The 102,310-nt window shown below is 54.5% G+C and overlaps 2 protein-coding genes across 2 annotated transcripts; both read right to left on the bottom strand.

Annotated features, from left to right (window-relative positions):
* Positions 1-2,704: 2,704 nt before the first annotated feature.
* On the bottom strand, positions 2,705-21,507 carry LOC130024571 (CAP-Gly domain-containing linker protein 1-like; the record flags this gene model as incomplete). The annotated part of the gene is made up of 9 exons (XM_056115286.1): positions 2,705-2,872; positions 10,001-10,036; positions 10,202-10,216; positions 12,855-13,016; positions 14,704-14,772; positions 15,147-15,319; positions 18,687-18,913; positions 19,952-20,076; positions 21,025-21,507. Coding segments are annotated over 9 exons (1,458 nt in total), but the record flags the coding sequence as incomplete, so codon positions are not given.
* A 12,999-nt stretch (positions 21,508-34,506) lies between these two features.
* On the bottom strand, positions 34,507-74,871 carry LOC130024572 (CAP-Gly domain-containing linker protein 1-like). Its single transcript, XM_056115287.1, has 7 exons — positions 74,787-74,871; positions 73,504-74,051; positions 62,257-62,337; positions 47,192-47,305; positions 47,025-47,100; positions 35,981-36,195; positions 34,507-34,548 (listed from the first exon to the last, which is right to left on the bottom strand). The coding sequence occupies exons 1-7, from the start codon at positions 74,869-74,871 to the stop codon at positions 34,507-34,509; spliced, it is 1,161 nt and encodes a 386-aa protein (XP_055971262.1).
* Between the last annotated feature and the right edge of the window lie 27,439 nt (positions 74,872-102,310).

A 102,310-nucleotide genomic window follows, 5' to 3' on the forward strand; every position in this document is an offset into this window, starting at 1 on the left:
GCCCCAACATTTGAAACTTTCGATGGTCCATCTTCATTTCCTATCACATTCTTCTGCTGTATCTTCTTTCCAAAAAGGGGTCCAGCCTTTACTGGACCTGGGCTGGTGCCAGTTAGAGTCTTATCAGGCCTTAGTTCCTGTGTCCACAAAGTGGGTCCAGCCATAATATGTTTTTCTACTTTAGAGTTGGAGAAAGAGTCACTTCTTCAAACCCCATCTTGGTTTCATTACTTCCCAAGAAGTCATTGCCCAGAGTTCCTGCTGACAATCTATCTACTACTTCATTTTGTTTCCACTTGGGGTGTGGAGGGGGCCATACTTGACAACACAGTGCTCAAGAGTTATTTTTCATTCTGTGCTCAAGGATTGCTCCTGGTGATGCCCAGGGAGCCACACGAGGCGTGGGGGATGAACCTGGGATTGGGCCCACATAAGGCAAGAACCTTAAGCCCTGTTCTATCTCTCCAGCCTACATATGACTTCCTTGGTGCAAAAGTTACTTGAGGTCCTAGAAGTTCTGAAAAATCTTTGGGAGCTAGAGAGACAGTACATTCAGTAAGGTGATGGCCTTGAACACATCAATTGGGTTCCATCCCCAGGTCCTCTGACCCCTGCCACGAGTGCTCACTCCCCTCCCCCCCAATAAAAAAGAAAAAGAAACTTTTACCACTCCTCAACTACAGCCAAGAATAAAAATTACCCCAGATTTGGACTTTTTACAATGACCTATCAAAGTTACTTGAGGTCCTAGAAGAAAACAATCTATTTGACAGAGAAAACATATTTGGTCTTGTTTTTGTTTTGTTTTGTTTGGGAGGGTGTGCTCAGGGATCACTCCTGGCAGGAATCACATATGGTGCAGGGGATAGAACCAAGGTCAGCTGCGTGCAAAGCAAGAGTCCTGCCTTCTGTAATTCTCTCTGGCTCATGCTGTTCTTTTAGACATAAACAGTTCCACAGACTTCCAAGCCCAGATCATGTTTCCCTGAGACTCTGGAAAAATGCAGCAAACCAGCAACAAACCAACAGGAGCCTAGTGCCACCGATGAAAGCCCACTTTCCCTCTATCGCCGCCAACATCGGAAACTGCTGCTTCTTTGCAGTGATAGCTGAGTCTCGCCTCTCCTTAGAACCAGATAAGTGTATTGAGAGATGAGGGTGTGTGGCTTCATCGTAGAGCACATACCGGCATGGGTCCAATCCCCTGAGGTTGATACCAACCACAGCCTCCAATGCCTCAGACCCTTCCCCCAAATCACCAACTAAGCCCCAGTGCTTTCTCTCCTTTCTAATACTGACATACACCCCCCCACAGCTCCCAGTGGTGTGGCCAGAATATGTGGCCACCCCCAGCAGTCCTTCGTGGCAGCTCCCAACTTAGTGCTCAAGCACTGCTCCCGGCTATACTCCGGGACCATGAATACTGGGAAGCAAGCCTGCACCCCAACCTGTTTAGCTAATTCCCTGATACCGTGATTTATAGTACAAAATCGTATTCTTTATTTACCCTTATTCCTAGCACAGGGAACCCCAGCAAGGGCTTTTTCTAATTTATCTTTGCTTCTTTTGTTGTCTGATTGGTTTCCGTGGGGAGGGAGTTTGGGGCACACCAGCCATGCTCAAGGCTACTTCTGGCTCTGTACTCAGGGTCACCAGCAAGACAAGCACCTTCACCCAATACTATCTCTCCAGCCCTGGGAAGTTTTCTTGGTTCTGTGAAGGAAGCACTTTTGGGAAAGTCGCTAAATCACTCAGGTTGTGAAGGTCATTTGTCAAGGGAAACCAAAGTAAACAAAGGTTGCATCTTCCAGACCTCCCCGGATTTGCCCAGGGCTTGACCCAATAATTCACCAAGGGCCTATGTACTGAAGCTCCAGAACACTCAGACTGTCTGGTCTGAGAGAGCCTCTGAGCTGGGGGACGCGTGGAGACTTGAGAGGATGGGAAGTAGCTGAGCCAGAACAGGGCAGGGCTCAGACGGCTTCCCTTTCTAGGTTCTGCTGCAACCCTTCAGCTGACTCTTAACCCCTAATCTTCAAGACGCTTCTGCAGAGCCTGGACCCAGAGCATGGTACAGCGAGGAGGGTTGCCTTGCACGCGGCCAACCCCGGTTTGATTTCCAGCATCCATAGTGTCCCCTGAGCACCGCTGGGAGTAATTCTTGAGTGCGGAGCCAGGAAGAACCCCCGAGCTGGGCAGTTTTGACCAAAAAAGAAAAAAATACAAAAACAATATCCAAAGAACCCTTCCTAAGGAAGGAAGAACCATAGTAGGAAGGTTCTGGAGAGAGCATATTGGGTAGAGGGTTTCCCTTGCACGAGGCTGTCTGGAGCTAGAGCCCCATCATCCCACAGGTGTGCCCTAAGCCTTCCAGGAGCGACTTCTGAATGCAGAGTCAGGATTAAATCCTCTGACTGTGCTATCGTTCCGGCCCCATGTTTCTAAGAGTATAAATGATTGTTGAAAGAGTCTACGACAACCACGGTGAGCTTTGGGCAGCTGGGGCGCTGTGGACAGTCACAGAGAGTGTCACTGTTACTCCTGGTATCTATGAGCCCAAAGACACGGAAGAGTCCTTCCATCCTGTGTCTCCTCCTTTCAGGTCCATAATGTCACTATGGTTCCCGTAGGTGCAAGCAGGGGTGGGCTCAGCGACTGCACCCGTGTGAGGCAGGCTGGGTGGGTTTGCAGGCGCACACGCAACTCACAGACCTCCCACCTTGAACGCACGCTCCATACTGCGATACCGCAGACGGCCAGCAGGGGGCGGGACCACCACGGCAAAGGGGCCACACGCGCTCCAGACTGCAATACCGCAGACGGCCAGCAGTGGGTGGGCGCACCGCGGCAAAGAGACCACACGGGCTCCGAACTGCGATACCGCAGACGGCCAGCAGGGAATGGGTGAACCGCTGCGTAGGGGCCCGAGGCATCCAAACAGGCCTGTGGGGTCCCAGGCATCTTCCATCCGAGCGATGTCCATCGGGGTTAGAATCGATTTACTGCGGGGAGGGCGCTTGTCTTGCACGAGGCCTACCAGGATCCACCCCCCCCCCCGCACCCTAAGGACGCCCCAAGGGGACTTGGGAGTGACCCTGAGCGCAGAGCCAGGGGTTGGACTCGAGATCCAGGGTGTGCACGTCAAACAAAATATTTTGAAAAAAAACAAGATGGGAGGAGTGGGCAAGCTAAATAGATAAAGGTGGGGGGCAGGGGTGTAACTGGGCGGCGGAGCACCGGCCTTGCAGGTCTGAGTCCACGGATTTGATTCCAAGCTCCTGGATCAGGCACCAGAGTCACCCACCCCGCCCCCGGAACTCACAGTTTTAACTGGGAGGAGGGTTGCGGGAGGCAGGGGCGGCAGGAGGCTGAGAGATGCAGGAGGAGCAGGAGCGCAGCCTTCCTCACAGGCCACAGAACCACGCCCCCAGCACCCCCAGAGTCGTGCCCTGAGCACTGCAGGTGGGAACAAAAGGAAAGAAACAGTGGGATACTGTGTATTCGACCCTGACTAGCCTCAGGCTCCCTTCTTATTTTATGTCACTGTCAATGTCTTCTCATTGTTCATCAATTTATCAATTTTCCTCAGAAACATTGTGAGACTTGTTACTGTATTTGGCATAACGAATACATCACAGGTAGCTTGCCAGGCTTTGCCATGCAGGTGACATACTCTAGGTAGCTTGCCAGGCTCTCCGAGAGGGGCGGAAGAATCAAACTCTAGTTGGCCGTGTAGGAAGCGTGCAGGGCAAACGCCCTACCATCTGTGCTATGTATGTAACTTTTGCCTGTTTACTTTCTTGGTAAACTCTGCCCCACGTTTTTGGGGTATGACCCAAGGCATGGCAGCAATTTGGGGGTACCTGGAAGTCTGAAGGCGCCATCAGGCTGCTGATGCACTTGCCTCACAGCTACAGACTGACCTGCTGGTGGCACCATACCCCCAACCCAGTGCTTCTTACAGTTTACTCTTGCCTCTGCACTTAGAGACTGCTCCTACCAGGGCACAGATGACTGGATGAGATTCCTGCGATTGAACCCAGATCAGCCACATGCAAGGTAAGAACCCTACTCACTGTACTACCTCTTTAGCCCAAGATAAACACTTTTAAGAAAATGGTATACAGGCACAGAGCAATAGTTCAGCTGGTAGGGCATGTGCTTTGGCCAATCTGGCTTCAATCTCTGACGTTCCGTATAGTCTGCCCAAGCACTGTCAGGAGTGATTCCTGAGTGCAGAGCCATGAATAATCCCTAAGACATCACCAGGTGTGGCACAAACATAAAGAAACTAAAAGAAATTGGTGTATCAGAATTCCATTGTAGCAACTCTTTGACTTATTTGACTCTATAGTTCTTGATTGCTAGCCAAAAATCTTTTATAAATAAACCGGAGAATAATCAGTTATCACTGGCAAAAAGGAAATAATTTTATTCAAGTAGATATAGAACATTGTTTGCTCAAATTTTAATACTGCTTTACATAGTTTGTGAAACAATTTCAATCGTGTTTATTACTCAAAATGTCAATGGATTACAATCTTTCACTGGTGAGACACTTGATAATCTCCAGAGGAAAATACATCAAAAGCATATATACAATTATAGAAGTTCTTATAATACATGTAGCCCTGATGATACATTATTTATCACGTTTTACAGAACTAGAAAACATACAAATGAAGATAAATACATTCAGACTGGATGATCACCTTCTGATGGTTCAGGTCCTTCATTTAATTTTTTCTGATAAGAAAATCCAAAATTATTAATGTTGAATTTCTCATCATACATTCATCTAAAACCACAGTGGAAAAAAAGTAAACTTTGTAAAGACAGTAAATTGGTTATTTTAGGTGTTTCACAAGTACTTGCTATCTAATCCAGGAACTGCTGGAGATTTCTGCACAGTGCAGAGAATGAGGTGGCCGGGCCGAAGTTGTTGCTGTCGTAATTGTTGAGGTCGTCCCCGTTCCCTTTGAGAGCCCCCTCGGACATCATCTCCACTTTCATGTTGAGGTCCTGATTCTTTCTTTGGAGGTCCACAATCACGGAATTCAGGAAATCAATCTGTGTTCAAGGAGAGCGTGAGACGGTGAGCCATCTGCGGGAGCCATGGGAGCCCGCCACAGAGGAGGCTGGGCCCCGCTTCCAGTCCCCGCCCCAGGGTTGGAGGCAGCCAGAGCTCCCCTTTCCCTTCCTGAGCGCAAGCTCCCGGGTGCCCAGGGAAGACCCCAGGAGGAGATGCTGGTACCCCTTGGTTCCTCTAAGAGCAGGGAGACAAAGACAGACTCACTTCTTTCAAATGAATGGGGCGGGGGGAAATCCCACTTTACAAAAGTAAGCATGACTGTAGGCACAAACATTCATGTTTCACTTGAAAACTGGCGGGCGCATTGGGTCTGAGTGATAGCACAGCGGGAAAGGTGCTTGCCTCGCACGCAGCCAACCCAGGTTTGATCCCTGGCATCCTATTGGGGCCACCGGAGAGCAGCCAGGAGTGATTCATGAGTGCAGAGCCAGGAGGAAGCCTGGAGTATCGCCACGTGTGGCCCCCAAAGAAAGTGTAAATAAAACCAGAAAAACAGACTGATTCTTTTTCTCCCTCAGGGCAAGTTCTGATGGCCAGTCTCTGAGAGTGCCCAGGCCATCCCACACTACAGCCAAGAAACACAGATCTCTCTTCCTCCAGCTGAAACAAAACAAAACAAAACAAAACATGGAAATGTTCAGTTCCCAACAAGCCCATACAGGGTCCACCTGCACAGCCCACGTGCAAAGTTCACTTCAGCCCACTGTTAAGTGCAGAAGTGCAGGAAGTGAGGGTGTGCGGGAACTCCTCAGGGCACTGGGACCCAGATGGTCCCCTTCCTTGGAGAGGATTCAAAGGATAAAGCGCTGCAGACCCGGGTGGGATGGAAGGGGGGTTGGGGAAGGAGAGACATCAAGGAGGCCCCAAGGCTGACTCCTGCTGCAGGCCAGACCCGAGCCTGGTGATGGTAGGTGCGGGCACTGGACTGCAGCCAAGTGTGCAAACCCCGGAGGACCCCACCCAGCTGTCTCCCTCGACAGGAGCAAGAAGCAGGAAGGCGGCCCAGAGGACCAGACTCCCCCAGCTCTGGGCCTAGAGCATGCGCAATGAGGCTGGGACAGCCACATGCTAGTGGGCATTTCCATTTGCGACTGAACCTTCCTGGCAGGGAAGAAGCCCTCCAAAGTGGTGTTCAACTCTGGCAAAGTGAAGATTTGCCAATGTGATGGGAGCGCGAAGCCCAGGTTCTGGGAGAGCAGCAAGAGGAAGGGCATTGGAGGGCTCTGGCAAGGACATGACCCCTTGACTGAAGGGATGTTTCCTTGTCCATGGGGCCTCTCACTCCTTAAGCATCACCTCTTGTGCTGGGAGCGTGTGGGGGTGGGGTTCCGGCAGCATGTGCGAGGCCCCTGGTTCTCATGGGCGCCAGGGGAGCACAGCCCCTCCTTCCTCAGCTTCCCTCTTTTTGGCTTCTGTTATTTTAATGAACCAATTAATTTGGGGAGGGGGCTTTTTGGGTCACAATCCGGCGTTGCTCAGGAGTGACTCCAGGCTCTGCACCCAGGAAGTACTCCTGGCGGTGCTTCGGGGACCATATGGGATGCCGGGGATGGAACCTGGGTTGGCCATGTGCAAGGCCAACAGCCTACCTGCTATGCTATTGCTCTGGCATCATTCTCGGATATTTTAAATGGTAGATATTCCCTGACTCTTTTGAAGCATACACGCATATATACATATATACATGTCTGTGTATGTATACATGCTTATCTAGAACCTTTGTGGGTAGTCAGTTTGGTTTGTTTGGGGGCCACACCCGGTGGGGTAGGGACTAAACCCTAGCTCTGTGCTCAGGGATCACTCCTGGCTAGGGTGGAACAGCTCAGGCTGTCAGCAGTCACTCGAGCCCAGGAAAGTGTGGCTGTGAGGTCAGAGGGCACTGGCTCACCTAGCACTGCACTCAGGAATTACTCCTGGCGGTGCTCAGGGGACCATATGGGATGCCAGGGATTGAACCTGGGAATTCGGTGTGTAAGTCAAACGCCCTCCCCGCTGTGCTATCACTATGGCCCAGGATATGGTTTCTCTCAGGGCTGAGGCCGGGCCTACACAGCCCTGGTCACTACCATCACCCACCTTACTCTGCATCATCGCGTTGGTGTTCCTGGTGTCCTCCAGGGAGACCAGGGCCTGTAGGGACGCCTCCCGCTCGGCCAGCAGCTCGGTCTGCTGCGCCTCCAGCAGCGCCTGGTCTTTCAGCAGCCAGTGCAGCTGCCGCTGGAGCTTAGTGGCCTTCTGGCCCAGCAGCTCCTTCTCGGCGCCAAGGCTGTTCAGCTGCTCACGCAGGGCCGACTCCACGCGGGCGGCCTCCTCCTTCTCAGCCTTTAGCTCCTCGATCTCTTGCACCAGCGACTTCTGCTCCCGAGCCAGCTCCTCGTAGGAGCACTGCAGCTTCTGGATGATGTTGTCCTTGTCCTTGGCCAGGGATAGGTTCTCCAGAACCAGCTTCTTGACATGCTCCTCCAGCTGGCCCCTCTCCTCCAGGCCCTTCTTGCACTCGGCCACCAGGCTGCTCTTGCTCATCTGCAGCTCCTCCACCAGGGCCTGCAGCCCCAGCTTGGCGACCTGCAGTGCGTCCTTCTCCGCGCCCACCCTCTGGAGCTCCTCCTGCACCGCCCTGCCCTCTTCCAGCACTTTCTCTTTCTCCGCCTCGAGGGCTTCTCGGTCCAGCCGCTCCTGCTGGCAGAGCTTCTCCGCGGCCCACCTGGCCTCGATGACCTTCTCCTTATCCAAGCGAATCGCTTGGTTCAACAGCCAGAGCTTCCTCTGCTCTTCCCGCAGCGAAGAGTTTTTGGCCTCCGCTTCTCTGAGTTGCAATTGAAACCACCCTCTCTCGGACTTCAGACAGAGCTTCTCCTTCGCCAGCAATTCATTCTCTGACCTCAGAGCCCTGCGATCCTCTGACATCAGCTCCATCTCTTCTTTGGCCGAGCTTAATAAGCAAGTTAAGGACTGCAGAAACAAAAAGCGGGGAAGAATGGAAACAAGAATGAGATCAAGTGGGCACAAGCAAGCCAAGCACTTCATGTGGCCTAAATACCAGAAATGAAAATGGCAGAGTAGTCTTACCTGCACACGCGTGTATACGCGCACGTGCACACACTCACACACACACACACGCACACACACGCAGGATGGAGAGGCTCAAACACAGTTAGGTTCTTAGGGTCAACATAACTACCTGCCTATTTTGTGGATGGGGGCCCCACACCTGCTGGTGTTCGGGTCTCGCTCAGGGTTCTGTGCTCAGGGATCACTGCTGGCAGGGCCGGAGGACCATACGGGATGCTGGGGATCAACCCCGGGTTGGCCGAGTACAAGGCAGTACCCTACCCATTCTACTATCAGCCGATTTGATTTTTGAAATGCCGTCTGAAATGTTTCCTGACAGCTCCCCGGAAGGTGTAAGTACAGTTGGATCTTGACATTGGGGCATAAGATTTTTCCCCCCACTTCAATTCTTCTATTATAAAATCCATCACTCTGTCCTAGAAGGGATGCATTCAAAAACTAGTTTTCAATACAATTCAAAGAACTACAAAAAGTATTTTGTTTTGGAACTTTGTGCAGGAGGGGAAGGGAAAAGCAACCACTGCTTGTCAAACGATTTTCACAGGGACAAACAGAGGCAGGAAATGGACTTAGTCCCAAAAGTTATCCACTTTATAGAAAATCCAGACGAATCCACCAAGCTTTGGAGACTGAAGCCAACAGTTTTTGCTTGCCAAACACAGTAACAAGTCTCAAAATGGAGACATTAGTGGGCCCGCTCGAGCCAATCGATGAGCAATGGGAGGGCAGTGTTTGCAGTCATTTGGGAGGGTCCGAGGGGCTCCAGGAGGACTGGCCGCACACGGGTCAGGGTCTCCCTCACCTGCTCTCCCTGCCCGGCAGCAACGGGTTGTGTGTTTTCAGTTCTGAGTCTCAATGCACACCACAGTTGAACCGCCATGTACTTTCCAGAACTTTCTGCAGCAAGGGCTATCTTCTCTGTCCAGCTCAGCAGTCATGAGCCGCAGCAGGCTACTGGCATGTGCTGGGAAGCTGACCGCTGACGGCCATGTTACCGGAATGGGACTGACCTGAGCATGCACACGACGCTGCTGGCCACAGAACTGGGCCGTGCACGTGGTCCAGAGAGGAGACGTAGCCCTGGCTGTGGTGCGTGGTTGAAAGAGGCCGGGCACCAACACACACACAGGCCACGGCCGCCACTCAGCAGCCCTGGTTTCCTCTGATGTAACCCCGCTTCCGTTTTCTTTCCATTGGCTTATAGATATGTATACACACATATACATACAAGCACATATATGTATACGCATACACATTAATATATAAACTATACATGATATAAAGCATGTAAAACTAAAAATGTATCCAAATACGTACATATGTATTCAAATGCACTTGTTGTATGTATATAAAGATGGACACATAGGTACATGTTATGTATACATTCTTTTCCTTTTTGTTTTGGGGTTCACACCCGGAGAGGTCACGGCTTCCTCCTGGGTGCTTGGGGGACCATGGGGGATGCTGGGGATCCCCAGTGGGTCACGTGCACAGCAAGTGCCCTCTTGCTGCACTAGTTCCAGCCGCTCTATTTCTCTCCACTGAGCCTCAAACCTTAACATTTCTCTGATACACACTAAAAAATGCCTTTGAGCAATCAAGTGAAAACACGAAGGCCTGAACTTACTGAACAAGCTCAAAACAAAACGGAAAACCCAAGCTGGGGTCCCTGGGCTTCCGCATGCTCTGCCGGGGGCCCCGGGAGCAACCCCCTTCCTGCTCTCACAGCCGCCGCCAGGTGGGGGAAGTGTCTGCGGATGCAGGCCGAGGCCCCCCAACAGAGCCCGACCCCGAGACGGCCGCCATCAGCCGCGGTGCTGCCCTGCGCCCACCCACCTTGGCCTTATCGGCTTGCGACTTCAGCTCGGCCACCTGTCGCAGCAGGCTCCCGTTCTCCGCCTCCGCTGCCTGCAGCTTCTCCTCCGCCTGCAGCAGCAGCTTCTGCAGGGCCTGCAGCGCCTCCTCGTACTGCCCCTGGCTCTCCACGCTGGCCTTGGTGTGCTCGGCCTGCAGAGCCTGGCACTGGCTGCGGCTCACGTCCACCTTCTCCTCCTGCGGGGAGCCAGGGGCCACCGTCAGCCGCCGGCCCCCTGCCCGCTTCCAGCACACACGCACACACATGAGCACACACACACACACAACGCAAACACACAAACATACACACCCGCACACACACGGCCCCTCTGCTCTGCTCACCAGCATGCACACAAAAAACACACATGCACACTCACACGCGCGCACACACACGGCCCCTCAGCTCGGCCGCTTTCGTTCAAGTTCTCCTGAAGACTACGAAGCGCTAGCCCCTTCCCCTGCAGCTCTTCGGCCAGGCTATCGGCCTACCAGAGTCACAAGGATGGAGTGAATGGACCAAGGAGACAAACAGGAATGGGAAGGGGAAAACAAAACAGAAAACACGTATGAGAAGCCCATGACCCAACACAACCCCGAAGAACAGAGGCGTGAGGTGAGTGTGATTGCCTGAAGCTCGTGAAGCCAAGGCCTTGGCGCCGGCAGTTCTGGTGATAACTGTCTAGTGGTTATTGAAACAGCCCAAACAGAGGCGTTTTCTAGACCTAACTTTGGAGTGACCAGAAAATAAGAAAGCCTTTGAGAAAGACTGACTTTCCAGGGGCGAGGAGACGGCACAAAGGACTGGAGTATACACCAGGCCCGAGTTGGAACTGCAGCACCAATGGGGGAAGTAAGCAAGGGAGGAGGGAGGCTAAGCATAGGAAAGAGGGAGGGAGGAAACAGGGAAGAAAGGGAAAGGGAGGGGAGGAAGGGAAGAAAAGGTTATCTTTTTTTTTTTCTCTTTTGTCCTTTTAGGTCACCCTAAGTGCTCAGGAATTTCTCCTTGGCAGTAACCCGGCCAGCTCACCGAGAGTATCTCGCCTGCACGGCAAAGCCTTCCAAGCTCCCCGTGACGTATTCGATATGACAAACACAGTAACAAGTGTCACAATGGAGACGCTACTGGGTCCGCTTGAGCTAATCGATAAACAACGGGAGGACAGTGACAATGACAGTGACCCTATGGGATGATGGAGATCGAACCCACGTGGGCCGCATGCAAGGCAAATGCCCTTCCCATTGTACTATCATTCCGGCCCCCAAGATTTACTTTCTTGTAGTTTCTTTTCTGTGACTTTAAAAGTTTGAGGGGTTTCAATATGAAATTTAAAATGAAGACCCTCTAATACACTAGACAGCAGTCACCAGAACTTGACGTTTGTTACATCTTGATGCGAACAAGTGGGTCAGCTATCCCCTGCTGTGTCCTAGGAATTGATTCCATTTGTTTCAGCCGGTGTTTCTGGAATGCCAGCCAAGGAGTCCTGATTCCTGAGAGGAACTCCCGGGGGTCTCAGGGCCCTTCTGTTATGTCTGTCAGTCCTGTCTAGAAAGCCCACAGCCCTTCCATCTTGGCCAACAGAGAAGTTTCTCCAACAAAGTGCCCAGCGTGGGGGGCGCTGGGGGTGAGGGAGCGTCCCTGACACGACAATCCTATAGGAGGAAAAGGGCATCTCTCGAGGGAACTTGGTGAGAACTGCAGCTTCCTCGGCTTGGCCCAGATCTCACTGTCTCGTCCTTCCCCAGGGTCAGGGCTACCATGAGAGTCCATGCCCATGGCCAGCAGAGGGCCATGCGGGAAGGCGGACTTGGCCCAAGCACCCCTTAGAGGCTGAAAGGGATGAAATCTCTGCAGGGCTGGGTGGGGGCTTGTGCTGCAGGGAGGGAGGGGCTGGCAATGAGAAATACCAAGATGGGCCACGTTACCAGCCCTGAGGGAGCTCAGAGGCTCAGAGGCATCGAGCACCAGCTGGGAACTGAGGCGCCCCGGGGAGAGGAGGGCAAAGCCCGTCACACGAGCAGGTGGTCAGCAAGGACAGGGAAAGAGCCTCGCGGCCTGACTCGAGTCCAAGTGTCTGGGCGAACTCGGCGAGTATGCAGCGGGCCCAAGGGGCGGGGGCAGAGTTTGCTCTGGGGGCTCCTATCTTGTTTTCTCACTGGCCTCGTGAAGAATTCTCTGTTTCAGAAAGGCCCCAGACGGGCCCGATTAGCCGGGGCCATGGCTAGCACAGCATCCGGATGCTGGGAACCAATGACAGCCCCAGAATCGTGCCGACACCTTCTCAGTCCCCTCAGAGGGAACCGCACGGGACGTGACCGGGAGACCTGTCAGCACCAAGCCGGAACACGGCGGTGAACAGACTGACACACAGCATGCAGGGAGCGAGCGTGGAAGTGGGCAAGGGCGCCCGAGTACCAACCTGCAGCTCTCGGCCCGCTTTGCATTCTCTAACTCCTGAATCTGCCGCTCAGCCACCTGGAGCTGCTGCCTGAGCTTCTCCATTCCCAATTGACCTTCGGAACTGGCCTTCCAGAGCCCATCGAGCTGCAAGAGCTTCTGCTGGGTGGCCTCCAGCTGTGCCGTGGCATTGGCCAGGGCCTGGGCTTGCTGACTACACACGGCCCGCGACCCGTCCAGGTGCTTTACCTTCATCTCCGCCTCCTGCAGCTTGTTCAGGGCGTCCTCCATCTCCACCAGGTGCTGGTCCTCGATCTGCTCGAGCTTGGCCCGTGCGGCCTCCAGGCTGTTCTTCTGCTCCTGGGCTGTCCTGAACAGCCGCGACCTGAGCGTCTGCAGCTCGGAGGCATGCGCTGCACGCTCAGCCGCCTGCTGGGCCTTCAGGCTCTCCACCTCCTGCTGGTACTCGAACTGTAGCCTCTCGATCTGCATCTTGAGCTCGGCCAGCTCGGCCGCCTCGGCGCCCACGCCCTGGCTCACGGATGCCTTCGGCTTGCCCATGGCCTGTTGGTGCGGGGCGATGGCCGTCTCCAGCTTGGACTTCCACAGGGCGATCACGTCCGCATTCTCCTTGTTGGCATGGTCCAGCTTGGTCCTCAGGCCCTCGTTCTCATTGGCAAGCTTCTCAGAGGCCGCCTGCAGGGCCTTTACCTCCTTCTGGTGGGAAAACAAAATTTCCATGAACTTAAAACAGGCAGGAACAGAAGCAGAAATAGAAATTTTTTTTTCCAAACTGACTCTTTGCTTTTTCTTGTTTTAAGGAAAAGCTTCCAAAAAATGGGGTTCTAAAGGACTTGATTTGTGCTGCTCGACTGAAAATCAAAGCTGAGGCAAAGGCATAGACCCGACTGTCAGAACGAGAGAAAAACGCTCATCAAGAGCAGCCTCCAGCCCCAAGGAGCAGAGATGTGTCAGCCCGGCCCTGCCAGGTGCATGACCCCAGGTATCCCTGTCTGATTCGGAGTCTCCAGCAGAAGTGGTCCCGGCGGGGTCGGCCAGGCCGCCCCGCATCCTTGCCTGCACCCTGCAAGCCTCTGGGACCTGCCCGGGCTTTACCTCCAGGTTGCCTTTGGTGATGGACTCCTCCTCGACTCGGAACTGGAGGTCTTCCACTTTCCTGTGGGGGAGAGGGAGACGTTGTGAGGGGCGTCACTGCTGCCCCCCATGAGGGCCACCATCTTGTAGATGCGCCTGACCCAGCCCCCGGCTCCACACACAGGAGGGCTGAGAGAGTCGGGGAGGGCCAGAGCGAGAGTACAGCAGGCAGGGCGTTTGTCTTGCACGTGGCCGACCCGGGTTCAATTCCCAGCATACCACTATGGACCCCAGAGCAATGCCTGGAGTAATTCCTGAGTGCTGAGGCAGGAGTAACCCCTGAGCATCGCTAGGTTGACCCAAAAAGAAAAAAAAAGAAAGTCAGCGAGTCCCCTCAGCTTCGAACACTGGGTGGGACCCACAGGCTACAGGAGGAAGCTAGGCCGAGCAAACGCCAGGTGCAGTGTCATATCAACCCTTTCTGCCTCGCAGCTAACAGAGGTGGTTAAAAACTGACCCGCGGCGCATGCCAGTCCCTCGCAGCCAGCGCCTGTCCCCACATTGGGACAACAACTGAGCCCCTAAGGGAGAAGCAGCCAACGACTCGGGGGCAGGGGCGGGCGGAGGGGCTCCCAGGGGACGTGTCGAGTCGGCATGTGGAGCTGAGGAGCTGAGCCAGGCACTGGCAGTGCCCCTGGGCACCACACTGCCGGGAGCCCATCTGAAAAGGCAGTCTCGGCTAGCACCCCGTGTCCATCTGTCTGCAGCCAGGCCTGAGCCCCGCGTCCGCCTGTCTGCAGCCCGGTCTGAGCCCCGTGTCTGTCTGTCTGCAGCCTAGTCTGAGCCCTGTCTGTCTGCTGTCGTGCCCCATGGGTACTGTGGGTTTCCTCCCGACTGGGACTTAACCACAGGGATTCCCAGAGGGCCCAACTGGGTTAGGACAGTTCCTTGCCACCCAGCACAGGCCTCCTGAATACCAGGCCAGGTGGACACAGCAGGGAGGGCCGGGGGTGGCTTGGCTCCACTGAGCTCCCCCCCGCAGCCCTCCCGGTGAGGCCGTGCTCAGACTGGGCACCCGTTGGTTTCTGGTTCTCACAGCCCTGGAAGGCCAGGAGTGCCCCACCCGAGGGAGCCCCCAGCTCCGGGCACGGCCTCACCTCTTCTCCTCCTCCAGCTGTTTCAGCAGCTCCACCTTCTCCCAGTCGGTTGCTTCCAACATGGCCCGCAGCTCGTCGTTCTTGGCCTCCAGCTCCAGAATGTGCTGTAGAAGCAACGGTGCGTGAGTGGCCTCGCCTGCCCCCGACAACCCTCTGTGGGCTGGCACCGCCACCTGTCACCGCGGCAAGCTGAACGCATCTCCCACCTAAGCTGCGGTGTTTCTGGAAGGCCAGAGGGGAACCACACCACAAAAGCACCGGCGCGGACAACTCGGCACTCCCTATACCCCCACGGAGCGAGTAGAAGGAGCATGCGATCAAACCACGTGCCGGACGCCACCGCAACGACGGCAGACAGGGACCCACCGCCTCACCCTGCACCGCCTGCACCAAGCTCACGCCCAGCCTCTACCGCAGGCGTCTCTCGGCCCCGGCACTGCTATCTGCACAGACGTCACCTGGTCGTGCCCGCACCGGCCAGGGCCAACTCCTGCTCTATCTCCCCCACGTGGCTTGTGGCCATGGCCACCTCCGCCCGCTCCAGGTCCCGCTCAGCCAGCAGCTTCTCAATGTGCTGCGGCTTCTCCTTCAGCGCCTCCTGGAGGGCGGTGGTGCTGGAGATCTTGTGGGCATAGTGGAGGAAGTTTCTGGCAATTACAAAGGAAAAAGAGACATGAAGGGGATGGGGGCGGCTGACACGGGCATGCACGCGGTGATCCTCGGCAAAGCACATGGAGCAGTGCTGCATCCTTGCATATGGGCCAGCGACTCTTAGCAGAAACGTCTTGAAACCTTCCCGAAGATCCTTGGACGGGACCTGGGCTCCACTGACCTCGGGCCTCGTGGGAATCCAGAGACTCTTCTGCAGAGCCGGAGGCAGCCCCCTCCACAGCCTGCTCTGGCCTGAGCTTTCTTAAGGCTGCGCCCTTGGCTTGATCTTGAGGCCAGCTCTAGCATCTTCAGCCTTGCAGGTCCGTCAGTGTCTCCCTGGGCAGCCTGTCCCTTCTCTCTTCCTCTTCCTTCCAGCTCACCTCGCTCTCCTGGGCACCCGCCCCATGCCTGAATAGCAGTAACCAGAGACTCTAGTCTCTGGGAATGGCCCCGTGCCCCCGAGGGTCACTGGGTGTGACCCTATAAAAGACCCCTGTGCCATCTGCCTTCGAAAATGGGGGATGAGAGGCTAGAATGATAAAGTTGCAGGAAAGGCTCTGGCCTTGCACGCCGCTGACCTGAGTTGGATAACAGGTACCCACCGCAGAGGGTCCCGAGCCCACCAGGAGTGACTCCGGAGTGCAGAGTCCGGAGTAAGTCCTGAATATTGCTGGGGCATGGCCAAAGTCCAGGGAAAAATAAGGAAAAAGTGGTGGGTGAGAATGTGTGAGGGCTCACGCCCAGCGAGCAGGACAGCAAGGGCAGCTCAGGGAAAGACCAAGCACAAAGGGAAGGAGAGAAGAGGCAAAGACAGTGAGGAGGGGAGGGGAGTGGGCTGAAGGGCTGCGGGGACCGGGGGTCCTGTCCGTTCTATCCTGGGCTCGTGGTCGCTCATGGTCGCTCTGCAGACCCAGATCCCTCTCTGCACAACGGCCCCTGCAGGAGGGGACAAGGCGGGACCTGATCTTCATTTTTCGGGCACACGGTGGCGGGGGCTGCGGCAAGGGTGGCCAGGACTTCCGCTCCTGCCCGGCCATCCCTGTTCTATCGCCCTGCTGCGGTCCAGCCGCAGGTTCTCTTGCTGCTTCCCCGTATCGTCTGAGCTGCTGCCAAACGCCTCCTGACCGACGGGCCCAACAGGGCCCAGTCTGTCCTCTGCTGCTTTGCCTGCTGGGAGCTCTCGAGCCACCTGGTATTGTCCGGAGAGCAGGATCATCCTTGCCTCTGCGTAAGGACCTGGCCGTGATTTCCCGATACACTTAAAGTATATCTGGTCCGATTAAATGCCGTCCCCAGGGCCAAAGAGTCTGTTGGGGGGGGTGGGGGAAGGTGCTTGCAGAGGTTCAAGATCCAGCACCATCAGGTGTGACCCCACCCCCCAAGCAGAGAGCCAGGAATAAGCCCTGAGCACCCCTGGGTGTGGCTCCAAAACAAAATAATAACTAAAATTTCTAGGAGCACACGAGCTCTCGGGCCAGCCATGTGCAGTGCTCCCGGGAACTGCAGTCAACTCGGATTTCAAGGGGTGGCTGGGAAGAGCTTGGCAGCCTTGGGGGTCTAACACCAAGACCCGGGCTCAACCCCCCTCCACCGGGAGTAGCCCCCAAGCACCACGCCTGGAGTCCCTGAGCACTGCCATGTGAATCCCAAAGAGCAAAAATAAAAACTAGGAGAGGCGGGCAGCGGTGTTCCCTGAGCCTCCTGACCTGAGCGGGAGGGGCAGGCCAGACGCATGTGCTTCCTGGGCCCGAGACAGCTCCCTGAGGAAACCAGCACAGGAGCGCTGGGCTTCTTTCAGCCAACCATGGAGACGAGACTGTGAGGTTCAGGCGCCGGAGCAGGGAGAAAGCAGCACCCCTGGCATGGGGGGAGGCGCGCGCTGAGGGGCTGGGCAAGGTCGGGGCCACGAGCTGAACTCAGGATGCTGATGCCAAAGCCTCTGCCCGGCGCGTGTGTGTAAGGCCCCAGGCTCCATCCCAGCAAGGCCAGACCCTCTGTGGGAGCCTGGTACCTCAGAAGAGCAACTCAGCCAACAGATGAACCCGGGAGGCCTCCACAGGTCACGCACGGACCTGTGTGCATGTATGTATGTGTGCATGTATGTTCCAGTGGGCATGTCTACACGCACCTGTGTGCAAGTGAGCGTTGTGTTTATGCATGTATGTGCCTGTGTGTGTATACCCATAAGCCTGTGTATATACGGTATGCACTACGTGTACATGTATGAGTGACTGTGTGTATGAACGCTTGTGTGTGCACTTATGGAATTATGTTGTCGAGGTATACTTCCGTGAAGTCACACAGAATCTTTTTATATTCCTGTCATAGACGCTAACGGTGATGTTCAGTTTAGGAGTGAGCTCCACCCTGCATAAAGATATGCAATGCAGGGGCCAAAGAGCTGGAGAGCGAAGCCCCAGTGCTGCCCAGGCTCAATCCCGGAGGCCCGCCAGGAATAATCCCGAGCACAGAGGTGGGAGAAAGCCCTGAGCTCTGCCAAGTGTGACCCCAAAAGAGAACAAAACAAGACAGCGTGGGGAGGCTGGAGATACGTCTCAGGCGTAGGGTTCTTGCTTGGAGGTGGGAGGCCCCGGCACAACCCCAGCACTGCAAACGGCCCCTTGAAGCACTGTAGGGTATGGCCCACAGTCAAGCAGAAAAACAAAACCAAGCAAGACAGGACTGGCCCCAGGCCTGTGCCCACGGCGCGTGGCCTCCTGGCTCCCGTTCCCGTGACATCTGTTTTGTATCTTCCGTTGCACACACACTCACTCCCTCCTCTTCCGTATCGAAGGTCAATGCACGGAGCAGAGGCGGCGGCAGGAAGCGCAGCCCCCAGCAAAGCCAGCCCCCCCGGGACACCCTCTCCATCGTGGGCCCGTTTCCCTGTGGACAATATCTCAGGATACCCTTGCATATTCGGACACACTTTAGTGTTTATGACTCAGATAGACGTGAGGGGAGAAGCCACGAGGCCCCAGCTTTGACTTGCGGCCCCGCAATGGACAGAAGTCCAGGCCACTCTGCATGTCGACAGGGGTGCAGAGGGACAGGAGGGAGCAGGGAGAGACAGAGAGAGCAAAGAAGAAGACGAAGCGCCAAGCGTTCCCCAGAGTCTCTGGGCCCTGCTCTGACCCTCAGCGCCCCCTTCAGCTACCCCACTTCATCCCTAAGGTGGCCTGAGGCCAGAGAGGAGCCCTGAGCACCCCAGGAAAGGCCCATCCCTGCTCCTGTCACTGGTGGTGGCTGGGAAGCCACTCGCCTGCCACCCGGAGCTGCTCAGCCCACGTGCTCCTGCTCCGCCTCTCGCCCCTGGGGCTGTGGGAGTCTGTGGGGGCCCGAGCACCCCGCAGTGGTAGGGGGCTGCTTACTAGTCCCGTGCGGCCGGATCTGCTGCTCTCGAATGAGGCCCCGGAGCTGACGGAGCTGAACGAGGAGGCCGAAGGGCTGCGCTTCAGGCTGGCGGGGGTGGTGGCCATCACACGCCTCACGGCGGCCACCTTGCCCTTGGCCGGCGTCGTGGACGGGAAGCCGATCTTGGTGACTTTGTGAATGGGAGCAAACAAGCCATACTTGGGCTGACACTGGAAGTACCTGCGGACAACGAGGAGGGGGGGACAAAAACACCTTCGGCAAGAGACACAAGCGCCGACCCAGAAGTCCACTGAGTCCCACAGTCTCACACCCCCACAAACGAACAAGCTCCCACAGCCCCACATGCCCACACACTCACATCCCGACAAACACACTCACACACACACCCCAACCAACACTCCCACATTTCCACAGCGCCACGCTCACACTCACTCCCCAACAAACTTCATACCCTCCACCAGCCCACACTCACAACCCAACAAACACACACACCCTAACCAACACTCCCACACATAAACACCACAACCAACACACACTTACACTCACACCCCAACCAACACTCCCACACTTCCACACTCTCACAGCCCAACAAACACACTCACCCCCAACCAACACTCCCATACTCTCACACTCCCACCCATCAAACACACACACTCACACCCCAACAGACACTCCCACATGTCCACAGCCCCTCACTCACACACACTCACTCCCCAGAAACACTCATACTCACACCCAAACAAACACACACTCACACTCACACCCCAGCCAACACTCCCACACACCCACAGCCCCACAGTCTCACACACGCACACCCCAACCAACATTTGCACACTCTCAAACCAACACTGACACGCTCTTCACTCCCCCACAAACACGCTCACACCCCCACCAACACTCTCATGCCCACGCCCCCACCAACACTCAAAGCCCCACACTCACACGCTCACATACACACTCCCTCATACATTCACACCCACACTCTCTCCCACGCCGCCCACCCCCACCACGCAAACCAAGGGCAATTCCAAGCAGCCTCCCCGGCATCTGAAGGGCGACAGCAGGCCCGAGGGGTTCCTGTGGCCAGAGCACAGCTGCATGTGGGAGCCCTGGGCTGTCCCCACATCCCTGCAGGGTCCCCGAGTGCCACTGGAAGTGGCCCCGCCTAAGAACCAAGTGAAGTGGCCTGCAGTCCCCTCAGCGCCTCCCGGGCACCGTGCATGGCCCCAGGCTGTCTGGGGGGGCAGGGGGACCCACCTCGTTCCGGCCACGGCACCATCGTTCTTGCCCAGTGGCTTGTCCAGCTCTACGCCGCACCAATCCCCCTTGGCGAAGTCCGTCTCCCCGAGGAAGCGCACCACACCGGCCTCCATGCCTCCCACCTGCCGGAGGGATGAAGGGACATGGGTCAGGCACCCTGGACTGCGCACAGTGCCCCCACCCCCGCAAACGAACATTCTGGCTTCAGAGTCGGGATTTCCTGAAGAAACCCCAAAGGTTAAGGTGCCATTTCCCCCCGCAACCCCTACAGGGTGAGCAGACGCTGCTGCTCAGTGTCCATGCAAGGCAGCGACATTCACACCCACTCGCTGTCATCGGTGGCCTGGCTGACCACACCCCCGGGAATCTCTGACCCAGGCCAGCCACCTGGTGTGGCGAGGGGGTCGCTGCCCCTTGGGTGTGGGAGCGGAGCACTGGCAACCCCACCGCTGGAGAACAATTAAGCCAGAAACCAGCAAAAGGAAAATGACTGTTCTCGTATCTTAGCAGAGTTCGATCTTCCAGTTCTCCTTCACTATGCCTTGGCTTGACGCTTGGCTCCCGGGACACAGAGCAAAACAGAATCACAGTGCTGGACACTGACAGGAATGCTGACAAACAGGGCTGGAGCACCGGGGGAAGGGTGCTTTGTGTGCGACCACCCTGTGACGCCCCAAGCAAAAACATCGAAAACCAGAGAAATAGAACCGATTTCCAACTTTGTTCATTGGTTTGTTTTTGAGTCACATTCAGAGTGCTCAGGGCTTACTCTTGGCTTGGTGCTCACGGATCACTCCGGGATGTGCTTGGGGGACTGTACATGGGACCAAGACTTAAACCCCGGGTCAGAGGCGTGCAAAGCATGACCCCTCCCCACGGCATGACCCCTCCACCCTGTTTTGGCTAAACTGGTAAACTGGCAGCATCCCCGCACGCATCCATCACGCTGGAAACTGCAGGACCAGGCGTCCCGGCTGCTCGTGCTTCCACCCAAACCGCGAGTCTGGAGGAGCTGATGAACCAGACAGGTTGATGGACAGCCACCCGCGACCGCTGCCCTTGGCACTCACCAGCACCTGGTCCCCGAGCTTCAGCTCCCGCTCCCCTTTCTTGAGGGAGCCGGCCTCAGAGAGGTTGGAGATGGACTCGCTGGCCGTCCTGGTCAGGCTGCTGATGTGAGGGGTGGCCGGTGACTCCTTCGCGGGGGACTGGGGCACCTTCGTGGTGCCGGCAGGGGCCGGGGAGGCCGACAGGGGCGGGGTGGCCCAGGCGGCAGGCGCTGGCTGCCGGCAGTTGGTCTCATCGTCCGCCTGGAAGCTCCTACTCAGCTTGGACGGCCGGGTGAAGATGCCCTTCAGCGGCTCACACTGGAAGTAGCGCACACCCGCCACCGAGCCATTGTTCTTGCCGATGGGCTCGTCCAAGACGATCCCGGCCCACTGACCAGGGGCAAACTGGGTCTCCCCGAGGAACTGGATGAATCCAGGCTTGTTCCCGTTCACCCAGACTCGTTCCCCGACCTGGAAGTCGCCCACAAACTCCTCCTGCATCTCCGAGGAGGGGGCGCTGGGGGTTTTCTCCCCAGGCACGGTCTTCTCAACGGGAGCAGCCGCTGGAACAGCAGAAAGGGTCAAAAGGGTCAGACGGGACAGGAAGGGCCTGTGCAGGTCCAGTTAAAGTGTGGTTGGGGGAGAGGGACACCCAGCAGTGCTCGGGATACTCCCAGCCAATGACGGGGGCTGCTTGTGGTGAAGCCTGGCCAGGCCTGCCGTGAAGGGGATGTGCTCACCAACCACAGCATCCCAGGCCGGAGTCATACTTTGGGCAGCTCAGGGGAAATCTTTGGACACACCCCGTGATGCTACGGACCAAGCCAGGTGAAAGCTGGAACCAAGTGTCTTATTTCTGCTGTATCCACTGGCCCATTTGTTTTTCTTGGGGGGGGGGAGCACCCCAGCCAGTGCTCAGGGCCTATTTCTGGTTCTCCGTTCAGGGTTACTCATGGTGAGGTTGAGGGTGGAGAGTCACATGGGGTGCCAGTTGCCCTCCCCACTGTACTGTGACTTTGGCCGGCAATGAGGCCCTCTAGTCCAGGTGAGTCCACCTCCCTAAGCCTGTCCCCAAGCCCGGGCAAGGGAGCTAGCAGTTAGAAGGGAGCGGGTTGGTCGCCTCAGCTGTCACCGGTTGCCGTGACACTAAACTCACAGAACGTGACACTCGTGTGTGAGAGCTGTCCCCAGAGCCACGAACGTGTCTACAGCTCAGCAAGTCCTTCCCGGGCGAGGACTCGGGATGGGGTTCCCGGGTAGGAATGAGTCTCCCCTGGCCTGGGCTGAGCGCACTTACTGGCCGAGGGTGCCTTCACGGCCCAGCTCCCATGCTTGAGGATCTTGGTGGGAGCCTTCAGCCCGCTGGGCCTCAGCAGACTCATGGTCAGGCGGTCAGACGCTGCCGCGGCCACTACCAGGCGCCGACCATCGAGCCCACTGTGGGGCCTTCTGAGGCACACTCGTTCTCAGGACTAAATCTCTGAAGAGCAGAGGAGAGAGTCTGTCTCAGGTGAGCGACCACAGCAGCTTCCGGAGCCCAGAGAGCTGCCAGTCTGGCACTCGCCACCCCGAGTGCGACCCCCAGTATCCCGCACAGCCCCCTGAGCCCACCAAGTGTCATTCCTGCGCAAAAACTCAATCCAAAACAGACAAACAAACAACTGCCGATTCGGGGCCAGAGAGCAGAGGGGACAGGTACTTGCCCTGCTGGCAGCTGACCTTCACACCCTCCCTGGCATCATTCCCACCACCAAACACATTCAGGAGCCAGAAATCATCCCTGAGCACCGCGAGTGTCACTGACCACCTCCCCGTCCAGACACTGACTAGCCGGGAGGCGACTCAGCAGTGATGGCTGGTCTTGTGTGTGCGTGTGTGCGTATGTGTGTGTGTGAGAGGCCCGGGGTTACACGTAGAAGCTAAGGCAAGCAACAGGCACACTTTTTTCTATGGGCTGAGAACTGCCTGGGAAAAGGGCCCAGCAAGACTGCGCCAAACGGGGGCTGGAGAGCGATAGCACAGTGGGAAGGGCATTTGCCTTGCACGCAGCCGACCCAGGTTCGATTCCCAGCATCCCATATGGTCCTCTAAGCACTGCCAGGAGTGATTCCCGAGTGCAGACCCAAGAGTAAACCCTGTGCATCACCAGGTGTGACCCAAAAAGAAAAAAAAAATTGTGCCAAAGGGGAGCGAAGTAGGTTTCGGCCTTTCCTTCGTTCCTTGTGATGCTGCCTAGGTTGGATAACCACAAGCCAGTATTAACTCCATTTCTTAACCCACAGAACTGAGGCAGACAGGTAGATGGGGGAAGCGTCCCCATGGCAATGGAACTCTGAGGAAGTCAACAAAACTTCATGGCCACCAAAAGACCATCTGAGGGCACGGGACCCAAAGTCTGGTCAAAATTAACCCACATTAGGAGGCCCAGAGCAGGCTGGACCCCCGAGGGAATAGGAACAAAGGCCAGGGAAGGAATTTCTAAGAGGACCATGGACCACTCAACTCTACCCCGTTGGCAACCACCCTAGCAACGGACTCTAGGTAGCTAGAAACTCCCACAAGAGGCAGCCTGGGGAAAACCCTAGATTAGCCACCTTGAACCAAGGGAGGGCGTTCATGTGTGCCCGAGCCCAGGTACTGCTCTTGCCTACGAGGTTGGTCGTGTCACGGGCTTCTCCCCTCCTGAGGTGTGGACTTTCGGACCGAATGCAACCTAGCAACATAACATGTTCAGTGGCTTTCTGCACCTCTGGAGAAGCCTCACTCTCTGTCAAGCGTGTTACTCCCTCCCTCCTTCCCCTTCCTAAAGGCCTCCAAATAAATTGTTTCTGCTTCATGCTCATCTCCTGAAATGCCTTTCTGTAAGAAGGACAAAGGCCCGGGGGCCTGAGGAGGTCGAGGATCGACTCCCTTTCCCTGAAAAGGACAACCCCTCACTCCGGGCCAAGACCCCAGGAAGGCCTAGTGGGCGTCATGGGGCTGGCGGGGCTCATCGCACTCAGCAGTGCCAGCGCTCCAGCCAGTCCCGGGGGAGTGATATCTTCTCCTGTGCTTCTCATCAGTCCCCCATGAGGGCCCACTGACTTCAGAGTCATTCCATATTTCAATAGAGAAGTCCACAAGGGGCAGAGAGGCAGGAGAGTGGGGAGGGCACTTGCCTTATATCCAGTTGTCCTGGGTTCGATCTCCGTCAGCACAGGGACGTTAGCCGGCCAGGGTCACCCCTGGGCACAGCCAGGTATGGCCACCCCACCCCACCCCACCCCCACCCCACCCCCAGCCCACCCCAAAAAAATATATATATAACTAGTAAAAAAACTTAAACTAACTAAAGATTAAAAACTATCATACACTAAAGAACTGTTAGAGAAAAAAGCCGCCCGCACGCGGGCAGAAAGCCCAGAGACTCAGATTCACCTGTGTCACACTGCACTCGCAGCTTCAGTACTGAGCTCTGCCAAACAGGCTCGTGCCAGTCTCGTGGAGAGACTGAAAATGGCAGTTGGAGTCTAGAATGTTCTGAGGTAGAAGTAGAATTCAGCAAGGAGGAGGGCATCATGGGCCCTTCTTAAATGGGCAGGCGCCACCCTTCGTGACGCCAGTGTCTGGCTGAGGCTCCGGAGGGCTGCCCTGCAGATGTCAGCACTACGTGGCCAAGGAGCCTCTGGTCCCTGCGGGGCCCAGTTCTGGACCCCCGGGTGGTTTCAGAAAACTTTTGACAAATGTTTGTCAGTTACAGATCTCCAACTGAGGTCATTCAGCATCCCCCGAGTGGGACCTGGAGCCAGTGACCCTGCCCAGGGCCCTCCTCAGGAACCGGGCCAGGAAATCTGTGAGGGGGGGGGCAGGCGGGGGCGGGCAGAGCAACAGGGCAGAGGCCCTGAGCCTGACCCTGAGAGCCCTGCTCTCTGTGACCCCAGTGCTGTGAGCAACACCGGCCGCATCGTGTCCAGGGAGTGGCCCAGCCCACTAAGACCTGAGAGCTGTACAGAGGAGTATGGCCTGGCCTGCTCCGGATGGGAGCACAAGCTGAATGAGTGCGGGTCCCCTCGAGGATGAGTGAGCTGGAACTGGGCAGTGGGGGGGAGGTGGGGAGGGCGGAGTGACCTAACCTGGGGGCTGAGGACGGGACACCTGATGGTGCTCAGGGCTGACTCTGATCCAGTCATGGGAGCTCATCCTGGCAGGACCTGGGTGGGAAGGGACGTACAGGGTGGGGTGGGGTCAGCCACAGGCAAGGCAGGCTTTGGCCCTGGGCTACCCTTCCAGGCAAGGATACCTATTTTCTTTCTTTCCTTTTGTTTTTTGGGACACTTGGCAGTGCTCAGGGTTACTCCTGTGTCTGCACTTGGGAATCACTCCTGGCGGTCCTCAGGGGAACTATGGGGTCAGTCATGCACCAGGCAAGCGCCAAGTCTTCATGTCAAGGTGCCCACGAAACACAGTGTGCAACAAGGGACTCTACAGAGAAAGATAGGGCCAGCAAACGCTACTTGAAAATCAATCAATTCTGAAAAAACAGAAAAAAGATGCAAAAGGAGGGGCTGGAGTGAGAGCACAGTGGGGAGGGGTTTGCCTTGCTCACGGCTGACCAAGATTCGATCACCAGTCCTGAGCACTGCCAGGAGTAATTCCTGAGCATCACTGTGACCCAAAAAGCCAAAGAAAAAGAAAAAACAGCGCGAAAGAAAATGTGTTTGAGCCTCACTGTCTCCCTGAGACTTGAGCACTCAGTGCCGTGTGTGAGCCTAGTAGAGTCTCCGGCCTGAACAAGCCCTCATCCCCCCACCCCCATGCTCCTGTGTTTGGACCCTGACCCTAAATCCTGTGATGGGACCACGTGTGTCCATGACAAAGACGCTAGCAGGCTTACGCCCTGGAACGTCCCTGCTTCACACAGGCGTGGCACACGGGTCCTGGCCTGCTAGCGGCCGGCAGTGATTCGGCAGGAAGCAGAAGTGTGAGCCTGAACGTGGGTCAAGTCCGTTCCTTCAGCTTGGAGGGGAGGAATGTACGAGAGGGGGTTTTGAGCACTGCCTCACAAGTTGGAGGTCGTGAGTCCAAGCCCCTGGAGTCAACCGTGCACCTGGCACAAAGCCGGCACAAACCCGGCAGCTCTGCTGTCCCAGCACCACGCAGGAAGGGGGGTGACCCCAGGGGGAGGGCCACCGAGAGAGGAGGGGGACACCACAGAAAGGAGGAGTGAACACAGGGCAGGAGTTGAAAGCTGCAGGGCTGGGAACACCGGGCACAGAGCAGCCCAGGGGAGCAGGAGGCCAGGCGGGCGCCCTTGTCACTGGCCACTCGAGGCAGTCGCACAAGCCGTGTGCAGACCCACGAGGCTGACAAGGTGCCAGGGATGGGGAAACCCCAGCAAGGATTTTTCTTTAAGTTTTGGGCCTTGGGGCCAGAAGTCTAGTACAGTGGGGAGGGCATTTGCCTTGCACACAACTGACCCGGGTTCAATCCCGGCATCCCATAGGGACCCCCGAGCACCTCCAGTAGTAATTCCTGAGTGCAGAGCCAGGAGTGACCCCGGAGCACGTCCAGGTGTGACCCAAAAACAAAACTACAGCAGAGCAAGCCGAAGGGCACGGAAGCTCCGAGCCACGGAAATGCCAAGGTTGGTGCCCACTCGCCCCCGCCCCCCGCCAGGCCAGGCCTGCCTGCGATCAAGGTGCCTGAGTGTCTCCAGACAGGATCTGGGTCAGCAAGCCTATCACCGAACTCGACTGGGATTGACTCTGGTTATCTCCTTGACTGGTTATCTTGGGCATCTCAGGGGCCAGCCGCCAATCTCTGTCCTCCCACCTGCCCAGGGAGGAATCAGGTGTCAGCAGGTGGGCCTTGAATAACCCACCTGCCCGTCCAAACACAAAGCGAGCACAAAGGCCAGGCTCGCCCCCAACTCGTAGGACACGACCAAGCTAGGGGCCCCGGAGAGCACTGGGCCCGAGGATGGGTCCCAGAGATCCCCAAATCTCCCTTGATCTACGACCCGGCCCAGCAATCTGCATCAACCACTGGGCCCAAGCTCTTTGCTTTCCTTCTGCTTGCTCAGCGAAACGCAGGGCCTCACACCTGTGTTTGGAGGGGAGGAACTCCAAACTTTTTTTTTTTTTTTTGCTTTTTGGGTCACACCTGGCGATGCGCAAGGGTTATTCCTGGCTCTGCACTCACAGGGGTTACTCCCGGCTCTGCACTCAGGAGTTACTTCTGCTGGCGGTGCTCAGGGGACCATATGGATGCTGGGACTCGAACCCGGGTTGGCCACGTGAAAGGCAAACACCCTACCCGCTGTGCTATCTCTCCAGCCCCGGAACTCCGAACTTTATATAGAAAACAATGTATTTCACAATGCCTTTTCTGCCATTCTGATTGTTGGGGGGTAAATTCTAAGCAATCATGGTGCATCTTTTGTCAAAATAATGAATGTAATCAATGTAGAGAAGAGTTAATTAGAAATCATTTGCCTCATAGGCATTGGGTGGGTGGGAGGTGGGGTATATTGGGGTTCTTGGTGGTGAAAAATGAGTACTGGTGAAGGGTGAAGAAAACGGTGTTTGATCATTGTATGACTGAGACTTAAATCTGAAAGCTTTGTAACTTTTCCCACAGTGATTCAATAAATAAATATAAGAAGAAAGAAAGAAAAAAGAAAGAAAGAAAGAAAGAAAGAAAGAAAGAAAGAAAATTATGGAAAAAAAAGTAAGGTGGAATGTAGGATAACACTGTTCTGTCCTTCCTGCATAACCTCAGTAATAGTTGATAGTTTATTGGACTGAGGAAAAGAGAAAAACACCTTAAGAGGTATCTTGCCCTTGAGCAGTCAGGAAGGGCTTCCTTATGTTGATATGGCTACCTGACTGGGTGGAGTGTCAGCCCAGACTAGAAGGGAGCTGGAGAATCAAAGAGCTGGGCTGAAAGATGGACTAGCAAGAGACTAGCAAGGAGAACTTGTGCTTGAGAGAATCTAGGCCCTCCAGAACATAAATTTCTTCTATGGGATAAACTTCCTTGTAATAAACTGCTACAAAGATCAACCAGTCTGGCCCTCATCTCTTCCTTCATCTGCCCTTGGCCAGCAGCCGTCCCGATGCAGGCCACACACAGTGGCTCTAGGGCACCGAATGCGGGCGGTGAGATAGAGCCGTCCAGAGAGTCCACGAACACACAACCTTCAGCGTGCGTAGTTTTTTACAGCTGGCGTCCCTTGGGCGGGCTCGAGCTACCAATTAAAGGTAAGAATTGCGTTCGGTGCACCCCCACTCTAGAAAGGGAGTGGGAGAATAGGAGTTTTTAGTTTGCTGGTAGTTAGAATCCTAATAGCAATTCCCCACTAAGATGGGATAGATTCTGGGCCTTCCCAAGATCTTTCATAGTGTCTTGAGCCAGACTGAACAGCCCAAGACATTTATGGATTTGATTCAGTGTCTCTCCTGCAAGATAGGGAATCCAGAATTCTACATCTCCAGAGACCAGCTCCGGTCCTGCTTTCAGGTAGTTTATGAAGTTAACCCATGGTTCCCAGATGAAGGGACTCTAGAAACCAAGATTTGGGGAAAAGTTAAGAAAAATGTCTATAAGGCATCTAAGGAAGGGACTAAGATCCCCCTTGAATTCTGGAATACATGGGAGATTGTTGATTCCATTCTCCTGTTTTGGAAAAGCACAGTTGAGGAGGAGGAGAATATTAGCAATAATACGGCCTCAGCTCCTCCCCTACCTAAGTCTCGAAAGGGTTTTTATAGTGAAAATATTTCTCAGGCTGATGAATATAGCTCCACTTCCAATGCATCAGATGAAAGTGATGTGGATTATGAGTCTGCTAGCACTTACTCGGATTATGAGACTGAGAGTAGCTCAGCAAAGCGGCCTACAGACCGCTCGGGACATGCTCCCAATTGCCCAGTCCAGGCTGAGAAGAAGCAGCTTCCATCTTATCGCAGGTTAAGAATGGATTCTCTCAGTCATTTCAAAAAGGCCTGTGCCTCATACGGGCCTACATCTCCGTACTGTAGGGAGTATCTTACAGACTGGAGTAAAAAGGCTTACTGGGTACCTCAAGATTTTCGCATGGTTGCTAAAACGTGCTTAAACCCTTCTCAATACCTGCAGTGGAGGATGTGGTTCAGTGATGAGGCCAAGGCAAAGTTTCAGAGCCTAGGCCAGGCTGGACGGAAATTTTCAGATATTAAACTGACTTGTGAGATGTTAGTAGGTGAAGGGAAATGGCAGGACCCCAAAAGGCAAGTCACTTTGCCTCGTGCTGTTTTTGCTCATATCCGTGACATAGCCCTGCATGCATGGGAGAAGACTGATGCAGATGCAGAATTTAAGGGAAGTTTTACTAAGATTGTCCAGAAGGCCTCAGAAACCTATGCAGATTTCATAGGGAGGTTGATGGAAGCTATTGAAATGCAGGTTAAGTGTAAGGAAGCTCAGGAGCTGTTGACTAAACAATTGGCCTTTGAAAATGCTAATGAGGATTGCCAGGCCATTCTGAGCCCTATCAAAGAGAAGGAAGATGTAATGGGGTATTTGAAAGCATGCAGAAATGTTGGTTCTGTTAAAAGGTGCAGATGAAGGCTTTTGAGGCCTATACTGTACAGAGACAAGCTCAGAAAAGATGTTTTCATTGTGGAAAACCAGGCCATTTTCGTAAGGACTGCAGGGCACCTCCCAAACATACTACTGTGAGAGCACCTCCTGGGCCCTTTCCCAGGTATAAGAGGGGAAACTACTGGGCCAGAGACTGCAGAGCCAGACTTGCACCTCCCGGGCCCTGTCCCAGGTGTAAGAGAGGAAATCAGTGGGCCAGAGATTGTCGCTTCAATTTTGATGCAGCTGTTGACCCCAATTCGGGAAACCTGCAAGGGCACCAGCCCCAGGTCCCGCAGTATCAGGGGATGTTCCCAGCTGCAGCCCCTCTCCCCAGAGTGGAGTTTCAGAGCTCCAATCAGTATAATCCCTGCAGCCAATAATGTCAGGAAGCGCAGCCCTGAATATTCTCTACCCTGATAACGGTTACTATAACCCTTACCCAGTTTTACTACAAATTAAATTCTGGTATAAAGGGACCAATCCCACAAGGCTCTGTAGGTGCTACTTTTGGGGAGAAGCAGTTTGACTTTTAAGAGAATGCTGTGGCTTTAAACACACCACCTCTCCATATTCAGTGGACATATGGCATGTTTAATAAAAAACAAAAAAAGGAGGTATTTTCTCAACTGAATGTAGCAGGGAAACTCCTCATTCGAGAAAAAGGCTATGCTTTTGTTTCAACAGATGATAACCCCACTGAGAAACTTTGGATCCCATTATGTCTCATCAGAAGTTGAATTCATCTGCCTGAGTTGGATCTCAGACTGGCAGAGACTCACAACCCTTCAAATTCCAGCCACAAACCATCTCCAAACTGATTTCAGCTAGAAGTCACAAAGGAAAGGAGAGGAACCTGCATCAGAGGACCTCCAGCAAGGCCTCTAGCTTTTTTAACACATCATGAGTTCACATTAAAGCATTCCTTATACCTCTCTTTTACAGGTTGCGGATTGGACAATGCCAAGCCTCCACATTTTGAATTAACAATACTTTACTTTTACCCCTTTCTTGGAATTCACAGATTCCTGAAGGAGAAAGGAATGACTTTTAACAGGAACACTTTTCATTTCTCTCTAGGCTATCCATCTGTATTGAAGCTTCCCTCTGTCTTTCTACTCACAGGCACGGAGACCAAACCCTGATGGTTAAAGCCTCTGATAACTTTTAAAAAAGTGTTTTTTCTCAAACATAAGCTAGGTTGCACATCTATGACTGCTGATGAACCTGACCGGAGAATGGCTGCATTCCCCTACTGAAGTACTCCTGCCAGAAGTGGTGATGCTCCTGTTCCAGTGCTCCCCGGCTGATCCAGTGCTTCCTGAAATTCATTGGACTCCTAATAGCTGCTCCCCTGGGAATCATTGCTGCAACCACTCCTGATGCTGTTACAGGAACAACTCTTCAGTTTTGATCCAGACACTTTGTTTCTTCAGAATGGGACTAAATGACTCTCATCATTGGTGATTCTAATCACCCCTGGACAGTGCAGGACAATTGAACACTTTACCAGAAGCACTGCTCTAGGTCCAGGATTGGACTGAAATCTTGGTACAACTAATGAGACTGTTCTGTATTTGGAATTGTTCCTTTGTTTCAAATTTTGTGTTTTTGTAAAAAGAAAAAAGGGGAGATGGGTTCAGGTTTATTGGGTTGCTCCCATTACAGTGCTCCCATTTCTCTGTGTTTATTTGTAACTTTCTTTGTGTTCTGTTGACTTGTAAATTATTGTTTTTCTCTTCTCCCTAAGTCCTTTGCATAGTTTATTCAAAGCAGTGTTCTTTTTGTATGGACACAAGAAGACATGCTTTTGTAATGTGACTCTCCTTGATATTTCATTCCTGGGCATCTGCTTTCTCAACTTAAGCCTCAATTGCCCTCACTTCCTAGCACCCCTAAAGGCAAGGTCCCGACGAGGGACTGGATGGACCCAGGGCAAGCCGTAAGCTATGTGCTACCCTGGCATTGAGATGGGCCTGGCCAAGGTGCCATAATGCTTAACTATAAGTTAAGAGCTTGGTCATGGACAAATGCTGTCATGATCCAAAAAGTAATAACTAGATTTGGACCTTGCTAGGGCTAGGAATAATTAATCTGGCCTGAGCACTGTAGTCTGAGTTTGTGGCAAGATGTTCCCAGGAGAGCTGCCCTACAAGTCTCAATGTTATCTCTTACTGTGTCCACACAAAAATAGCTAGTAATTTTTCCTGTTTCAAATTTTGTGTTTTTTTGTAAAAAGAAAAAGTGGGAGATGTAGGATAACACTGTTCTGTCCTTCCTGCACAACCTCAGGAATAGTTGATAGTTTATTGGACTAAGGAAAAGAGAAAAACACCTTAAGAGGTATCTTGCCCTTGAGCAGTCAGGAAGGACTTTCTTATGTTGATATGGCTACCTGACTGGGTGGAGTGTCAGCCCAGACTAGAAGGGAGCTGGAGAATCAAAGAGCTGGGCTGAAAGATGGACTACCAAGAGACTAGCAAGGAGAACTTGTGCTTGAGAGAATCTAGGCCCTCCAGAACATAAATTTCTTCTATGGGATAAATTTCCTTGTAATAAACTGCTACAAAGATCAACCAGTCTGGCCCTCATCTCTTCCTTCATCTGCCCTTGGCCAACAGCCGTCCCGATGCAGGCCACACACAGTGGCTCTAGGGCACCGAACGCGGGCGGTGAGATAGAGCCGACCAGAAAGCCCACGAACACACAACCTTCAGCGTGCGTAGTTTTTTACAGTGGAGTTCATGCCCAATTCAATCAGCTAATCAGTGACTGAATAAATAGCAGTACTCCTACATAAAAACACAAACAAACAAACAAAAAACACTGTACCTGTGAGGCGAGTCCATCAGCAGCCTGATGGCGCCTCCACACTTGCAGATACCCCCAAATTGCTGTTGTGCCTTTGACTAGACCCCAAAAACTTGGGGCAAAGTTTACCAAGAAAGTAAACGGCGAAAAGTTAGGTATGTGGGAAACACACCCACAAATCACCTCCGGTTCAGCTAGATCATTGGAGGCATGGCCTCTCTGCGTCCTGATAGAACTGCTTAATGGCCATGATCCCAGAGACTCAGAAACAAATCTCGAAACCCAGTGGCTTTTGGCTGAAATGCGTCTGGTCCCTGCTGTGCTGGGCCCACAGTTTCATGCCTTGGCCTGTTCCCACTGGTGGCCTGGTGGCCGCCATCCTCCAGAGACCACTGGACAGTCAGGCTTGGGACCTCAGTGACAAAACTTGTTGGGCCTCACAGGATGGGGGTGGAGCCAGTCCTGTCCTCCCCGTCCGTCCCCAAGAGACCCCAAGTCATTGTCCACAAATGGCCTTTCTGGCTCCTAATCAAGCTGCTTAACGACCATGATCCCAGAGACTCAGGAGCAAATCTCGGAACCCAGCAGGTTTTGGCAGAAATCCCTCCAGATTTAAGTGTTCAAATTTCGGAATTTCAAAATTGTGCGGCCAGTACTGCAGCCATGAAACATCATGTGTTATTCATAACCAGAAATAGGAAACAAATTGTCTCCTGTTGCCTTTTCAGCAGATCTGAGTGTTGAGGCAAAATCTCAAAGAATAATGGTGGGTCTGGTGTCAAAATATTGAATGTGATCAAAGTAGAGAGAGAGTAATGTGGAAATCATCTGCCCCACTGGTAGGGGGTGGGTGTGGGATGGGGATATACTGGGGTTGTTGGGGGTGGAGAATGGGCACTGGTGAAGGTACGGGTGTTTCATTGTATGACCGAGACTTAGACCTAAAAGCTTTGTAACTGCTCTCACGGTGATTCAATAAATAAAATCATAAAAAGTGAAAAAAAAAGTAAGGTGGAGTTCATGCACAATTCAATCAGCTAATCATTGGCTGGATAAATAGTAGAACTCCTACATAAAAAAAAAGAAAGAGAGAGAGAGAGAGAGAGAAATCCAGAAAAACACAGCAAATCTGTACCCCAAGCACACTTCTTCCCAAACGACCCATTTTTCCCCACCCGAGATAAAGCTGACATGCTATGGGTCACATCCTCCTGCCACTGACCCCCAAAACCCGACCTTCTCCCACCATGGGAACTGATGGCACAAACTCCATCTTTGTGTCACGCTGTACATGAGACATTTGTCACTAGCACCTGATGACTCATTTCAGAACCTCAACAGAAGCCACAAAGATGGGGAGCACTACTCGGGGAGCACCATGCAGGGGCTTCTCAGACCTTCCCTCTACCTCTGTCCCCCGCCTGTTCTGGGGAAGATGCATAGACAAATGGCCGGGGGTTGAGAACAGAGGAACCAAGCTGGGAGGAAGCGGGTGCTTGTGTTTTGTTTTCTCTGGTGGCCTCTAACTACGGTTCCTCTTAAGAGACAAAGAAGGCCACAAATAAGCAAACACTTTGACCTCGGTTAGCATCCAACTCGGATTGAACGCCAAGATCTGCTCTAAATGAACTTTGAAAGGGCAAGCTAAATATCTTTCAGGGAAGCAAATAACCTTGGGGGTTATCTGCTCTGGTACTAAAAATGGGGGGAAAAAGTCTGTTTTGTATTTCTTGAAAATGTCAGCTTGACTCAAAGGCAGTTCTACTTCATCCCGCGGTACAAATGCTTCCTCCCAGCTAGAGCTTTGGCTCACGTCTGTCGAGCGTCTTCTGGACAGGGAAACACCAGCCCTGGGAGCTGTGGCGTGATGGGACACTTGCACACAGGAAGCACCTCAATTTGGGTCATTTTCCCCGTTTAGGACACTGAGGACCCCTTGTTCCCCTCGGGCAGCACCGCACACCGTTCTATGAGGAAGTTACATAAAAATCAGTTTCTGTGTGTGTGTGCGGGAGGGGGTGGGGTCGGACACGAGTAGCAGACTCCGTCCTGTGACTGCTGGAAGATCCCTCATATTCACACGAGGAAGCCTCAGAGATGGACCTTGGTGAGGGCGCCGGGGCCCTTGGCAATCTCCACCCGGGCGGGGCGAGCCCCCCAGCGCCTTGAGCCCAATCTGACTGCTCACATGACGCACGCCAGGGTGCCCAAGTTCTGGGGTCCCTTGAGCAGACTACCTGGAGTGAGGGCCCCTGCGAGCAGCTCAGGTGAGCAGAGCCGTGGCTTCCCCCGCCGGGATGCGGGCACGGGGGCCATCGTGGCTCAGGGCGGGAGAGAAGACGAGAATGCAGCATCCACGGGGGGATGTGGGGCCCTTGGTTCCGACCTGTCTTGGGTCTGTCTGTTGGGATGGCCCCACCCCACCCACGCAAGACCAGGAGCGACCGTGGGTGTGATCGAGACAGCCCCTACCCTCAGCTGGGGTGACCAAGCCGCTTCCTCAACGCTTCTGCACTGCTGACTGGGAAAAGAAGGAGCAGAGAGGCCTCTCCAAGACCTGCAATGACTCGCATGGAAGGTGAACCCCGAGTCCTGTCACCACACAGGGCCGGGCAGGCCCCTGTCCTGTCACCACACAGGGGCAGGCAGGCCCATGTCCTGTCACCACACAGGGGCAGGCAGGCCCTTGTCTTGTCACCACACAAGGCCATGCAAGCACCTCCCTGCTCAATGACTGGGGTGGGGAGAGACCATCGGGGGAGCCCAGGAAAGTTCTGGATTCCACAGGCCGAAGCCCAGAGACATGGGCAAATCCACAGGGAGCTAGGTGACAGCAGCCCAGAACCTAAGCGAGGCCCGGGTTCTTTCTCTTAAGGTGCTGCTGAGACCAACATGCTGAGGGGAAAAGGTGCCCGGCAATCTGGTGATGCACCTGCGTTCTAGAAAGGTCCTGTCTTGAGACCAGCAGCAACAGTACCACAAATCAACTCACATGCCCACGAAAGCAGGGAAACGCGGTCGCATCTCAAACATACCTGCACAAGCTTCCAATGGTAGAGGGTGCAGAGGGCGCAGACAGGCACCGGGATCATTGGGGCAATGCACAGGTTCCGGCTGACTCCCTGGCTTGGCACTGGGGGTGACACCTGGCAGGGATTGGGAGCCCGTATAGGGTGCTTGGGAATGAACCCGGGTCTGCCAGGGGCAAGGCAAGTGCCCTACCCACCTTACTATCTCTCTGGCCCTGGTACGCTGTTTTTAGAAGACATTATCAAGCCGATGTGTTTCCCCCTTGCATCTTCCACTTCATTCCAGTATTTATTTTCCCTTTCCCTCCCTTTCTCGCTGAGGCTGAGGGTCGCACACTCTAGATGGTGATTACCCACTTGGGGGGTGGGGGGTCTCACTCGGCCTGCCAGAACTCCAGCCATGCCCAATTTTCCCTATTTCCAGCGGCTGGGAGGAAGAAGGGAGGGACAGGGAGTGCAGACGATGACTGGCAAAGGACCTGACACAAGGAGAGGGCCTGGCACCACCTTTCCCCGGGCGCGCACAGCCCGCCTGCCGCCTGGCCCCAGGCCCCAGTCAGCTCAAAGGCGGCCAAGATGACCTTGGCCTTCTTGCTGAGCACGGCGCCCACGGCGTTGAAGTTGCAGTCTCGGATCTCGGCGTAGAGCTCCTCGGCTGAGTCCAGCGGCAGCTTCTTGGCCCCTGTGGGCAGGTCCTGTCCATCACCCTGCCTCTTCGGGACGAATTTCTCGGGTGGCAGCTTTACATGACCTGCACGGGAGGGGACACCCCAAGTGAGACTCCAGAGATTTCCTGTCAGGGGAGAGCACTGGGCTTTGAGTCACTAGATGCACACCTGCGTAGGACACTCACGCTTTTCACGCACGGCTTCCCTGGCCTGGTCTGTGGGACGCCTCCTGCCACTGCCAGCCCGAACCGACCTCAGGATGGGGCCACCCAAGGAAACATGCCCCAGGGCGGCCCACTGTCTGTCCTGCTGGCGCGTGCAAGTGCATGCCGTCTATACCGCCATTTCAACAAGCCAAGAGGAGCCCAGGATGGGGCAGGAGTGATAGCACAGCAGGGAGGGTGTTTGCCTTGCACAGGGCAGACCCAGGTTCGATTCCCAGCATCCCATATGCCCTCCTGAGCACCGCCAGGAGTAACTCCTGAGTGCAGCGCCAGGAGTAACCCCTGTGCATTGCCAAGTGTGATCCCTGTCACTGTCCTCCCATTGTTCATCGATTTTGCTCAAGCGGGCCCAGTAACGTCTCCATTTTGAGACTTGTTACTTTGTTTGCCATATAGAACACGTCATGGGTAGCTTGCCAGGCTTTGCCATGCAGGGAAGATACTCTCCGAAAAAGAAAAAGAAAAAGAAAAAGAAAAAAAAAAAAAACAAGATCCCAGGAATCATCTCAGCATGGAAGTGTGCTTGAGGGCGGGAGACAGCTCCGATGGCTTCTTTCCTTTCTGTTTCCTTTCTCTGCTTTTTGGGCCAAACCTGTCAGTGCTCAAGGCTTATTCCTGGATCTGTGCTCTGGGCTAATTCTTGGCAGTGACTGGGGGAACCATATGCGGTCCTGGGGACCAAACTCACCCTAACTGCTGCACTGCCTCTAGCTCCAAGTTGGTTCCTTTCAAAAAAATATCTCCTCCCCTTTCAACACAAATCCCGACGTGTCTACACACAATCAGCTCCACTGCTGTGGGTCCAGAGAGACGGGTCATCGGGGGCAGCGCACGCTCAAGTCCAGCTGTCTGTTCCTCTGAGCACTGCCCCGTGTGAGACCTGAGCACTGTGGGGTGGGTGCTGAGAATCATAAAGCAACAAGAAGAAATCCTGCATCTGAAAATGTGGGAGAGAAAGTGACCGACGGAAGAAAAATACTTCTCGGATGCTTTCCAAATCCTAAGCCCCTCAGAACAGCCCGGGCACCAGCGTCTGGAGACAGCACACCATGGTAGCCGCGGGACCCGGGGCCTGAGCACATGCTGAGATACACGAGGTCGGCAAGACCTCGCATTCCAGCTCAAAGCAGAGGGGCAGCTGCTGGCCCAGGCAGCCTGCACGCAGCTCCTGCACGGGCCTGCCATCGCCCTCGGTCCAGCCACAGGCGCAGAGCTGGGGGGTTATGGAGAAGCCCAATTTCCCCTTGTTTTTCAGATTTCTCTTAATGGTTTCTTTTGGGGGGGGGGGTCACACCCAACAATGTACAGGAGTTACTCCTGGCTCTGCACTCAGGAATTACTTCTGGCGGTGCTCAGGGCACCATATGTGATGCTGGGAATCGAACCCGGGCTGAGCCGTGTGCAAGGCAAGCGCCCTACCCGCTGTACTATCACTTCAGCTCTCTCCCTTAATTAAATGTTTGATCAGAAGTAAGTGTGTGATGTGAAGAGACTGTGAGATCCCGGAACTCCTTCCCCCCGGAGGCACCCCACGAGCCCCATCTCTCACACCTCTGCACCTCCAACCCCAGCACCTCTGCCAGATCCATCGAGGGACTTGCAGAATCACCAGGAGGTGGGGACCCCTCGCACGGGGTGCTCCCGTGCCAGTGAGAGCTCGGAGCAGGAGTCTGGGGAGGGGCTGTGTGTGTGGCATCACCCCCAGCCGCTGCCAGGCACAGCCCCGGTGGCCCCAGGGCCACAGACTGGCCCCACAGAGCAGAAAATCACCAAGATCAGCCCCACGGCCCCTGGGGCACTGCTTACGTCTGTCCCCACAAAAGGAAGCAACTTAAGAAGTTATCCTTTGGAACAACTGGTAAAAAATAAACCGAAACACCCCCATAATCATTAAAGAGCAGGAAAACGCTTTGTTGTGTGGAAATGCCTCCATGTGTGGTCCTGTTCTGCTTCCGTGGCCGCTGTCACTGAGCCACGCATTCACCACTGCAGTGACATACACACACACACACACACACACACACACGAACACACACACACACACACACACACACGCCATCGCAATCCACTCTGCGATAACCAGCTTGGCACACTGGATAGACAGCACTGTCTGGACTCGGCCAGCACTCAGCAGCTGCAAGGCTCTGTGTCCCCAGAGAGACCCCATGCAGTTAGCTGCATCCCCGTCCTTCCAGACCGGGGCTCTATCCCCAGGGCTGTTTCCCCAGCCCCCGGCCAGGGCCACTCCTGAAGGCGCTGGAGTTACCCCTCTTGCGGCCTAGGGCTCCCTGTTCTGAAGAAAAGACACGAATCAGACTGTGGGAAACTTCTCAGACTGTATCCCAGCAGGAGATACTCCCGGCTCAGTGCTCACTGGACGAGGCAGGAGCGCGGATGGCAACGAGCGCTGGCTGTGTGCCTGGCACTAGCCCCGTGAGCTTTCCTAGCCCCCACTCAGATCTGAAATGCTACAGAATCTAACACCCGGGGCCAAAGTCCCCTGACCTCAGACCCAGGCACCCCTCAGAAACGCTCTATTCTTTACGCCTCCCTGGGCGGCCCGAGCAGCGGGGCTTCACACCGCATGGCCCTCTGTACAAGGCCCTTTGCCTCGGTTTCCCCTATGGTGTCCTGGCTCGAGCTTGCTTTAACCTTGGGCTGAAAGTCAGCGCCTGACATTTTCAAGTATTCTGACTTATACACAAATGCCACACCTTTAAAAACAGACACTTTTGAGATTGATTTTACTCAGCTAACCTATTAGTAAATGATGTCGCTTCACTTACTGTTCTGGAAGCCATAAATTTCATCGACGAGTCCTTCGTATGTCAGCTGAGTCGCAAGGGGCGTTAATGAATCCACATTTCAATCAAGCAACAAGAGGTTATCAAAAACAGGAAATATTGAATTCTGACTTTCTGTAAACTCTCTCTTCATCCTCATCATCATATTGGCCACTTGCTGGGAACAAAGTACAGAGTCAGGGAGAGCCTTTTTAGCAATGGGCGGATTTTAAAATGAAGCTAAAAAGACCCCGGCAATCCAAAATTTAAAAATAAGGCGGAAAAAAATGGAACAATAAAATAAAACAAGATAGGCCCGAGACAGTATGGTGGGTAGGATGCTTGCCTTGCAGGTGGCTGACACAGGTTCAATTCCTGGCACCACGTACGATCCCTCAAACCCTGCCAGGAGTGAGCCCCGAGCACTGCAGGGTATGGAGAGGGCGGGAGGAGGGAGAGGGCGAGAGAGGGAGGGAGACTAGGGATGGAAAAGAAAAGATAAAGAACAGAAAAGAGAAAAGGAAAGAGGGCTGGGAGGCAGCAGAGGGGTCAGGGATCAAGCCTTGAACGCAGACAGCCTTGGTTTGGTGGCCCCAGCACAGAGCCAAGAGCACTGTGAGGTGGAGCCCCAAACCCCACCCGCAGGAGAGAGGCCTCCCTCCCTGCCCCGACTCACCCTGGCGCACTTGCCACTGCAGAAGATCTACAGGATGGTCCCGCACAGGCCTGCAGCGTCATCAGGCCCTTGGCCGCGTGGAACAGGCTCGTCTGGTCGCTGTCCTAGTAGCACTCCTGTGGGAGAGGGCCAGGCGCGTGGGCACAGGCTCTGTGAGTCAGCACCGAGGCCCCAAGGCAGCACCTCTACTGGGGGAGAGCATTGCTGGGCGGGCGAGGAAAGGCTGGCCTCCGCCTGCCCGCGTGAGCACACAGCAGAACACTCTGGGCTTGTAGAAGGGCAGGCAGCCTCTCCCACATACAGTAGCGAGTGTCACAGGGGACAGCAGGAGGGCAGCCACTGTCTCGGAGAAGGGCCACAAGGTCCATTTAACACAGACAAAAAGAAACATCTTTGGCCCAGAAAGAGCAAAGAGCACGCACGCGCCCCCCAGGCGGATGGTTCAGCAGTGCTGACAGAGCACACACGGTCCCCAGCGGGGCCTCAAGATCGCTCCTGTGCCTCAATCCCTTCATCCAGCAAGTGGGGAGAGCAGAGGAGAAAAATCACGCAACACGCTTCACCTGCACTCCACCTGATGGGGCGGCACTGCTGGTGCCCATCGCAGGACTCTCTTTATATTTTTTTTCTTTTTGGGACACACCTGGCAATGCACTGGGGTTACTCCTGGCTCATGCACTCAGGAACTACTCCTAGTGGTGCTCGGGGGACCATATGGAATGCTGGGAATCGAACCAGCGTCGGCCGCATGCAAGGCAAACGCCCTACCTGCTGTGCTACTGCTCCAGCCCCTCATTGTGGAATCTTCGACCCTGTCTAAGGCAGCGGCCAACAGGCGTGCACCCCAGAGGCATGAGGACGAGGGGTGCAGACTGAGGGCAGGGTAGAGAGGGAGACCTCCCAGAGAGCCTGGCCCAGATTGAGCATAACATCCCCAAAGATCCCGTAGGATGTCTCTGCCAAGTCTGGGGTGCTGCCTCACACTTCAGTCCAAAATATCCTGGTCGGGATGTCCAAAGAGTCCTCAGAAAAGGACCAGAAACTCCGCATTGGAGCAGAGCAGAGAGGAAGATTCAGTGGAAGGAAAGCATTAGGGGGGCCTCTTTCAAACTGCTCAGGGGCACAGGTGACTGTTCAGAGCGGGAACTGTGTCTGCCTGCGGACAGCTAAGCCGGCTCCTGCCTGGCCCTGCCCAGCCCCGAGCACCCAAACAAAACATTCATTTTGAAAAACGGCGTATTACTACAGAGACACCTCTAACAACTCCCACCCGGCGAGGCTCAGGGGATACCCCTGGCTCTGCACTCAGGAATTATTCTGGTGGTGCTTCGGGGACCATATGGGATGCCGGGGATTGAACCTGGGTCAGCTGCGTGCAAGGCAAATGCCCTCCGAATGTATATAGCTCCAGCCCTTGCAATTCCTCTTTAACAGCCACTAGGGTCATAACTGGTGGTGTGTGGGTCCCTCCTGTCCTGAACTCGGGGCTCCCCAGGTGATGCGGCCTCGGGGGCCGTCGTGGCTCAGGGTGGGAGAGAATGCATGAATGCAGCATCCATGGGCGGATGTGGGGCCCTTGGCTCCGACCTGTTTAGGGTCTGTCTGTTGGGATGGCCTTGCCCCGCCCACGCAGGGCCAGGAGCAACCCTGGGTGTGACCGAGACAGCTCCTATCCTCAGCTTGGGTGACCAAGCCGCTTCCTCAACACTTTCGCACTGCCGACTGGGAAAGGGAGCAGAGAGGCCGCTCCCAGACGTGCAATGGCTTGGATGGAAGGCGAACCCCTAGTCCTGTCACCACACAGGGCCGGGCAGGCCCCTGTCCTGTCACCACACAGGGGCAGGCAGGCCCGTATCCTATTACTACACAGCGGCATGCAGGCCTGTGTCCTGTCACCAAACAAGGCCATGCAAGCCCCTCCCTGCTTCATGACTGGGGTGGGGAGAGACCATCGGGGAGCCCAGGAAAGTCCTGGATTCCACAGGATGAAGCCCAGAGACGTGAGCAAACCCACATGGAGCTGGGTGACAGCAGCCCAAAACCCGAGCGAGCCCCAGGTTCTTTCTCTTAAGGTGCATCTGAGACCAACATGCCGAGGGGAAATGGTGCCCGGAAATCTGGTGATGCACCTGCGTTCTCGAAAGGTCGTGTCTTGAGACCAGCAGCAGCAGTACCACAAATCAACTCACATGCCCAAGGAATGCAGGGAAACGCAGTCGCGTCTCAAACACACCTGCACAAGCTTCCAATGATAGAGGGCGCAGAGGGCGCAGACAGGCACTGGGAGCTTTGGGGCCGTGCACGGGTTCAGGCTGACTCCCTGGCTTGGCACTGGGGGTCATACCTGGCGGGGCTTGGGGGACCGTATGGGGTGCCAAGGAACGAACCCGGGTCTGCAAGGGACAAGGCAAGTGCCCTACCCACATTAGTATCTCTCTGGTCCTGGTACGCCGGTTTTAGAAGACATTATCAATCTGATGTATTTCCCCCTTGCATCTTCCCCTTCATTCCGGTATTTATTTTCCCTTTCCCTCCGTTTCTCGCTGAGGCTAAGGGTCGCACACTCTAGATGGTGGTTACTCACTTCGGGCAAGGTCCCCACTTGGCCTGCCAGAACTCCAGCCATGCTCAATTTTCCCTATTTCCAGTGAAGAATGTGCCATAGGAAAAACATCTGGTTGAAAACTCAAATATATCAATGCTTTTGGGTCTACAGATTCTCTTAAGGGACTCAGCATGGAGAAACCTCACCCCACAGAAGAAAGAGCCAGAGTTCTGGCCCGGGCACCCCTAAGAGCCAACCTGACACTTTGAAAGAGAAATTGTTCAGAAGTGCTCCCTGTCATAAAGATAGTAAACAAAGCATATAAAATCATATTTGCAAACAAAACACAACCTTTCAGAAAAAGGCAATATTTAAAAAAGAAAAACTCCGGGGGGCCAGATAGATAGCATAGTGGGAAGGTGCTTCCCTGGCATCAAAAGTCAAATATGGACCCCTGAGGACCCCCAAGAGTAACCCCTGAGCATCACCAGGTGAGGCCCCAAGCAAAAACCAAAGAAAAGCAAACAAATAAATATGTGCTGAAAATAACCAGTAGGAAACGGGCTAGGACGGGCATGTGGGAGAAACAGAACTTCCCGCACACCCTGCACCCAGCCCTGAGGTCACACTGCAGAACCTCGAGAGTTTGAATGAAAAATGTAAGCAATTTTATTTCTAGAAAATGATAATATAAGATAAAAGTCTTCAGGTCTTGCCAAGAGTCAATCAAGGGGAAAGGCGAGTCATGGAAACAAAATCACTCACAAAGGGCTAACTGGAAAAACACAGTGATAGACTTGACTATTTCTGGCTGGAGCGGCCCTGCCTTCCACTCTCAAAGCTTCCTCCACAGCCACAGTGAATTCAGGGTGGGACGGGCACAAGGACAAACATCGAACAGCAGCAGAGAAACACCAGAAATAAACACATTTAAGGACAACTGATTTTTGAGAATTCAGTAAGGGCAACAACAATTTTAAGCCAATTTGTTGGAACAGGAGGGTCTCCATAAGCAAGAGGAGCAGCGGCCGGAGAGACAGCACAGGAGAAGACGCTGGTCTTGCACGCAGCCAATCTGGGTTCTAGCCCCAGCACCACATATGGTCCCCGAGCAAGCGCAGGAGTGATCCTTGAGCACAGAACCAGGAGTAAACCTTGTGCACTGCTAGGTGTGGCCCAACTCCCATCTCTCCCCAAAAGGAAGAAACTGGACGCATCCAGGAATCACTAAAATGCCAGTGTGAGTGTTACCATCACAAACGAGGCAGAAACAAGTGTCAACTTCAAAGGGCAAACACTTAACTTACTCTGAAGGAGCCCTCCGACTCCATGGAGAGAAGGTCCCCGTCGAAGGGAATGAGGTCCAGGCTGTACTCCTCCCTACGGATGAAGGAGCCCAGGACGCCCAGCCACTGCTCACACAGCAGGCTTCGCCGGGGCAAAAACAAAATGTGGAAATCTCTTGTGGGGCCACGTCTGTCTTCACCGCAAGGGAAGGACCGTGCCTTCGCCCGTGGCCCCAACACGAGGACTGCTCCCCAGGGCCCCACCTGTGCCTGACACACAGTGGGCTCTAAAGAGACGCTTATGAGCTAACCACCCACTACTGACTCGGCCTAAGTTTCGAGTTTTCCTGCTCTCTTGATGTGATGCTTTTTCTGGAAACCGCTGACCTATACTCTGCCAAGGGGCAGTGCTGCTTTCTCTTGGGCCATTGATGGGACATGAAAACTCTCAGGGTTGGGGCTGGAGCAACAGCACAGCGGGTAGGGCGTTTGCCTTGCACGCGGCCGACTCAGATTCGATTCCCAGTTCCCAGCATCCTATATGGTCCCCTGAGCACCACCGCAGGTAATTCCTGAGTACAGAGCCAGGAATAACCCCTGTGCATTGCCGGGTGTCACCCAAAAAGAGAAAAAAAAAACCCAAAAACCTCTCAGGGTTATTGCAATGGACATCAGTTTCTTGCAGAAAAAGAAAATGTTTCTATTTAATCAAGCGATGTCTCTAGGAAAATAAAAAGTTGCTTCACACCATGCCCGATCTTGCGCAAATACCCCGCATGCTTTTAAGTCCATTCGTAGGGGCCACGTCGATCAAACGTATGCAGACTGGGCTGGTGCATTTCCTCCATAAATGCTGCAGCATTAAATTTTAATCAGCTTCTCCTGACGTTGCTTATGAAATTTGAGCATATGGTATTCAGTACTTGAAAAAGAACTACTAGCTGTTTTTCTTTTCATAAAAAAATCTGGGTCCTTCTACTGAGACAGGCCGGAGCTTCCTACTGTCCTAAGAGAGTGGGTTTCTGTGGTTTGCCCTGCCTCCCCAAGCCCCAATGCACAAAGTTTCCCATTCTCTATTTATAGTTTTTGGGCCACACCTGCAGGTGCTCAGGGATAACTCCTGACTATGCACTCAGAAGTCACTCCTGGAAAACTTGGGGACCACACTGGGTTCCGAGGATCTATCCTTGTCTGGCTGCAGAGTATCCTACTCCTGACCCCCCATTCTCCTCCGACACACTCTCACATCTGTCCAAAGATCCACTTCCTAGAGCGCTGGCAAGCAAAGGTGTCCTGATGAGCACTAAAACCACCAGAGGAATGATTCCGTATGGACCAAGCATCAGTTCTGAGATACCTAAGCACATTTTCAGCAATTATATCCATCAGTTCTAGCCGGGGTCTGACGAAAAAAATGATATTCTTGACATCCGCTGCTTGCAAGCGGCTTCCTTTGAGTGTGAACATTTTCTCCACCTCATGTTCCTAGGAAAGCACACATACAAATGGTGAACAGAACCCCTAAAGCTTAGCAGCCGACCCAAACGCGGACATCACTGCAGGCAGCCAACCTGGGTTCGATTGCCGGCCTCCCACACCGTCCCCAAACACCACCAAGAGTCATTCCTGAGTGCAGAGTTAGGGGTAAGTCTGAGCACTGCCAGGGGTGGCCCAAACAAAACAGACCAACAACAAAAACTCAGGTGTTCTAACACTCCCACTCCAAAGCACAGTAGACTTTAGTTTTGAGTCAGAGAATGCAGGGGTTTCGGTACATGCCTGACACATGACTGCCAACTTCGTCCCCTGGCACCACAAGGGTCTCAAGCATTGCCATGTGCATCCCAAGAGAGGCCACTGGAGTGGCCTGGGATATCCCTCCCACCACAGCACCAAGCCTCATCGAACTGCTAAGACTCACCACCAGGAGGTGCCCAGGGGCAGTGCTCAGGAGACCTGGGGCTAGGGAGAAAGTAGAGTGGTGAAGGTGCTTGCTTTGCATTCAGCTGACCCGGGGTTCTATCCCCAGCACCCCATACTGTCCACTGAGCACTGCCAGGAGTGATCCTAAGTGCAAAGCCAGGAGTAAGTCCTGAGCACTGCCTGGCACAAGCCCCCAAACAAAATTCAAAACCACTTTAGGATAAAAATTTAGATTCCCCAAAGCCAGGTGTATAAATTCAGGCTGAAGTAACCAATCCTGTGTCTGAAAAACTTGGAGCCACATGAAGTAACAATCAGAAGACATGCCGCTCCGTCAAGGAGAAGAGGGGGGTGCACCCCCACCCTTGAAAGGTCCACTCAAGGCTCCTATGCTGCCTGAGCCCCTGAGCTGCTTGTGCCCATGTAGCCGAGCAAATGCGGTGCCCGCAGCTCTCCTTGAGATGGGGACTTTTTTGCTTTCCTTTCTAATGTTGGGATGTGTGTAGGGGCTCTCTCTGTCTTTGGGGAAGCCCACGTTCTCTCCTGAAATGTTACTCTCTCTCCGCTCGTCCTCTTCCTAAAGGTCACCAAATAAAATGATTTTTTACTTCAAATAAATAAACAAAAGGTCCACAGAAGATAAAACATTTACCACTCATAACAGCGTCAGTGATTCTAAAACCAGACAGCTGTGCACACCACTTACTCCAGAAGTGGAACATCATATTACTCTTGCTAGAGTCCAGAATGACAGTTTCAAAAAAATAATAATAACCAAAACCTTTTTACCTTTAGAAGTGAGTACTGTGCAATCAAGCCAAATGGTCCTGTGAGATACTCATCTCAAACTATTGCCTGCGGGAGAGAGAAGCATCCCGTTCTTTTAGTAAAAGGGATTTCAATAACGGCCAACAGCAAACAATAGTCATTTGCAAACTCTGGACAAACAAAACTTGCCGTTAGCAATAGCTAACCACACTCCTATTTTGTGGCCTGAAGAAAAACAGCGTCAGGGCAAGGGGCGCTACTGGCCACGGAAGCACATTCACTGTCATCCACAAAGACTGTGTATGCAGTGTCCTGGGGTCAGACTGGGGTCATGAACCCCGTGGGTGAACTGCCAAGGAAACCGTTCAACCCAGCATGTAACAGGCGTCACATAATCCAGCATCAATCAAATGAAAACCTCTCGTGTAGGTATCCCATAGGTATCTTAATTCTGAGAGAGTATTTGGAAAGCTGGGACAGTGTCAGGTGCCCCTGAGAGAGTCAGGCCTCCAGCTGACCTTCGCCTCTACCTAGGCAAGGATGGTGTCACTGGGGGCCAGGACGAATGCCAAGCGGCCTGTGAGCATTTCGCCTGTGCGACACCAGGGTCCTTTTTCCCCATTTGGCATAACTGATTGCGCGAACCGTGGAGGAACAGGCAGCTGGGAGAAGTGGTACCCAGGGTAGCATGCAGCGCCACCCCGCACACGGGGACAGCGGGGAGTGCCTGGACGCGGGGCTGTAATCGTCCTGCTGAGAAGGACTCAGGTCGCTCCCGTTTTCCTTCCCAGAGCCAGGCCACAGGGGCGGGGAGCGCAACGCCCCCTCTCTCCCCCTCTCTCGGGGCTGCTGACTCTGGGTGGCGCCCCCGGACCCAGAGGCCGCCGCCCGCCCCAACTGTCAGCTTGCTGCCCGCGCACATGTCCAGGAACTCGCGCAGCACGTTCAGGTTCACCCGCCTGACCACAGGTGCGTGGCCTTGGCTCCACTGGGCCCCGCCGCCACGTGACGCCGCGGTCACGTGAAAATAGTGACATCACACCCCCTCATCTCCCTCCATACCGCTAGGGGCGCCCGGGGTGCCCCACGGAGCCAGGGCACAGGCTTCCGAGACTCAGCGCTTCCCGGGGGCTGTACAGACCCCCCAGACCCCCAGCAGAGCCGGGGCACAGCGCTGCCTCTGCTCCCTTGGAGGGACCCTCCCAGGAAGCTGGGGACGGGGGACGAGGGCGCCCTGGCGTCATCTCCCCTGCACTGCCAGCTGGCCTTGCGAGGGCATGTCCCCCCCCCCGCCCCACCTCGGCTCCTGGGAGCGGTCTCAGGGGGTCCTTGGGTTCCCCTGGCTATCACTGGGTCCTGCCAAGTGAGGGACCGACCAGCAGCCCCAGCAGGCCGGTGAGCGGCTCGCTGCGCCATCTGCTGGCCGCTGTGCGAACTGCACAGGTGCCGGGCCCTGACTGGCGCAGGGGGTCCCGCCCAACGGCACCCAACAGCGCCTCGCTCAGGCTGCGTCCCCCTGTCCCAAGGGTTCCCTGCCCGCCCCTCAGGGGCCAGCCCGTGGCTGCGGAGCCGCAGGAGGTGGCGCTGCCCGCGCAGCGGTCCCTGGGGGGCCTCCGGCCGGATGCCCGAAATCCGTGGCGCCAGGTGGGTTGGCGGGGGCCGGAGCAGGGCCCGCGACTCCCGGCGGGCGACCCCCGGCGCCCGTCACCCCTCGCGGGGCGGACCCCAGGCCCCGGCGCCCATCGAGGCGCACCCCGAAGCCACGTGACCGTCTTTCCTGGGGGCAGGGGCGGGCGGGCGGAGGGGAGCACAGGGCGCGCGAGTCCTGGGCCGCGGGGGCGGACCCCCGGCGCGGGGGTCTCAGTCCTGAGGCATCTGTCCACGGGGCTCGGGCGGCGGGGGCGGGGGCGGCAGGACTGGATGGCGGCCTGGGATCCTGGCCCCTCGGGCGGGGCGGGCGGGGGCCCCTGGCGTGCGGCTTTGGGTCTGGGTCCAGCGGTGGCGTTGGGCTCAGGCTTCGGGCTCCTTATCTCCCTCGTGGGGGGGGGGCACCCTGCCCAGCCGGTCTAGGAGATGGGGGTCAGCGGGCGACCCGGGAGGCCCGCACTTGCCAGCAGGGGGCTGTCCCCGCTGCAGCGCCCCCGCCCCAGAATCACCACGCACCCCCTCGCCTGTTAGGGGGCGCCCTCCACTCCAGGTGGGAAAACCCCCAGCCAACTGAGCCTCCTAGGGCCCGCTGGCCAAGGACTGCTGGTCACAGGCCCTGAGGGTCCTCATGGCCCCTGGGGCCTCGACTTCCCTTCCTGTACCAGAAATCAACCCAGAGAGAGGCCAGTGCACAACTGCCCTAGAACCCCCGCTCAACGGCTCCCAGGACTATTGCGGGGGGAGGGGCCCAGGCGTTGATGCTTACACAAGTTTAGTGAAATTTTACTGACTGTGAGGGAGAAAAAGTTTGCCTGTGTGTACATGCCAGAACCAGCGTATCATTGTGTCCATTTGAATTTAAAGAAACAAGTTCATACCTTTGCGAGATGGAGAACAGAAAGAAAAAAAAAAGAACTTGTTGCAGCCCCACCCCACCCCCCAAAAAAGAATTCTTTTAAACACCTAATCCCAGGAAAAAGTGCTATTTCTTGAATAAATTATTACCAAGCAATGACAACAATTAAAACACACAGAAAAGGATGTGTGGGGGGTAGCACAGGGTGGGGACGGACATTCAGTCAAGACTGGGCAATGCCACAGCCTGGAAAGGACATGAGAGGGGACAGAAGTGTGGCTCGTGGGATGCATATTGGGAGAGAGACAGAGGTGCGTGTGAAGTGGGGGATCTCATTAAAGTCTGGGGTCCAGGACAGCAGTGGATGTTCGTGTCCTACTCAGTGTTTCGAATCTGTGTGCCTTGGGGATGGAGGGAATGCGCACCCATGGGAGAAGCTGGGAGGGCCACTGGGTATTCCCTCCAACCCACCTTGCGGCACTGGGTCATGCATGTTTAGATCACATGCTCTGGGCCATAGCACCAGTGATGCGGGCAGGTGACACATTGAATGAGGCATAACTTACAGCAACAAGCCGAGTCTCTCTGGTCCCCGGGTGAGTGGGTGAACGAAGAGCATGTTCCGAGTGTCAGATGCCTCCCAAAACTGACAGGAGGAATCGGAGACTGAGGCCCACGTTAGAAATGGCAGAATGTATGTCTGGTTAGTGAGACCCAAGATATCCGCACACACATTACAGAATTCTCATGGGTTTACGGCAAACGGGAATTCTCACAGAGATGAAAAGAGAAGTGTGTATTTCTCTCAGCGCCTGGCTCACACTTACACTCCAGATCATTAAATAGAAAGCAAAGAATCTGAGACTAACAGAGATCTCCTGAATTCAACACCCAAGGGCTGGAAATACACCGGAAAGGGTGGACTTCTGTGCAGTTAAGCTATTACATGAGCAACACCTCGCTAGGGAATAGGATCTTGTTTAGGTGGAAATAAGAGCGTTTTAGTGGAAAGGAAATCTCTGATGGGACCCTGTGGGTCAGGAATCTTGACTTTCCTATGGCATGTGTTTGGGGCTGGGCTGGGGTCTACACTTCACAGACAGGAGAGCTGGGTTGGTCCCCAGCACTGCATGGTCTCTGGAGCCAGGAATGACTGAAGAGCACTGTGTCCCCAAAGCAAAACAAAACAAACTTATTTGGTAACTGATCCCACCATAAGATTATTTTAAGAGTTCCTTGCTCTAAATCTAACACATACTTAGAAAGTCTGATTTTAAATGTTTATTCAAAGTGAAGGGGTTTAAGGAGGATGAGCAGAGTCTCCTGCCCCCGCGCCTGGCTGTCCTTGCCGGGACCCTTTGGAGGGGAGCAGGTTGAGTTTCCCTCCCCACCCCGACCAGGGCTCCGGCAGCCGAAGACCTCCACAACCAGCCACCACCATGCTGAGACCACTCTCCACAGGCATGAAGGTACTGGCAGAGGAACAAAGGCATGCGTGTCCTGGGGCTGAGATCTCCAAGCCTGCTCAGATTGGGGCTGAGCATCCTCCACTCAGATCCTCCATATTCCAGTAGGCAGGGGTTACACCCACCAACTGGCCCCCTTGTGCCCTGTAATCCCATCAACGGCCAAGACCCAGAGACTATAAAACCCAGCTCCCGGAAGCATCTTATTGTCTCATTCTTTCTTTGGATAAACTGGCAGGCTACCGAATGTAACCAGCCCACACGGCAGAGTCTGGCAAACTCCCCGTGGCTTACCCAATATGCCAAATACCAGTAACAATGATGAGGCTCATTCTACTAACGCGGAAAGAGCCTTGAATATGGCACTTTTTAAAAAATTCTCAGGGCTAGGACAAAGGAGACATTACTGGGGCCTGTTCGAGGCAATCGACGAACAACAGGATGGTTGTGATCGTGATCGTGAGCAGATTCCAATTTTTGGGGGGGAGGAGGGGGTCATACCGAGAGATCTCAGGGGATCCTCCTGGTTGTGCACTCAGGAATTACTCCTGGCAGTGCTTGGGGGACCATATGGGATGCCAAGGATCGAACCCAAGTTGGCCGTGTGCAAGGCAAACACTCTCCACGCTGGAATGTCGCCCAGTCCCACATTCCCATTCTTTGGTCAGGACTATCCAACTAGCCTGAGCCATCAGCTCTGAGGCAGGAGGGGAGGGCAGATTCCTTGGCGTGTTCCTGACACAAGCCTGGAACATTGCACAATCACCTGGCAGCCTTTCCTCGAGTGGGCACGTGTGGCGACCCCTACATGGACACGGCCAAACAGACCCTGGCAGCTGCTCCTGCTGACCAGTCCTCACGGCTAATTCCTTTGGTCTCTTCTCAGCTCTGACTTCTACCATGCAATCCACAAGTGGCTGGAGGACATCGGGCCTCTTTACCGATGCCCGAGTCACAAATACGTGGGCCCCTTGAAAGCCACACGCTTTAGATTTGGTGTCATGAGCAACAGCAGAGGGAGGAGAGCCGGAAGGGAGGTGTCCGGGGCCAGAAACCTTTCCCAAGCGATCACACTATCCAGATTCTTTCCTTACGACTTTCATAAGAAATAAATCTCAGTCATCATGCAAATGCCTTAAAGTGTTACTGGGCAGCCTTTCAAAATGCAAAAAACAAGAACCAAATATTAGAAACTAAAAAAATATATGAAATTTATTATAACGTGGATAGAGTTTCTTTAGTCTTTCCATCAAAGACACACAGATAGAGCAAAGGAAGCAGGAGTGGGAGGAAAAAGAGAGGGTGAGGTGAGCACGGCAGTGCGTGAGCGCAGAGACAGCCAGACATCAGCACACACAGTGATCTCAGGACCGCGGAGGCTGCCTCCCGGACCCGCAGAGTTCCTGACCAAAGCACGCACCTGACATTCTGGTTCTGGTATCTGTCCTTGGCCGTCAGGGAAGTGGGGTACGCCGAACAGGACCACCCCGCCCCCGTCTGCTCTGGGATTTAGCAGTGGTCGGAGCAGGGCAGGACTGGCCCTGCCTTCCGCAGCTGGACCTGTTTTCTTTTATTTATTTATTTATTTTTTTATTTTTTTAATTTTATTTATTTATTTTTATTGAATCACCATGAGAGACTTACAATCTTTCATGTTTGGGCTACAATCACACAATGATCAAACACCCATCCTTCCACCAGTGCACATTCCCCACCACCAATCTCCCAGGTATACCGCCCCCCTTCTACACCCACCCCTTGCCTCCATGGCAGACAATATTCCCCATACTCTCTCTCTACTTTTGGACATTATGGTTTGCAATACAGACACTGAGAGGTCATCATGTTTGGTCCATTATCTACTTTCATCACAAATCTCCCATCCCGACAGATCTGGACCTGTTTTCAACCTGTCTGAAAACCTAACTTGGAGACAACCTCCCGAAAGAAACGCTGACTTTCACAAAGTGCAGAGACACACCTTTGGCACACATCGCGTGCAGCTAAGCTGGAGATAACTACAGTCTGGGGAAAACCCGCAGCAAACCCAGGGGCTGGGTGACTGTAGGCGACGTCCTCGCTCAGAGGCAGCAGTTCTGCGCCTCCATGTGGGAGCCCAGGATGGAGAGAGCCTCCGCCATCAGGACTGCACGCCAACAAGGCCCTTGGGGGCAGGCAGCGGTTTCTGCATGAACCCAGGGAAACTGGACCTAAACCCTTCTAGGCTTTCAACCTGAGAGCAGAGCAAATTCCTTTTAGCACTTTATGTACCATCACACTCAGACCTACATCTGAATCCTTTACAATCTCTACCTAGCGATGAAGATCCTGGGATTAGCTACAATTGAGTTGTCTTCAGATTTCTGAATCAGACACAACTTGCCATGATTAACGAGAAGAAACAGTTCAATATTTGTTTTAAAATTTTTTAATAGTTTTAAATTTTTGTACTCCCACAAAAGAAAAATAAAGTCATCATTTGTTCCTTAGATTCACTGAAAGTTTTTTTCCTTCGGGGTGGATGGGTGCACACCTGGCCATGCTCAGGGTTTACCCTGGCTCTGGGCTCAGGGTACCACACGGGGTGCCAGGGATTGAACCCAGCTCAGCTGTGTACAAGACAAGATAGTACCAGTTCTACGACTTCCCCAGCCCCTGAAAGAATGACTTTCCATGGATGGCTGCATAAACTTTCCTGGGACATAAGGGGAGAAGGGGAACAGAGGTGATGAGACAGCAGAGGGAAATGGACAAGTGGTTAAATGGGTCATTTATTTTTTAGAATTTATGAATTTATTTTTGCCGGGGGTCACGCCCAGCGATGCACAGGGTTACTCCTGGCTCTGCACTCAGGAATTACTCCTGGTGTTGCTCAGGAGACCATATGGGATGCTGGGAATCGAACCCGGGTCAGCCGCGTGCAAGGCCCTACCCCGCTGTGCTACCGCTCCAGCACTAAGTTGCATGCCAAGATGCGTGTCTTAAAAAAACAAAACCAAAATGAAACAAAAAACTGCTTCCCGTTCTGACGGATGGTTCCTCCTCAAGCCAGGGGCGCCAGCCTTGATTCTGGGGGTCTGTGCATTGTGGGGACCGCGGGGGAGGATGGGACTCTGGTGTCTGTGTGCCCCCAACTTGGGAGTTGTCTCCTGCAAATAGCACCAGGGATGAACCGACCATTTGGGACCAGCTCTGGGGGGCTGGGAGGATGAGTGGATGGAAGGACCTGAGATGGGAGGCAACCGTGGACGCGCAGCAGACCCCGACAATCGCCACTCAAGAGTACAGAGGAGGGGGTCTCCCCGCAACCAGAACAGACGGTGGGGGTGGGGTGGGGGGTGCGCTGTGTCACAGGGAATTACAGCACAGGAGATTTCATGGGAAACGCATTTCCCTTCCTTGTGTCCTCCATCTTCGGCAGCCTGGCAGTGGGCTGGCCTTGGAGATACTCCTGGCTCCCTGCTGGGGGCTGGGCGGAGGGAGGGAACTCTGCCTCCTGCAAAGCCTGTGCTCCCTGTGGCCCCAGACTTCAGAGCAAAGCTCAGATATGCTTAGGCCCATCTGCCTTTTTCTTTTCTTTTGTTTTGGGGCCACACCTCGTGATGTGAGGGGCTTCCTCCTGGCGATGCGCTCAAGGATCACTCCTGGCGGGGGAGGGTCCACCTGGGATGCTGGGGATCAGGGATCGACCCTGGGTTGGCCTCAAACAAGGCAAGTTCCCTGCCCGCTGTGCTATCCTGCACTTCCCCTATTTGTCCTTTTCATTCTGACTTTCGTTTGCATTTCTGCAGGAAGTTCAAATTCTGGGCCTATCTGCCCCACCTCAGTTCAAGATTTTTTCCATCCTGTTGAAGTATGTCTTTTTCTCCTGATACTCTGGTTGAAGTTTTTGTTCTCCTTAGTCATAACAGCACATGCAGAAAACGAATCTGTAACAAGATAGTTCTTTTTTGTGGCACATTTGGCGGTGTTCGGGGCTTACCCCTGGCTCTGTGCTCAGAGAACACTCCTGGCGGTGCTCGAGGGACCAAACAGAGTGCAGGAATTAAGCAGCACATGGGCTCCTTTGTTCAAGGTGGCCTTTATAGGGTTTCTCCAACCTGCCCCCACGTAGGGCTTCTTCCCAGGTAAAAGTCCGTTGCTAAGGAGGTTACCAGGGAGGTCCAAAAAGAGGAATTTCATGGGGAGGAGGCCTTTATCCTCAGGGTCTGCGGATGGTCTTATCAGGCCTTTGCTTTCTGTATCCACAAGGTGGCTCATTCCTAGAATTCTTCTTCCATGAAACTTTGTTTCATTGCAAAGGGCCTTTCCCTATCTACCTGCCTACATCACAACCATTATTGCCATACTGGTCCCTACTCTATCCTAAGCATCCTCTGTCCCCTACATGTGTGGTTTTTTCCAACCATTGACAAGGCCTCCTGGCCCCCATTTTTCTAACCTTGGATATCAATCTCAAATATGTGTGTGTGTGTGTGTGTGTGTGTGTGTGTGTGTGTGTGTGTATTATGGGCTGGAGCCATAGCAGAGCGGGTAGGGAGTTTGCCTTGCACGCAGCCAACATGGCCGACCCGAGTTTGATTCCTCTGCCTCTCTCGGAGAGCCTAGCAAGCTACCGAGAGTATCTCGCCCGCACGGCAGAACCTGGCAAGCTCCCCGTGACGTATTTGATATGCCAAACACAGTAAAAACAAGTCTCACGATGGAGACATTACTGGGCCCGCTCAAGCAAATCAATGAACAACGGGAGGACTGTGACCATATATATCTATTCCACAAAATGAGTGCATACTTATATTTGTGAAGGGACTTGGGAATCATATCCAGCAGTGCTGAGGCTCCTCCGAGCTCTGCTCAGGCATCACTCCTGGAGGGGATACTGGGGACACTATGAAGTGCCAGGGAAAAGAATCTGGGTTTGCTGCTTGCTAGGCATCAGCCTTGCCCCAGGGCTCTCTCTCCAATCTGCAGTTTACTGACTTACAACGTAGTATTACAGAATACTCACAGTACGATGTAATCATATTTGGATATCCTGCAAAGTAACCATGATTCATGTATAGACCGTTTGAATTCCCTACCATAGATTCTAAGGTCAAGGACTGCTATTGGGTATTATGAAGGCTGAAAGTAACGGTCCTACTCAAGTTCTTTTTCCAGAAATCTCAACGTGAGGACATGTGCTTCAAACGTACAGGAGTTGGTGCTTATAAGCATATTTGGTTCTGTTCATTTTGGGTTAATAATATAGCAATGTCCAGTTCTTTCCCAGACTTTACGGATTGATGGTGTTTGTACTGCTTGGTGTCCCTTCATTTTTGTCTTGTGAAGAATCACTGAAGGCATTCATTTTAGGGTACATTGACTAGGAAGCTTTGCAATAATGCAAGAAAGGTTTTGTTTGTTTTGGGGTTTTTTTTTTTGTTTTTAAACCTCACCTAGTGGTTTTCTTTTCATTTTTTATAATTTTATTTACTGAATCACCATGAGAGCAGTTACAAAGCTTTCGCGTTTAAGTCTTGGTCATAAAATGAAACACCCGTACTTTCATTAGGGCCCATTCTCCACCACCAAAAACCCCAGTATAGACCCATCCCACACCCTCCCCCTACCTGTAGAGGAGATAATTTCCATATTACTCTCTCTGCTTTGATTACATTCAATATATTGACACCGGACCCACCATTATTATTTGGTGCTCAGATCTGCTGTAAAGGCAACAGTAGACAATTTGTTTTCTACTCCTGGTTATGAATAACATATGACATCGCGTGGCTGCCGTAGTGGCTGCGCGATTTTGAAATTCCACAATTTTAACCATTAAATCTGGAGGAATTTCTTGCCCAAACCTGCTGGGTTCCAAGATTAAATCAGCAGCCAGAGAGGCCGTTTGTGGGTGACGACTTGGGGTCTCGTTGGGGAGGAAAGGGCCAGCTCCACCCACATCCCGTGAGGCCCTACGTGTCTCGTCACTGTGAGCCCAAACCTGACTGTCCAGTGGCCTCCGGAGGATGGCGGCCAGCAGGCTGCCAGGGGGAACGGGCCAACGCACGAAATCTGTTCCCACCTGGGGTGGCCCAGCGCCTGTAACTTACTTCAGGGACTGGACACATTTCTGCCCAAAGCTGTTGGGTTTCGAGATTTGTTTCTGAGTCTCTGGGATCATGGCCGTTAAGCAGTTCAATCAGGAACCAGAGAGGCCATGCCTCCAATTATATAGCTGGACTGGAGGTGGTTTGTGTCTGTGTCTCCCACATACCTAACTTTTGCCTGTTTACTTTCTTGGTAAACTCTGCCCCACGTTTTTGGGGTCTGTCCCAAGGCACAGCAGCAATTTGGGGGTACCTGGAAGTCTGAAGGCGCCATCAGGCTGCTGATGCACTCATCTCACAGGTACAGAGAGACCTGCTGGTGGCACCATACCCCCAACCCAGTGCTTCTTACGGTTTACTCCTGCCTCTGCACTTAGTGATTGCTCCTGCCGGGGCACAGATGACTGGATGGGATTCCTGCAATTGAACCCAGATCAGCCACATGCAAGATAAGAAACCTACTCACTGTACTACCTCTTTAGCCCAAGATAAACACTTTTAAGAAAATGGTATACAGGCACAGAGCAATAGTTCAGCTGGTAGGGCATGTGCTTTGGCCAATCTGGCTTCAATCCCTGACGTACCGTATAGTCTGCCCAAGCACTGTCAGGAGTGATTCCTGAGTGCAGAGCCATGAATAAGCCCTAAGACATCACCAGGTGTGGCACAAACATAAAGAAACTAAAAGAAATTGGTGTATCACAATTCCATTGTAGAAACTCTTTGACTTCTTTGACTCTATAGTTCTTGATTGCTAGCCAAAAATCTTTTATAAATAAACCGGTGAATAATCAGTTGTCACTGGCAAAATGGAAATAATTTTATTCAAGTAGATAAAGAACATTGTTTGCTCTAATTTTAATACTGCTTTACATAGTTTGTGAAACAATTTCAATCGTGTTTATTACTCAAAATGTCAATGGATTACGATCTTTCACTGGTGAGACACTTGATAATCTCCAGAGGAAAATACATCAAAAGCATATATACAATTATAGAAGTTCTTATAATCCATGTAGCCCTGATGGTACATTATTTATCACGTTTTACAGAACTAGAAAACATTCAAATGAACATAAAGAGATTCAGACTGGATGATAAACTTCTGATGGTTCAGGTCCTTCATTTAATTTTTTCTGATAAGAAAATCCAAAATTATTAATGTTGAATTTCTCATCATACATTCATCTAAAACCACAGTGGAAAAAAAGTAAACTTTGTAAAGACAGTAAATTGGTTATTTTAGGTGTTTCACAAGTACTTGCTATCTAATCCAGGAACTGCTGGAGATTTCTGCACAGTGCAGAGAATGAGGTGGCCGGGCCGAAGTTGTTGCTGTCGTAATTGTTGAGGTCGTCTCCGTTCCCTTTGAGAGCCCCCTCGGACATCATCTCCACTTTCATGTTGAGGTCCTGATTCTTTCTTTGGAGGTCCACAATCACGGAATTCAGGAAATCAATCTGTGTTCAAGGAGAGCGTGAGACGGTGAGCCATCTGCGGGAGCCATGGGAGCCCGCCACAGAGGAGGCTGGGCCCCGCTTCCAGTCCCCGCCCCAGGGTTGGAGGCAGCCAGAGCTCCCCTTTCCCTTCCTGAGCGCAAGCTCCCGGGTGCCCAGGGAAGACCCCAGGAGGAGATGCTGGTACCCCTCGGTTCTTCTCAGAGCAGGGAGTCAAGAGGGGTCTTCCCTCTCCTACAAAGACAAACTCACTTCTTTCAAATGAATGGGGCGGGGGGAAATCCCACTTTAAAAAAGCAAGCATGACTGTAGGCACAAACATTCATGTTTCACTTGAAAACTGGCAGGCGCGTTGGGTCTGAGTGATAGCACAGCGGGAAAGGTGCTTGCCTCACACGCAGCCAACCCAGGTTTGATCCCTGGCATCCTATAGGGGCCACCGGAGAGCAGCCAGGAGTGATTCCTGAGTGCAGAGCCAGGAGGAAGCCTGGAGTATCGCCACGTGTGGCCCCCAAAGAAAGTGTAAATAAAACCAGAAAAACAGACTGATTCTTTTTCTCCCTCAGGGCAAGTTCTGATGGCCAGTCTCTGAGAGTGCCCAGGCCATCCCACACTAGAGCCAAGAAACGCAGATCTCTCTTCCTCCAGCTGAAAACAAAACAAAACAAAACAAAACAAAACAAAACAAAACAAAACATGGAAATGTTCAGTTCCCAACAAACCCATACAGGGTCCACCTGCACAGCCCACATGCAAAGTTCACTTCAGCCCACAAGTGCCCTCCAGGGCCACCGGCTGTTAAGTACAGAAGTGCAGGAAGTGAGGGTGTGCGGGAACTCCTCAGGGCACTGGGACCCAGATGGTCCCCTTCCTCGGAGAGGATTCAAACGATAAAGCGCTGCAGACCCGGGTGGGATGGAAGGGGGGTTGGGGAAGGAGAGACATCAAGGAGGCCCCAAGGCTGACTCCTGCTGCAGGCCAGATCCGAGCTTGGTGATGGTAGGTGCGGGCACCGGACTGCAGCCAAGTGTGCAAACCCCGGAGGACCACACCCAGCTGTCTCCCTTGACAGGAGCAAGAAGCAGGAAGGCAGCCCAGAGAACCAGACTCCCCCAGCTCTGGGCCTAGAGTATGCGCAATGAGGCTGGAAAAGCCACATGCTGGTGGGCGCTTCCGTTTGCGACTGAACCTTTCTGGCAGGGAAGAAGCCCTCCAAAGTGGTGTTCGACTCTGGCAACGTGAAGATTTGCCAATGTGATGGAGCCCGAAGCCCAGGTTCTGGGAGAGCAGCAAGAGGAAGGGCATTGGAGGGCTCTGGCAAGGACATGACCCCTTGACTGAAGGGATGTGTCCTTGTCCATGGGGCCTCTCACTCCTTAAGCATCACCTCTTGTGCTGGGAGCGTGTGGGGGTGGGGTTTCGGCAGCATGTGCGCGGCCCCTGGTTCTCACGGGCGCCAGGGGAGCACAGCCCCTTCTTCCTCAGCTTCCCTCTTTTTGGCTTCTGTTATTTTAAAGAATCAATTAATTTGGGGAGGGGGTTTTTGGGTCACAATCCGGCGTTGCTCAGGAGTGACTCCAGGCTCTGCACCCAGGAAGTACTCCTGGCGGTGCTTCAGGGACCATATGGGATGCCGGGGATGGAACCTGGGTTGGCCATGTGCAAGGCCAACAGCCTACCTGCTATGCTATTGCTCTGGCATCATTCTCAGATATTTTAAATGGTAGATATTCCCCGACTCTTTTGAAGCATACACACATATATACATATGTACATGTCTGTGTATGTATACATGCTTATCTAGAACCTTTGTGGGTAGTCAGTTTGGTTTGTTTGGGGGCCACACCCAGTGGGGTAGGGACTAAACCCTAGCTCTGTGCTCAGGGATCACTCCTGGCTAGGGTGGAACAGCTCAGGCTGTCAGCAGTCACTCGAGCCCGGGAAAGTGGGGCTGTGAGGTCAGAGGGCACTGGCTCACCTAGCACTGCACTCAGGAATTACTCCTGGCGGTGCTCAGGGGACCATATGGGATGCCGGGGATTGAACCTGGGAATTCGGTGTGTAAGTCAAACGCCCTCCCCGCTGTGCTATCACTATGGCCCAGGATATGGTTTCTCTCAAGGCTGAGGCCGGGCCTACACAGCCCTGGTCACTACCATCACCCACCTTACTCTGCATCATCGCATTGGTGTTCCTGGTGTCCTCCAGGGAGGCCAGGGCCTGCAGGGACGCCTCCCGCTCGGCCAGCAGCTCGGTCTGCTGCGCCTCCAGCAGTGCCTGGTCTTTCAGCAGCCAGTGCAGCTGCCGCTGGAGCTTCGTGGCCTTCTGGCCCAGCAGCTCCTTCTCAGAGCCAAGGCTGTTCAGCTGCTCACGCAGGGCCGACTCCACGCGGGCGGCCTCCTCCTTCTCAGCCGTGAGCTCCTCGATCTCTTGCACCAGCGACTTCTGATCCCGAGCCAGCTCCTCGTAGGAGCACTGCAGCTTCTGGATGATGTTGTCCTTGTCCTTGGCCAGGGATAGGTTCTCCAGAACCAGCTTCTTGACATGCTCCTCCAGCTGGCCCCTCTCCTCCAGGCCCTTGTTACACTCAGCCACCAGGCTGCTCTTGCTCATCTGCAGCTCCTCCACCAGGGCCTGCAGCCCCAGCTTGGCGACCTGCAGTGCGTCCTTCTCCGCGCCCACCCTCTGGAGCTCCTCCTGCACCGCCCTGCCCTCTTCCAGCACTTTCTCTTTCTCCGCCTCGAGGGCTTCTCGGTCCAGCCGCTCCTGCTGGCAGAGCTTCTCCGCGGCCCACCTGGCCTCGATGACCTTCTCCTTATCCAAGCGAATCGCTTGGTTCAACAGCCAGAGCTTCCTCTGCTCTTCCCGCAGCGAAGAGTTTTTGGCCTCCGCTTCTCTGAGTTTCAATTCAAACCACCCTCTCTCGGACTTCAGACAGAGCTTCTCCTTCGCCAGCAATTCATTCTCTGACCTCAGGGCCCTGCGATCCTCTGACATCAGCTCCATCTCTTCTTTGGCCGAGCTTAATAAGCAAGTTAAGGACTGCAGAAACAAAAAGCGGGGAAGAATGGAAACAAGAATGAGATCAAGCAGGCACACGCAAGCCAACCACTTCATGTGGCCTAAATACCAGAAATGAAAATGGCAGAGTAGTCTTACCTGCACACGCGTGTATACGCGCACGCGCACACACTCACACACACACACACACACACACAGACTCAGGATGGAGAGGCTCAGACACAGTTAGCTTCTTAGCGTCAACATAACTACCTGCCTATTTTGTGGATGGGGGCCCCACACCTGCTGGTGTTCGGGTCTCGCTCAGGGTTCTGTGCTCAGGGATCACTGCTGGCAGGGCCGGAGGACGGGATGCTGGGGATCAACCCCAGGTTGGCCGAGTACAAGGCAGCACCCTACCCATTCTACTATCAGCCGAGTTGATTTTTGAAATGCTGTCTGAAATGATTCCTGACAGCTCCCCGGAAGGTGTAAGTACAGTTGGATCTTGACATTGGGGCATAAGATTTTTCCCCCCACTTCAATTCTTCTATTATAAAATCCATCACTCTGTCCTAGAAGGGATGCATTCAAAAACTAGTTTTCAATACAATTCAAAGAACTACAAAAAGTATTTTGTTTTGGAACTTTGTGCAGGAGGGGAAGGGAAAAGCAACCACTGCTTTTCAAACGATTTTCACAGGGACAAACAGAGGCAGGAAATGGACTTAGTCCCAAAAGTTATCCACTTTATAGAAAATCCAGACGAATCCACCAAGCTTTGGAGACTGAAGCCAACAGTTTTTGCTTGCCAAAAACAGTAACAAGTCTCAAAATGGAGACATTAGTGGGCCCGCTCGAGCAAATTGATGAACAATGGGAGGGTAGTGTTTGCAGTCATTTGGGAGGGACCCAGGGGCTCCAGGAGGACTGGCCGCACACGGGTCAGGGTCTCCCTCACCTGCTCTCCCTGCCCGTCAGCAACAGGTTGTGCGTTTTCATTTCTGAGTCTCAATGCACACCACAGTTGAACCGCCATGTACTTTCCAGAACTTTCTGCAGCAAGGGCTATCTTCTCTGTCCAGCTCAGCAGCCATGAGCCGCAGCAGGCTACTGGTGTGTGCTGGGCAGCTGACCGCAGACGGCCATGTTACCGGAATGGGACTGACCTGAGCATGCACACGAGGCTGCTGGCCACAGAACTGGGCCAGCAGGTGGTCCAGAGAGGAGACGTAGCCCTGGCTGCGGTGCGTGGTGGAAAGCGGCCAGGCACCAACACACACACGGGCCACGGCCGCCATCAGCCGCGGCGCTGCCCTGCGCCCACCCACCTTGGCCTTGTTGGCTTGCGTCTTCAGCTCGGCCACCTCCCGCAGCAGGCTCCCGTTCTCCGCCTGCACCGCCTGCAGCTTCTCCTTCGCCTGCAGCAGCAGCTGCTGAAGGGCCTGCGGCGCCTCCTCGTGGTGCCCCTGGATCTCCACGCTGGCCTTGGTGAGCTCGGCCTGTAGAGCCTGGCAATGGCTGCGGCTCACGTCCACCTTCTCCTCCTGTGGGGAGCCGGGGGCCACTGTCAGCCGCCGGCCCCCTGCCCGCTCCCAGCACACACGCACACACACGAACAAACATGAACACACACACACACAACGCAAACACACAAACATACACACACGCACACACACGGCCCCTCTGCTCTGCTCACCAGCATGCACACACAAACACACATGCACACACACGCGCGCACACACGGCCCCTCAGCTCGGCCGCTTTCGTTCAAGTTCTCCTGAAGACTACGAAGCGCTAGCCCCTTCCCCTGCAGCTCTTCGGCCAGGCTATCGGCCTACCAGAGTCACAAGGATGGAGTGAATGGACCAAGGAGACAAACAGGAACGGGAAGGGGAAAACAAAACAGAAAACACGTATGAGAAGCCCATGACCCAACACAACCCCGAATAACAGAGGTGTGAGGTGAGCGTGATTGCCTGAAGTTCACGAAGCCAAGGCCTTGGCGCCGGCAGTTCTGGTGATGACTGTCTAGTGGTTATTGAAAACGGCCCAAACAGAGGCGTTTTCTAGACCTAACTTTGGCGTGACCAGAAAATAAGAAAGCCTATGAGAAAGACTGACTTTCCAGGGGCGGGGAGACGGCACAAAGGGCTGGAGTACACACCAGGCCCGAGTTGGAACTGCAGCACCACTGGGCGAGACTGAGATCGGTCCACAAGCTGCAAAGCCCCACTACTGCTGGGCGCGAAGACCCCAGAGCCCAGAGCATGGCTTGGCGAGGAAGAAGGAAGTAAGCAAGGGAGGAGGGAAGCTAAGGATAGGAAGGATGGAGGGAGGAAACAGGGAAGAAAGGGAAAGGGAGGGGAGGGAGGGAATAAAAGGTTATCTTTTTTTTTCCTTTTGGCTTTTTCGGTTACCCTAAATGCTCAGGAATTTCTCCTTGGATGTAACCCGGACAGCTCACCGAGAGTATCTCGCCTGCACAGCAAGCCTGCCAAGCTCCCCGTGATGTATTCGATATGACAAACACAGTAACAAGTGTCACAATGGAGACGTTACTGGGTCCGCTCGAGCTAATCGATAAACAACGGGAGGATAGAGACAATGACAGTGACCCTATGGGATGATGGAGATCAAACCAACGTGGGCCGCGTGCAAGACAAATGCCCTTCCCACTGTACTATCACTCCGGCCCCCAAGATTTACTTTCTTGTAGTTTCTTTTCTGTGACTTTAAAAGTTTGAGGGGTTTCAATATGAAATTTAAAATGAGGAACCTCTAATCCCCTAGACAGCAGTCACCAGAACTTGACGTTTGTTACATCTTGATGCGAACAAGTGGGTCAGCTATCCCCTGCTTTGTCCTAGGAATTGATTCCATTTGTTTCAGCCGGTGTTTCTGGAATGCCAGCCAAGGAGTCCTGAGTCCTGAGAGGAACTCCCGGGGATCTCGGGGCCCTTCTGTTATGTCTGTCAGTCCTGTCTAGAAAGCCCACAGCCCTTCCATCTTGGCCAACAGAGAAGTTTCTCCAACAAAGTGACCAGCGCGGGGGGGGAGGGGGGGTGAGGGCACGTCCCTGCCACCACAATCCTATAGGAGGAAAAGGGCATCTCTCGGGGCTCCTTGGTGAGAACTGCAGCTTCCTCGGCTTGGCCCAGATCTCACTGTCTCGTCCTTCCCCAGGGTCAGGGCTACCATGAGAGTCCATGCCTGTGGCCAGCAGGGGGCCATGCTGGAAGGCGGACTTGGCCCAAGCACATGTTAGAAGCTGAAAGGGATGAAATCTCTGCAGGGCTGCGCGGGGGCTTGTGCTGCAGGGAGGGAGGGGCTGGCAATGAGAAATACCAAGATGGGCCACGTCACCAGCCTTGAGGGAGCTCAGAGGCTCAGAGGCATCGAGCACCAGCTGGGAACTGAGGCGCCTCGGGGAGAGGAGGGCAAAGCCCGTCACACGAGCAGGTGGTCAGCAAGGTCAGGGAAAGACCCTCGTGGCCTGACTCGAGCCCAAGAGTCTGGGCGAACTCGGCGAGTATGCAGCAAGCCCAAGAGGTGGGGGGCAGAGGTTTGCTCTGGGGGCTCCTATCTTGTTTTCTCACTGGCCTCGTGAAGAATTCTCTGTTTCAGAAAGACCCCAGATGGGCCCGATTAGCCGGGGCCAAGGCTAGCACGGCATCCGGGTGCTGGGGACCAATGACAACCCCCGAATCATGCCGACTCCTTCTCAGTCCCCTCAGAGGGAACCGCACGGGACGTGACAAGGAGACCTGTCAGCACCAAGCCGGAACACAGCGGTGAGCAGACTGACACACAGCATGCAGGGAGCGAGCGTGGAAGTGGGCGAGGGCGCCCGAGAACCAACCTGCAGCTCTCGGCCCGCTTTGCATTCTCTAACTCCTGAATCTGCCGCTCAGCCACCTGGAGCTGCTGCCTGAGCTTCTCCATTCCCAATTGACCTTCGGAACTGGCCTTCCAGAGCCCATCGAGCTGCAAGAGCTTCTGCTGGGTGGCCTCCAGCTGTGCCGTGGCATTGGCCAGGGCCTGGGCTTGCTGACTACACACGGCCCGCAACCCGTCCAGGTGCTTTACCTTCGTCTCCACCTCCTGCAGCTTGTTCAGGGCGTCCTCCATCTCCACCAGGTGCTGGTCCTCGATCTGCTCAAGCTTGGCCCATGCGGCCTCCAGGCTGTTCTTCTGCTCCTGGGCCGTCCTGAACAGCCGTGACCTGAGCGTCTTCAGCTCGGATGCGTGTGCTGCACGCTCAGCCGCCTGCTGGGCCTTCAGGCTCTCCACCTCCTGCTGGTACTCGAACTGTAGCCTCTCGATCTGCATCTTGAGCTCGGCCAGCTCGGCCGCCTCGGCGCCCACGCCCTGGCTCACGGATGCCTTCGGCTCGCCCATGGCCTGTTGGTGCGGGGTGATGGCCGTCTCCAGCTTGGACTTCCTCAGGGCTATCATGTCCGCATTCTCCTTGTTGGCATGGTCCAGCTTGGTCCTCAGGCACTCGTTCTCCTTGGCGAGCTTCTCAGAGGCCACCTGCAGGGACTTCACCTCCTTCTGGTGGGAAAACAAAATTTCCATGAACTTAAAACAGGAAGGAAAAGAAGCAGAAATAGAAATTTTTCTTTTCCAAACTGACTCTTTGCTTCTTCTTGTTTTAAGGAAAAGCTTCTAAAAAATGGGGTTCTAAAGGATTTGATTTGTGCTGCTCGACTGAAAATCAAAGCTGAGGCAAAGGCATAGACCCGAATGTCAGAACGAGAGAAAAACGCTCATCAAGAGCAGCCTCCAGCCCCAAGGAGCAGAGATGTGTCAGCCGGGCCCTGCCAGGTGCATGACCCCAGGTATCCCTGTCTGATTCGGAGTCTCCAGCAGAAGTGGTCCCGGCGGGGTCGGCCAGGCCGCCCCGCATCCTTGCCTGCACCCTGCAAGCCTCCGGGACCTGCCCGGGCTTTACCTCCAGGTCGCCTTTGGTGATGGACTCCTCCTCGACTCGGAACCGGAGGTCTTCCACTTTCCTGTGGGGGAGAGGGAGACGTTGTGAGGGGCGTCACTGCTGCCCCCCATGAGGGCCACCATCTTGTAGATGCGCCTGACCCAGCCCCCGGCTCCACACACAGGAGGGCTGAGAGAGTCGGGGAGGGCCAGAGCGAGAGTACAGCAGGCAGGGCGTTTGTCTTGCACGTGGCCGACCCGGGTTCAATTCCCAGCATACCACTATGGACCCCGGAGCAATGCCTGGAGTAATTCCTGAGTGGCGAGGCAGGAGTAACCCCTGAGCATCGCTGGGTTGACCCAAAAAGAAAAAAAAGAAAGTCAGCGAGTCCCCTCAGCTTCGAGCACTGGGTGGGACCCACAGGCTACAGGAGGAAGCTAGGCCGAGCCAACGCCAGGTACAGTATCATATCAACCCTTTCTGCCTCGCAGCTAACAGAGGTGGTTAAAAACTGACCCGCGGCACCTGCCAGTCCCTCCCAGCCAGCACCTGTCTCCACATTGGGACAACAACTGAGTCCCTGGGGGAGAAGCTGCCAATGACTCGGGGGCGGAGGGCGGGGGGAGGGGCTCCCAGTGACTGTCGAGTCGGCATGTGGAGCTGAGGGGCTGAGCCAGGCACTGGCAGTGCCCCTGGGCACCACACTGCTGGGAGCCCATCTGAAAAGGCGGTCTCGGACAGCACCCCGTGTCCATCTGTCTGCAGCCAGGCCTCAGCCCCGCATCCGTCTGTCTGCAGCCTGGCCTGAGCCCCATGTCTGTCTGTCTGCACCCCGGCCTGAGCACCACGTCCGTCTGTCTGCAGCCTAGCCTGAGCCCTGTCTGTCTGCTGTCGTGCCCCATGAGTACTGTGGGTTTCCTCCCGCCTGGGACTTAACCACAGGGACTCCCACAGGGCCCCACTGGGTTAGGACAGTTCCTTGCCACCCAGCACAGGCCTCCTGAATACCAGGCCAGGTGGACACAGCAGGGAGGGCCGGGGGTGGCTTGGCTCCACTGAGCTCCCCCCCCAGCCCTCCCGGTGAGGCCGCGCTCAGGACTGGGCACCCGTTGGTTTCTGGTTCTCACAGCCCTGGAAGGCCAGGAGTGCCCCACCCGAGGGAGCCCCTAGCTCCGGGCACAGCCTCACCTCTTCTCCTCCTCCAGCTGGTTCAGCAGCTCCACCTTCTCCCAGTCGGTCGCTTCCAGCATGGCCCGCAGCTCGTCGTTCTTGGCCTCCAGCTCCAGGACGTGCTGTAGAGGCAACGGCGCGTGAGTGGCCTCGCCCGCCCCCAACAGCCCTCTGTGGGCTGGCATCGCCACCTGTCACCACGGCAAGCTGAATGCATCTCCCACCTAAGCTACGGCGTTTCTGGAAGGCCAGAGGGGAACCACATCACGCAAGCACCGGCGCGGACAACTCGGCACTCCCTAAACCCCCACAGGGCGAGCAGAAGGCGCATGCGATCAAACCACGCGCCGGACGCCACCGCAACGATGGCAGACGGGGACCCACGGCCTCTGCCTGCACCGCCTGCACCAAGCTCGGGCCCAGCCTCTACCGCTGGCGTCTCTCGGCCCCGGCACTGCCGTCTGCACAGACGTCACCTGGTCGTGCCCGTTCTGGCCAGGGCCAGCACCTGCTCTTTCTCCCCCATGTGGCTCGTGGCCTTGGCCACCTCCGCCCGCTCCAGGTCCCGCTCGGCCAGCAGCTTCTCAATGTGCCTCTGCTTCTCCTTCAGCGCCTCCTGGAGGGCGGTGGTGCCAGAGATCTTTTGGGCGTAGCAGGAGGAGGTTTCCGGCAACTCCAAAGGAAAAAGAGACGTGAAGGGGATGGGGCCGGCCGACACGGGCATGCTCGCGGTGATCCTCGGCAAAGCACATGGAGCAGTGCTGCATCCTTGCATATGGGGCAGCGACTCTCAGCAGAAACATCTTGAAACCTTCCCGAAGATCCTTGGACGGGACCTGGAATCCACTGACCTCGGGCCTCGTGGGAATCCAGAGACTCTTCTGCAGAGCCCGAGGCAGCCCCCTCCACAGCCTGCTCTGGCCTGAGCTTCCTTAAGGATGAGCCCTTGGCTTGAGCTTGAGGCCAGCTCCAGCATCTTCAACCTTGCAGGTCCGTCAGGGTCTCCCTGGGCAGCCTGTCCCTTCTCTCTTCCTCTTCCTTCCAGCTCACCTCGCTCTCCTGGGCACCCGCCCCATGCCTGAATAGCAGTAACCAGAGACTCTTGTCTCTGGGAATGGCCCCGTGCCCCCGGGGGTCACTGGGTGTGACCCTATAAAAGACCCCTGTGCCATCTGCCTTCGAAAATGGGGGATGAGAGGCTAGAATGATAAAGTTGCGGGAAAGGCGCTGGCCTTGCACGCCGCTGACCCGAGCTGGATAACAGGTACCCACCCCATTGGGTCCCGAGCCCACCAGGAGTGACTCCTGGGTGCAGAGTCCAGAGTAAGTCCTGAGTATTGCTGGGGCATAGCCAAAGTCCAGGAAATAAAAAAAGGAAAAAGTGGTGGGTGAGAATGTGTGAGGGCTCACGCCCAGCGAGCAGGACAGCAAGGGCAGCTCAGGGAAAGACCAAGCACAAAGGGAAGGAGAGAAGAGGCAAAGACAGTGAGGAGGGGAGGGGAGTGGGCTGAAGGGCTGCGGGGACCGGGGGTCCTATCCGTTCTATCCTGGGCTCGTGGTCACTCATGTTGCTCTGCAGACCCAGATCCCTCTCTGCACAACGGCCCCTGCAGGAGGGGACAAGGCGGGACCTGATCTTCATTCTTCGGGCACATGGTGGCGGGGGCTGCAGCGGCGATGGCCAGGACTTCCGCTCCTTCTGCCCGGCCATCCCTGTTCCATCGCCCTGCTGCGGTCCAGCCGCAGGTTCTCTTGCCGCTTTCCCGCATCATCTGAGCTGCTGCCAAACGCCTCCTGACCGACGGGCCAAGCAAGGCCCAGGCTGTCCACTGCTGCTTTGCCTGCTGGGAGCTCTCGAGCCACCTGGTTCTGTCCGGAGAGCGGGATCATCCTTGCCTGTGCGTAAGGACCTGGCCGTGATTTCCCGATACACTTAAAGTATATCTGGTCCGATTAAATGCCCTCCCCAGGGCCAAAGAGTCTGTTGGGGGGGGTGGGGGAAGGTGCTTGCAGAGGTTCAAGATCCAGCACCATCAGGTGTGACCCCACCCCCCAAGCAGAGGGCCAGGAATAAGCCCTGAGCACCCCTGGGTGTGTCCCCAAAACCAAATAATAACTAAAATTTCTAGGAGCACACGAGCTCTCGGGCCAGCCATGTGCAGTGCTCTCGGGAACTGCAGTCAACTCGGATTTCAAGGGGTGGCTGGTAAGAGCTTGCCAGCCTTGGGGGTCTAACACCAAGACCCGGGCTCAACCCCCCTCCACCGGGAGCAGCCCCCAAGCACCACGCCTGGAGTCCCTGAGCACTGCCAGGTGAACCCCAAAGAGCAAAAATAAAAACTAAGAAAGGCGGGCGGAGGTGTTCCCTGAGCCTCCTGGCCTGAGCGGGTGGGGCAGGCCAGAAGCACGCGCTTCCTGGGCCCTGAGGAAACCAGCACAGGAGCGATGGGCTTCTTTCAGCCAACTATGGAGACGAGACTGTGAGGTTCAGGCCCCGGAGCAGGGAGAAAGCAGCACCCCTAGCATGGGGGGAGGCGCGTGCTGAGGGGCTGGCAAGTTCGGGGCCACGAGCTGAACTCAGGATGCTGATGCCAAAGCCTCTGCCCTGCGCGTGGTTTGTGAGGCCCCAGGCTCCATCCCAGCAAGGCCAGGCCTTCTGTGGGAGCCTGGTACCTCAGAACAGCAACTCAGCCAACAGACAAACAGGGAGGCCTCCATAGGGCACGCACGGACCCATGTGCATGTATGTATGCGTGCATGTATGTTCCAGTGGGCATATCTACACGCACCTGTGTGCATGCGCGCGTTGTGTTTATGCATGTATGTGCCTGTGTGTGTATACCCATAAGCCTGTGTATATACGGTATGCACTATGTGTACATGTATGAGTGACTGTGTGTATGAACGCTTGTGTGTGCACTTATGGAATTATGTTGTCGAGGTATACTTCCGTGAAGTCACACAGAATCTTTCTATATTCCTGTCATAGATGCTAACGGTGATGTTCAGTTTAGGAGTGAGCTCCACCCTGCATAAAGATATGCAAGGCAGAGGCCAAAGAGCTGGAGAGCGAAGCCCCAGCGCTGCCCAGGGTCAATCCCGGAGGCCCGGCAGGAATAATCCCGAGCACAGAGGTGGGAGAAAGCCCTGAGCTCTGCCAAGTGTGACCCCAAAACAGAACAAAACAAGATAGCGGTGGGGGGGCTGGAGATACGTCTCAGGCGAAGGGCTCTTGCTTGGAGGTGGGAGGCACCGGCAAAACCCCAGCACTGCAAACGGCCCCTTGAAGCACTGTAGGGTATAGCCCACAGTCAAGCAGAAAAACAAAACCAAATTCCACAAATGGGCTGGTTCGCGAGGGAAGGAGAGGGGCTTCTGAGTCTGCTCTCCTCCTAAATGGTGAGGCGAAGGGAAGGAGGAGTCGGACGTGAGGATGCACGTGGGGCAGGGAAACCTGGTGGTGGTCGAGCAAGACAGGACTGGCCCCAGGCCTGTGCCCACGGCGCGTGGCCTCCTGGCTCCCGTTCCCGTGTCATCTGTTTTGTATCTTCTGTTGCACACACACTCACTCCCTCCTCTTCCGCATCGAGGGTCAATAGCACGGAGCAGAGGCGGCGGCAGGAAGCGCAGCCCCCAGCAAAGCCAGCCCCCCGGGACACCCTCTCCATCGTGGGCCCGTTTCCCTGTGGACAATATCTCAGGGCACCCTTGCATATTCAGACACACTTTAGTGTTTATGACTCAGATAGACGTGAGGGGAGAAGCCACGAGGCCCCAGCTTTGAATTGCGGCACCGCAATGGACAGAAGTCGAGGCCACTCTGCATGTGGACAGCGGTGCAGAGGGACAGGAGGGAGCAGGGAGAGACGGAGAGAGCAAAGAAGCAAGATGAAGGGCCAAGCGTTCCCCAGAGTCTCTGGGCCCTGCTCTGACACTCAGGCACCCCTTCAGCTACCCCACTTCATCCCTAAGGTGGCCTGAGGCCAGAGAGGAGCCCTGAGCACCCCAGGAAAGGCCCATCCCTGCTCCTGTCACTGGTGGTGGCTGAGAAGCCACTCGCCTGCCACCCGGAGCTGCTCAGCCCACGTGCTCCTGCTCCGCCTCTCGCCCCTGGGGCTGTGGGATTCTGTGGGGGCCCGAGCTCCCCGCAGTGGTGGGGGGCTGCTTACTAGTCCCGTGCGGCCGGGTCTGCTGCTCTCGAATGAGGCCCCGGAGCTGACGGAGCTGAGCGAGGAGGCCGAAGGGCTGCGCTTCAGGCTGGCGGGGGTGGTGGCCATCACATGCCTCACGGTGGCCACCTTGCCCTTGGCCGGCGTCGTGGACGGGAAGCCGATCTTGGTGACTTTGTGAATGGGAGCAAACAAGCCATACTTGGGCTGACACTGGAAGTACCTGCGGACAACGAGGAGGGGGGGACAAAAACACCTTCGGCAAGAGACACAAGCGCCGACCCAGAAGTCCACTGAGTCCCACAGTCTCACACCCCCACAAACGAACATGCTCCCACAGCCCCACATGCCCACACACTCACACCCCAACAAACACATTCACACACGCACCCCAAACAACACTCCCACACTCTCACACTCCCACCCCAACAAACACACTCACACTCACACCCCAACAAACATCATACCCTCCACCAGCCCACACTCACACACACTCACAACCTAACATACACACACACCCCAGCCAACACTCCCACACATAAACACCACAACCAACACACACTTACACTCACACCCCAACCAACACTCCCACACTTCCACACTCTCACAGCCCAACAAACACACTCACACCCCAACCAACACTCCCATACTCTCACACTCCCACCCCATCAAACACACACACTCACACCCCAACAGACACTCCCACATGTCCACAGCCCCACACTCACACACACTCACTCCCCAGAAACACACATACTCACACCCAAACCAACACACACTCACACTCACACCCCACCGACACTCCCACACCCACACACACTCACACCCCAACCAACACTTCCACACACCCACAGCCCCACAGTAACACACACGCACACCCCAACCAACACTTGCACGCTCTCAAACCAACACTGACACGCTCTCATTCCCCCACAAACACGCTCACACCCCCACCAACACTCTCATGCCCACGACCCCACCAACACTCTCACAGCCCCACACTCACACGCTCACATACACACTCCCTCATACATTCACACCCACACTCGCTCGCATGCCGCCCACCCCCACCACGCAAATCAAGGGCGATTCCAAGCAGCCTCCCCGGCATCTGAAGGGTGACAGCAGGCCCGGGGGGTTCCTGCGGCCCAAGCACAGCTGCATATGGGGGCCCCAGGCTGTAACCACATCCCTGCAAGGTACCCGAGTGCCACCGGAAGTGGCCCCGCCTAAGAACCAAGTGAAGTGGCCTGCAGTCCCCTCAGCGCCTCCCGGGCACCGTGCATGGCCCCAGGCTGTCTAGGGGGACAGGGGGACCCACCTCGTTCCGGCCACGGCACCATCGTTCTTGCCCAGTGGCTTGTCCAGCTCTACGCCGCACCAATTCCCCTTGGCGAAGTCTGTCTCCCCGAGGAAGCGCACCACACGGGCCTCCATGCCTCCCACCTGCTGGAGGGATGGAGGGACGTGGGTCAGGCACCCTGGACTGCGCACAGCGCCCCCACCCCCGCAAACGAACATTCTGGCTTCAGAGTCGGGATTTCCTGAAGAAACCCCAAAGGTCAAAGTGCCATTTCCCCCCGCAACGCCTACAGGGTGAGCAGACGCTGCTGCTCAGTGTCCATGCAAGGCAGCGGCATTCACACCCACTCGCTGTCACTGGTGGCCTGGCTGACCACACCCCCGGGAATCTCTGACCCAGGCCAGCCACCTGGTGTGGCGAGGGGGTCGCTGCCCCTTGGGTGTGGGAGCGGAGCACTGGCAACCCCACCGCTGGAGAACAATTAAGCCAGAAACCAGCTAAAGGAAAATGACTGTTCTCGTATCTTAGCAGAGTTCGATCTTCCAGTTCTCCTTCACTATGCCTTGGCTTGACGCTTGGCTCCCGGGACACAGAGCAAAACAGAATCACAGCGCTGGACACTGACAGGAATGCTGACAAACAGGGCTGGAGCACCGGGGGAAGGGCACTGGCTTTGTGTGCGACCACCCTGTGACGCCCCAAGCAAAAACATCGAAAACCAGAGAAATAGAACCGATTTCCAACTTTGTTCATTGGTTTGTTTTTGAGTCACATTCAGAGTGCTCAGGGCTTACTCTTGGCTTGGTGCTCACGGATCACTCCGGGATGTGCTTGGGGGACTGTACATGGGACCAAGATTTAAACCCCGGGTCAGAGGCGTGCAAAGCATGACCCCTCCCCACGGCATGACCCCTCCACCCTGTTTTGGCTAAACTGGTAAAACTGGCAGCATCCCCGCACGCATCCATCACGCTGGAAACTGCAGGACCAGGCGTCCCGGCTACTCCTGCTTCCACCCAAACCGCGAGTCTGGAGGAACTGATGAACCAGACAGGCGAATGGACAGCCACCCGCGACCGCTGCCCTCGGCACTCACCAGCACCTGGTCCCCGAGCTTCAGCTCCCGCTCCCCTTTCTTGAGGGAGCCAGCCTCAGAGAGGTTGGAGATGGACTCGCTGGCCGTCCTGGTCAGGCTGCTGATGTGAGGGGTGGCCGGTGACTCCTTCGCGGGGGACTGGGGCACCTTCGTGGTGCCGGCAAGGGCCGGGGAGGCCGACAGGGGCGGTGTGGCCCAGGCGGCAGGCGCTGGCCGCCGGCAGTTGGTCTCATCGTAGGCCTGCAAGCTCCTACTCAGCTTGGACGGCCGGGTGAAGATGCCCTTCAGCGGCTCGCACTGGAAGTAGCGCACACCCGCCACCGAGCCGTCGTTCTTGCCGATGGGCTCGTCCAAGACGATCCCGGCCCACTGACCAGGGGCAAACTGGGTCTCCCCGAGGAACTGGATGAATCCAGGCTTGTTCCCGTTCACCCAGACTCGTTCCCCGACCTGGAAGTCGCCCACAAACTCCTCCTGCATCTCCGAGGAGGGGGCGCTGGGGTTTTTCTCCCCAGGCACGGTCATCTCAACGGGAGCAGCCGCTGGAACAGCAGAAAGGGTCAAAAGGGTCAGAAGGGACAGGAAGGGCCTGTGCAGGTGCAGTTAAAGTGTGGTTGGGGGAGAGGGACACCCAGCAGTGCTCGTGGCTACTCCCAGCCAATGACGGGGGCTGCTTGTGGCGAAGCCTGGCCGGGCCAGCCGTGAAGCGGACGTGCTCACCTACCGCAGCATCCCAGGCCGCAGTCATACTTTGGGCAGCTCAGGGAAATCTTTGGATACACCCCGTGATACTACGGACCAAGCCAGGTGAAAGCTCGAACCCAGTGTCTTATTTCTGCTGTGTCCACTGGCCCATCTTCTTTTTCTTTTGGGCGGGGAGCAACCCAGCCAATGCTCAGGGCCTATTTCTGGTTCTCCGTTCAGGGTTACTCATGGTGAGGTTGAGGGTGGAGAGTCACATGGGGTGCCAGTTGCCCTCCCCGCTGTACTGTGGCTTTGGCCGGCAATGAGGCCCTCTAGTCCAGGTGAGTCCACCTCCCTAAGCCTGTCCCCAAGCCCGGGCCAGGGAGCTAGCAGTTAGAAGGGAGCGGGTTGGTCGCCTCAGCTGTCACCGGTTGCCGTGACACTAAACTCACAGAACGTGACACTCGTGTGTGAGAGCTGTCCCCAGAGCCACGGACGTGTCTACAGCTCAGGGAGCCCTTCCCGGGCGAGGACTCGGGATGGGGTTCCCGGGTGGGAATGAGTCTCCGTTGGCCTGGGCTGAGCGCACTTACCGGCCGAGGGTGTCTTCAGGGCCCAGCTCCCATGCTTGAGGATCTTGGTGGGGGCCTTCAGCCCGCTGGGCCTCAGCAGACTCATGGTCAGGCGGTCAGACGCTGCCGCGGCCACTACCAGGCCCCGACCATCGAGCCCACTTTGGGGCCTTCTGAGGCACACTCGTTCTCAGGACTAAATCTCTGAAGAGCAGAGGAGAGAGTCTGTCTCAGGCGAGCGACCACAGCAGCTTCCGGAGCCCAGACAGCTGCCAGTCTGGCACTCGCCACCCCGAGTGCGACCCCCAGTCTCCCGCACAGCCCCCTGAGCCCACCAAGTGCCATTCCTGCGCAAAAACTCAATCCAAAACAGACAAACAAACAACTGCCGATTCGGGGCCAGAGAGCAGAGGGGACAGGTACTTGCCCTGCAGGCAGCTGACCCTCACGCCCTCCCTGCCATCACTCCCACCACCAAACACATTCAGGAGCCAGAAATCATCCCTGAGCACCGCGAGTGTCTCTGACCACCTCCCCGTCCAGACACTGACGAGCCGGCAGGCGACTCAGCAGTGATGGCTGGTCTTGTGTGTGCGTGTGTGCGTATGTACATGTATGAGAGGCCCGGGGTTACACGTAGAAGCTAAGGCAAGCAACAGGCACACTTTTTTCTATGGGCTGAGAACTGCCAGGGAAAAGGACCCAGCAAGACTGCGCCATGGGTGGCTGGAGAGCGATAGCACACTGGGAAAGGCATTTGCCTTGCACGCGGCTGACCCAGGTTCGATTCCCAGCATCCCATATGGTCCTCTAAGCACTGCCAGGAGTGATTCCCGAGTGCAAACCCAGGAGTAAACACTGTGCATCACCAGGTGTGACCCAAAAAGAAAAAAAAAATTGAGCCAAAGGGGAGCGAAGGAGTTTTCGGCGTTTCCTTCATTCCTTGTGACGTTGCCCAGGTTGGATAACCACAAGCCAGTATTAACTCCATTTCTTAACCCACAGAACTGAGGCAGACAGGTAGATGGGGGAAGCGTCCCCATGGCGATGGAACTCCGAGAAAGTCAACAAAAGCTTCATGGCCACCAAAAGACTACCTGAGTGCACGGGACCCAAGGTCTTGTCAAAATTAACCCACATTATGAGGCCCAGAGCAGGCTGGACCCCCCGAGGGAATAGGAACAAAGGGCAGGAAAGGAATTTCTAAGAGGACCATGGACCACTCAACTCTACCCCCTTGGCAACCACCCTAGCAACGGACTCTAGGTAGCTAGAAACTCCCACCTGTGGCAGCCTGGGGAAATCCCTAGATTGCCACCTTGAACCAAGGGAGGGCGCTCATGTGTGCCCGAGCCCAGGTACTGCTCTTGCCTATGAAGTCCGTCATGTCACGGGCTTCTCCCCTCCTGAGGTGTGGACTTTCAGACCGAATGTAACCTAGCAACATAATATGTTCAGTGGCTATCTGCACCTCTGGAGAAGCCGCACTCTCTCTCGAGCGTGTTACTCCCTCCCTCCTTCCCCTTCCTAAAGGCCTCCAAATAAAATGTTTCTGCTTCATGCTCATCTCCTGAAATGCTTTTCTGCGAGGAGGACAAAGGCCCTGGGGCCTGAGGAGGTCGAGGATCGACTCCCTTTCCCTGAAAATGGAAACCCCTCACTCCGGCCCAAGACCCCGGGAAGGCCTAGTGGGCGTCATGGGGCTGGCGGGGCTCATTGCACTCAGCAGTGCCAGCGCTCCAGCCAGTCCCGGGGGAGTGATATCTTCTCCTCTGCTTCTCATCAGCCCCCCATGAGGGCCCACTGACTTCAGAGTCATTCCATATTTCAATAGAGAAGTCCGCAAGGGGCAGAGAGGCAGGAGAGTGGGGAGGGCACTTGCCTTATATCCAGTTGTCCTGGGCTCGATCTCCGGCAGCACAGGGACGTTAGCTGGCCAGGGTCACCCCTGGGCACAGCCAGGTATGGCCACCCCACCCCACCCTGCCCCCACCCCACCCAAAAATATATATATAACTAGTAAAAAAACTTAAACTAACTAAAGATTAAAAACTATCATACACTAAAGAACTGTTAGAGAAAAAAGCCGCCCGCACGCGGGCAGAAAGCCCAGAGACTCAGATTCACCTGTGTCACACTGCACTCGCAGCTTCAGTACTGAGCTCTGCCAAACAGGCTCGTGCCAGTCTCGTGGAGAGACTGAAAATGGCAGTTGGAGTCTAGAATTTTCTGAGGTAGAACTAGAATTCAGCAAGGAGGAGGGCATCATGGGCCATTCTTAAAGGGGCAGGCGCCACCCTTCGTGATGTCAGTGTCTGGCTGAGGCTCCGGAGGGCTGCCCTGCAGACGTCAGCACTACATGGCCAACGAGCCTCTGGTCCAAGCGGGGCCCAGTTCTGGATCCCCGGGCCCTGTGAAAGTGGTTTCAGAAAACTTTTGACAAATGTTTGTCAGTTACAGATCTCCAACTGAGGTCATTCAGCATCCCCCGAGTGGGACGTGGACCCAGTGACCCTGCCCAGGGCCCTCCTCAGGAGCCGGGCCAGGAAATCTGTGAGCCGCGGGGGGGGGGGGGGGGGGTCAGGGGGGGCAGAGCGAAAGGGCAGAGGCCCTGAGCTCGACCCTGACAGCCCTGCTCTCTGTGACCCCAGTGCTGTGAGCAACACCGGCCGCACCGTGGTCAGGGTGTGGCCCAGCCCACTAAGGCCTGAGAGCTGTACAGAGGAGTATGGCCTGGCCTGCTCCGGATGGGAGCACAAGCTGAATGAGTGCGGGTCCCCTTGAGGATGAGTGAGCGGGAACCGGGGAGTGGGGGGGAGGGGGGGAGGGCGGAGTGACCTAACCTGGGGGCTGAGGACGGGACATCTGATGGTGCTCAGGGCTGACTCTGATCCAGTCATGGGAGCTCATCCTGGCAGGACCTGGGTGGGGAGGGACGTACAGGGTGGGGTGGGGTCAGCCACAGCCAAGGCAGGCTCCTTGGCCCTGGGCTACCCTTCCAGGCAAGGATACCTACTTTCTTTCTTTCCTTTTGTTTTTTGGGACACTCGGCAGTGCTCAGGGTTACTCCTGGGTCTGCACTCGGGAATCACTCCTGGCGGTGCTCTGGGGACCTATGGGGTCAGCCATGCAGCAGGCAAGCGCCAAGTCTTCATGTCAAGGTGCCCACGAAACACAGTGTGCAACAAGGGACTCTGCAGAGAACGTCAGGGCCGGCAAACGCTACTTGGAAATCAATCAATTCTGAAAAAACACAAAAAGATGCAAAAGGAGGGGCTGGAGTGAGAGCACAGTGGGGAGGGGTTTGCCTTGCTCACGGCTGACCAAGATTTGATCACCAGTCCTGAGCACTGCCAGGAGTAATTCCTGAGTGCCACGTCCGGCGCTGCGGGGCCGAGCCAGGGGAGGGCCGTCAGGGTGAAATCAGCACTCGAGTCACACAGGGTTCGTCACTCAGGAGATGGCATGAATGCGTGCGTTTATTCAGAGCATAAGTACAGACTTAAGTATGTTTCCACAGCCCACCCAAAAGAAGGAAAGGGGATGGGACGTGGGAAAGTGGATGGGACAATGAGCAGAGCCATGCACTGTTGGTCAGCCACCTGGTGACCCTTTCGGCATAATGCTATTGGTCAGAACGACCTGCTTTGATATAGCTTTGACATATCTGCAAAGATTGTGCTCTTCCTCATACATCATTTACAAATCATTTACGAGGGTGCATTTTCCCCAAACTGAAACCTCCTGTACTGGGAAGTTGCCCAGCTTTGAGCAGGACAAAGGGGGAATGAAAAATCAAGCATTCTTTTACTTGGTCAGTAGGCAACACTGAGCATCACTGAGTGTGACCCAAAAAGCCAAAAAAAAAAAAGAGAAAAAAACAGCGCAAAAGAAAATGTGTTTGAGCCTCACTGTCTCCCTGAGACTTGAGCACTCAATGCTGTGTGTGAGCCTAGTAGAGTCTCCGGCCTGAACAAGCCCCCACCCCCCCACCCCCATGCTCCTGTGTTTGGACCCTGACCCTAAATCCTGTGATGGGACCACGTGTGTCCATGACAAAGACGCTAGCAGGCTCACGCCCTGGAACGTCCCTGCTTCACACAGGCGTGGCACACGGGTCCTGGCCTGCTAGTGGCCGGCAGTGATTCAGCAGGAAGCAGAAGTGTGAGCCTGAACGTGGGTCAAGTCCGTTCCTTCAGCTTGGAGGGGAGGAATGTACAAGAGGGGGTTTTGAGCACTGCCTCACAAGCAGGAGGTCCTGAATCCAAGCCCCCGGGGTCAACCGTGCACCTGGCACAAAGCTGGCACAAACCCGGCAGCTCTGCTGTCCCAGCACCACGCAGGAAGGGGGGTGACCCCAGGGGGAGGGCCACCGAGAAAGGAGGGGGACACCACAGAAAGGAGGAGTGAACACAGGGCAGGAGTTGAGGGCTGCAGGGCCAGGAGCACCGGCAGAGAGCAGCCCTGGGGAGCAGGAGGACACGCGGGCGCCCTTGTCACTGGCCACTCGAGGCAGTCGCACAAGCCGTGTGCAGACCCACGAGGCTGACAGGACGCCAGGGACGGGGAAACCCCAGCAAGGATTTTTCTTTAAGTTTTGGGCCTTGGGGCCAGAAGTCTAGTATAGCGGGGAGGGCATTTGCCTTGCACACAACTGACCCGGGTTCAATCCCGGCATCCCATAGGGACCCCCAAGCACGTCCAGGAGTAAGTCCTGAGTGCAGAGCCAAGAGTGACCCCGGAGCACATCCAGGTGTGACCCAAAAACAAAACTACAGCAGAGCAAGCCGAAGGGCACGGAAGCTCCGAGCCACGGAAACGCCGAGGTTGGTGCCAACTCGCCCCCGCCCCCTGCCAGGTCAGGCCTGCCTGCGATCAAGGTGCCCGAGTGTCTCCAGACAGGATCTGCCTCAGTGGCTCTGTGCATTATCTCAGCCTATCACCCAGCTCGACTGGGATTGACTCTGGTTATATCCTTGACTGGTTATCTTGGGCATCTCAGGGGCCAGCCGCCAATCTCCGTCCTCCCACCTGGCCAGGGCGGGATCAGGTGTCAGCAGCTGGGCCCTGAACACCCCCACCTGCCCGTCCAAACACAACGCGAGCCCAAAGGCCAGGCTCGCCCCCAACTCGTAGGATCCGACCAAGCTAGGGTCCCCGGAGAGCACTGGGCCCGAGGATGGGTCCCAGAGATCCCCAAATCTCCCTTGATCGACGGCCCGGCCCAGCAATCTGCATCAACCACTGGGCCCAAGCTCTTTGCTTTCCTTCTGCTTGCTCAACGAAACACAGGGCATCACACCTGTGTTTGGAGGGGAGGAATTCCAAACATTTTTTTTTTTTTTGCTTTTTGGGTCACACCTGGCGATGCACAAGGGTTATTCCTGGCTCTGCACTCACAGGGTTTACTCCTGGTTCAGCACTCAGGAGTTACTCCTGGCTCTGCACTCAGGAGTTACTCCTGGCATTGCTAAGGGGAACATATGGATGCTGGGACTCGAACCCGGGTTGGCCACGTGAAAGGCAAACGTCCTACCCCTGTGCTATCTCTCCAGCCCTGGAACTCCGAACTTTATATAGAAAACAATGTATTTCACAATGCCTTTTCAGCCATTCTGATTGTTGGTGGGTAAATTCTAAGCAATCATGGTGCATCTTTTGTCAAAATAATGAATGTAATCAATGTAGAGAAGAGTTAATTAGAAATGATTTGCCTCATAGGCATTGGGTGGGTGGGAGGTGGGGTATATTGGGGTTCTTGGTGGTGAAAAATGAGTACTGGTGAAGGTTGAAGAAAACGGTGTTTGATCACTGTATGACTGAGACTTAAATCTGAAAGCTTTGCAACTTTTCCCACAGTGATTCAATAAATAAATATAAGAAGAAAGAAAGAAAGAAAGAAAGAAAGGAAGCAAGAAAGAAAGAAAGAAAGAAAGAAAGCAAGAAAGAAAGAAAGAAAGAAAGAAAATTATGGAAAAAAAAGTAAGGTGGAGTGTAGGATAACACTGTTCTGTCCCTCCTGCACAACCTCAGGAATAGTTGATAGTTTATTGGACTGAGGAAAAGAGAAAAACACCTTAAGAGGTATCTTGCCCTTGAGCAGTCAGGAAGGGCTTTCTTATGTTGATATGGCTACCTGACTGGGTGGAGTGTCAGCCCAGACTAGAAGGGAGCTGGAGAATGAAAGAGCAGGGCTGAAAGATGGACTACTAAGAGACTAGCAAGGAGAACTTGTGCTTGAGAGAATCTAGGCCCACCATAACATAAATTTCTTCTATGGGATAAACTTCCTTGTAATAAACTGCTACAAAAATCAACCAGTCTTGCCCTCATCTCTTCCTTCATCTGGCCTTGGCCAACAGCCATCCCGATGCAGGCCACACACAGTGGCTCTAGGGCACTGAACACAGGCGGTGAGATAGAGCCGTCCAGAGAGCCCACGAACACACAACCTTCTGCGTGCGTAGTTTTTGACAGTGGAGTTCATGCCCAATTCAATCAGCTAATCAGTGGCTGAATAAATAGCAGTACTCCTACATAAAAACACAAACAAACAAACAAAAAACACTGTACCTGTGAGGCGAGTTCATCAGCAGCCTGATGGCGCCTCCACACTTGCAGATACCCCCAAATTGCTGTTGTGCCTTTGGCCAGACCCCAAAAACTTGGGGCAAAGTTTACCAAGAAAGTAAACGGTCAAAAGTTAGGTATGCGGGAAACACACCCACAAATCACCTCCGGCTCAGCTAGATCATTGGAGGCATGGCCTCTCTGGTTCCTGATTGAACTGTTAATGGCCATGATCCCAGAGACTCAGAAACAAATCTCGAAACCCAGTGGCTTTTGGCAGAAATGCGTCTGGTCCCTGCTGTGCTGGGCCCACGGTTTCATGCCTTGGCCTGTTTCCTCTGGTGGCCCGGTGGCCGCCATCCTCCCGAGGCCACTGGACAGTCAGGCTTGGGACCTCAGTGACAAAACTTGTTGGGCCTCACAGGATGGTGGTGGAGCAAGTCCTGTCCTCCCCGTCCCCAAGAGACCCCAAGTCATTGTCCACAGACGGCCTTTCTGGTTCCTGATCAAGCTGCTTAATGACCATGATCCCAGAGACTCAGGAGCAATTCTCAGGAACCCAGCAGGTTTTGGCAGAAATCCCTCCAGATTTAAGTGTTCAAATTTCGGAATTTCAAAATTGTGCGGCCAGTACTGCAGCCATGAAACATCATGTGTTATTCATAACCAGAAATAGGAAACAAATTGTCTCCTGTTGCCTTTTCAGCAGATCTGAGTGTTGGGGCAAAATCTCAAATAATAATGGTGGGTCTGGTGTCAAAATATTGAATGTCATCAAAGTAGAGAGAGAGTAATGTGGAAATCATCTGCCCCACTGGTAAGGGGAGGGTGTGGGATGGGGATATACTGAGGTTGTTTGGGGTAGAGTATGGGCACTGGTGAAGGTACGGGTGTTTCATTGTATGACCGAAACTTAGACCTGAAAGCTTTGTAACTGCTCTCATGGTGATTCAATAAATAAAATCATAAAAAGTGAAAAAAAAAGTAACATGGAGTTCATGCACAATTCAATCAGCTAATCAGTGGCTGGATAAATAGCAGAACTCCTACATAAAAAGAGAGAGAGAGAGAGAGAGAGAAATCCAGAAAAACGCGGCAAATCTGTACCCCAAGCACACTTCTCCCCAAACGACCCGTTTTCCCCCACCCGAGATAAATCTGACATGCTATGGGTCATATCCTCCTGCCACTGACCCCCAAAACCCGACCTTCTCCCACCATGGGAACTGATGGCACAAACTCCACCTTTGTGTCACGCCGTACATGACACATTTGTCACTAGCACCTGATGACTCATTTCAGAACCTCAACAGAAGTCACAAAGATGGGGAGCACTGCTCGGGGAGCACCATGCAGGGGCTTCTCAGACCTTCCTTCTACCTCTGTCCCCCGCCTGTTCTGGGGAAGATGCATAGACAAATGGCCGGGGGTTGAGAACAGAGGAACCAAGCTGGGAGGAAGCGGGTGCTTGTGTTTTGTTTTCTCTGGTGGCCTCTAACTACGGTTCCTCTTAAGAGACAAAGAAGGCCACAAATAAGCAAACACTCTGACCTCAGTTACCACCCAACCCTGATTGAACGCCAAGATCTGCTCTAAATGAACTTTGAAAGGGCAAGCTAAATATCTTTCAGGGAAGCCAATAACCTTGGGGGTTATCTGCTCTGGTACTAAAAATGGGGGGAAAAAGTCTGTTTTGTATTTCTTGAAAATGTCAGCTTGACTCAAAGGCAGTTCTACTTCATCCCGCGGTACAAATGCTTCCTCCCAGCTAGAGCTTTGGCTCACGTCTGTCCAGCGTCTTCTGGACAGGGAAACACCAGCCCTGGGAGCTGTGGCGTGATGGGACACTGGCACACAGGAAACACCTCAATTTGGGTCATTTTCCCCCTTTAGGACACTGAGGACCCCTTGTTCCCCTCGGGCAGCACCGCACACCGTTCTATGAGGAAGTTACATAAAAATCAGTCTGTGTGTGTGTGGGGGGGGGGGTCGGACACAAGCAGCAGACTCCGTCCTGTGACTGCTGGAAGATCCCTCATATTCACACGAGGAAGCCTCAGAGATGGACCTTGGTGACGGCGCCGGGGCCCTTGGCAATCTCCACCCGGGCGGGGCGAGCCCCCCAGCACCTTGAGCCCAATCTGACTGCTCACATGACGCACGCCAGGGTGCCCAAGTTCTGGGGTCCCTCGAGCAGACTACCCGGAGTGCGGGCCCCTGAGAGCAGCTCAGGTGAGCTGAGCCGTGACTTCCCCCCACACCCCCGGGATGCAGGCTCGGGGGCCATCGTGGCTCAGGGCGGGAGAGAAGACAAGAATGCAGCATCCACAGGGGGATGTGGGGCCCTTGGTTCCGAACTGTCTCGGGTCTGTCTGTTGGGATGACTCCACCCCACCCGCGCAGGACCAGGAGTGACCGTGGGTGTGATCGAGACAGCCCCTACCCTCAGCTGTGGTGACCAAGCCGCTTCCTCAACGCTTCTGCACTGCTGACTGGGAAAAGAAGGGGCAGAGAGGCCTCTCCAAGACCTGCAATGACTCGTATGGAAGGTGAACCCCGAGTCCTGTCACCACACAGGGCCGGGCAGGCCCCTGTCCTGTCACCACACAGGGGCAGGCAGGCCCATGTCCTGTCACCACACAAGGGCATGCAAGCACCTCCCTGCTCAATGACTGGGGTGGGGAGAGACCATCGGGGGAGCCCAGGAAAGTTCTGGATTCCACAGGCCGAAGCCCAGAGACATGGGCAAATCCACAGGGAGCTGGGTGACAGCAGCCCAGAACCCAAGCGAGGCCCGGGTTCTTTCTCTTAAGGTGCTGCTGAGACCAACATGCTGAGGGGGAAAGGTGCCCGGAAATCTGGCGATGCACCTGCGTTCTCGAAAGGTCGTGTCTTGAGACCAGCAGCAGCAGTACCACAAATCAACTCACATGCCCACGAAAGCAGGGAAACGCGGTCGCATCTCAAACACACCTGCACAAGCTTCCAATGGCAGAGGGCGCAGAGGGCGCAGACAGGCACCAGGATCAATGGGGCAATGCACAGGTTCCGGCTGACTCCCTGGCTTGGCACTGGGGGTGACACCTGGCAGGGATTGGGGGCCCGTATAGGGTGCTTGGGAATGAACCCGGGTCTACCAGGGGCAAGGCAAGTGCCCTACCCACCTTACTATCTCTCTGGCCCTGGTACGCTGTTTTTAGAAGATATTATCAAGCTGATGTGTTTCCCCCTTGCATCTTCCCCTTCATTCGGGTATTTATTTTCCCTTTCCCTCCCTTTCTCGCTGAGGCTGAGGGTCGCACCCTGTAGGTGGTGCTTACTCACGTCGGGGGGGGGGGGGGGTCTCACTCGGCCTGCAAGAACTCCAGCCATGCTCAATTTTCCCTATATCCAGCGGCTGGGAAGAAGGAGGGAGGGACCGGGAGTGCAGACGATGACTGGCAAAGGACCTGACACCAGGAGAGGGCCTGGCACCACCTTTCCCCGGGCGCGCACAGCCCGCCTGCCGCCTGGCCCCAGGCCCCAGTCACCTCAAAGGTGGCCAAGATGACCTTGGCCTTCTTGCTGAGCACAGCGCCCACAGCGTTGAAGTTGCGGTCTCGGATCTCGGCGTAGAGCTCCTTGGCTGAGTCCAGCGGCAGCTTCTTGGCCTCTGTGGGCAGGTCCTGCATATCACCCTGCCTCTTCAGGACGAATTTCTCGGGTGGCAGCTTTACATGACCTGCACGGGAGGGGACACCCCAAGCGAGACTCCAGAGACTTCCTGTCAGGGGAGAGCACTGGGCTTTGAGTCACTAGATGCACACCTGCGTAGGACACTCACGCTTTTCACGCACGGCTTCCCTGGCCTGGTCTGCGGGACGCCTCCTGCCACTGCCAGCCTTAACCAAACTCAGAATGGGGCCACCCGAGGAAACATGCCCCAGGGCGGCCCACTGTCTGTCCTGCTGGCGCGTGCAAGTGCATGCCGTCTATACCGCCATTTCAACAAGCCAAGTGGAGCCCAGGATGGGGCAGGAGTGATAGCACAGCAGGGAGGGTGTTTGCCTTGCACGGGGCAGACCCAGGTTCGATTCCCAGCATCCCATATGCCCTCCTGAGCACTGCCAGGAGTAACTCCTGAGTGCAGCACCAGGAGTTACCCCTGTGCATTGCCAAGTGTGACCCCTGTCACTGTCCTCCCATTGTTCATCGATTTTGCTCAAGCGGGTCCAGTAACGTCTCCATTTTGAGACTTGTTACTTTGTTTGCCATATAGAACACGTCATGGGTAGCTTGCCAGGCTTTGCCATGCAGGGAAGACACTCTCCGAAAAAGAAAAAGAAAATGAAAAAGAAAAAAAAAAAAACAAGATCCCAGGAATCATCTCAGCATGGAAGTGTGCTTGAGGGCAGGAGACAGCTCCGACGGCATCTTTCCTTTCTGTTTCCTTTCTCTGATTTTTGGGCCAAACCTGTCAGTGCTCAAGGCTTATTCCTGGCTCTGTGCTCTGGGCTAATTCTTGGCAGTGACTGGGGGAACCATATGCGGTCCTGGGGACCAAACTCACCCTAACTGCTGCACTGCCTCTAGCTCCAAGTTGGTTCCTTTCAAAAAATCATCTCCTCCACTTTCAACACAAATCCCGACGTGTCTACACACAATCAGCTCCACTGCTGTGGGTCCAGAGAGACGGGTCATCGGGGGCAGCGCACGCTCAAGTCCAGCTGTCTGTTCCTCTGAGAACTGCCCCGTGTGGGCCCTGAGCACTGTGGGGTGGGTGCTGAGAATCATAAAGCAACAAGAAGAACTCCTGCCTCAGAGAATGTGGGGAGAGAAAGTAACCGACGGAAGAAAAAGACTTCTCGGATGCTTTCCAAATCCTAAGCCCCTCGGAACAGCCCGGGCACCAGCGTCTGGAGACAGCACGCCATGGTGGCCGCGGGACCCGGGGCCTGAGCACATGCTGAGATACACGAGGTCGGCAAGACCTCGCATTCCAGCTCAAAGCAGAGGGGCAGCCGCTGGCCCAGGCAGCCTGCACGCAGCTCCTGCACGGGCCTGCCATCGCCCTCGGTCCAGCCACGGGCGCAGAGCTGGGGGGTTATGGGGAAGCCCAATTTCTCCTTGTTTTTCAGATTTCTCTTAATGGTTTCTTTTTGGGGGGGTCACACCCAGCAATGCACAGGAGTCACTCCTGGCTCTGCACTCAGGAATTACTCCTGGCGGTGCTCAGGGCACCATATGGGATGCTGGGAATTGAACCCGGACTGAGCCGTGTGCAAGGCAAACGCCCTACCCACTGTACTATCACTCCAGCCCTCTCCCTTAATTAAATGTTTGATCAGAAGTAAGTGTGTGATGTGAAGAGACTGTGACCTCCCGAAACTCCTTCCCCACGGAGGCACCCCACGAGCCCCATCTCTGACACCTCTGCATCCAAAACCCTAGCACCTCTGCTAGATCCCTCGAAGGACTTGCAGAAGCACCAGGAGGCAGGGACCCCTCGCACGGGGTGCTCCCGTACCAGTGAAACCTTGGAGCAGGAGTCTGGGGAGGGGCTGTGTGTGTGGCATCACCCCCAGCTGCTGCCAGGCACAAACCCGGTGGCTCCAGGGCCACAGACTGGCCCCACAGAGCAGAAAATCACCGAGATCAGCCCCACAGTCCCTTGGGCACTGCTTACGACTGTCCCCACAAAAGGAAGCAACTTAAGAAGTTATCCTTCGGAACAACTGGTAAAAAACAAACCGGAAACACCCCCATAATCCTGAAAGAGCAGAAAAACACTTTGTTGTGTGGAAATGCCTCCATGTGTGGTCCTGTTTTGCTTCCGTGGCCGCTGTCACTGAGCCACGCATTCACCACTGCAGTGACATACACACTAATACACACGAACACACACACGCACACACACGCCATCGCAATCCACTCTGCAATAACCAGCTTGGCACACTGGACAGACAGCACTGTCTGGACTCGGCCAGCACTCAGCAGCTGCAGGGCTCTGTGTCCGCAGAGAGACCCCATGCAGTTAGCTGCATCCCTGTCCTTCCAGACCCGGGCTCTATCCCCAGGGCTGTTTCCCCAGCCCCCGGCCAGGGCCACTCCTGAAGGCGCCGGAGTTACCCCTCTTGTGGCCTGGGGCTCCCTGTTCTGAACAAAAGAAACGAATCAGACTGTGGGAAACTTCTCAGACTGTATCCCAGCAGGAGCTACTCCCGGCTCAGTGCTCACTGGACGAGGCAGGAGCGCGGATGGCACCGAGCGCTGGCTGTGCGCCTGGCACTAGCCCCATGAGCCTTCCTAGCCCCCACTCAGATCTGAAATGCTACAGAATCTAACATCCGGGGCCAAACCCCCCTGACCTCGGACCCAGGCACCCCTCAGAAACGCTCTATTCCTCATGCCTCCTTGGGCGGCCCGAGCAGCGAGGCTATACACCGCATGGCCCTCTGCACAAGGCCTTAGCCTCGGTTTCCCCGATGGTGTCCTGGCTCGAGCTCGCTTTAACCTTGGGCTGAAAGTCAGTGCCTGACATTTTCAAGTATTCTGACTTACCCACAAAGGCCACACCTTTAAAAACAGACACTTTTGAGATTGATTTTACTCATCTAACCTATTAGTAAATGATGTCACTTCACTTACTGTTCTGGATGCCATAAATTTCATCGATGTGTCCTTCGTATGTCGGCTGAGTTGCAAGTGGTGTTAATAAATCCACATTCCAATCAAGCAACAAGAGGTTATCAAAATCAGGAAATATTGAATTCTGACTTTCTGTAAACTCTCTCTTCATCCTGATCATCATATTGGCCACTTGCTGGGAACAAAGTACAGAATCAGGGAGAGACTTTTTAGCAATGGGCGGATTTTAAAATGAAGCTAAAAAGACCCCGGCAATCCAAAATTTAAAAATAAGGCGGAAAAAAAGGGAACAATAAAATAAAACAAGATAGGTCCGAGACAGTATGGTCGGTAGGAAGCTTGCCTTGCAGGTGGCTGACACAGGTTCAATTCCTGGCACCACGTACGATCCCTCAAACCCTGCCAGGAGTGAGCCCCGAGCACTGCAGGGTATGGAGAGGGCGGGAGGAGGGAGAGGGCGAGAGAGGGAGGGAGAGTAGGGATGGAAAAGAAAAGATAAAGAACAGAAAAGAGAAAAGGAAAGAGGGCTGGGAGACAGCAGAGGGGCCAAGGGTCACGCCTTGCACGCAGACAGACTCATTTTGGTGGCCCGAGCACAGAGCCAAGAGCACTGCGAGGTGGAGCCCCAAACCCCACCCGCAGGAGAGAGGCCTCCCTCCCCGCCCCAGCTCACCCTGGCGCACTCGCCCTTGCCGAAGATCTAGGGGATGGTCCCGTACAGGCCAGCAGCTTCATCAGGCCCCTGGTCGCGTGGTACAGGCCCGTCTGGTCGCTGTCCAGGTAGCACTCCTGTGGGAGAGGGCCAGGCGCGTGGGCACAGGCTCTGTGAGTCAGCACCGAGGCCTCAAGGCAGCATCTCTACTGGGGGCAAGCATTGCTGGGCGGGCAAGGAAAGGCTGGCGTCCGCCTGCCCGCATGACCACACAGCAGAACACTCTGGGCTTGTAGAAGGGCAGGCAGCCTCTCCCACATACAGCAGCGAGTGTCACAGGGGACAGCAGGAGGGCAGCCACGGTCTTGGAGAAGGGCCACAAGGTCCATTTAACACACAGACAAAAAGAAACATCTTTGGCCCAGAAAGAGCAAAGAGCACGCACGCGCCGCCCAGCCGGGTGGTTCAGCAGGGCTGACAGAGCACACATGGTCCCCAGCGGGGCCTCAAGATCTCTCCTGTGCCTCAATCCCTTCATCCAGCAAGTGCAGAGAGCAGAGGAGGGAAATCACGCAACGCGCTTCACCTGCACTCCACCTGATGGGGCGGCACTGCTGGTGCCCATTGGGACTCTCTTTTTATTTTTTTTCTTTTTGGGTCACACCCGGCAATGCACTGGGGTTACTCCTGGCTCATGCACTCAGGAACTACTCCTAGTGGTGCTCGGGGGACCATATGGAATGCTGGGAATCGAACCAGCATCGGCCGCATGCAAGGCAAACGCCCTACCTGCTGTGCTATTGCTCCGGCCCCTCATCCTGGAATCTTTGACCCTGTCTAAGGCAGCAGCCAACAGGCATGCACCGCAGAGGCATGAGGACGAGGGGTGCAGACTGAGGGCGGGGTAGAGAGGGAGACCTCCCAGAGAGCCTGGCCCAGATTGAGCATAAGATCCCCAAAGATCACGTAGGATGTCTCTGCCAAGTCTGGGGTGCAGCCTCACACTTCAGTCCAAAATATCCTGGTCGGGATGTCCAAAGAGTCCTCAGAAAAGGACCAGAAACTCCGCATTGGAGCAGAGCAGAGAGGAAGATTCAGTGGAAGGAAAGCATTAGGGGGCCTCTTTCAAACTGCTCAGGGGCACAGGTGACTGTTCAGAGAGGGAACTGTGTCTGCCTGCGGACAGCTAAGCCGGCTCCTGCCTGGCCCTGCCCAGCCCCGAGCACCCAAACAAAACATTCATTTTGAAAAACGGCGTATTACTACAGAGACACCTCTAACAACTCCCACCCGGTGAGGCTCAGGGGATACCCCTGGCTCTGCACTCAGGAATTATTCTGGTGATGCTTCGGGGACCATATGGGATGCCGGGGATTGAACCTGGGTCAGATGCGTGCAAGGAAAATGCCCTCCGAATGTATATAGCTCCAGCCCTTGGAATTCCTCTTTAACAGCCACTAGGGTCATAACTGGTGGTGTGTGGGTCCCTCCTGTCCTGAACTCGGGGCTCCCCAGGTGATGCGGGCTCGGGGGCCGTCGTGGCTCAGGGCGGGAGAGAGGGCGTGAATGCAGCATCCACGGGCGGATGTGGGGCCCGTGGCAACGAACTGTCTGGGGTCTGTCATTTGGGATGGCCTTGCCCCCCCCACGCAGGGCCAGGAGCAACCCTGGGTGTGACTGAGACAGCTCCTATCCTCAACTGGGGTGACCAATCCGCTTCCTCAACGCGTCCACACTGCTGACTGGGAAAGGGAGCAGAGAGCCCGCTCCCAGACCTGCAATGGCTCGGATGGAAGGCGAACCCCTAGTCCTGTCACCACACAGGGCCGGGCAGGCCCCTGTCCTGTCACCACACAGGGGCATGCAGGCCTGTGTCCTGTCACCAAACAAGGCCATGCAAGCCCCTCCCTGCTTCATGACTGGGGTGGGGAGAGACCATCGGGGAGCCCAGGAAAGTCCTGGATTCCACAGGATGAAGCCCAGAGACGTGAGCAAACCCACATGGAGCTGGGTGACAGCAGCCCAAAACCCGAGCGAGCCCCAGGTTCTTTCTCTTAAGGTGCAGCTGAGACCAACATGCCGAGGGGAAATGGTGCCCGGAAATCTGGTGATGCACCTGCGTTCTCGAAAGGTCGTGTCTTGAGACCAGCAGCAGCAGCACCACCACAAATCAACTCACACGCCCAAGGAATGCAGGGAAACTTGGTCGTGTCTCAAACACACCTGCACAAGCTTCCAATGATAGAGGGTGCATAGGGCGCAGACAGGCACTGGGAGCATTGGGGCCGTGCACGGGTTCCGGCTGACTCCCTGGCTTGGCACTGGGGGTCATACCTGGCGGGTTTTGGGGGACCGTATGGGGTGCCAGGGAACAAACCCGGGTCTGCAAGGGACAAGGCAAGTGCCCTACCCACATTACTATCTCTCTGGTCCAGTACGCCGTTTTTAGAAGACATTATCAAGCTGATGTGTTTCCCCCTTGCATCTTCCCCTTCATTCCGGTATTTATTTTCCCTTTCCTTCCCTTTCTTGCTGAGGCTGAGGGTCGCACACTCTAGGTGGTGGTTACACATTTGGGGGGGGGGGTCCCCACTCGGCCTGCCAGAACTCCAGCCATGCCCAATTTTCCCTATTTCCAGTGAAGAATGTGCCATAGGAAAAACATCTGGGTGAAAACTCAAATAAATCAATGCTTTTGGGTCTACAGATTATCTTAAGGGACTCAGCATGGAGAAACCTCACCCCACAGAAGAAAGAGCCAGAGTTCTGGCCCGGGCACCCCTAAGAGCCAACCCGACACTTTGAAAGAGAAATTTTTCAGAAGTGCTCCCTGTCATAAAGATAGTAAACAAAGTTTGGTGGGCTTTTGCGTTGCTTTACCATTGTGAGAGGTGTGGTTTAGTCCTTCACGTTCACTGTTACTATTCTGCTTGATATGCAGTGTGAGTTAAGATAGACTTATGAGTTATTGGCTACTGTGTTTCTAGTGGCTGAGCTAAAATAGAGAAGTTTCCATCTAAGAAGTTAGCTTATGGTTCCTATGCATATGTAGTGGGATATGGTTCCTATGGCATAACGCGGCCGCGGCTCCGGAAAAAGTCCCTGGCACTGGGCGAGGAGTTGGGAATGTCTCCTGTTTGGAATTGGAGCCCTTCAGCTTTGTTGCCCAGAGCTGGGCCTCTGTGCCCGTCCCACGCAGATCAGGGGTTGAAAACCGGCTGTCTAGGGGCTGTTTCTAGCTGCGCGTGCCCAGAGAGGAACCCAGGCCCTTGGGGGCGGGCTGTAACTGTTGGAATTGGAGCCGTTCAGCTTTGTTGCCCAGAGCTGGGCCTCTGTCAAAGTAACAAAGTATGAGATTAATACCCAAGAATAGCTGAGATCAGCACCAGGAGGATTACTCCATAACTTAGAGGCCAGCCGGGTATCCTAGAGGAAAGGGCAGTTCAGATAGAGAAGGGAGCACCAAATAAAGGATGTTTGGAGGATCCTCCCAGGAGGGGAGATGCATGTCGAAAGTAGACTATGGACTGAACATGTTTGCCACTCAATGCCTCTTTTGCAGACCACAACACCCAAAAGGAGAGAGAGAACACAGGGGATTGCCCTGCCACAGAGACAGGGGGGATGGGGGGATGGGGGTGGGAGGGATATTATCCATGGTGGTGGAAAATGGGCACTGGTGGAGGGATGGGTATCTGATCATTGTATAATTGAAACCAAAGCACAAAAAATTGTAAATCTACAACTTTAAAAAAAATAAAATAAAATAAAGGGGAAAAAAGATAGTAAACAAAACATATAAAATCATATTTGCAAACAAAACACAACCTTTCAGAAAAAGACAATATTTAAAAAAGAAAAACTCCGGGAGCCAGATAGATAGTATATTGGGAAGGTGCTTCCCTGGCATCAAAGAGTCAAATATGGACCCCTGAGGACCCCCAAGAGTAACCCCTGAGCATCATCAGGTGAGGCCCCAAGCAAAAACCAAAGCAAAGCAAACAAATAAATCACTTATCACTTAATCACTTAATCCCCATTATTCATCGATTTATTCGAGCGGGTGCCAGTAATGTCTCCATTCATCCTGGTTGCGTGCTAGCGTAGCCCAATGGTATCTGTTCGTTCTAGGAACATGCAGAGCCTCAAACCGATCATTTAGGGTCTTGACAAAGAAGTCTGACCATCTTATAGGTGGGCGTCCACGTGATCTTTTGATGTCTCGTGGAATCCAATCAGTAATGGCTCTAGTCCAGCGGTTGTCTGTAAACCTCATTACGTGTCCAGCCCATCTGATTTTTGATGTCTTGGCAAATGAGACAGCGTCCCTGATTCTTGAGTGTTGACGAAGATCAGAACTCCGGATTCTATCTCTCATTTGAGTGAATCGTGATATTCCAAGCATAGTGCTTTCGATTCCTCTTTGAGAGACACGAATAGCGTTCTCATCCTGTTTTCGTAGGGTCCAGGTCTCTGAGGCATATGTTAATGCAGGAAGAATAGTGGAATCAAAGAGATGTGTTCGTAGCTGGAGGTTCTTTGTCCTTTTAGTTATTTCTTCCATGCTCTTGAAGGCATTCCAAGCCGCTCTCTTCCTCCTGCGCAACTCAGGTGCCAGGTCATTCATCATGTTGATTTCTCGACCTAGGTATATATAACCATTGCATTCGGAGATGGTGGTTCCGTTGAGAGCGAATGGAGCGTCAGGAACAAGGCTGTTTCTCATAAACATTGTCTTCGTAAGATTCAGCTGTAGTCCGACCTTTCCACATTCACGGTCAAATTCGTTCAGCATTTGTGCCGCTTGGCTGATGTTTGGTGTTATTAGAACGATGTCATCAGCAAAGCAGAGGTGGTGTAGTTGCCGACCATCTATCTTCACTCCCATGTTTTCCCATTCCATCGTCGCATGATGTTCTCGAGGGTGGCACTGAAGAGTTTTGGTGAAATGGTATCACCCTGCCGAACCCCTCTCTTGATATGAATGATTACTTCTTTGTAGAATGGTGAGATTTTGGTAGTGAATCCGGAATAAAGCTCACGAAGGATCCTGATGTATTGAGTTTGTATGCCCTGATTGGCTAGGGCTTCCATGACCGCTTCCGTCTCAACAGAATCAAAGGCCTTCTTTAAATCAATGAACGTTAGACAGAGCGGCATCTTGAACTCCCGAGATACCTCAATGAGCTTGGTTATTGTGTGGATATGGTCGATGGTACTGAATCCTTTTCGGAATCCAGCTTGTTCACATGGTTGTCCTTCATCTAGCGTTCTGCTAATCCTATTCAGGATGACTCGAGTGAATAGTTTGTAGATGACAGACAATAGGCAGATTGGGCGATAGTTGCCAATGTCGTGGGTGTCTCCTTTCTTGTATAGTAGTACAGTCCTGCTGGTTTTCCATTGGGATGGAACCTTGCATTCAGACAGGTAGCGTGTGAAGAGTTGAACCAATGTATTGATGAGTACTGATGGTAAGTTCTTCAGTTGTTCAGGTCTGATCTTGCCTGGGCCAGGTGCTCTTTGTTTCTTTACCGACGAGATGGCATGTTGGATTTCGGAAGGGAGAACATTGGGAACGACATATCCATCATGTGGTATGTGGTATGTGGGCAAGTGGATGTGGCTATTAAAGAGATCTGAGTAGAAGTCATGAATAATCTTCTCCATTGCCCTTCTGGAAGACGTGATAGATCCATCATGATGTCGGAGGGCAGTCATCTTGGTTTTGTAGTTGGTGAAGGACAGGCGGGCATTACGAATGTTTTTCCCAGCTTCTGCTGCATCAACCAGTACTGCTGCTCTCCTGTTTTTGAGGTCATCCTTGATGGCGTCTCTGCACTGTTTTGCCAGTTTGGATGTTCGCTTGTGGTTGCCTGAGGCATGTGCCAACCCACGTTGGCGAATAAGTTCAAGAGTGTTCGAAGAAAGATGGTTTTTTGTGGTTATCTATCTCTTGGCATTCCTTGCACAATCATGGAGGTGCTGAATCATTCGACCGTATTCCTCATCAATGTTGTCAATGACGGCATCTTCCCATGTTGCCGCGATAGTGCCAAAGAGCTCCCAGTTGGTGGTTGTTCTGGGAGTCCTCTTCTTAAACCTTGCATTCTTTTCTCCTCACTCTGTGAGGTAGAATTTTGCACTAAGAAGACGGTGGTCTGATCCTGTTTAGAATTTTGGGACAACAGCAACGTCGGTTAGGCAAAACCGCCGATTGAATATGATGTGGTCTATTTCATTGTGTAACCGTCCATCGGGAGACTCCCATGTCCAACGTTTAGATTCAGCCTTTTGGAATTGTGAGTTACCATGGAAGGTTTTGGTTGACATGATGAACTCAGACAGTCTGTCACCCTGTTCGTTCCATTCCAGGCCATGGGTTCCGATGTGGAGTTCATCGACTGATCTTCTTGGTCCTATCTTGGCATTAAAATCACCGACAATGATCTTGTAGAAGGTGTGATCTTCTTTATAGAATTTCTCCAGCTCCATGTAGAATTTCTCAGTTTCTCTTTCACCATAACTGGATGTTGGTGCATAGACAACAAAGATAGAAACTTCCGGTAGTGAGCCACATTTATTCAAGTGTAATTGTCCGATTCGGGTTGTTAGGCATTCGAATGAATCAATGCTCATGACTAAGTTTGTATTGACAAGGATACCAACACCACCGACGCCTCTTTTATCACATGTTCCAAGGAACAGTTCTTCTCCAGTGTCGAAAACAGCATGATGGGATTGATGTCTTCTCGTTTCGGTCAGACCAATGATGTCGTACTTGATCTTTCGCGCTTGTACCATAAGGTCTTCAATGGATGCAGTAGATGCCAGCGTACGAGCATTAAAAGTACAGACAATCATTTTTGTTTTTCTGCGTTTTGGCAGCCTATGTCTGCCTTGGTGTTTTATCAGCCTCTCCTTCCATATCCTTCTCGACTCTGCATATTCAGGGTTAGGGAAATGAGATCCATTTATTACTGGAAATGGCATATCAATTTGGTCTATTTGGCATAGACCACGGATAGCTTGCCAGGCTCTGCCGTGTGGGTTGGATATTTAAGGTACCCTGAAAACTTAGAGAAAAGTAAATTATGTTCGCAGCCGCGTGCTCCCGGGAGCTTGTTGTGATAATCTCTGGATCCTGGCCGTTGTTGGGGTTACACGGCAGTTGGAGGGTGTAACTGTCTAGCTACTGACAGGTCCAGTCCCAAACCGTGCAGGCTTGGAGATCTCAAATAAATCACAAATAAATATGTGCTGAAAATTACCAGTAGGAAACGGGCTGGGACGGGCATGTGGGAGAAACAGAATTTCCCGCACACCCTGCACCCAGCCCTGAGGTCACACTGCAGAACCTCAAGAGTTTGAATGAAAAATGTAAGCAATTTTATTTCTAGAAAATGAAAATGTAAGATAAAAGTCTTCAGGTCTTGCCAAGACTCAATCAAGGGGAAAGGCGAGTCATGGAAACAAAATCACTCACAAAGGGCTAACTGGAAAAACGCAATGACAGATTTGACTCTTTCTGGCTGGAGCGGCCCTGCCTTCCACTCTCAAAGCTTCCTCCACAGCCACAGTCAAGTCAGGGTGGGACGGGCACAAGGACAAACATCGAACAGCAGCAGAGAAACACCAGAAATCAACACATTTAAGGCCAATTGATTTTTGAGAATTCAGTAAGGACAACAATAATTTTAAGCCAATTTGTTGGAACAGGAGGTTCTCCATAAGCAAGAGGAGCAGAGGCCGGAGAGACAGCACAGGGGAAGGCGCTGGTCTTGCACGCAGCCAATCTGGGTTCTAGCCCCAGCACCACATATGGTCCCCGAGCATGCGCAGGAGTGATCCTTGAGCACAGAACCAGGAGTAAACCTTGAGCACTGCTGGGTGTGGACCAACTCCCATCTCTCCCCAAAAGGAAGAAACTGGACACTTCCAGGAATCACTAAAATGCCAGTGTGAGTGTCACCATCACAAATGAGGCAGAAATGAGTGTCAAGTTCAAAGGGCAAACACTGAACTTACTCTGAAGGCGCCCTCTGACTCCATGGAGAGAAGGTCCCCGTCGAAGGGAATGAGGTCCAGGCTGTACTCCTCCCTATGGATGAAGGAGCCCAGGACACCCAGGTCCTTAAGCCGCTGCTCACACAGCAGGTTACGCCGGGGCACAAACAAAATGTGGAAATCTCTTGTGGGGCCACGTCTGTCTTCACCGCAAGGGAAGGACCGTGCCTTCGCCCGTGGCCCCAACACGAGGACTGCTCCCCAGGGCCCCACCTGTGCCTGACACACATTGGGCTCTAAAGAGACGCTTATGAGCTAACCCCCCACTACTGACTCGGCCCAAGTTTCGAGTTTTCCTGCTCTCTTGATGTGACGCTTTTTCTGGAAACCGATGACCTGTGCTCTGCCAAGGGGCAGTGCTGCTTTCTCTTGGGCCATTGATGGGACATGAAAACTCTCAGGGTTGGGGCTGGAGCAACAGCGCAGCGGGTATGGCGTTTGCCTTGCATGCGGCCGACTCGGATTCGATTCCCAGTTCCCAGCATCCTATATGGTCCCCTGAGCACCACCGGGGGTAATTCCTGAGTACAGAACCAGGAGTAATCCCTGTGCATTGCCGGGTGTCACGCAAAAAGAGGGAAAAAAAAAAACCCAAAAACCTCTCAGGGTTATTGCAATGGACATCTGTTTCTTGCAGGAAAAAAAAATGTTTGTATTTAATCAAGTTATGTCTCTAGGAAAATAAAAGGTTGCTCCACACCGTGCCCGATCTTGCGCAAATACTCCACATGCTTTTAAGTCCTTAGGGGCCATGTCGATCAAACGTAATGCAGACTGGGCTGGTGCACTTCCTCCATAGATGCTGCAGCATTAAATATTAATCAGCTTCTCCTGACATTGCTTATGAAATTTGAGCATATGGTATTCAGTACTTGAAGAAGAACCACTAGCTGTTTTTCTTTTTATAAAAAGATCTGGGTCCTTCTACTGAGACAGGCCGGAGCTTTCTACTGTCCTAAGAGAGTGGGTTTCTGTGGTTTGCCCTGCCTCCTCAAGCCCCAATGCACAAAGTTTCCCATTCTCTATTTATAGTTTTTGGGCCACACCTGCAGGTGCTCAGGGATAACTCCTGGCTATGCACTCAGAAGTCACTCCCGGAAGACTTGGGGACCACACTGGGTTCCGAGGATCTATCCTTGTCTGGCTGCAGAGTATCCTACTCCTGACCCCCCATTCTCCTCCGACACACTCTCACATCTGTCCAAAGATCCACTTCCTAAAGCGCTGGCAAGCAAAGGTGTCCTGATGAGCACTAAAACCACTAGAGGAATGATTCGTATGGACCATGCAACAGTTCTCAGATACCTAAGCACATTTTCAGCAATTATATCCATCAGTTCTAGCCGGGCTCTGACGAAAAAAAATATATTCTTGACATCCGCTGCGCGCAAGCGGCTTCCTTTGAGTGTGAATATTTTCTCCACCTCATGTTCCTAGGAAAGCACACATACAAATGGTGAACAGAACCCCTAAAGCTTAGCAGCCGACCCTAACTCAGATATCACTGCAGGCAGCCAACCCGGGTTGGATTGCCGGCCTCCCACACCGTCCCCAGACACCACCAAGAGTCATTCCTGAGTGTAGAGCTAGGAATACGTCTGAGCACTGCCAGGGGTGGCCCAGACAAAACAGAACAACAACAAAAACTCAGGTGTTCTAACACTCCCACTCCAAAGCACAATAGACTTTAGTTTTGAGTCAGAGAATGCAGGGGTTTCGGTACATCCCTGACACATGACTGCCAACTTCGTCCCCTGGCACCACAAGGGTCTCAAGCATTGCCATGTGCATCCCAAGAGTGGCCACTGGAGTGGCCTGGGATAATCCTGCCACCACAGCGCCAAGCCTCATCGAACTGCTAAGACTCACCACCAGGAGGTGCCCAGGGGCAGTGCTCAGGAGACCTGGGGCTAGGGAGAAAGTAGAGTGGTGAAGGTGCTTGCTTTGCATTCAGCTGACCCGGGGTTCTATCCCCAGCACCCCATACTGTCCACTGAGCACTGCCAGGAGTGATCCTAAGTGCAAAGCCAGGAGTAAGTCCTGAGCACTGCCTGGCACGAGCCCCCAAATAAAATTCAAAACCACTTTAGGATAAAAATTTAGATTCCCCAAAGCCAGGTGTATAAATTCAGGCTGAAGTAACCAATCCTGTGTCTGAAAAACTTTGAGCCACATGAAGTAACAATCAGAAGACATGCTGCTCCGTCAAGGAGAAGAGGGGGGTGCACACCCACCCTTGAAAGGTCCACTGAAGGCTCCTATGCTGCCCGAGCCCCTGAGCTGCTTGTGCCCATGTAGCCGAGCAAATGCGGTCCCTCCTTGAGATGGGGACTTTTGTGCTATCCTTTTTAATGTTGGGATGTGTGTAGGGGCTCTCTCTCTGTCTTTGGAAAAGCCCACGGTCTCTCCTGAAATGTTACTCTCTCTCCGCTCGTCCTCTTTCTAAAGGTCACCAAATAAAATGGTTTTTTTTACTTCAAATAAATAAACAAAAGGTCCACAGAAGATAAAACATTTACCACTCATAACAGCGTCAGTGATTCTAAAAACCAGACAGCTCTGCACACCACTTACTCCAGAAGTGGAACATCATATTACTCTTGCTAGAGTCCAGAATGACAGTTTCAAAAAAATAATAATAACCAAAACCTTTTTACCTTTAAAAGTGAGTACTGTGCAATCAAGCCAAATGGTCCTGTGAGATACTCATCTCAAAGTATTGCCTGCGGGAGAGAGAAGCATCCCGTTCTTTTAGTAAAAGGGATTTCAATAATGGCCAACAGCAAACAACAGTCATTTGCAAACTCTGGACAAACAAAACTTGCAGTTAGCAATAGCTGACCACACTCATTTTCCGTGGCCTGAAGAAAAACAGCGTCAGGGCAAGGGGTGCTACTGGCCACGGAAGCACATTCACTGTCATCCACAAAGACTGTGTATGCAGTGTCCTGGGGTCAGACTGGGGTCATGAACCCCATGGGTGAACTGCCAAGGAAACCGTTCAACCCAGCATGTAACAGGCGTCATATAATCCAGCGTCAATCAAATGAAAACCTCTCGTGTAGGTATCCCATAGGTATCTTAATTCTGAGAGAGTATTTGGAAAGCTGGGACAGTGTCATGTGCTCCTGAGAGAGTCAGGCCTCCAGCTGACCTTCGCCTCTACCTAGGCAAGGGTGGTGTCACTGGGGGCCAGGACGAATGCCAAGCGGCCTGTGAGCATTTCGCCTGTGCGACACCAGGGTCCTTTTTCCCCATTTGGCGTAACTGATTGCGCGAACCGTGGAGGAACGGGCAGCTGGGAGAAGTGGTACCCAGGGAAGTATGCAGCGCCACCCCGCACACGGGGACAGCAGGGAGTGCCTGGACCTGGGGCTGGGCTCGTCCTGCTGATACTGACTCCAGTCGCCCCCGTTTTCCTTCCCAGAGCCGAGCCGCAGGGGCGGGGAGCACAACGCCCCCTCTATCGGGGCTGCCGACTCTGGGGGGCGCCCCCGGACCCAGAGGCTGCTGCCTGCCCTGGCCCTCAGCTTGCTGCCCACGCACATGTCCAGGAACTCGCTCAGCACGTTCAGGTTCACCCGCCTGACGGCAGGTGCGTGGCCTGGCGCCTCTGGGCCCCGCCGCCACGTGACGCCGCGGTCATGTGAAAAGAGTGACATCACACCCCTTCACCTCCCTCCATCCTGCTAGGGGCGCCGGGTGTGCCCCACCGAGCCAGGACACAGGCCGCCGACACTCAGCGCTCCCCGGGGGCTGTACAGACCCCCCAGACCCCCAGCAGAGCCGGGGCACAGCGCTGCCTCTGCTCCCTTGGAGGGACCCTCCCAGGAAGATGGGGGTGGAGGGAGAGGGCGCCCTGGCGTCATCTCCCCTGCACTGCCAGCTGGCCTTGCGAGGGCACGTTCCCCGCCCCCCACCCCCTGCTCCGGCTCCCGGGAGGGTCTCAGGGGGTCCTCGGGTTCCCCTGGCCATCGCCGGGTCCTGCCCAGTGAGGGACCGACCAGCAGCCCCAGCAGGCCGGTGAGGGGCGAGCGGCGCCCTCTGCTGGCCACCGTGGGAACTGCACAGGTGCCGGGCCCTGCCTGCCGCGGGGGTCCCGCCCACTCACACCCAGAAGCGCCTCAATCAGGCCAGTCCCCGCGTCCCGGGGGTTCCCTGCCCGCCCCTCGGGGGCCGACCCGTGGCTGCGGAGCCGCAGGAGGGGGCGCTGCCCGCGCAGCGGTCCCTGGGGGGCCTCCGGCCTGATGCCCGAGCTCCGTGCCGCCAGGTTGGTTGGCGGGGGCAGGAGCAGGGCCGGCGACTCCTGGCGGGCGACCCCCGGCGCCCATCTCCCCGACGCGGGGCGAACCCCAGCCCCCGGCGCCCAGGGAGGCGCACCCCGAGGCCACGTGACCGTCTTTCCTGGGGGCAGCGGCGGGCGGGCAGCGGGGAGCACAGGGCGCGCGAGTCCTGGGACGCGGGGGCGCGGGGCTCTGAGACCAGAGGCGTCTGTCCGCGGGGTCCGGGCAGCGGCGGCGGCAGCCAGACTGGAAGGCGGGCTCGGTGTCTGGCCCCTCGGGCGGGCGGGGCTGGGTCCTAGTCTGGTGGAGGTGACATAGGGCTCAGGCTTCCAGCTCTGAGTCTCCCTCATCTGGGGCGCGCTGCTCCGCGTGGTCTAGGAGATGGGGGTCAGTGGCGGCGCGGGCGTCCCCCACGTGCCGGCAGGGGGCTGTCCCCGCTGCAGCGCCCCCGCCCCAGACTCACCCCGCACCCCCACGCCTGCTCGGGGGCGCCCTCCACTCCAGGTGGGAAAACCCCCAGACCACTGAGCCTCCTAGGACCCGCCGACCACGGACTGCTGGTTGTAGGCCCTGAGGGTCCTCAGGGCCCCTGGGGCCTCCACTTCCCTTCCTGTGCCAGAAATCAACCCAGAGAGAGGCCAGTGCACAACTGCCCTAGAACCTATGCTCAACGGCTCCCAGGACTATTGCGGGGGGAGGGGCCCAGGCTTTGATGCTTGCAGAAGTTTAGTGAAATTTTACTGACTGTGAGGGAGAAAACGTCTTTCTTGGGGGTGGGGGCAGAGGGAGAGGCACAAATGCCCAGGTGCGTTTGCCTGGCACATGACCCAACCTGAGTTCAATCCTCGGCTTCCCATAGGGTCCCTGAGCTCCACCAAGAGTAATTCCTGAGTGCAAAGCCAGGAGTAAGCCCTGAGCACTGCCGGGTGTGATCCAAAATAAGGGTGTTTGCCTTGCAAGCGGCCAACATGGCGACCCGAGTTCTCTTGAGAGCCCGGCAAGCTACCGAGAGTATCTTACCCACACAGCAAAGCCTGGCAAGCTACCCGTGACGTATCCTATTCGATATGCCAAACACAGTAACAATTGTCACAGTGGAGACGTTACTGGGCCCGCTCGAGCAAATCGATGAACAGTGTCAGTGACGGGGACTGTTGGGGCCACGCCTGGCGATGCTCAGGGGCCACTCCTGGCAGACCCAGGGGGGCCTTATGGGGTGCCAGGATTCGACCCCGAGTCTTCTGCACGCCAAGCAAGTGCCCTGTCTGCTCTAGTGTCTCTGGCTCCCACACGCTTCTTTGAAAGAATCAAGAACATGGGGGCAGAGAGGCAGCACAGGGGTCTGC

This window comes from Sorex fumeus, unplaced genomic scaffold, assembly GCF_029834395.1.
Source record: "Sorex fumeus unplaced genomic scaffold, SorFum_2.1 ptg000029l, whole genome shotgun sequence".
NCBI classification, from domain to species: Eukaryota; Metazoa; Chordata; class Mammalia; order Eulipotyphla; family Soricidae; genus Sorex; species Sorex fumeus.

Coding starts and splice junctions, on each gene's coding strand:
- LOC130024572 (XM_056115287.1), bottom strand. CDS start 74,871: ATGAGTCTGCTGAGGCCCAGCGGGCTGAAGGCCCCCACCAAGATCCTC. Junction 74,052..74,786: donor CCTGAAGACACCCTCGGCCG/GTAAGTGCGCTC, acceptor CTGCTGTTCCAG/CGGCTGCTCCCGTTGAGATG. Junction 36,196..47,024: donor GCACTCCCCGCTGTCCCCGT/GTGCGGGGTGGC, acceptor CCTCCCGTGCAG/GTCATGTAAAGCTGCCACCC.